We start from the raw sequence: 144,179 nt of genomic DNA on the forward strand, positions 1-144,179 counted from the left end.
GGGATATGACTAACATTGTCTGACCTAAGTCATCACACAGACCTTTCACAGCCTTGAAAGGCACTAACCTCATTTTATAGATGAGGAAACCTGGGCTTAGACTGGTCAGGCTGCATGTGAAACTGGGTTGTTCTGGCCATAGGGCCCACAGCCCTGGGTCCCTGCACCTCTCCGCTTCTCTCCCAACTCACATGCCCTGAGTCTCCCAGTGTGTAGAATAGCCGCAAAATTTCAGCTTCCTCTGATAGTGGCTTCACTACTTTTACCCCTTCTCATTAGCATTCATGGTAATACTTACTCTTCAAAGAAATAAAAGCTAAAGTGTAGGTTTTTTAAAGGGGTGTGAGTGTGTGAGTGTGTGCATCTGAGTGAATTTAGAACAGAAAGCCCAGGAAAATTCCTTCCCTATGGCCCTTGCATATGCATGAGGATGGGCCTCTTCTAAACGGGAATGGCTTCCAACTTCATCATGATGAGGCAGAGGGGCGAATGGTTGCTGATAAACTGGTTCTTTGAGAAAACCATGCACAGATCCCAGAAAGGGGGTATGCTGGCCACCCTCCTGAGGGAGGAGGGAAAGGCCGGTACCAGGTTGCCAGGAGCAGCTAGGGCTGGGGGCGCTGGCTGGCCTGCTTACCAAAAGGGAACGATTGGGAGACAAATATTCTCTCTGTTGAATTTTAAAAAGAATGCCTTGCTGGAAATCTTGGAGTCTCAGGACAGAGCAGCATTTAACTCCATTTGCAAAACAAAATATTATAAAGCCCATAAGAAGATAAGTATGATACGGTCAGGTACAAAGTGGATACAGTATCATTAAGGAAAAATATCTCTATGATGCTGTTTCAGAATATAGTACTGTAAACACATAAGGGGTTCTCTCTTTATTCAGCGCAAGACAAGGACTCTTAGTTCAAGTTCATCTTTCCTGCAAACTCTTAGAGCTGGTATGAAAACTAACTAGTTCATCCTTTATAAAGAGTTTTCATCTCAGTGGGAGGGAGACCAGCCAAGACCAGATTAAGTGTTTAGGCTATGCTTTATATCTGCTCATTAATCTCTTAAAGGACACCTCATCCTGATTGGAAATGGGGCCAGGATGCTGAGTCTTCCTTGCTTGGAGTACTACACTGCCACAGGTATATAATAACTCAGTGTCAGCAGGATTTTGATTTAACACCTGCCCTGATGTAGTCTTGCAAGTGAACAAAGGGCAGAGGTAATAATAAGAGGCTGCATTGCCTACACTGATGTGCACTGAAGACTGGGGCAGACTGATAGGTTCTTGAAAAGACCTCTTAACTGCTTCCTTTCATGACAGTAAGCCCCGTCTTTGTTCTCTGAGGCTTGGAAGGTGCAGTTTTATTTTCATCAATCATCAAATAGCATGGTATAAAGGGCTAAGTATTAGAAAACTCAGAAATATGGTCCCAACACTGATGCCCTTAGCAACCTCCTCAGATATTTTCCGAGTGCCTACTATGTTCCAGATACTCTCCTGGCTGCTGAGGCTACACGGTGAACAAAGAAAATAAAGCCCCTCTCCACATGTAACTTACATTCTAGTGGAGGGACCATTCCTTTGTGCATAATGCATTTATTTATCAGTGCCTCCTGTGTGTGAGGCACTCTGCTCAGTGCTGGGGAGACCGAGTGGAATTAGAAATATCCTCCATCTCAGAGCAGTGGGAATCCTAAGAAAACCATCCCTTCCAGGATATGCAGTAAGAACTGAGTTAGAGGCAGGTAGAGGTTCCTACATGGCCTAGTCATCTAAAGCTAGTGTTAGCAAACTTTCTGTAGAAAGCTAGAGAGTAAATATTTTAGATTCTGTGCGCCATTTGGTCTCTGTCACAATTATGCCACTCTACCACAGCAGGAAGAAAACAGCCAGAGGCGATACATACAGGAATACGCATGTCTATGCTCTCCTATGACTTCATTTACAGACAGTAAAATTTAAATTCCACATAATTCTCGTGTGTTGTTAATATTTTTCTTTCAACTTTTCTCAACCTTTAAAAAATGTAAAAACTCTCCTTAGTTTGTAGGCTGTAAGAAACAGGTGTTGGATGTTTTGACTTGTGAGCCACAGTTTATCATAGACCCATGACCCCAAGCTGGTAAGGGGTGAAAAAAAGCTGCTCAGGGAGGGTGACACTCGATTTAGATCCTTGAAGTATAGAGAAGATGCCATGCTAAAAAAAGAGCTGAATGATGAGGGTGGGGGATAAGGAAGGACATTTAAGTTTTGGGGAAGCAGGGTATTATAGAAAATAATAAAAAATCATGGGGCTTAATGTAATTCTGTAAAAACAAGGATTTGGTAAAGAGTGAATATTTTAGTCTTTTTACTTCTTGTATTGATAATTTTGTTGGACCAGGACTATTGCATAGTTTTAGTATGGCCTTGTCTTTTTACAAAAATAGCACATGACCATTAAGAAAAATCAGAAAATACAGACAAAGAATGTAAAGAATGCCCAAGATCCCACCCACACAGAGCAACTACTGACAACCCTTTAGTGTATATCCTTTTATGCGTATTTCAGTACACATATAACTATGTTTTCTGTACAAAGAGGAAGATAGCATACATATCATTATAAAATCCACCATATTTTATTTAGGAAATTTTGATAACTTTTTAGATAAAAATAATTTAGATCATTTTGATTAGATCTCTAATGTTGGATATTTATGTTGTTCCAACTAATCCCTTTAAGTTTTTCTAACTTTTAACTTTTCCAAAAGCCAGTAGAGAAGAAATGCTTGACTGAATGAATGATTGACAGCTTCAAAGCCATCTCCCAGATAGACAAGAGCTGTGAGGTATCATTGTGGTATACCCAAACTAGAAATTAGGTTTCAACCAAATTGTCATGTTTACCAAGTTTCTCTCAGCTAAATTACATGCCTGTCTGGACCACAGAGGCATGCATTTGCAAGATGCATTTTGTAAAGTCCTTACAATTTTCTGTTTCTGAATATAAAGACTGGGATGGACTGAGTCACAGGAGTCCATCCTGGCCAATTTAGTGTAGGCTAGAGATGTGGGCTAGATTAGGGAAGTCAGGGGAGCATGCAAGGATCTCAAGAGGTGGAGTCATATGATGTTTATATAGGTTTTAAAAATATGATATGTGTAAGGGGCAAAGAATGGACTCAGTGATGACCAGGCTGGTGGCAGAGAGACCCGTTGGGAGATCATTGCAGTCTAAGAAGGACTTGTGATGCAGATTTGAACTGTGAAGGGGGCGTTGGTATTACAGCAAACACAAATGATTTCAAATTGAACAGGAGAGGTTATTGTTATTAGAAATCCTCTGTCTAACCCACCATCAGAGATCGTTCCTACTGGCTATTTTGTCTCACGTAACAGTCTGTGTTTTCTTGCTAGTTATCACCTCTTATCCTCTCCGGACTGTGCCTCATTACTCTCCTCCTCCCATCACTCTTAGGAATTCCAAATTCCTTTCACTCTGTTATACACAGCAAATTCCGCTTGCTCTACGCATTTCCCAAAGAGCACCTCCAGTCTTCCTTGCATATCCAAACTGGCCAGTGTGGTGCAGCTCAGGAGAGACTTCTATTTAACAGGAGCTGCCCTCAAGTTATGTTTGCGAATAGAATTTCCCCTCTCTGGAAAATGGTATGGCCTCTCCTTGACCACAGAAACCCTCGCTGCGTCATGCACAATCTGTTATCTTGGGTGTTGCTTCTGAACTGTTTTCTTCCTGAGTTCTAGCCAGTTGCTTCTGTTTCTCTGTCGCCATTCTCACTCACTACAATTTATCTTCAACATGCTAGGGTGATATTTTTCCGAAATGCAATTCTGATTGCATCGGTCCTCTACTTGAAATTCTTAAGTGGTAACCCATATTCTATAAGGTTCAAATCCCTTAGCAGGGCAAATGTGGCCCTGATTACCTTTCTGCCTCATCTTCTGTCACTGGTGTTCTTGTTCCCTGTGTTGAAGCCGTACTGAGCAAACTGCAGTTTTGTGTTACATACCTTTTCACATACATCCTATCTGTCTGGAGTTCCTCTCCCACTCTTTACACCTGTTTAGTACCTACCTAGCTGCTTTTCATAAGAGATTTATTGACCCAATGAGACAGGGAAAAGGGCCTGTTTTTCTCCCCACTTTCGTCAGGTGACCTTGTTCAATCTCCTGTCTTTAAGTACCATGTGTACCACAATGACCCCAAATCCTTATGTGCAGCACAAAGATCACCAAACCCACATTCAAATGAACAGGCACCACAGACACAATGTATTAAAACTGAACTCATCTTCTTCCTCCAACACCTGCTCTTGTTATATTCTATATTCCAGTCTCACAGTACATTATGCCTTATAATATATACTATTTGTATACATGTCTTAATCTTACTGTCCTACTGGATTATACATCCTGGAGATCAGGGACTGTGTCTTATCCTTGTGCATAATAAATAGCAAGCACTCAAAACCTATATTTGAAAAGATATAGTCAGCTACCCAACAACAATGAAGAGATGGCATGGTAGCACCTTCTCCCTGCTCCTCCCAGGGTAGCCAACAGTAGTATGGGATTGAAAAGAATCGTTAAGTCCAGGGGCAAGATTGGTCCCAGAGTCAAGGATAGGGCAGGACCTAGACATGGAGGCTAAGACCTCCAGGGAGCATATCACTAAGGGACAGCCAGTGGTAGGCATTCCATCTGTGCACCTCATAGGGCCAGAGTTCTAAGAATATTTGCATCCACTCTTGCTGGCCCTCCTCCCTCAAAGTCTCCACCCCTTGTCCATGTGTGATCTGGGGGTAGTGGTCAGGCTATGCCCATGAGTGGCTGTGCAGGCAACAGCCAGGAAAGGGTTGAAACAAGCCAGACACCAACAACTGGAAAATGGATGTCCTGTTCTTTAAATAAATCATCCTGAGGTAAAATTAACACAATCTTTAAAAACCCTAATTCTTGAGTTCATTAGACAAATGTACACTCTAAAGTGGAGGTTTTTACTTTGATACAGTATCTGCACATAGGCTATTCTGCATTAATTTTCACAGAACTAATCATTGTTCCAGATTGAAACGTCATATCTTTATTACATAAACAGTTTCTTAGCCACACAAGGTATGCAAATTTATGTATTTCGAATTTCTAAAAATCAGGCATGTAAGTGAAGAGTATACCCATCTCCTCTGGCCCAAATACTGTTGCCACTAGCAAAAACTGCTAAATTCTCTCTCTTCCTGAATGACATCGGAGATGATCCATGTGAGTCATCTCTGCTCAGGTTGGGGCTGGGTGGGAGCAGCGCCCAGATTAAAACCAGTACATTCACGTGAACCAATAATCCAATCAATAGCAACTCAGAGGAACTCTTTATACTGAAGCAAAATGGGGACAGTTAAACTTTTTCTGACATTTAAAGCAAGAGTCACGGGGAAAATATTTATTTACTTACACATATTTGTGAATGATTTTCTAAAAGTTATACTTTAATCTTCTGCAGTTCTTGCTTTATCAGCATGTTACCGGTGGGAGTTGACTGTGCTGGCGACCAGCTGAAAGCTGAAAATAGCACATTCAGGCGGAGCAGGTAATACTCCCCAGCGCCCTCATTTATCTCTAAACGCTGCCAAGAATTTTGGTGACTCTCTTCAGAGACACAGTTTAACAGGAATCTCGACCTGTCAGAACTTGTCGGGAAGGATAACTATGCTTTTATTTTTATCCCAGAAGCTGTCACTAATAAAAATTGTTTTTAAATAAATGCATTTTTTTAAACATAAGCAAAAAAAAAAGAGACAAATCCAGCTTCTCCACACATGACATTCATAAATTAAAGTCACCATTGGGGTGGTAAAAAAAAAACAAACTAAATGTTAAATGCTTATGGAAAGAAAACACACCGGCAGAGATTACTTGAAGTTCAAAGAGAGGACTCTGAGGTAATTCCAAATACATTCTTGTGTAGTCATTAATTAAGTATTTGGGATTACTCAGACAGGCCAGTTACCTAATCTAATATTTCAAATGGAAAAGGTATTTTCATGGCGATGGATGCGGGCATGGGCATTGGGGATGAGCAAACAAGGCCATTCTGGTCGCCGGGCACTCGGAACCCTGAGGCTGTGCGGATCTCAGCACTTGCCTCGGCTTGCTTTAGTGGCTGCTGGCTTAGCCGTAGGATTGTAACATTACAGTCCCTTCGCATTGCATTTTCTTCCTGAAGACAGAGAATGACATTTCCCTTTGGGTCTTTGCATGTGCATAAGGAGAAAAAAAACTTCCAGCCTTCTACCTTTGAAGTTAAGATATTGGAGTAATATTTAATTTTTCACCCAGACCATCATGGATGTATTAATGCATCTGGGAGGGAGGGACTATAAAGGGCAAGGGTACATCCTTTGTAATAAGAGAGACCTAAGTCTGAGGTCTGCCACTTACTAGCTACTCAGCTTTATGCAAATTACTTAGCCTACATGTCATAGGTCTTGGCTAAAAGAATGGGATAATAATTGCTTCATGTAAAACATTTCATGCAGTGCCCAGCACTTAAGAATTCTAATAAATACTGGTTAGAATTATGGCTCCTTTTAAACATGGTTTTTCTCAAAGGAAAAATATCTCAGTGATGAAAAGTCTAGTAGTAGAATAAGCATGCCATGGGATTTTTGGGAGCCCCTTTCCATGGTTTCATCATTATCATCAAAAAATAGCCCTGAAATTAGGTGAATGCCCACATTATAGTACCATCTGCAGAAAGGAGACAGGGCCAGGGGGTGCCCGCTGAGGAAGTCAGAGAGCAGTCTACACTAGGAATTGTTGCAAACTAAGTGGGCATGTGTTGACTATGCCCTCTGGGAAAAGCATTCATTATAAAACCACTTATATGGGCTGGTAGATGTATTGTCAATACAAAGCAGGACCAACATTTGGAGTTCAAGTTATTACTTAGAAGAAGTCCAAGGAATTTTTACTCCACATACCCCATATCAACTCATGAGTTTTAAGAGCCCACAAGCAAAACTGAATCTTCTGTGCATTTTATAACCCCACCACTCTTAATTACCTGCCAATTGGCATTAATTTCTGTGGTGAGGGAGGGAAACAGAAGGGGTGACAGGAACCACAAAACCTTGTGTTTTAAGACAGGTTTGGAAGTGGCTCACAGGGCCTCCTCAGCCATCGGTACCCACACAAGTGTATCTCCAATATCGTGTCAAGGTTTTTCCAGCCCTTCTTTCCTTTTGCCATTCTTTCATAATTGGTCATGATCACACCTATTTATTACTCTGATATAGATATGTTAGTACTAATATATGAAGATATATTAGCACATAAAGTAATTAGAGGTCTGTTTTATCCTGGGACCTACTTCAAAATTAGAGTACAATCATCATCTCATGGTTTGGTTTAGTGCAGGACGTTAGGATGATACACTTGCACTCAAGGGCATTCACCTAGTAGCTCTGAAAATAAGATATCCGGGAATTGCTAAAGACTTGGGAACATGATATGTGGAACATTTCCTTATGTTCCTATCCCTTCTTGCTTTATTCACCAGTTCCTATTTGTATTTAAGAAACAAGAAACAAGTATTTGAAATTATTTAGGCATAAAAAAATTCCTTTCGTTTTTACAATGCCCATGCCTATCCTCAAGTTTGTGATAAATCTTATCATCAAGTATAACAAGGATTTCCACATGTTGAAAGATACTCCAGTTTTATTAGAATCCCAAGCAGTTCATGAGTGGGGTCATTATTGCAATTCCAACTTAGCATATACAGCAAACCAAGATATGAAGACACTTCTACATGTTAACCAGCCATGCAGTGGAAATACAGCCACATTTTTTCCCTACAATTTATCCTACCTTTCCCAACAACTCACCAAATCCCACTTTCCAACTGTATATAATTAGATAAGTAAGCTTTACAGAATCAAAGCAAAACTCAAATGCACAATGTATTTGTTTCTCCCTACCTCTCCTAAGTCGACTACCAGAATAGCCAGAGGAATTGTGTGGTTTAATATTGATATAGCTGGGAAATAAAGAAATATACACGAAAGATATAGTGACTCCCATCAAACCAGTTTTTCTAGAAAGCAAAGTGATGAAAATGCGAAATAAAAAGGAGGCTCAGGTGGTGCATAGGATTTCTCTTTGCACAGTCTAACTGGCATGAACCACTCCAGGCTACCCCAGGCAAACTGGCTGTCGGAAGTTTTGGGCACTGGTGCAGATCTAAAACAATCTTCTGGCTCAGAATCTACTTGAACTTTATATATAAACATTTTTAGGTAGCAGGTCCTTATAAGTATGTTCTACAGCATCCAGACATTCAACCAGGGCCAAACCTGGCCACTTAAATGGAATCATAAGGCGCTCTATTTGCAGGTGACTTGGAAAGAAAGTAGTTGCAGTTCTAGGACTGTGCTTATTAAATAAGACTCTCATAATTACTTAATTATTAATGTTAACTACATCACGATCTCTGGCAAATACCCACAGCAAAGTTCAGAAGAGTTCTTAAAAATAAAAATTTTTTAAATTTTCCGATTTTCCATTTGAATCGACTGGTGTAGACTGAGCTGAGTGTGCCCTTCTACATTTACACCTTTGCTCAATGAACAAACAAACCCAAATGTTCTATTTCATCAGCTTCTTCCTAACTGGTTATCATCCCTGAAAATGGAGATCGTAATACACTTCTTCAGTTTCACTTGCTGAGTGTTCTCCCAACCCCAATCCTAAAACAAAAATCTGCTGGCAAACACAAATTCTCCTCTTTTCTCTGCCTCCTTAACCTCACCTCCTAGCTTAAAAAAAAAAAGTCAGAAAGAAAAGGCTATTTCTTAGAAATCAGCTCATAGGCTGATGAAAGGGTTGAGGTGTTTTACTCACAACTGGATTTGAGACACGAACAGTTCTGTTTCTCTAGATTCGATGCGACATGAAGTCTTTTCCTTTCGCTTGTTCTTTCAACACCACAAACACTAGATACAAGTTTTACTGTCTGCCTCTTTTCCAATAAGGGTTAAGTACATACAACTAAATTATAATCCTTCTCCCACTAATTAGAAAACCAGGAAGTTGGATTTAAAGTGTTGTTTGTCCTCCTGCTCCTTGGAAGAACTCCCAGTCTTTAAATTGACAGTGCAGCTGTTGACTGAAAATTATACAGAAAGATTAATACATTCTCCAACTCATTTTCTGCCAGGCAAGTTGACAGTAAGGGTTTATAAAATACTTGTATTTAAATAAAGGCAATGCCCATTTATATCCATAAGAAACTAACAAAAATAATTCAGATGTAGAATGAAAACCTCAATTTTCATTTCAACTCAGTACTAAATGACACGAGTGTCCTGTGATGACCAAATGCTTGGACAATGTAGGGTGACTGCCATCATTGAGCCAAAAGATGATCACATGCTTCAGAGTCAGTGGCTGGCTCCTCAAAGCAAGTCAGCTCTGCCAGGCAGACGGGAACAGGATGCTGGTGGCTTCTATCAACACCCAGATGACATGTGAGAAAGAGTGGAATTTACAGCCATAAATCTTTCAGAAACAAAGTAAATCTGCAACTTACCATAACTTACGAAAAATAGAGAAAACATGTACAAAACAGTATTATGGTGCAAGGAAAAGAACTGAACTAGCAGTGAGATGTGGCTTCTGGTATCAGCTCCTGACCAACCTTGGGCAAGCCTTTCAACCACTCTGAACATGGGTACCTCACCCACAGAACTAGAGTAGGCTTGACGTTACTCAATGGTCTCCAACTGTCTTTCATTGGGGATTAAGTATTTTAGATTTAAGGAGGGAGGGGATTTTACTCCACTGTCATATTTTAATGCCCATTACACATTTAGTCTTTATAGCTTTTTAAATATGGTTGATACTTCGAAATCCTTGCATTTAGGCCTCAATGAAAATCCTCACACAACTAACAATAACTAATATATTTAAGACAGGAAATAATGTCGATATGACTCTTGGAACTTCAACTTCCATAATGCAAGCTGATACTGTTAAAACTGAACTTTCTCTTAAATAGAAAAAAAAAATCCTTGCCAAGGTATCAAAATTCGGTGGTTGTTAAGATTAAGGGGTCACTACAAATCTGCTAGAAATTTCCCAATACACAAATATCTGAACTAAAAACTACCCATAAGCTATCATGTTTTATTCAAAATAATTGTGTGCTATTTATATCTTGATTTGAGAATATTACGGTGGTACACATGACCAGTTTGGATTTACACTAGAATTGTGTGAAATCTAATGCTTGTAATAGTTAAGAATGACCACTGATAAATACTAAACAACAGTTCAGCTGATTTACCTAGACGTTTGCTGTAAAGCCAAAATTTTCAATGGCTCCCTCATGTTGACAGAGATAACATGTATCACATATACAAGTAAAGGCAGTCTTAGCATTAACTGTAAAGTATGTTCCCCATCATATTCATAACAGCCAATTTATTACACCTTTTCCCAGTGGCTTCACTAAAAAGTCGAGGTTAAAAAAATAAACCACCCATGAATGAAAGACCAAGAGATTACAAGATAATACTATGTTTGAGGTAAGATGTGACCATGTCAATAAAATAAGTGTGCCAAGTAAAATTTCTCAATTTTTCCACAAAGAACTTTCTTTGTACTATAAATAGGCTTTTCTCTATACTTATCCTTTGAAAACTCCACTCTTAAAGCAGAGTAAGTTATTTCAGGAATTTTTCTTCTGATTAGAGAAATATGTGACAAGAACAATTCTGAAGCACTTTTCTCTTAAAATGCTTTGGTTAATATATTCTTTAGTGTCCACAATTGTACAACAAAAACAAAATTTTAATATATTATTCTTGAAATATTTAAATTGGATAAAGCTCTTAGAAGGCATTTTGTAGCATCCTACACACTAGTTCCATTAGTTTAATCTTTAGACACCTACTTGTGCCATGGTCTGTAGGACAGAGAATTCTATTAAAAACTGAGTTTCTTGTTTAAAGTAAGCACCATCTTTGATACTGTTTATTAAGAGCTATTTAAGTCCCACATGAACAGCTATATTTGACTTTTACTGAAACTACCAGTAAATGCCAATATCATTCTGATTTATGAAACTTCAACGTTTTTGGTATGTGAAGGAGTTCCAGTTTGACCTTGCAGTGTGAATGCTCTGTGCACCACAGCAGCGGCTTTCCGGGGAGCTGCTCAGCAGCTGTCACATTTCCCAGCAGGACAGGGTGTAACATTCTTTCCCTCACTGTGTTTATTTAACGCCACACTCTAACTCCTAGGGCATGCAGTCTGCGAAAAACTTCAACCAGTATCATTCCCTGCTGTATACCCTGGAGTATACTCCACAGTTTAAGTATTTTTATCATTTTAATCTCTTAATAACAAACAAATAAAAATACACTATTTTATGCTATTTGGGTCAAATTAATTTTATTATGCTCCATGATGAATTGCCACCAGTGCAACATCTTATTTACTATACATTTCAAAAAAATTCACATACTAAACAAAATTTCAGTTGATAAATGGAAACAAATGATTGAAAGTCTTTATGAATCTCATACATACAATATGTGGCTAGCTGAAATTGTCTATCACGTAGCATCTAGATATAAAAAGCCTCATGCTAGTTTGTTAAACGCGAAGGCTGTCAGACAATCATTTAGCTGGAGTATATGTGGGAAGCTTTCAGACGGCGCACAGGTAGAGTGCTGCCCGCGGGGCAAGGCGGTGGAGGGCTGACACATGCAACCTTTACATCGAAAGTGGATTTGGTCTTCGTGCCTGGACTGAACTCACAGCTGCTGTATTTTAACCAATAGTAATTTAGGCTTTGTGCAACGGCAACAAAAAAGTCTTTTTTTTCTTTAAGAAGAAAGAATAAATTCAATTACCTTTGAAAAATTTTATACCCATCTTACAGGCTTAAAATTGTGCTTCCAATTTAAAAATTATAAGTAACTCCAAGAGAACTGATGTCTCTGCTCAGAGCAAGCTCCTTGTAAATATTTATCGTACCAAAGTTAGCTGGGAAACCCTGAATTCCTTGGACAAAAGAGAGATCTTAAATTGGCATTGCCTTAAAGACATTTCTGGGACACTTAAACTGTTTTTATAATGTCAAAAAGAAAAAAAGAGTGAAGTGTTTAATATTACTCAAAATATAATAATGTTCTATTTACCATTTGCACAAATTCCTAACTTTATTGGTTAGTAGTTGTTCAGCCTCACCCACACCAGACTCACTTAGCTCAAGTCACAATAAAAATGGGAGTAAGCAGAAGAAGGTTTCCAGCAGCAGAGGGCACTGTTTTTGCAAGAAACAGAAAGTCTGGACTCTTTCCCATGTGCTTAAATTACTCTTGCAAGGAAGTTAACATTCTTTGAATAACTTAACTGTTTTACTGCACCACTCACTGCTTTCAACAACAAAACCTTTTAAATTATTTCTTACGATAACTAGATGCATGATCACTAGAGATTATGTGATAACTGGTTAAAAATTCAAGCCACATCTTGCAGGTCCAGCCTGTCAAGATCATGCCAATACTAGATTTTGGTCGGTATAATTCTAGAGAGCTTAATTTTTAGTTGGATATTGTGACTACAGTAATGAAATACATTTGGAACTACATTCTGCATATGACTCAATGTGAGAAAAATATGTATCTGTATTTAAATCAGATCATTTTTCTACCTATAATTTAAAGTAGGTAGGTATATGATAATTAGCGCTATAAATATGAAACAACCACCTTTAGGCAAATTAGTGTACTGTAGAGAGGCAAGGAAACCCTAATGTCAACACATCACTTGGTATATATAACAAATGTGCAGGTTGTAAAGTTTTATTTTTAAAAAACCTTATCATTCAGTTATGTGTTTCAAGAAACTTGATACTGGGATCACCAATCTTTTAAGAAAAACTGAACCTTTCACCTGATATTTGACAAAAACCTTGAGAAATTATCAAATTAAAAAAAAATAGATCCAGCATTATAGTATTTGTCAAGTAGATTAGATTTTATGGTTGGTATTTCTGAACACCTCAATCCACACAGATTGCAAAACTAAAATATATAATTTTAAAAAGGTTGATTTTATGATATATTTAACCAAATAGTGAAGTAACCATAATATACAGCCTGCTTCAGATCATGTAGAATGAAATTACCCTGGAGACCTCCCAAATCCCAATAACTTAAATAACTTTTCTGTTTTAGAATACCAAAAATATTTTTTAAATTTTTGCCAAAAAGAGCCTGCCACATTTGCTATAGCATAAAAATAACCTCAGTCAAGTACAGATATGCAAGGGCTCCTTATGATTCCAGCCTCCACATGCCACTTCTGTACAACAGGCAATATTGCTGTAAGAGGTGTGTTACTGACATTCCTGACTGGCATCTCTGTAGTGATTTTATGTAGAGCATATTGCTAAAATTTGAGAAATAGCATTAATGTAGTGATGTCTAGAGAACTGTGCAATGTATCAGCTTTGACATTCATGTAGCAGTGTGTTCAAACGGAGGGGCTAAATAAACTGAGGTTTGTATCACTTAAAAAAGAATGTAGTGCTATACTAGATTTTAATAAGAAAATTTTAGGTACAGAAAAAGTAGGGTATGAAAATAGTGTTTTCCTTCTGGCATTATAACTAAATTACATTAAGGTTTTTGTCAGTCTCACATATAATATTTAAACTCCCTTGTTGATGGAATGAAAAATATTCACAAATTAAGTGAGCATCCTGGTGTAAACTTGCACACAATTACAGGGAGTAAGTAGCTCTGCAGACATTATGACAAACCTTTACAGATTAAATGAGGTATTGCACAGATTAATTAAAAAAAAAGCAAAAAGGCAACAAAAATATACAGCAAATTGGTAAAACATTTACATGATAATTTTACAGAATCCATAGACAGAAAGTAGTGTTTAGTATTTCACCTTAAAAATATATATATAATATATAGATCAGTCTTCCCATTCATCATCATCCTCAAAATCTTCTTCATCGTCTTCATCCTCATCTTCATCTAGAAGAAAGTCATTGAGACAGACAAAGCACATGTATAAATAAAAGAATACTATATAATTGTTAGGCGACTCTCCAATTATTCAACTTGTGAAACATAAACCATTTGATTCTTGGAGGAACTTATTTATTAAGATAGTTTAAAATGAATCTAATATACATGTAAAGAGGTGATGGTGAGCTGAAAATTAGAACAGGAGTCAGAAAACTTTGGTTCTAATCCCACAGTATCAATGTAACAAATTTCAAACTGTTTCTGTATGTGTAAAATCACATTTGGGTTGGCCTCTCTGCATATAATACTCATACGCTGCAAACCCAATGAAGCCCCCTTTAATGATTTCTTTAAAGAAAAGTTGTAAGGAAGATAATCGACATACTTGTTCAGCTACCAATTCCAGTTACAATTCCACTGATAGGCAGGAACCTCAGTGATGCTTAAGCCATAACAGAAAAAGAAGGCAGTCCCCAAATCCAGTCTCCTTTCTAACTTCCACTTCTCTCTTGAACCAACTGACACTGGTCGTTCCAATGACCTTTTGTTGCTAAAGCTAAAGTTCAATACCTGTTCTTGTTTTCTTGATCTATCACACATTTGATCCAGATGATCACTCCATCCTCCTTCAAACACTTCATCTGCCTTCTAAGTTACCATATTTATATCCACTTTGATGATTTCATCCGATTACCTAGGTTCTCAGCCCCAACTCTCACAAATGAGGGAAACCTCCTGAATTTCTGAGATCACAAGAATGTCACAGGAATGAGTCCAGAATCCCAAGCCATTCGCCTGGTTGTTTTCCAGGCATTCTATTTGTATTTCCAGTACAGGAAACAAAACTTCCATTTTTCCCAAGTTGTTCTTCCAACTTTTGGTTACAGCTATGGTGTCCTGGCATCCACTAAGCTTCAGGTAGTCTAGTCACAATGGCAAAAATTATTTAAACTATGTATGAGTAAGTTATTTAACAGCAGGGAAAAAAGCTAGCCAAGTCTGAGTAATGAAATAAAGTGTAAAACTTCAAATATTCAAATTTATTAAATATACATATACACATGCAAATATACCTGAAGAATGAATGGCTTTGCTCCTTTTCTGCATCACTTCCATTAACGCACCCACAATTCCTGAAGTGGGTGCGGGTGTTGGCGGTGTAGACTCTTGGCCATCAGATACCTTAGAAAAGAAAGTTAGAAAAAGTGAGCAATACTTAACAAGAAAAAAAAAAGTAGATCTAGCGTATTATGCTGAAGTCTCCAAAATTCTTACTTTCTTAGAATCACTTACAATAAAAGAAAAGAGGAAGAAAAAGAAAATAAAAGGGAAAGAAATAGAGAAAGAGAAAGAAAAGGGAAAAGGAAAAAAGGAAAAGGAAAACAAAGATAAGAAAAAAAAGGCAAACAATGAAGCTCAGGACAGAATTAACTACATTAAGAAGAAATAAACTCTTGCCTTGAAAGAATTACTCAGGATTTATTTCCTCTGCTTAATGCAGAAGCTATAGGCACATTTCCAAATTTAGAATAACCCAACCTTCCCCTGAATAACGCTTGCCCTTGTAGCTGGGTTACCTCTGTTCATTCTAATACACAACGCCTTAGCTGGTGAAACATTAAACTACTATCAAGGGACTAACTTGTAAAACTAAAGTAATATTAACTCTTAGAGTTGTTGGGTGAGAGGCACCCTTAAGATATCTAAGAGCAATGTTGTATTTAAACTTCATATGGCATAGTTATAAATATACATAAATGACAAATATTGTAATTCAAAATGACCTTTCTCATAATATATAACTTCTCTTCAGGGAGATCAGTTGGGTAGCTTTCAAAATATACTTACTTACAAGGCAACTAATTATCCCTAACTAACATACTTCTATCTAATACAAACTATATTTGGGGGAAACAAAATCAGTATCACAGGGTCTCATTAGAATTTAACATCTATACAAAATAATCCCTGATTACAACACTCATTAATAAAGAGAGGATACTGGAACTCTGTAGAGATTCAGGGTTAAAAAAAATTAGAAAGTTCTGCTCTTAAGTATACTTAACTAAAATAAGCAGTCACTTATGTAAAATCTTCATTTTGTTCAGTTTGTCTCTACTCTTATATTATCCATGTAAAGGTATAATATTGGTAATATTAAAAACAAAGCAGCATAGTTGTTCTAAATAATGACACATGTATCTATATAAACCATTTCCTAAAGAAAAATTATTAGGACAAACTTTTCATTTTGGTCTTTACAACTCTTCTAATACTACCTATCTTTCTAGACATAAAGATCTTTTTTTCTTTTAAAATTATTCAAAGTAGTTCCCTACAAGATACAGACTTATTATTAGTATTTAGGTCTTAGAGACTGCATATTAACTATTAATAGTATAGAAGTGCCACAAATGAAAAAGACAAAAGAAATCATTGCAGAGCTTTGGATTTTAGCCTGAGGCTCTCAGAGAAGTTTAACAGCAGCAGAAGAGGCTTTTGACTCCCTTTAAGCAATCTGGGAACACAAAGCTGAGAGCACTGCAGGAGCCCAACGCTGTCACAAACATGTTCCCTGAGGCTCTTGGACATAGTGCTAGCTGAGGTACAAGGGACACAGGATTCACAAGGCATGTAAGCGAATACTTACGTACTTCCTGCCAGCCTTTTAAAGTAAATCTGTGGCTTTATGTTACTCACACTCACCATTGAATAAACTGATAATTTATATAGACTATTTTAAGAAACAACTAGGAATTTCAACCACAGAATGGTTTTTTTGAAATAATGGACTCAGATCACATGTATAATGTGCCAATAATTCACTGATAATGCCCTCTACAATAATACTCTGAATGCGATCCAAAAGTAAGTGATTAGTTAGAATAAAAATGACATACATTTAGAATGGAAACTATTTTTCTCTCTCAAGAAACTTACAGAACAATCTACAGGGATTTTGTTTTTGTGGGATGGATTGGGATAAGAAGTGATGATGGGGAGAGTAAATAAGAAATTTAACTCACCAATTTTAAAAATTAAGAATGCAAAACTTAATTCATTAAAAATAACACATTATCACTAAATCAGAGAAAGAAATAAAAGTTGCTTGTGGAGGAGAGAGGAAAAGAGAAACAAATGGTAGGTTAGGAGTGGGAGGTGTGGGAATGAGAGTGACACAGGAGCTACCACAGATTCTAAGGTAAGCACTGAAAGTACATGACCCCCATTAAACCCGCTATTCACCTGGGCTTTGGTCATTTTGACACTAATTCTCCATGCTAACAACTATTCAAAGTTCCTCAAATGCTCCTGAGAAATCTTTAGTCTGAACTAAACAAGCAGGAGGAGCAGAGATGATTGTTCACAAGCTATAAGTATCATCCTGAATACGTAATCAAGAGGAAATTTAAATATATTTTAAAGATCAGAAGGTTTTTTAAACCTGTGCTGTGCTAATGTTTAAATGTTTTCATTCAATTACGGATGGATAGTGTTCTGTATCCATCCCTGTCTTCCTAGCCAAAGCTTCTGAGATTTAAAGTTAACTCAATTCCCCACATCACAAAATTATTTTCAACTAAAATCTCATTTATTCTCCATGTACTACATAGAAAAGTCATTACCTTCTGAAATTCTGCAAAGCAGATGTTCCTCTTGGAACTGACAGACTACATATAAAGGCCCAGAAGGAGGTATGTGAATGTGAGCAAGTCAGGCTCTAGGGCAGGGGTCGGCAAACTACCGTCCACAGGCTGAATCTACCTGCCCCGTTTTTGTACAACTTTTTAAAAACTACGAATGATTTTTAAATTTTTTAATGGTTGAAGGAAAATCAAAATAAGAAATTTTTTGACATTTCAAAATTACATGAATTCAAATTTCAGTGGCCATAAATAAAGCTTTACGGAACACAGTCACGCCCGTTCACTTACATACTGTCTATGGCTGCTGCTTTTGTGGTACTGCAGCAGAGCTGAGCAGCTGCAACAGACACTATATGGCCTGCAAGCCTGAAGTATCTACTATTTGGTCCTTTAAAGAAAAAGGTTTGCCACCCTCTGCTCTGTAAGATTAAATGATCAACTCCTTTTCCAATTCAGATTCTAAAATTATCTGCCATCACTATCAGACTTCTTCCAATTTTCTGTGGAGTCTGATTGTCTATTAATCTGAATTTCAGAATACAGAAACTCTGGAATATCGTTTAGTTTTCATGAAGTTAATAGTCTGAATTTACCAAGGTAATTACAACTGGCTTCATGAAGGGCTATTTTTACTTCTCCATAGTTTTAATAAAGATTTTTCTTTAAACATACTTTTATTTAAAAAGTAGGTCTAAACCAATGAATTGCAAACATACTGTAATATTCCATTTATATGAAGTTTGAGAGTAGGCAAAACTAATCTATGGTTTCAGAAAACAGATCAGTGATTCCTTCTGAGAGGGGGACTAACTGGGAAGAGCCATGAGGGAACTTTCTGGTTGATACTGTAATCAGGCATAGGCATAAATTTGTGTATTTTATAATATGTAAAAATACCAAATTCATGGGGTTAAAAAAGTGAACAAAGAAATTAAAAATGTATATACTTTTCAAAGACGCCTTATAAATAAGTTTCAAATTCCATTAGGACAGATAGTCTAGACTGAAAAGGACAGCTTACTTACAGATTTCAGCTGAATACCCTGCCGTATCTGGTCTAAAAGTGCATCCCTTCCAGAGCAAGACACTGGTCGACTGTTCTGCTCCACCTTTTTTAGCTGAGCACCCTCTCTAATTTGATCTAAAAGAGCTGCTTTGCTTCCGGCTGGAGCTGAAACTGGCTGGTCACCATCGGATGGGAGGCCAGGGGGAGGTGGCGGCCCTGGCGGAGGCGGAGGCGGAGGTGGGGGTGGTGGGGCCACGGACCCAGCCGTGGACAGGGGTGGCGGTGGCGGCGGAGGCCCTGAAGGTGCGGAAGAGGGAAGAGCTGGAGGTGGCGGAGGGTACATCCTATTTGGTGGAGGTGGAGGGACTCCCGCGCCCGGCCGGGAAGGCGGCGGTGGTGGCGGTGCAGCGGCGGGGGCTCTGGACGGCGGCGGCGGAGGGGCGCCTCTTCCCCTGGCTGGAGGGGGAGGAGGGCCTGAGCTATGTGGAGGGGGGGGAGGCGGCGGCCCTCCCCTCGACGGCGGTGGAGGTGGCGGTGCTGAAATATAAACAAAAAAATAAAGAGTGCTTTCTACCCCACAAACATCATACTGGCAAAAGCAACCCATTTCAACATGCATACAAAAAAATAATGCAAGAAAAAAAAAAGACCTCATCTTTGTATTTTATTTTGCAAAGGTATCTGAGCACAGATGGTAACTCACAATTCTATTGGGGAACACTCAGCTAACAATCATTTTCCTGTTGTCGCTTTAAAAAATACCAGCTAAAACTGTGGAATTTAGTTTTTCGGAATCAGTACTACTTCTGAAGGTAAGGGAATAAATACTTTCTTATATTAGTAACAAACATAACGAAGTTAAGTATTTTGGTCAATGAGCATTACTTTCCATTTTAATAAAAATTAATGGGTACTTTCCTTTAAAGAATCAAGTCTATTTAGTTGTTTTATGAAATTAATTCACATTCAGAATATAACCAATGTAGCATAACCCTTTAAATATATTTAAGTTAATCTGAGCTAAACCTTAATATTTTCTTTTAAAATGTAAACCTTCATAACCAAACTTACATTTGTACCTTATAAAGTCCTTTATTTTCTGCATATATAGAGTATCTATAATATTATATAATATGTAATATGCAACAATATATAATATCCTGTATTTCTAAAAGATGCTCAGCATTCTAGTGATGGCATTAAGGGAAGTTGGTTGCTCAGATGAAATGTTCAACTACTTATTCAGGAAACATGAACTTACTATTAACAAAATAAAAGGTAATTTCTACATATTTTAAAATTAAACTAAACTAATAAAGTATTAACATTCTTCTGGTAATAATGATACTGACTAATGATATTCAATATCTGAGTAATGATATTCTTTTCTACTTATGTGAAAACTTAAGAAATAACAGAGCAACAAATTCAAAGTACATATTTATTATATTTCCAGAGGCATGGTTCTACCAACAGTATACACATATTATGTAATAATGAACTTCATTTTTCCATTCAAAGACTGAATAGAAAAATTAACTAAAAATCCTAGAATCCCTAACAGTTATTGGTATTTACTGATAGAACCGATAATATATTATTGATGGATATATTTCTAGTCTATACAAATATAAATACCTACCTAAATTATAGTTAACAGTCTTAGATGCTTAATAATGCAATGATAAGAGAAAGGGAAAAGAATCCCCACACTTCAAAGGAAATAAAACAGTATCTTCTAATTTCATTTGGGACAATCATGAGAAACATGCTATAAAATACACTATCAAATATAATCATAAACATTAGGTAAAATATGCAGAAAGGTCAATACGCATAAGGGTATTGTCTCCTGGCACAGGAACTTTTAAAGCTGGAAATAATATATGGCTGCAAACACAACAGTTATTCTACTTAGATGTAGGCCATCACAGAGGGAAGCTCCCACGATTTATACGAAAGGCATATTGGAGATATGGTGTTGGAGGTAAGGTTTGCTCAATTTTCTTACTGGATCCAAAGCAAGGAAACTTAAACTTACTAAAAGCAAAATCCTTTTCTAACATACTCATAATTTTCTAATAAGAGGGCATGGGGTATATGTATTACATATGCTCCCTTGAATAAGACAGTACATCAAATTCTTCAAGCAGAAACAAAAACTCCATTTTAAGCAGTTTTAGGTTTATATTTCAAATACCGATGATATTTGTCTAAACTGGCATTTTTATGATTTAGTTGTTTGTTAATCAAGAAAAAAAGGACCCATCATATTCTACTACAAAAGATAGTATAGTCAGTCCTTTCTTGTGGTTTCACTGAGGACTCTGAATTCAAATCTTCAATGTGTAAAATGATGTATTATTTCAGTAGAAAGAATTGAAGTTCTTTTGAACTTGCAGTAAGTATACTTATTGGAATAATTTGGGGCCCAGCTAATATCCACTTAGATAGACAGTAAAGCATTGCTCAGGGAAAAGGAAAACCTTTATTTTATAGTGAAAGAATTACATTTGCATCCAGTTTCAGTACAGCAGAAATTTAGCATTTCTATTCTTTTGAAAAATGACTGGAAATGTTTCTATATTTTTGTAAAGAAAACACTTATTACCAACTTTCTATTTTTATAGTCTGTATTATATCTACATAAGAAGGGAAATATGCAAAAGACATGCCATATCCCAAGGTAAAAATGTTATTAAAGAGTTAAGACAGGAGAAGAAAGGAAAGATAGCATGTTAGGTTCACATGCACAAAAGCATCTGATAAGCAGACACCACACACTACTATGAGGAAGTTGGATAGCCTACAGATTTTCAAAACTCGCAGAGTGATCACAAACAACAGAATCAGAATAACTAGTATTTCTTAGATCTTTAAAATAGAAATAAAGTGAAATACATGAAACAAAAGTTGTAACAAAAACTTACTAACAAAACTTAGTTAAAAAGGAAGAAAGCCTGATGCTTATAGAGAAAACTTTGTCTTGATGGTACACTATAGAGAAAAGCTGATATACCTAAAGATAATTATTACTTCAGATCAATATTAAGAGTAATTGGTAGATATTGCTCTAGATATTCAATTTTTATCTGGAATTATAAATAGAAATTATGAAATAATTATAAGCATAAATTTTAAAATAATTATAAAATAAGAAAACACTATCAATTAAAGACATACAAACCAGTATTGAAAAGAAATACAATATTATAAAATTCAGGGAACATTAAAGAGCTGTTCCCATACACTCTCATCAAGATAAAACAAATCGAAAAATGTTACTCAACACAAATTTAAATTTATGGGAATACTGACAGATCCCTAAGTAGGCATTTTTATTTACATTTACACGCTTACATTTAGTCCTCCTCATTGCCCCAAAATTAATGTAAATATAGGCTAATGAAATGTCAAGTATGAAAAGCAATCACTAAAAAAATGTATAATAAATAATAATAAAAACAACAGTGATGCTGTGGGATGAGTTGTTTTTAATAATCCAGAGGATTTCAAATTATCTAAATTACAGATGAAATAGGAGCTCTAACTCATATAGAAATAAATTTTCCTTTTACTTTAGTATCTATATGCCCAAACATTGGTATAATACAGGGCAGAAAACGTCACTGGATGTTAGATATGGAGGCAGTTAACTTGATACTTTGTCTGAAAACAAACACATCACAGCATGCAAGATTTAGATCACCAGGTCAAACAACACCCCACATACATACCACTCCACTGTGGTGGACCTACAGAGCAGATGATGATGAGTTAATGGACTTGGAATAATTGCACAGACACACAGAAAAAGACATATCAGAAATCCCAATTCTACTACATTTTATAAACCTGATTACATGCTTTCACAAAATGAGTTTCAAGAGATTTGATTTTGTAGGTTTTACAAAACATATTTTAAAGACAACTTCATAAACTTCTAATTTTTTTTCACACTTCTCAACATATTATATTCTTGCCTAGAAAACATTTCCTTAAAAATCATTAACTTGTTTCCTTACTCCTCCTCTAAAAAAAAAAAACTTACCTTTTATAAAATCATTCTTTAGTATATAAAAGGTTCCAAGCTGGGAGTTAGATTCTTGAGTATAAGAATTTAACTTTGTTTCCAAAGTATGTTTTTTTAATGCCTATGTATTTTTGTCTGTTAGAGGTAATTCAACTGGGGAGGGACCTTGTCTAATTTGATGTTTTTAAAACAACTAGAATAAAAAAGCACTAATAATAAAGTTAAAAAACAAACCCAGAGAAGGCTTTCAAGGATTGGATTAAAGACGGTGATGTGAGAGGAGAGACAGGGGCTTCCTCCTAAAACTGGATACAATTAGAAAATACAGTTGGCACAACTAATCGTGAGAGAGCAACAGGAAAGAGGACAGCGTCAGACTGCACACACCTGGAGATAAGAGCAGACCTCACCGAACGGGGTAACATAACAGAGCAGTGGCTCCGCGGGACCCGAGCCCTTCTCCCACCCAAGCTCACTGCAGGAGGAAGAGAAACGGAGCAGGGAGGGAGTGGAGGCCTGAATACCTAGCTCTGGAGATCTGCTCGGGGAGCACAAACCTACATTTCATGGTGCTTTAATGAGACTCGCATGACTACCGGGTTGGAAAGTTGATACAGGTGAGGTTCCTGGGGAGACTGGGATTCCGGCCGCTTGTGGAAAGCAGGGATCCATATCCAGCTGCTCTGGGACAAAAACTTACACCTGTGTGATGGGCCCACTGGCTCAGGCAGTGGAGACAGGCACAGCAGCCAGGAGGTGGGGAACAGCTCTTTCCTCCCCCCAGGTACCAGTACCGCTCCCCTGCGACCCCCGACATTGCTTCAGGGGCTGAGCAGCTCCAGAATAGAGCTTCTGGACACTAGAGAGCGCCATATACAAATCTGAAACACCAAAGGAACCTTGTCCAGAGTAAAATTATTAATACAACTCCCGAGAAAGATTTAAATGATATAGACCTCGTGACTCTTCCTGAAAGGGAGTTCAAAATAAAAATCATCAACATCCTAATGGAGGTACGGAAAGACATCCAAGAACACAGGAATGAATTCAGTTCAGAGATCTAATTGTTGAAGAGCACGATGGAGGGTATTAAAAGCAGGTTGGATATGGTGGAGGAGATGATAAATGAAGTAGAAACCAGAGAAGAGGAATACAAAGAAGCTGAGGCACAGAGAGAAAACGGATCTCTAAGAATGAAAGAATATTGAGAGAACTGTGTGACCAATCCAAGCGGAACAATATTCGCATTATAGGGATACCGGGAGAAGAAGAGAGAGAGAGAGAAAGGGATAGAAAGTGTCTTTGAGGAGGTAGTTGCTGAAAACTTCCCCAATCTGGGGAAGGAGATAGTCTCTCAGGCCGTGGAGATCCACAGATCTCCCAACACAAGAGACCCAAGGAAGACAACACAAGACACATAGTAATTAAAATGGAAAAGATCAAGGATAAGGACAGACTGTTAAAAGCAGCCAGAGACAGAAATAAGATCACATACAAAGGAAAGCCCATCAGGCTAACATCATACTTCTCAGCAGAAACTGTACAGGCCAGAAGGGAGTGGCATGATGTATTTAATGCCATGAAGCAGAAGGGCCTGGAACCAAGATTACTTTATCTGGCAAGATTATCATTTAAATTTGAAGGAGGGATTAAACAATTTCCAGATAAACAAAAGCTGAGAGAATTTACCTCCCACAAACCATCTCTACAGTCTATTCTGGAGGGACTTCTGTAGAGGGAAGTGTTCCTAAGGTTGAATAGCTGTCACCAGAGGTAATAAAACCACAGTAAAGAAAGTAGAACAGCCAATTACAAAGGAAATGCAAATTAAATTAACTGTCCCCAAAGTCAATCAAGGGATAGACAAAAAGTACAGAATTTGATACCTAATATATAAAGAATGGAGGAAGAAAAAGGAGGAGAAATAGAAAAGAACCTTTAGATTGTGTTTGTAACAGCATACTAAGTGAGTTAAGTTAGACTCTTAGATAGTAAGGAAAGTAACCTGGAACCTCTGGTAACCACAAATCTAAAGCCTGAAATGGCAATAAGTACATACCTATCGAAAATCACACTAAATGTAAATGGACTGAATGCACCAATCAAAAGACATAGAGTCACTGAATGGATAAAAAAACAAGACCCATCTATATGCTGCTTACAAGAGACTCACCTCAAACCCAAAGACATGCACAGACTAAAAGTCAAGAGATGGAAAAAGATATTTCATGCAAACAATAGGGAGAAAAAAGCAGGTGCTGCAGTACTAATATCAGACAAAATAGACTTCAAAACAAAGAAAGTAACAAGAGATAAAGAAGGACATTACATAATGATAAAGGGCTCAGTCCAACAAGAGGATATAACCATTATAAATATATATGCACCCTACACAGGAGCACGAGCATATCTGAAACAAATACTAACAGAACTAATGGAGGAAACAGAATGCAATACATTCATTTTGGGAGACTTCAACACACCATTCACTCCAAAGGACAGATCCACCAGACAGAAAATAAGTAAGGAAACACAGAGGCACTGAACAACACACTAGAAGATGGACCTAACAGACATCTACAGAACTCTACACCCAAAAGCAGCAGGATACACATTCTTCTCAAGTGCACATGGAACATTTTCCAGAATAGACCACATACTAGGCCACAAAAAGAGCCTCAGTAAATTCAAAAAGATTGAAATTCTACCAACCAACTTTTCAGAACACACAGTTATAAAACTAGAAATAAATTGTACAAAGAAAGCAAAAAGGCTCACAAACACATGGAGGCTTAACAACACGCTCCTAAATAGTCAATGGATCAACGACCAAATTAAAATAGAGATCCAGCAATATATGGAAATAAATGACAACCACAACACAAAGCCCCAACTTCTGTGGGACGCAGCGAAAGTAGTCTTAAGAGGAAAGTATATAGCAACCCAGGCATATTTAAAGAAGGAAGAACAAACCCAAATGAATAGTCTAACGTCACAATTATCAAAATTGGAAAAAGAAGAACAAATGAGGCCTAAAGTCAGCAGAAGGTGGGACATAATAAAGATCAGAGAAGAAATAAATAAAATTGAAAAGAACAAAAAAACAGAAAAAAATCAATGAAACCAAGAGCTGGTTCTTTGAGAAAATAAACAAAATAGATAAGCCTCTAGCCAGACTTATTAGGAGAAAAAGAGAATCAACACACATCAACAGAATCAGAAACGAGAAAGGAAAAATCAAGACGGACCCAAAAGAAATACAAAGAGTTATTAGAGACTACTATGAAAACCTATATGATTAAAAGCTGGAAAACCTAGAAGAAATGGACAACTTCCTGGAAAAATACAAACTTCCAAGAATGACCAAGGAAGAAACACAAAATCTAAACAAACCAATTACCAGCAAAGAAATTGAAGCAGTAATCAAAAAACTACCCAAGAACAAAACCCCCGGGCCAGATGGATTTACCTTGGAATTTTATCAGACATACAGAGAAGATATAATACCCATTCTCCTTAAAGTTTTCCAAAAAATACAACAGGAGGGAATACTCCCAAACTCATTCTATGAGGCCAACATCACCCTAATACCAAAACCAGGCAAAGACCCCACCAAAAAAGAAAATTACAGACCAATATCCCTGATGAACATAGAAGCAAAAATACTCAACAAAATATTAGCAAACCGAATTCAAAAATACATCAAAAGGATCATACACCATGACCAAGTGGTATTCATCCCAGGGATGCAAGGATGGTACAACATTTGAAAAATCCATCAACATCATCCACCACATCAACAAAAAGAAGGACAAAAAACACATGATCATCTCCATAGATGCTGAAAAAGCATTCGACAAAATTCAACATCCATTCATGATAAAAACTCTCAATAAAATGTGTATAGAGGGCAGTTACCTCAACATAATAAAGGCCATATATGATAAACCCACAGCCAACATCATACTGAACAGCGAGAAGCTGAAAGCTTTTCCTCTGAGATCGGGAACAAGACAGGGATGCCCACTCTCCCCACTGTTATTCAACATAGTACTGGAGGTCCTAGCCACAGCAATTAGACAAAACAAAGAAATACAAGGAATCCAAATCGGTAAAGAAGAAGTTAAACTGTCACTATTTGCAGATGACATGATATTGTACATAAAAATCTCTAAAGACTCCACTCCAAAACTACTAGAACTGATACCAGAATACAGCAAAGTTGCAGGATACAAAATTAACATACAGAAATCTGTGGCTTTCCTATACACTAACAATGAACCAATTGAAAGAGAAATCAGGTAAACAATTCCATTCACAATTGCATGAAAAAGAATAAAATACTTAGGAATAAACCTTACCAAGGAAGTAAAAGACTTATACTCTGAAAACTGTAAGACACTCTTAAGAGAAATTAAAGAGGACACTAACAAATGGAAACTCATCCCATGCTCTTGGCTAGGAGGAATTAATATAGTCAAAATGGCCATCCTGTCCAAAGCAATATACAGATTTGATGCAATCCCTATCAAATTACCAACAACATTCTTCAATGAACTAGAACAAATAGTTCAAAAATTCATATGGAAATACCAAAGACCCCGAATAGCCAAAGCAATCCTGAGAAGGAAGAATAAAGTGGGGAGGATCTCACTCCCCAAATTCAAGCTCTACTACAAAGCCACAGTAATCAAGACAGTTTGGTACTGGCACAGGAATGGAGCCACAGACCAGTGGAACAGTATAGAGACCCCAGATATTAACCCAAACATTTATGGTCAATTAATATATGATAAAGGAGCCATGGACATACAATGGGGAAATGACAGTCTCTTCAACAGATGGTGCTGGCAAAAATGGACAGCTACATGTAAGAGAATGAAACTGGATTACTGTCTAACCACATACACAAAAGTAAATTCGAAATGGATCAAAGACTTGAATGTAAGTCATGAAACCATAAAACTCTTAGAAAAAAGCATACGCAAAAATCTCTTGGACATAAACATGAGCAACTTCTTCATGAACATATCTCCCAGGGCAAGGGAAACAAAAGCAATAATGAACAAGTGGGACTATATCAAGCTGAAAAGCTTCTGTACAGAAAAGGACACCATCAATAGAACAAAAAGGTACCCTGCAGTATGGGAGAATATATTCATAAATGACAGATCTGATACAAGGTTGACATCCAAAATATATAAGGAGCTCACGCACCTCAACAAACAAAAAGCAAATCATGCAATTAAAAAATGGGCAGAGGAGCTGAACAGACAGTTCTCCAAAGAAGAAATTCAGATGGCCAACAGACACATAAAAATGGGCAGAGGAGCTGAACAGACAGTTCTCCAAAGAAGAAATTCAGATGGCCAACAGACACATGAAAAGATGGCTCCACATTACTGGTCATCAGAGAAATGCAAATTAAAACCATAATGAGGTATCACCTCACACCAGTAAGGATCACCACCATCCAAAACACAAACAAGAACAAATGTTGGCGAGGTTGTGGAGAAAGGGGAACCCTCCTACATTGCTGGTGGGAATGCAAATTAGTTCAACCATTGTGGAAAGCAGTATGGAGGTTCCTCAAAAGGCTCAAAATAGACTTACCATTTGACCCAGGAATTCCATTCCTAGGAATTTACCCTAAGCATGCAGTAGCCCAGTTTGAAAAAGACAGATGCACCCCTATGTTTATCACAGCACTATTTACAATAGCCAAGAAATGGAAGCAACTAAGTGTCCATCAATAGATGAATGGATAAAGAAGATGTGGTACATATACACAATGGACTATTACTCAGCCATAAGAAGAAAACAAATCCTACCATTTGCAACAACATGGATGGAGCTAGAGGGTATTATGCTCAGTGAAATAAGCCAGGCGGAGAAAGACAAGTACCAAATGATTTCACTCATATGTGGAGTATAAAAACAAAGAAAAACTGAAGGAACAAAACAGCAGCAGAATCACAGAAACCAAGAATGGACTAATGGTTACCAAAGGGAAAAGGACTGGGCAGGAGGGGTGGGATGGGAGGGATAAGGGCATGGAAAAAGAAAGGGGGCCTTATGATTAGCATGTATAATGTGGGGGGGGCATAGGGAGGGCTGTGCAACACAGAGAAGACAAGTAGTGAGTCTACAGCATCTTACCAGGCCGATGGAAAGTGACTGTAATGGGGTTTCTGTCGGGGGGACTTGGTGAAGGGGGGAGTCTAGTAACCATAATGTTCTTCATGTAATTGTAGATTAATGATAATAAAATGAATATAAAAAAACAAAAAGAAAAAAAAACCCAATCTAATTAAATAATCAACTCTTAGCTACATGTACTCAGGTGACAGGGCATCCATGTTGATGACCTAATAAATGCCAAGAGTAATTCATTAACTTGTAAATTCGGAGAGCTCAGAGAGCCCCTGAGCATCATTTGGTAGTACAAGGTGAAGGTGGGGAGTAACAGTGGAGAAAGAGAGTGTCAAGGAACGCATTAGGGTCCTCAAGACCGCCCGTCATCTGCACACTAACAGTAACTGTGATGATTTACTCTGGGAACATTGAAAAACAATGGTGGTGTATCCAACGTGTTTTGATTAAAAATACGAACTTGGAAATGTAATTTTTTCACTAGATAAATTAGCATCATACTAGTTTCAGTGGAATTGGCGCTATGTTTCCGCAACAGCAGTTATGACCATACACTTGTTTATATATTTCCACACTAGACTAGACTTCTGAGGGCAGAAACCTTATCTCCACATCTAAATATCCTAGAGACCTCAGTGCTAACATAATAATGTTTACCAATGAGTGAATCAATCAATGAAGAATGAAAGATCAAATTAACATCAGCAGTAAAAAAGACAGAGGTAAGTCAAATACCTACTTTACAAGGACAGTTAAGTTCTTCAGAAGAATGCTTTGACTAACTGGAGTTTTTGCTTTGCTGTAATATCTATTATGAGTATACAAAAACTAGGAAGAAAAGCAGCCCAAATGGATAAGGTGGCAAAGAGATGACATACTGGCAAATTTCAAGTTACTGTATTTGCTTTTTATTGTGATAATTAAGATACAACTAAAATACAAGATCCCTTAAGTGAAATATCACATCTTCAAAGCTTGCAAAGTGTTTGTGATGTCAGGTACCAAATGACAAATTTTGTACTTTATCCAAGAAAAAAATATTTGTATTTCAAAATAGATTTTCATTACTTATATTCTGAAAATGCTTATGTATTATTGACTAGATAGTGAGTGTATTTAAATGATTTCTTCTGAATTGTAATAAAACCAAGTTTAATGGTGATTTCTAAGACTCATTAAGTAATATATCAGCAGCTATAGTACTTATTTCTAAAGTAGAACAGCCAGAAAGTTTTTAAATGGATTTTCATGAATTTAATATAAGACATTTTAATAATAAGCAAACCTTGTCAAATTTTTTAGTTATACCAGAAGAATGTTGAACATAGTACCCTTGGCCAAATTATTTCATTCATAACTTCATAGAATCTGATTAAGCAAAGTTCACATGAACGTGTGTAGCTGTTTTCCATAAAATTCACCTCAAGATTTAAAGGAAAAAACAGAACACTTTAATAGAAAAAAAAAAGTTACCTTGCCTTCGCAGTTCATTTTTAACAGCTTCAACACCTCCTGTTTTTTCAATGAAGTCATATATAACTTTTGATGTTTCTCTGTCTTTAAGTTGTGCTTCTGAGATTCCACACATATCAAAAAGATTCTTCAGTTCTGGATCCAAATTATTCAACTGCAACAGATAAAATAACTAACTATAAATCCAGCTCAAAAAATAAGCATGTTAAAATTCTTATCTGAGCCCTTTATGAAATTATCTTATGAAATCATTTAAGGTTATAAACTTTTAATATGGTTGTATTATTTATATGCTAACTAGACTCTCTTATAAAAAATAGAACAGATAAGAATAATAGATTTTATATTTTAATCATATTTTTTTTGTTCCCTGCCTTTGAAAGAAGAACATTTCATTTATATTTTTTATTAACCCATTCATGATTCATACATCTCTAATGCTCACCTGTTCCACCTTGTCATAAATAAGATTTATGTTTAATCATAAATAAAACAAAAAAGTAAATCGATTTGAAAATTTTAGGTCAAGGCCCTCCTTGTAACCTAAGCACCCCATAGTGCGCAACTTAAAGAAGAATTCAATAAATTTTGTGGAGTTATAACACTGTAATTATAAGAAAAAAAAACAAAAGGACTTTTGATTCCAATCAGAAATAACAGTTCTCTTCAAAATAACTTTTCCAAACCCTGATTATCTATCAAATGTGAATAACATATTACTTAGGTAACCAAAATAGATTAAATGCTAAATAAACAATTATTTTTGGCAGCAATTTCACCTACCTTGCTCAGAGTGCTATAAATTAATGAATGATGAAACTGCCGAAAAGAGTTATAGAAGAAGATCTAGATAATTTAACAACTGGATATTAAGAATTTGATTACACTATTTTGATTATAGTATTTTTCAGTAATTTGGCACATATTCTCCTGAAGTGATTATTTAGTATTTAGCAGAAATAATTTTCTTCTCTTGGTTTTCAAAACACAAGGATTTTACATTATAGTATATAAAGCCAAGGAGTACAAAAACTTTGTCTTTGGGGGCTTAGCCATGAATGATAGAACAAAACTATGGTTTCAAAGCTCAGTGATATATGTATATAAATTTGAGCACATTTAGATAATATCAGAATTCACAAAAATGAATAATTAAAAATAAAAATCTAAAGAAAAGCGATAATGTTCCCACATAGAGTAAAAAGGTTTATGGCTTGTGAAAACACTTACGTCAAAACCAGTATTTGGATCCCAACCAACATGTCCAATGTGCCTAAAGTAGTTGGCAGAAAAAAAAAAGAGAGAAAGAAAAAGAAAATACATAAAGGGCATTAAAACAATATATATGAAATCTAATCCATCCAATGAATTTTTGGCCTGAATTAACAGTTCTCAAAGACATTCAGAGAAAAACTGTATGAGTATTTTGGAGATCAGGATTCTAGCCCTGATTCTGATACTAATTAATTATTAACATTTTTGCACAATATTTCTGAGCATTCATCTTCTTAACTATCAAACTAGCATAAGAATATGAGCATCACATATGAAAGGACAGGAATTCTGTAATGAGCAAGTGAAAAGATACAAAAATACTTGAATTATGTTAAAAAAATACCAAAGGTTTGACATCTGCTTACACATAATGTTCCTATGTTAAAATCTAATCCCCAATGGGATGGTATTTGGAGGTGAGGATTTGGGGAGGTAATTAGGTCATGATGGTAGATTCTTTTAAGAATGAATGACATTAGTGCCCTTAAGAAAGAGGATCCAGAGAGCTCCTTTGCCCTTTTCCAACAGGGGAGGACACAGAGATGGTTGTCTATGAACTTGAAGTGGGACTTCACCAGACATCAAATCTTGCCTGCCTCTTCCCAGACTCCAGAACTGTGAGAAATAAATTTCAGTTGGTTATAAGCCATCTAGTCTATGGTACTTGGTTAAGCACCCAAACAAACTAGGACAATGCCTCCAGGCAATTTCCAAATACCATTTATAGAGAAAAGTGAGAAATCATTTTTATGTACAATAATTAGTTGAAGAAGCAATTCTGTTTTTCTTTTCTGATGGCTGGAAAAGTAAATAAACTGTTAAGATTCAGAGAAAATCTACTGAGCAATAGCCTTAAAATAAAAAAAACAAAACTCCACAGCTAAATAGACATGCAAATGTAAAAGTAATACGAGTCCTCCTAAAAATAAAAATTTTCTAACAAGTTAAAAATCAAGAGCAGCAATAAGTAAATTGAAAGTAAAGAACAGAACAGCAAAAGAACTGTCTTACTGGAAATTGCTTGGTGTTCCAATATCTGCCTTGGTTATCCTCTTCTTTTTAGTTTTTCCTTTTTTCTTTTCTTTGGTATGGGAGATATTGTTCACTGGTGGACCATAAAATCTATTCGTTGTGATTTCTGGATTTTTTATGTCAACTGTTGCCATGGGTAGATTAGGACCTGCAAATAAAGTTGAAGTAATATTAAAGAGAGATAATTTAAGATAACAATTCTTACAATCATAGTTTATAATTTAAATATCTTTCTCTGAGGTAGGACCACTTCATTACTATAAATTATTTACATTTTAAACTTGCATGGTAATTTTTAAATAATGGAAAAAATACAGCCTAAATTTCAAAAGCCTAAAATAAATTTTTTGGATGCATTAACATAGATAGCATTATTTCAAAGCAAATTTAACATTCTTATAACATTAAATCCCATGAGGAATATGAATTTTTAACAGAAATTTAAACCTAATCGGTCTGGTCCCTTAAATTCTGACTGTAATAGCCTCACACATTCCACATTTCTCTCAGTAAAATGGTATATATCACATAACATGAAACAGTAAAAAAAAGTAAGAGTTTACTTTGTTTTAAATCTAAGAAAGAAATCTAGTCTTACTTCCCTGATTCAACTTTATTAGTCCATGAGGAAAAAAGTACACATTTTACTACTACTTTTTACCAAAACTAACATATTTAAACCCAGTAATATTTTCCCCAAAACATTTTCACCTTTCACAAGGTTCAACAGCAAAAATGCTTCAGATATTATTAACAACATCTTCAGGAATGATACAAATATAGCATAAAATCTGTTTTATAATTCACAAAAATATTCTTGGTCTTAAAAGTATGAGAGTCTGAATGAAATGTATTCAACTTAAAAATTCTTATAAATTTAAAGGGCAACACATGTTCCATAGAGATTCCATTTTAATGTATGATTCTCTGACAAAACCTATCAGAGCAAATTTCCAAGATGCTTATGCTAATTTTAAAATGTTGTATAAAATACAATCACTATCATGCAGAAAAACAGCTAACATAGCAGGCCTGAGATGGGTACTCTTAGAAACAACTGCTTGCAAAGCTGGCCTTTAGCAGGCATCTGGGAACTAGGATTTGAGAGGGTTCCCTTCATTCTCTGATAAGATGGGCTCATTGTGCCTCAACTGTTTGTGCTAACACAATGTGGTTTATGCCAAACACCTGTTCCTTCTGGGTGTCTAGAATCTCAGTATGTGCTAGACAAAGGATGCCTACTGTCTAGCCACCCCCACCCAATAAACCTGGGGCACCTATCTCCAATGAGCTTCTCCTTTAGGCAATATTTCACACATTGTAATAATTCATTACAATTAGGCACATCCACCGTGACTCAAAGGGGGCAAGACTTGGAAGCCTGTGTATGATTTCTCTCAGACTTAACCCCATGTGTCTTTCCCTTTGCTGATTTTGCTTCCTACCCTTCACTGTAATCATATTTGCCATGAATACCACTATGTGCTTGGTCCTGAGTTCTTCCAGTGGATCACCAGCTGTAGGGGTGGTCCTGGGGAACCCCCCCAACAATTATAGAATAGCAAACAGAAATCCCAAGAAATTATAGGCTAATGTATATTAGATGATCACTTAATACTAATTTCACTTTAATTCTTCAACTGTGCTGAAAACCTCAAATGTACTCTATTCATTAAAGTTATCTAAAAGAAAAATGTTTACTTATATATAACCCACTGTTCTCTCAACTCTATTAAAGATGAAATATAGCTAAAATAAAATTATGAAAGCCATCTGTCACCTTATCAGAAAAGCAATTTGAAAAGATGTGTATTTTTAATATCAAAATTCAGTTATTTTCCCTCAACAAAGTTTACTTATATGTAAGTATAATTAATATGCAAATGTCTAAAAGTTCTTTTTGTAATTTCATACAAAATTCCATGGAAAGTTGTTCATATTGGCAAGAAATAAAGAAATTCTTGGAAAATATGGAAGGTAGTGAATAATATGAATAAAATCATTAAAAGCTGATACAGTGTCAAGGAATAATCTGGAAATAACTGGATCAAGAATTAAAGGTTACTTAAAGAAATAGAGACAGTTTATTAAATAGATAAAAACTTTGATTTTCCAATTTGTTCAGATATCAGATTTCAGTGTTTACCGTAGTTTCATAAAATTAAGGGACCTACTAAGAATATCCAGCATTTGAGTGTTAGAGGGTTGATGGAAGGTTACACGCATACCTTCATAGACATATCTAATGATCTGTTTTTACTTCTCTTTCTTTCCTTTCCTCTCTTATTATAACTTATCCTTACCAATCAATATCAGCACCACCATCCACATAAAGATGCTGCAAATTACTATTTACTCTTTTATTTTCATACTTAATAAAATTTAAGAACTAACTTTAGACAGACTTAGGACTGTCAGAGTTAGGTACTCTCTTTGTATCTAGTACCCTTCCTGAAATAGGTATTCAAATAGCTAATATAAAAGAGCAACCAGATTCACCACTAAAAAAATAACAAAACAAAATTAGCAACTATAATTAGCTTTTAGGAAAAAACAAACACAAATATTTCTATGCTGCTTTAATTTATATAAAAGTAATCTACTATACTATGTATGTTCTAATTACAATTGGATAAAAGCAAACTTAATGGTTTAAATTACCCAAGCTAATAAATTCTTTCTGGGAAATAATAACATTAAGGTTCTTGTAAGCCTGATTTGTAACTCACTAGAGAAAACAGCTCAGCCATCTCTTAAGAAATTTCAAGGATGAAGAGGACAGGAACGAAATGTAAGTGGTATGTGGAATGAATAACCAAATTTAACTCAAATTAGACTGATTTTCTTCCTACCTCTACCCCCAAATCAGGCATAAAAACAATGTTACTCATCTGCCAAGCAGTTTGTAAAGTCTTTGCATTGGTATTTAGTGTCATTACACTTCAATCTCATTAATTCTGGCTAAAACATTTTTTTATTAAGTCAATAGAGGAAAATCCAAATGATAAGAGATATATAGAAAATTAGTATTAGCTGGGAAATTAGTTTTTTTTCTAAATCTTTTTTTTTAGATGAAAACTGTGGGCAAGAAAAGTAAGGTGATCTCTCAAGTCATACAATTAGCGACTAAGGCAAAGGTGAACTGTTACCATGGTTCCTAGTCCACTATCCTTTCAATTAACTATTGTTCCTTTTACACAAAAGTCAAAACATAAAGTGATTGACAATTACAAGTGTTATCATATATCATTCTTCACCAATTTATTAGTTCTCTGAGTTTAGAGTCCAACAGCTTATCATTCAATAAATATTTACTAATAACTTTCAAAATTTAGAAAATGGGTTTTTCGCATGTTCAACAGATTAGGTACCTGGTTATTTCTGTTGGCCCTATTCCTTTACTTTAGAGTTTGAAGGTATTAGAAAATAAGTTTAAAATGGTGTTCTAAAGTCCAAACAAATATTTGTCTCAAAAGTGACACACCAAAAATGTGATAACCTGTTCAAGGCACAGAGTCATTTTTTAATAAGTTTATGGAAGATTTGGTAACAGAGATATTCTTAATCATTTCTAATAAAGTTTAATTTAATTATTCCATTTATGAAATTACACTCATCCTAAGAACATGTACTAAGTAAATATATAATGGAGGGGATCTTTCCCCTATTTTTTCAAAAGACAGTCAAATGACAAATGACCTTCTTCTGACTGCCAACTGTCCATTGAAAAGGTCTTTTAATATTCTGACAGCTTTTCTAGTAATTTTAAATCTAAAAGAACTAGCTGAAGTCCTTCCCTTAATTACATATAAAGCTGAGAACTCTAACCAACGTAAAATGGTTGAGAAACAGGTGGCCCAGAGGCCTCAGATGTCAGTCATGAAGCTGAGAACAAATCATTGGAAAAGCATCTAAGCTAAAAGATGAGATTGATCAATAAAGAAAAAAGATGTATGGATTAGGAACTAGTGAGGAAGACACTGCATTGCTCTTCAGGAATATATATTACTTCTACATAATGTGCCTTTTTAATAGTTACAGTTTGAAAAGCTCTGCTAAACTGATAATCAGCACCTGCAGGGACATTGCAAGGCAGTGAAGATGCCCACTGCCACCTAGTGGTAGCACATCAAAACAGTTAAGTATTCTGCCACCTTGGAAATGGTGGGGGGGGGGTCTCTGCACAGTGGGGAGCACAAACAACCCACAGCAGGAAAAAATATTATAACTTCCAGTATATCTATCTCTTTCTCTATGGCATATGTAATATATGGATACCATACTATATATATATTTTATAATTAAGTATACAAATATTGGCAATATATGCTCATAATTTTGCCTTTTAATAATATTATTTTTTAAAAACTTTCTTTTTATTTAATGAAAAAAGCTTAGGACTACTGCACCAAAGGGTTAAAACTATACATGGAAGCATTCAGAAGCAAGAGTATCTCAGAGACAATAACTACATTTAATTATGATTATCTCTCTTACTAGGGGTAACAAAATTGTGAGACATCACTGGCACATAAAGAACAGACAAATTCTACCTATTCACGGATTAAGTGCCTCTTCAGAAATACACTTTGTATGTACTGAAAAGATTGAGTTAATAAAAATTAAGTATTTACATCCTTAACTTTAATTATATTATTTATACAATATATACAGTTTAAAATCTCAGGTCACTTTCCCAAAAGTGCTACCACTAGGCAGCCTTCCCACAGGTACTCAGTATACAGCCACAGAACGCAAAGTAACTTCAAAAACTCAGAAAGAGATTACAGTATTGGGCACACAATAAGGGCAACAAATTCTGAGACTGCATTAGAAGTTCACAGCTGAGTGCCTTCTGCCTCAGCGGCTTCTGCTTCCTCTGCCTCTGCACGTACTAGCTGTGGAACTGAAGATGTGTGACCCACCTCTCTAGGTCTCAGTTCTCCTGCAAATTCTTGACACAGCGTAAGCAGTTAAGAGGCCAGCCTCTGAAATCACTGGAGACTCAATTCTGCTCTACCACTTCTAGTTTTGTGAGCTTGAGCAAGTTCCCTGTCTGTACCTCAGTTTGCTCATCTATAAAATGGAGATAATAGCAGCTACTTCCTAAAGTTGCTTGACAGTAGCTGGCAGGTAATAAATGATTATTAAATAGTAACAACTATTATTATCACTGTCATTGTCTTCATTATGATAACTAATATTTATTACACACTATGCTAAAAGTTTTGATTACTTCATTTAATCTCCACAGCAGTCCTACAAAGCATTAAAATTTCCTTTTAAAAGAGCAAGTCAAAGTATACAATACTTGGCATACGGTAAAGCACTATTGAAGGTAGACTTTAAAAAAAATTATAATAAGGGAAATAATCCAAAATTAAATACAGCAATATTTGGCTCATGTTTTTATGTCAAGAAAACAAATTTAAGAACAAATCAGAAGACAATATAAAAGAAAGGAACCCCAACAATCACCGATGGTTGTCCTATTTAAGAATTCTGTATTATGTTGTTTCCCTGATGAGACAGAGATGCTTCTGAAGAGCAGGAGAGAGATTCTCCATCATAATGAAGGCTCCTGGAGCAATGGTTCTTCACCTTCATAGGGTCAGATACACCATTTAATGTGATAGAAGTCTTGGATCCTCTCTTCCCAGCGAAAAGAACAAAATACACTTAAACAATTTAGCAAACAATTTCAGGGAGGGTTTAAGGAGTCCAGGATGAGAATCTCTGCTCTAGAGATCTGGGACCTTGTTCTTTATATCTTGATATTCTGCATTTATGCTCTGGTATACACTATGTTTTTAAATAAATAAATCTATAATACTTAAGTGTTCACTGTTAAATTAAGGTGGGTTGTGTATACCTAACTATTAGTTCCAAACATCACAGTAAGGGCCCATTCTGAAAGGGACTAGTTTCATATTATCAGTGTGAAATATTTTGAAATTAAAAAAAAGACATATCTTAGTAGGAAGCTTTAAAATGAACTTGTTAGGCAAATATTTTTGAATATGCTGGACAAACTATTGTACATGCTAGACAAAATTTACTGACTTTAGGGAAGACATTAAGACCAGAGTGCACAGTTTTTAAACTTACACAACTGTGAATACACAATTAAGATATAAGTAAGATATATCTACCCCACATAGTCTTCCTTCATCCTAGACAAAAAGCCAAAGAATAGTATATTTCTAAGTCTCATCTGTTATTTTAAAATAAGAACAGAATGATAGTTGACCACATATAAAATATTAGGTATTAATGTATATGTTTCTATGAAGATTAAACTATAAGCTAAAATCTTTTTAATCAATAATTACCCAAGAGCTTACCATTTGGGGGATCTCGTCTTTTTTCTGTTAGAAAACAAAAGAATATTGTTAGACATATATAAATCAAAAATCAATGTAAAAAAATTAATTCACCTAAATCTGCCTTATTCCTAAATCAATAATATATAGGGAATTAAGAAAGGTTTCTCTCAGGAACTGACCTTATGCAGACATCTGAATAAAGCAAGTGAAGGAATACCATACTCAAAGGCCCTAAGGATGAAACAGCATGAAGGAGCATCATGAAGACTGGACTGAGTGAGCCAGAGGAAGAGTAGAAGTTGTTGCCAGGGACTGGATCATGTGGGGTTCCACACATCATAGTAAAAATATAAATTATATTCTGTGCATGACAGGAAGTCTTACAAGGTTTTGAATAGGGCAAGTGACATGATCTAATTTATGGTTTTAGAAGTTTATCCTGGCTACTCTGTTGAAAAAAGGTAGGGGACATAGAGGAAGACTAGCTGGGAGTGGGGTAGCCCAGATGACAGGTCAGGGTAACTTAGATTAGGGTGGTAGCAGCAGAGGTGGTGAGAAATAAAGCTGGACATGTTTTTGAAGGTAGACACAATGGGACTCAACTGGTACTATTTGAGGGACCATGGTGAGCCAGTGACAAGGTGGAGCAATGCCTTTCATTGAGATGCGGAAGACTAGGAGAGGAGTAGAACTGGTCTGGCTGGGATTGGGAAACATGGATCAAGTGTTCTGCTCAGACATGTTTAAGTTTGAAGGCTATCCTGGCACCCAACTGGAGGAGACAAGTCTGAAGGTCTGGGGAGAAGTCAGTAGTGTAGACAAAACTTAGGGAATCATCAGCATTTGGACAGGATTCAAAATACAGGACTGAATGAATGCACAAAGGTCATGAGCATATCCAGAGATGGTCTGAGCACTGGGGAGACCAAAATAATACTGAAAAGCTATAGCCAATTAGGTAGGAGTAAAAGCAGGATAACTTCTACATCAGTCCTTTGCATTTGTACTCTTATATACCATGTCTGACACAATTTTGACTTCAAGATAAAGTTCAAAAATGGCTGAAGAATTTTAAACAAATGTCATTTCCACAGATTTTCTAACACAAAATTTTCAAAGATTATAAGAGAAATACCCATCTATAATGATATATTAGTTTATAAACAGCCATAAACCAAAACCAACAGGATTTAATTGGGGGACAAGTTAAATATCCTGGCAATGGGAAATATATGTATTACTGCATCTGGTGGTCTGATAAAGTAATTTTCTGAAATATCTGAAGTAGGCAAGGTTTATCTAAGTCAATAAATATCAATCTCCAGTTTCCAAGGTAATGTTATCTCTGCATTCAGAAAGGAAAACACTTTTTAAATTGGTCATGACACAAATATGGAAATATACTGAGATAAATACAAAGTTCAGAGTGTAAATTCTGAGAAGCAATTACAGTTGACCCTTGAATATGGGTTTGAACTGTATGGATCCACTTATGCCAACTTTTTAAATAAGTATATTGGAAATTTTCTGGAGACTTGTGACAATATCAAAAAACATTTCTTTTCTCTAGCTTTATTACAAAAATACAGTCTATAGTACATATACAAAATATTGTTAATTGACTCTTTTAAATTATTGCTAAGGCTTCCAGGCAACAGTAGGATATTAGTAATTGTTTTTGGGGAGTCAAAAGTTATATGTAGATTTTTGACTGCACAGGTCAGAACCCCTGCATTGCTCAAGGGTCAGCTGTATGTAGAAATGTGACACTATCTTGGCTTCAGAAACATTCATGTGAAAAAAGGGAGGGTTTGGTTGAACAAAGAAGAATGGGAGATAATGGTGTGAGGTATTTCACAGAAACAGTGTTGAATCAAATCAAGAGACTTTTAGTATTACAGGACTAGTCAGACTACTTTTGGAGTGTTGTGTTCAAATATAGACCCCAGATTTGAAGCTGGACCATTATTTCAAACCTGGACCATTTGAAGAAGACATAAAAATCTAATGTGGATTCAGAGCACAGTACTGAGGATGATGAGTCTATAAACTACATCATGTGACAAACGAGAAACTAGAACTTGTGCAAGAAGTGAAGGCATGAGGAAGACATGATAGATGACCTCCTATATTAAATGGCTATGGGGAGGAAAAGAAAATAGACTAATTCTTTGTTGCTATAAATGTTGGACTCCATGCATCTCGGTTAAAAAGAGGTGAGGTTGGAGTTTGATGTAGCATGAAGGGCTATCCAACAATGAATCAACAGTCTCTCTATGTTATGATCTTCTGCTTCTGAAGCACTATGTATAAAAGCTTAGAAACTATATAAAACAGAATTCATTTATTCTGTTAAATGCTGAAAGACACCTATAGGTGACCTGTTTATTTCAAAGTCGATTACTCTATACTTCAAGAAGTATTTTTTTTTTACTTTTTTATATTGAAAATGTCACATATTTTGACTAAAAGGAGCCCCAGTGAGCCCCTGGCCTAGCACAACAACGTATCCTTGAAATAGACACTGAATCATAAATTACTCCATAGCATTAAATCCTTTCCTAGGATGACATCAAGTGGTAAATGACCTTGGCTCCAAAAAAGAACAAAAAACAACAGGCCCATAATAATTCTCCTAGTCACTCATTTCAAGAGGGATATTATAAGATGGCAATAATGAGGCAACGACTTAGTTCACTTTACTTTCATTTTTACTTCACTGCCCCCTTGGAAATCCATTAAAATAACAATGTATCCATTAAAATAACATAATAAACATTATCTGTTATATAATAATAATAAATTAAGATCATTAATAACAATAATAATAAAAATCCATTAAAATAACAATGTATAAAAGAGTGTATAAAATGGAATACATGCTTTTACATTCTTGCTTCCTGGACTCAGTGTCTTCCTTCTTCACGGCTTACTCTCTTATTGGAAAAGCACATCCTGAATACAATGATCTTCAAATTGGGTAACACATACCCCTGGATGTAGAGAGACTTTTCAAGGAATATATGGGCATGGCTAATTTCAAGGGGATCTATTTGCTGATCTCAACTTCTTTATGTTATTTCTATTAAAACTGATCTGCTTAAGAAGATTATTTTGGAGAGGCTCACCTTTCTTATCACATTTCTCCCACTTTACAGAAATGCCTCATACACTGTTGTCAAACAGTTCCATACCAATGAATTTAACGCTCTATACTATCCAGCATCCTTCTCTAATTGTTTTATATGTATTAGAGTCTCATGCATTAAACTAAGTTCCTTACATTCTTACAATATACAATATTAGGGACAAATAGAGACGAGGCAATATTAACAGATCTTGTTGGCAACTCTGCTTATTTGCTTCTGGGCTTGTCTAAAGTCTTTGTTCACAAAACATAAAATACTGTTAAAAATGTAAATTATGACAATGCCATTATAAATGCAAATTTAGGAGTCTGTGTATATGGAATGTTATAAACAAAAAAGATTAGAATTCCTCAATAAATCTAAATAAAACTAGCTCTCAACAAAAAAATATTTGAGGGTAAGGACTAGCAATGATTTTGCTGTTGTTAGAAATGGCCAGATAGTAACTATTTTAGGCTTTGTCATAACTATCTAACTGTACTGTGGCAAAAAGCAGCCATAGATAATATGTAAATTAATGGGCCTCTATAGCTATGTTTCAATAAAACTTTTTAAAAAAATAGGCAATGGGCCAGTTTGTCCCATGAGCCATAGTTTGCCAAGTCCTGTTTAAAATAATTTAAAAAAAAAACATTTACCAGATTTCCTTTGTCGTCGGCCCAACAAGTCTGTAACTGCTTTTCGGAATTTTTTTGCTTCTTCTTCATTGGCAAAATTAAGAGCAACTTGACAAGTCTGAAATATTTTCATCAAAAAACGTAAAAAACAAAAAACATACAATTAGCTTCATTTAATGAAAAACTTGATAACCAACAGGAGTACATATCTGAAGAAAAAAAGCTTGACTTTATTAGCAGACAAGAACTTATTTTATGACCTGAATAATTTAAGAAGGCAAAAAGCATGGAGAATGTAAAGACTACATTTAGAAAGGTTACCAGTAGACACTCAAATTCTTAAATCAAATACTTTATCTTCAACAAAAAAAACAAAATAGTAAATTGAATCTGACCTTTCATTAGAGCTCTGTAAATAATTGGATTAGAAAAGGAAAACACTGGAAAAGTTGGTCAAATGCAGGTCAACTCTTTCTTTACTAGTTCTGGTTTGTACTTTACAGCTTAATTAAAGGTATTTAAATTATAATCTTAATTCGGGTAAATTCTTAAAAATGTGGAAATGCTGACATTATGACACCATTTATTATTATGGCATTTAATGCACACTTTTATATATGTGTATGTACATTTATATCTTATCAAGAAAAAGGTGAAAAATAACAGCTAGACAAGAACATACTTCCTGAAAACACGGGTATGTCATCTAATGACACATTTTTTTCTTTCACTGTAGAGAATTTAGGAAATACAAATATGAAAACAAAGAAAATTAAAATCATCCATAATCCAGTCACTAAGAAAATATCTGTGAGTACATCGTATAGAAATCCTTGCAAGTTTTCCCCATGTATATGCAGTACATTTAAAAAATTCTGCTTCTCTCCCACCTTTATTGTGTTTCAGCCCTCTTCTGGGTCAGGAACTATTCTTTCACAAAATAATTTTAATGGCAATATAATATTTAATATTTAAAAGTTACCATGGATTATTAGATAATTAAAACTTCATTTTCGTAGATAAGAAAAGTAAAGCACAGAGAGGTTGAACTATTTGCCTAAAGTCACACAGAGGCTTATCCTATCTGTCCCAAGACAGAGTGAGGATGGAAAAAACCTCTAATGGCAAATTACATTTACAGTACTCTTTGAAACCTTTTTTTTTGGCTCTTAGAATCTTAGCTCTTTGTTCCTACCTACCTATACCTATGAAGAAGCTTTAAAAAAAAAACTCTTTATATTTTATACCATATTTACATAAAAAGCTCATAACTGCTTTCCACAAATATAAAAGCAATTACATTCAACAGGGCAATGAAGGAAAATATGACTTACATCTCCAGCAAATGTATGAAAATATCCTCTGGGACTATTATATACAAAATTATTGTATAGCTCTTGTTCCCACAACTGTTTTCCATCCTAGAAAAAAGTAAAGGTTAAAATAAGAGTTACCAAAAAAACATAAGCTCTAGGAGTAAAATACAATAGATGGCTTGTATTAAGGGAATTGTTATTAACAATAGTTTTACATACATATATACCACATATAATATGTAACAGATCACATAATTTAATCAGTAATTTCTCAATAACATAACAGTAAATTCTGTATATTCTTTCTTTCATTAAAACTACTTATCAAGTAAGTTTAATACAGTATGCTAGAATATAATGTCACTAGCCACGCATTCCCAAATACAATTATGTGGTTAGATACATAACTAGAACAAAAAACTGGATCATCAATATTAGATAAAAAGAACAGGATACTTTTTGTACAGTGCTGATTATCAATGCATAGTTCCATCAGCAATATTTAGACTGTGTACTATAAAATATTACAGGCTTATGTCATGCTCTTTTCCTCAGTTCTGTAGATGCTGGGATGGTCAAATATACCTTGTCTGTACTGTTCATTAACTATCTTTGTATTCCTAATTTTTGCAGAGTGGTCTCCTAATTCAAGACTGGTGTTAAGTAGTATCAGTTGTATGCAGAAAGCGACTGATGATTAAAATGCACCATGGTTAATCAATGGTTAAGAGGACCATGGATGATTGTTACATCTATGGCCATAGGGTAAGAAATATAATTAACCTTAATACCAAAGCTAATTGCAAATATTTGGCAATGGTTACCTGCAAATAAAGTAAGTGGTTAGAGAAATGTAATCACTGTCCTATTCTGAAATGTAAGGTTCTACCAACAACATAATTTAAAAATATTTACAATAAATCATACAATACATTATAACCTTTCTTCTCAGTGGCATTATACATATATTCGATTTCAAAAGTTTCTCACTGGTGATGAGAAATATGTGTATGCATTTATTCCCCAGCCCCCAGGATCACTGCCACAGTAAGCCACTGTTAGTAATAGGCATATGCCCCATGTCTCAGCTGTCTTGGGATATTAAGAAATAAATGTTAAAAAGCACTAATTTACAAAGTGCCAGTAACTTAAATATCATTTAATCTCAAGGAAATACTTTGCAACAGACCCTGAGAGTGATCCCATTTTACAAATAAATAAGCCAAGGCCCAGAGAAGTAACAGTCTTACTACAATGTACCTGACCATAATTACCATCCAGGAGTTCAGGGTCAGTTTTAGTTTTTTTGTGATTATAACGTTGCAATGCTTACTGACACATATAAACATTCAAGGAGGCTTACCTACAGAAAAGTTTTAAAGGATAAATGGAGACTTCATCTCAGCAAAAAGATAATTACTTTTATGACATAAGAGATGAATATCTGACAAATGAAAACCTAGGACAATGTGGATTTATGTTTGAGAGTGAGGGATACAAAGCTGTGAAAACATGAACATAACCTATGTTAAGAAACAACATAAGGAAAAATGGGTAGCAGATACATTACTACAGATATTGTATAATGCTTTAAACCTATGCTGAAGTAAGTAACAGGATATATACCAAGCTAAAATACACTTAGTTCCCTGAAAGGACTACGTACTCTAGTCTGTAATGGACAGGATGGAATAAGAATATCATTAGAAAAGGAGATAATGGGGAAAGCCCAAAACCTGAAGGCATAAAAAAAATTTTATTTTGATGTGTGGTGGCACTGGAAAAGTAAAATAGGGACTATTTGTGTTCTGGCTCAGGACACGTTCCCATTTGGTCACAATGTCCATGCTTCAATGCCTAAAACCAAGCTTCACTCTTCTAATATTTAAGTAGACACAGCATAAAGAAATCTATACCAAATTATAACTGGGGTAGAAAACTAATCACCTGCAGTTTCAAGTGGAAACAAAACAAACTTACCTTAATATCAAATATTCTTAAAAAATAAGATCTTTGTGGATTGTCCTTAACAAGACAAGCAACACCACTGCACTTCTTTGACCACATACAGTTCCGATCTGCTGCATATAACTGTACCACTGCTGAAGACATAGTCTACAAAATATAAAACGTATAGCCATTATGTTCAAATGAACACTCGGATGACCAGGGCCCCTGCTGACAGCATAACTGCAAACTCATGAGGGACACCAAACCCGAAACACCCAGCTCAGCTGCTCCTGAATTCCTGACCCACAGAAACAAGGAAATAATAAACATTTATTGTTATCTTAAGCCACTACTTTTTGAAGTAATTTCTTGTTTAAAAAAATAAGTAACACAATAACTATAACTAAATGTAATTATTCAAAGTACTTATTTGTGGGGGATGGAATTGTTAATGACAGGGCCCTGTCATTAACAATTCCATCCCCCACACTGATTGATGTTTAATATGTGTCAGGAAAAGTGCTAAAGTATAACTCTATTTAATTTCTTTTGCTATTATAGCCTCATTTTATGTTTAAGAAACCCAAGGTGAAAGAGGATAAATAGTTTTTCCAATATTACACAGCTAAGGGGCAGAGTTAAAATTCCAAACCAAGCTATTTGTGACTTCAGACCCTGTATTCTTACTCCCTATAATATACAGTAGTTCCCCCTTATCTATGGGGGATATGTTTCAAGACCTCCAGTGGATGCCTGAAACCACAGACAGTACTGAACCCTATATTTACTGTTTTTTCCTATACATACATACCAATGATAACGTCTAATTTGTATGATAGGCACAGTAAGAGAGTAACAATAATAAAAAAATACAATTATAATAGATTCATCAAAGTTATGTGGACTCACTCTCCCTCAAAATGTCTTACTATATTGTACTCATCCTTTTTTCTTGTGATGATAATAGATAAGAAAATGGGTGTGTGATGAGATGAGGTGAGGTAAATGATGTTGACCTTGTGACCTAGCATTAGGCTACTACTGACCTGCTGCTATGTCAGGAGGAGAAGCATCTGCTTCCATACCAGCTATGTAAAACTGTGGAAAGAGGAACTGCGGATAAAGGGGGGACTACTGTACTGTTTTCCAATAAGGTGAATATTTAAGTGATGAAACAGTAGTACTATTAAAAGCTGACTTCTCTATAGCAGTTAACCACTCTAGTATAGGTACTAAGCCTAACTTGAAAGCAAGGTTTATGTTCACTAATAATAGTGCTGGACACTGAACACATTATTATCATCCCGGAAAGTAGATTCTAATATCTCCTTTTTAAAGCTGATAAAACTGAGAGAAGGAAGATGTTAAATGACTTGCGAGACTACACAGCTTGAAAGCTGTTAAGCTATGAAAAATGATTTGAGTGACTATTGTCCCAATTTTCCCAAGGATATACCTCAGTAGTACTCTTTTAGATGTATAAGAAAGAAGCTAATTAATTACATGCAGTGGACACCACAGAGTGTTAAGGTTTTCCAGTATACCATGTTGCCACCTCTCATTACTGTATCATGAAATAATGGAAACTTTCATTTAATTCTAAATTAAGCTTCTTTTATATTATAATCAAGAATACAACTATTTCATCTTAGTTACTTTAAGAGTGATACACTGGTTCAGAATTTACAAATCCTCTGAAAGCAATACTCATGGCTTCTGATCCAATAATCTCACTACTAAAGTAGAATATAAGGAAATAATTCAAAATAAAATAATTCTTATTTTTAATATAAACATAAACAACAAAGTATTTATAAGAATATATATTACTTAGGATTCTTTTTAAATAGAAGGAATTCAAATAACCACAAATAGATGATTAATTATGGTACATCAGCTCAATAAATACAAAGCATTATAATAGGAAATAGACTGGGTTACAATTTGGAGATACTATTGTTTTAGATTACTTAACCAAGCCTGGGGGAATACTCTCCTTTGATAATAAGATTCCAAAGGATTATTATACATATAAGTCTTTTAGAATAAAGTCAGAAATATAAGATCAGTTATTGCTGGGGACCAAATTCCCTAAAGGCTTTCCTAGGTAACAGTGCTCCATGCTGTTTTTAAATTTGACAATCCAACATCATCTTTGAATTTCTGTTATGAATAGGACACAGCGCAGCAGAAAAATTTCTACATGAGCCATTAAAAAAATTATGAAGATAGCTTAGAGGCATAAAAAATGTATATATTAGGACACTGAGTTTAAAAAAGGAGATTGAAGAATGTTGGGTATGCCTTTGGCCTGCTCAAAACTGTGTTCTACAAGTGCACAATGTAAGCATGACAGTCCATAGGTTCCCAGACCTCAAACCCACACCACTGAAAACTTCAGAAAAGTGGATTTTGCATATATTGTCCAAAGGTATTAGAGAAAAGGCTGAAGAATCAGAAAATGAAATGAAAAAATTTTCTAAGGAAAATTCTTATAAATGACAATCTTTTAATATAGTGCAATCAAAATGCATTCATTCCTAAAAGAAAAGCAATCAGGAAACTAGATACCAAGAAAAAGTTCTAAAAATCCTCTTTACTTTTTAATCAGAAAACAAAAAGTAACAGCTAACCAAAGAAAAAACTGTGGTATTAAATAATCTGAATTCCATTATGGAAATCCCCTTGCCAAAGGACTAAATTGCAAAACACTGTAAAACATTGTTTGGATGTATATGTGAACTTTAAAAAAAAGAAAAAAAACACAACTAAAAATCCATATTTAAACATTTATATAAATCTAAATTCTTAAGACATCTTAAGATTTGTAAAACAGATTAGAAAAAAAAGACTTGTGAAAGTTTAATAACTTTCTACACAAACATGATTGGCATTGTAAACCTTATTCTAAAACAATTTATAAAAATTTAGTACTAAAGAACCCAAATAATCAGAAGCAATCTTCAGTAACTGGATTTTTAAAATTTTACTATAATCTTATTGTCTAACTACATGTCTATTTCAATCCTTATCTTAAACTGGCAAAGTCTGAAAATTATAGACCATAGCACTTTGTAAAGCCTTTTCTGATTAATACAGAATTATAGTGAATACAAGAGTAGCTTACACATACAATGCTTAATATATAAATCCCAGAAATACAAAAACAGTGACTATCCCTTAAACTAGACTGACAGTGGCTTAATTAAGCTTTTAAAAACATTCCTTTCATTCCTTAAAGTAATTACAGCTAATAACAACTCCATTACTTATTGTCTTTCATAATCAAGCAGGTATTACTAGAAAACAACCTAAGGAGACAAGTGCTTAGGAAAGGACATCTATTTCTTATTAGCCCAATGTTATGGATAAAATTTGTTGATTAAAAAGAGAAAAAGTACTGTTATCAACTTTTGTAGAAATAGAGCCTATCCTATTTTATGTATTCCTGATATTGTCAGTACTGAGTTATTGCCAAGGTATATTCATCCTCAGAACTTTCATTGTGAAAGACAGAAGAAAGATGAAGGGTGAATTCGGGGAAGTGACTCCCTCTCATCCATCCTTCAGCAGGGCACTTCCAACCTTGCTGGAATGGACTCTGCACCAGAATTTCTCTGATTCCCTAATTGAAATGACTCTGCTTTTGCTTGTATTTCTACAGTATATTTTTGTCTATCTTGTGTATATCTTGATACATCACAAATCTTATTCTAAAATAGAATCATTTTCTGTATTGATTTACTACCCACTAAGCAGAATGTACTTCCCTTAAGCATCTAAAATACTTTTGCAAGGCTAATACTTCACCTATACTTTGTCCCAAGTAAGCAAACATTTGTTAAATTAAAAATTATATATTCCAATTTTGATAGAGATACTATAATAAGTAGTAAGAGTGGCCTTGATTTTAAGATACACACCCTAAAGTATTATAAAGTGGCATGATATGGGCAACTGCCTTCAGTGATTCAGATATATATATATATATATATATATATAGAGAGAGAGAGAGAGAGAGAGAGAGAGAAAACCATGATAAAATGTTACGTTTGACAAATCTGGATGAAAGATAGACAAGGTTCTTCATACATATTTGCAACTTTTCAGTATGTAATTATATTGAAATTAAAAAAATTAAATGCACAAATGTTTCATAAAAATAAAAGACTCTTAGCTCCCTGCCATAGCCATGACAGTCGTGGGAAGGTGGCTCTCTTCTCAGAGCTAATGCTACTTCTACAGACACTAGCCACTGTTACCCTGACTCAAAACAAAGGAACTGCCACTTCTTCCAACTCTCTCTGTACTTACACCATCTTTTTTAAAAGAAACTTCATCCTGAGTAAGACTTAAATAAAAAACATCCACCACTTCTATAGTTTGAATTCCTTTCACACGATCAGAGCAACCATGTTATACAACAGATCAAAATAAGAATTTTAGATCATTCACTTTATCTGGGGTGGGGGGAGTAAGAGGGGAGCAGGTGGTGATGGAAAACAGAAGACTGTTAGTTCACCAGAGAAAAAGGACCTTTATTAAAAACTTCAAACAGATTTAACTTATATGTCCTGGGCACACAGGTAGATTTGCCATGAAGTCAATTAAGCTTCAGGGTCCTTTACTTGGAAGAGTCCCTTATGAGGCTGGTCTCGTTCTCCTTTGGGGACACATGAGGTGGCAGCAACCCCAGCCTCCTGCCAGGTGGTGCTTCTCGACTACCCCGAGGGTGATCTTGGTATTCTCACCAAGGATGCACTATCCGGACAGCTGCTCGGGCCCAGCAAATAACCTGCCCCCTTGAACAACAAGATGTCTCCAGACCCAATCTTTAACCCCAAGAGAGAGGGTCTGAATGAGAGCTGTGCAGCTCCTTGCTGGGGGTGGCATGCTATCACAGACTCCATGGGCACTGCGGGGGGAGAGGCGTGGGCCAGCCAACTGAGATCAAACAGCTGGAGCTTTCCCCAGGCAACAAGCACCCTCTAAGCAAAGTGAAGGAAACTCTAAGTGTGCCAGTGCCAGTAACTGGATTCAGAACATTTCTTTCAGCTTCATTATTATCAATAATAAAAAATAAATTTTGATCAAATGTAGTATATAGAGCAGAAGTCTTTTTCTGTAAAGTGCCAGATAAATATTTTAGGCTTTGTGGGCCATTTGGTCTCTTTCCACTGCCACTGTACTGTGCAAAAACAGCCAGACATGATTTAGAGATGCCTATGTTCCAATAATACTTTAAAACACAACCAGGCTGGATTTGGTACACAGGTTATAGCTCGCCAAGCCTTTGTAAGAGGAAAGATTCTCTCAACAGAAGATATAAAATTGTCATGTGAAGAGGCTAAAAATGAATATGGCCAAAATAGGTAGGAAAACAATATCAAGAAGGTACATCAGTCAATTAATAACAGAAATAAGTTGCAAAAACAATAAGCTATTTTTATGGATTTTGTATTTATGGTATTTTTCTGTTGTGATATTTTCTCATATTAAATAATCATTCATTTTTATGATTTTGAATTCCTTTTAAAAGAGAGCACCTCTGAACTGTGCAGCTTCAGGCTACAAGACCTGATCAGCCTGACTTGGGGTGAGAAAATTATGTATCAGTTAGAGCAACAGAATTTTTTATCTAAAGAAAATGAACTATTTAAGCCAATCTATTCCTTTTGCCAAACCAAACTTAATGTACTGACTTTTTTACAATGACCTGACCCACTTAAGAAAACTGGCAGAGCAACTCTAAAAAAACCACTGAATAAAATTGGTAGGAAAGGCCAATGGGTATGGGGGGCATGGGGAGCAGTGGTGGGCTATTTTAGTCAGTCTTCTGTTCAATGTAAGAATCCTTATAGCATTTTTAATAAGATTACTACATAGCATTTGCTTGAATGTTTGTTGTAACAGGGAGCTTAGAACTTGAGGGAAAAAACTATTTCATTGTTGAGCAGCTTAGTTAAGAGAAAATTCTTTTTCTTTGAGGGTAAAAATTTTATTTTATTGAGTTTTGTATATAGGTAATCATGACATAAATACATAAATAATAAAATAAATATCACAGTACAAAAAAGAAAGTAATTAATAATTATCTACATTAATGTATTTTTGAAAAAAATTGAAAAAACCTAGGCCTATATATTGGTTTGTCGATGCATACTACTACTTTATTTTTTTTAACTTTATTATTTTGGGAACTAATTCACTTTGACTTTTTAATTGTTTTTTTTAATTGAAGTATAGTTGGCATACAATATTATATTGGTTTCAAGTATGTAACAGAAAATTCTTTATATTGAACCTAAACCTGTTTTCCTGCAAGTCCCATTCATAGGTATTTTAATCTGTCATCACTCTTTAATATCTCTTAAGCTTTTTCTATGTGATAGGCACAGTGCTAGGTACTGTAGCAACAATGATCCCAAACTGGAGATGTATACCGTTTCCACTACTGACAGCATACTTATTTCTGTGTAGTGGCAATAACATTTTCACTTTCATAGAAATGTGTCCCCAACAACCTTATTGCTAAGGTCATCTCTTTTTTTTTTTTTGAGAGGGCATCTCTCATATTTATTGATCAAATGGTTGTTAACAACAATAGAATTCTGTATAGGGGACTCAATGCTCAATGCACAATCATTAATCCACCCCAAGCCTAATTCTCGTCAGTCTCCAATCTTCTGAAGCATAACGAACAAGTTCTTACATGGTGAACAAATTCTTACATAGTGAATAAGTTCTTACATGGTGAACAGTGCAAGGGCAGTCATCACAGAAACTTTCGGTTTTGATCACGCATTATGAACTATAAACAGGTCAAAAATGAATATTCGTTTGATTTTTATACTTGATTTATATGTGAATCCCACATTTCTCCCTTATTATTATTATTATTATTATTATTATTTTTAATAAAATGCTGAAGTGGTAGGTAGATGCAAGATAAAGGTAGAAAACATAGTTTAGTGCTGTAAGAGAGCAAATGTAGATGATCAGGTGTGTGCCTGTAGACTATGTGTTAATCCAAGCTAGACCAGGGCAATAGAACATCCACGTATGCAGAAGATTTCTCTCAGAACAGGGAGGGTGAGGTTCTAAGCCTCTCCTCTGTTGATCCCCAATTTCTCACCTGATGGTCCCCCTGCGACTGTGCCTGTCTTAGGTTGTTCCTCCCTTGAGGAATCTTACCTGTCTCTGGCTAACCAGTCATCTTCTGGGGCCATACAGGGAAATGTAAAGTTGTTAAATGAGAGAGAAGCCACATTGTTTGAAAAGGTTAGCTTTTTACTTCTTTGCAGATTTATGCCCTGTGGCTTCTATGCCCTAAGGTCATCTCTTTTTAAGCTAAAATTTATTTTGATCACTTCTCATCTGACCTGATTTTGATTTCCTTATCGGTCTGCCTGCCCTTAACAGTCTAAAATAAAATGAAGTAGATATTTACATGTGGCCTGATCAGTACAGAATATTAGAAAAATTAAGGAGAAATTATTTGTTTCCAGCCACAAAAAGAAATGCATGTGTAGCTTCATTCTCACTGACTGCTTTTCAGAGAATCTTCTGGATAAGGCTCAGTGAAAAGAGGAATTCCTTTCCTCTGATTTTTGATGACTGAAGCTGACCGAAATATCTTGTTAGGCAACATCATGTTGCTTATTCTCATAAACAGTAGGATGTAACAGTAGGTTGAGTGTTACCACATTTTTGGGGAGTAAGGAAGGGGATCCAACAGTTGACTATATGCTAAAAACACAGGAGACTGTCTTTCTCAAACTCAATACCCTTTCTGAAATCCTGATCTTCCATTTTAATTCTCTGCTTGCAAGGGTGAAATAAACTCTCTCAGCCTTCTTTAAAAGGACTGGGCTAACTCTGCTCACCTCTCAAACCCCAGCTCAGATGTCATCTGTTGGATCCCCTTCCTTACTCCCCAAAAATGTGGTAACACTCAACCTACTGTTACATCCTACTATTAATGAGAATAAGCAACATGATGTTGCCTAACAAGATATTGCTTATGTGGAATAGTAATAAATCTACAAAACACTGAGATAAAAGTTTCCAATATTAGTAGGGATGAGAAATATTACATAATCAAAGATAATATATAGTGTGAAAGAAGGGCTGTAACTGGTAATAACCCTAAAAGTTAAGTCTTGCTATGGTCAAAATGGATAAAGTCAAAAGATGTAGCATTGTTAAGACAATCTGTATCCAACAGTAACAATAAACATTAGAGCAAGGAAAGAGAGGACTGTGAAATACATGACATTCAAAATGTTCACAGATGACCTAGTTTATCACATAAGGATAAAAATTAGTTAAGTAATATTTGTTCTAATTAACTAAACAAGAGGGTAAAGGAGTAACACGTTTTACCAAGACTTCCATCAAAACCATTAAAATACTTCAAATCTTACCTTCATTAATTCAAAATTTCAGAACCTTGTTATTATCCAGACTTACTCAGGCAACTGGAATTTTCTACGTCATCAAGAAAGATACCCACTCAACTCATTAAATAAAGCACAGTTCAGCTATACAATGGGATACTATACAGCTGCCAGGAAAAAAAAAAAGAAGAGGCTTTTTAATGATAAAGATACTCAAGATACACTGTTAGGTGAGAAAAAAGCAAGATGTAAACTGAAGGGGGTACAGTATGCTAACATTTGTGCACAAAAACAGGAGCAAGAATAAATCATTTGTAAATCATCCCACTGGAGAGGGACACAAAACCCTAGTAACAGTTGCCAGCTGCTCAGGGGCTTTGTGGGTGCCCATGTGTGTTGTCAGGAAAGCAAGGACTGGGCAAGGTAGGTCAATATGGAAGAGAAACTTTTTACTTTCTTTTTGTACACTTTGATTTTAAGCCATGTGAATATTTTAGGTTTAAAAAAAATTAAATGTTGATTTGAAAAATACACATAAGAGAAAGAGAACACTCAAGCCACATCATGGTATAATTTTGGGGGAAAAAAGGATCATCTTTCTGATCTAGAAATCGTAACCTAGGAAGAATTTCTACTACCTTCTAAAAGACTTCCCTTTAAAAATTAAAAGTGAATATTGCTAAAAATAACATACTGAAGTGTCTAAAGGCATAAATAATAAAAATGCAAACTTTGGCTACTATAATGAGACAGCCTATGCAATAAGGGCCAAAGTCTATGATTTCTTCACAAACTTTCCCTTTGAGTATTTTGAACTCTTAAACATACTCAATCAGTATAAGCAAGTTTAAAATTCAATTGTATTTATCCTCCATATTTGTCTACAGATTCTATACGCAGCAACTCATAATTATCCAAACTTTTAAAGACAGCACTGGGATGTGTATACATACAAACACATTTAATTTGCTTGACTTTCATATGTACAATCAAGGTGGGAGAAGGACATGCAAAGAGTTAATCTGAGAGTAATAGTTTAAATTCAACATTACCACCTAACAAAAAACTTAAGTACAACATTTGAGACTCTCCCATATATTATGTATAAGAAATAGATAGAAAAAAAAAAAAAAAGAAAAAAGTAGGCATGAACCTTTCTGAAACTGCTTTTAAGATTTATACTTTATTTACAATTAGAGACTTAAAATCATAGTGTAAAACATAATGATTTAGTGATTAATTTGAAAAAATTGTATATTCAATAAACTTAAGTTTTATATAGTTCCTCTGGAAGTTCACTGTTGCTAGTTTCAAAAGGCAATTTTTATTCAAATGCACAAATATATCTAACCCTGGTTACTATTACTGAAATTGAATGAACACACATAACTAGATGTTTGATGGCAACCTCCACTAACCACCAAGGGGTAGGAAGCTGACTGTATTAAAACAAAAGGCAGATCATGTTAATTTTTTCTTTGAAAAGATCTTTATCATTAGTAAGTCAAGAACTTGGGGCTAGGGAGCGAGGCTTTTATATGACAGTACTCCCTAAAATTACATTATGCACAATAAAGGCAAAAACACAAGCTAATGATTTTCTTTTTAAATGAAAAGTTGACTCTTAGATCCCATGTACATATTTAATAACTTGAATGTTCTATATTATTTTTTTAAGGTGTAAATTATTTGGGAACTAATTCACTTTGACTTTTTACAAACAGACCTTTTACAATGTTACCACCCTTTCCAGGTAAGCCCCTTATCTTGGTGGCAGAACTGAAGGTGGAAGGTGTGAGGGAGCTTTGAGCTTCTGTACTCTTCCTTTGCTCTTTGGAGCTGTGCTGTCTAATAAGGTAGTCCCTAGCCACACATAGCTATTTACATTTAAAGTTCAAAATTCAGTTCCTTGTCATATTAGCCACATTTCAAATGCTCCAACAGTCACAGGTCACTACTTATTAGACAGCACAAACGCAGAGTGTGCCCATCATCATAAAAAGTTCTATTTGACAGTACTGATCCAGAAAATACCAGACATGAGATTTTATACAAATATTTTCTTAGAATAAGATGTGAAATTTATAAGGTCAAGGGTAGGAAAGATTTGGAATCATAGGACAAAGGAATATTTGTCATAAAATCAATTAAAATAATTTATTCCAAAAAATGGCTAACTTAGAGACAATTTGAATAGGGTATTGTATTCAATTTAACAAATATTTATATGTACTAAAAATAGAAAAATAAAGGATGGCCAAGTTGTAAATAATAATTTACTAAAGGAGTTACATTTAATAAATAAGTCTAATAAAGTATGCTACAGTCTAATAAACTACCAAAATGAAAGCAGAAATAAAGTGCTCTGGGAAGGCTGAGAAGGAAACCCTGAATCCTGAGGACAAGGAAGGGAGAAAGGGACAATTCTGGGGACAAAGTGAGGGCAGAGAATTAGGGATGCTCCAGGGAAGAACAGTGTGAGGACCTAAAGCACAGACTCTGGGATAGATTCTAATATTTATTAACCATGTGATTTTAGTCAATTACTTACCTTCCCTATCCATTTCCTGATCTGTAAAATGGGATAAAAAGACTAACTTCATTTTGGGTTTTAAGATTAAATTAGTTATATATGTAAAGTGCTCTGAACAGTTCCTTCCTTATAGGGTTATTAAAATTAAATAAAATAATATGCAGAAAGTGCTTAGAAAATTGCTTGGTATTGTATACACTTATTTGTATGTTAACTATTATGGTATTCCTAGTATCAGATTTATCAGCTGCTGTATTTTCAATCAGATCATTTTAAAGCTCTACTACTAGCTTATAGAAACTAGTAATTGGAGGACTAGGTATTTCCTCTGTTTTCAGCAAGTTGGTCAATTAAAGAGAACCAGGAAAAAACCCAAGCTTCCAAAAACACAAAACAGACCATTACACCTTCATTGTGCAAATCTGGATTGTCTTCATAACTAAAAAGCACCCAGAACAGTACAAAGTAAATATCTTTAACAATGGCACCTAAAGCAGGTTTAGTTCAGTGAGAGACCACATAAACAATCATATACTGTATCTTAATAGGATTTTCACTAGATTTTACACATCTGATAAACCTGTCTTGCAGGCAAGGTTCTGTTCCCCATCCGCCAATACTATTTAATGTTAGAAACCTGTTTCTGCCTCTTTCCAGAGACAAAGCACCAGGGCCAAAGCTCAGTCAGTAAGATTCTCTCCCGGGAATTTAGATTCCAACCTGAGTCACAGTACCTTACTGTGAAGAGTTTTTAAAACAAACCACCAAACTCATTATTTTCTATGTTTCACTCAATCCTGTTTGCAAGGCAAGTAGATAAATTAGGGGGAAAGTCTCAACTAATAACGAATATTAATGCAACTGTCTTACTTGCTTTATTTGAAAGGAATCACAATACTCCACTTTACAAGGGGGATACGTAAACTTGATGGCAAAGTGCATTGCTATATTCATCTTCTTAGATGATCTTCATAACAGATCAAGTATGTGAAGAAAGATGGAATATAACATATATTTTTTATATACACACACACACACACACACACACACACACACACACAACACTAAGTTAGGGGGAATAAAAAGATAAATAATCATCCATCCCTAGGTAATTGGTAAATCCATATAATGTATTCATTAAAAATGGTATATTTTCTAACATTAAACAATGATAAAAAATTAATGTCTGCTTGTGGGAATGTGTTTGTTGAGAATAAGTGTATGTGTACACATTTATCATTCAATAATTCATGCAAAACAAAACCCAGAAAGATAAAGACAAAAACGTTAATGAGTTATTTCTGGATGGTAAGATTTATAAGATGGTTTCCATCTTTATCATTATTACTTTGCAAAACTGCCTACATCTGCACTGTTCAACAGGAATATAATATGAATCACATAAGCAATTTCAAATTTCCTAGTAGTCGTACATAAATAAAAATTATATGAAGTTCATTTAAAAAAATTTTATTTCACTGAGTATATTTTTACAACTATCATTTCAAAATGAAATCAATATTAAAATCTTAATATTTTACATTCTTTTTTTTGTACTAAGTCTTGGAAATCCAAGGTGCAATTTACACTATACATCTTAATGTGAACTAATCACATTTCAATTTCTCTTACAGACATATGTTGTTAGTGACTTGCAAGTACTTATGGGACAGTGAGAATCCTAACCTTTAATAATGAGCACTATATTTTAGTGAGAAATAAAAGTTATTTTTTAAATAAGAAGTTACTTGACTACTATCAAAGATCTTCTCCCAAAGTCTCACAGGTAGGTATTATATAATTTTTGGATTACTTCAAACTGTTCCCTAGCATTCTGTGGAAGTTTCTTGTTTCTGGAAATGAACAGGTTGGTCTGAGCTTATGGGAGAAAGAGCTACAACACAAGAACCAAATAAAAATGCAGCACTATAATGTATGCAAGGTGGATGCATGCACGAAGCCAATTCCTTGATTTCCACATTTTCTAACAGCGAACTTCTGCTGGCTAAAGTAAATAATATTTACCAATTAGCTACATATTATGAGCATTATTTTGAGCTTCTTTAATTTTGAGACTAAGAGCATTCAAAGTATGTTTAATCAAATAAAAGAGTTAAAATAACTTCTCAAACTTCTGAGTCTTTCTCAAAAATGAGAGAGATCATAATCATTAGGTGTATTAAACATAGGCTCAAATAATTAAGGACTCATTCAGTATGCCTTCAAATAAACTTAAGAATTCCTCTTGGAGAAATTTTCTCTGCCTATGGAGGTGTGAGTAAAATTGTATTATTTGCAGAATATCTCGCCTGGCTTTACTGCATCTGCATATCAACAGGCGTTCCTCAGGGGTGGAGAGTAGTAGTTCATCTCCATATCAATGGGTAATTACCTGGGCAAATGAGGGCTTATCTGAACCTTAGAGGTTAGGGGGGAGGGCTGGTTTGCTTCTGCCAGAGCAGGAAAGAGAAACGGCCCCAGACTGCAGTTTGTAAGCAATAAACGGGTTTTAAACTTTCTTCTTTTGACTAATTTCGGTTTTGGAGGTTTTTTGCCCCAGGATTTCCCTTCCCCAGAGTTAGAACTGGCTGTAGTCGGTAGGATCTCTGAATCTGAAATCTGTCATAATGGGTGTGACCTTTGGGAGGGCTGCCCCTAGAGATGATGGGGAGGAGTGGCGCTCGCGCCGAGGGACTTGTGTCGGCACTCGTATGGTCATGGGGGTACCACCACCGTTGCTAGCTGCGCCAACCCCGGCCATGGCCTGAGCAGAGAAGGCTGCTGCTGCCGCCGCTGCTGCTGGCTGCAGCACTGCGGGTCGACAAGACTGGGGAGAGGCCCCGAGCCTGTGGAGGGGAGTGTCTTTTGTCCTTTAAGAGAGACTTATACTGAGCTCTTCAGCAACATGGGACAATAGTTAAGGGGGCTGATAGCCCTTCTCAGGTGGAAGATAGACTATACTGGCCCTCTGCCCATATCAGAAGGATATCAGTATGCCGTGACTTGTGTAGACATGGCTACTGGACTATTGGTTGCTTTTCCTGCACGTTGTGCAGATCAGCAAACCACCAAGAGGGGCCTAGAGCGTCTCTTTGTAGCCTATAGACAACTGTAGGTGATTGAGAGTGATCAAGGCACCCACTTTACTGGGCATGCATTACAAGGATGGGTGCAGCAATTAGGAATAAAGTGGAAGTTTCATGTACCATATAACCCTACCACGGCAGGCATGATAGAGATGTACAATGGTTTGTTGAAATCTGGCCTGAAGTCAGACACCAATAGTCTATGGGGCTGGTCAGTTCGCTTATAGAGAGGGCTATGGCATTTGAATGAGAAGCCCTGAAAAGGAGCCTTGAGCCCTGTGGATATGCTGATGCACCTTGCTGCCTCTCCTATACAACTGTATGTGCAAACCAAAGAAGAGTTATTGAAGCCAGGATATGGCCGGCAGAGGAACATCCTGCTGTCAGCTCCAACTGCATTAAACCCTGGAGACTCTGAGTTCATGTGATTTCAACACATGAACCAGCAATGACTAGCTCTTCTGGCACCTTGGGGAAAAGGCCTGGAAGCTGGCCTCCTGTGTGTTCCTGGAATAACAGCATAGTAGCCCCCAAAGATCATGGTAGTGTACCCAGAACGTCTGGGAGGTAAGTGCATCTTACACGGAAGTTTTGTTTTATCTTCATGGCCAGTGCATATGTCTCCTATAGCCCTATATATTGACCCATCTGTAACTCCCACAAGGAGGGGGGTGAAGGTCTGGTATACTAGACCAGGATGAGATCCCATTCCTGTCACTGTCCTATTCACAGGACCACTCTCTTGCATGCATCCTACCTGATGGACAAGATCTGCCTATGCTGGTGTCCTTAAAATATGTATGTTATCTAGTCTACAGGCATACACCTGATCATCTACATTTGCTCTCTTACAACACTAAACTATGTTTTCTACCTTTATCTTGTATCTACCTACCACTTCAGCATTTTATTAAAAATAATAATAATAAAGAGAGAAATGTGGTATCCACATATAAATCAAGTATAAAACCAAATGAGTATTCATATTTGAACTGACTGTTTATAGTTCATAATGCATGAGCAAAACCGAAAGTTTCTGTGATGACTGCCCTTGTACTGTTCACTATGTAACTTATTCATTATGTAAGAACTTGTTCTCCATGTGAGAACTTGTTTGTTATGCCTCAGAAGATTGGAGACTGACGAAAATTAGGCTTGGGGTGGATTAATGATTGTGCATTGAGCATTGACTCCCCTATACAGAATTTTATTGTTGTTAACAACCATTTAATCAATAAATATGAGAGATGCCCTCTCAAAAAAAAAAAGTACACACTTCCAATTGTAAAATAAATAAGTAACCGGGATGTAATGTATAGCATAAGGAATATAGTCAAAATATTGTAACAACTTTGTATGGTGATAGCTGGTACCTAGAATTATCATGTATATAAATGTTGAATCACTGTGCTGTACACCTGAAACTAATGTAATACTGTGTGTCAACTACCCTTCAATAAAAAAAAAAAATATGTATGCTATCACTCCTAAGGTTATTTTCTTCTACAGTCCCTGGACGTATCCCCTGGCTACAGCTGCCACATGATGACTGCTATGAACTCCCTACCCATTCAGCTACTGACCATCTATGGAATGGGTGAGCTATGGACTTAATCTGCATAGGCCTTTAACCTAACTGAATCTTCTGGCTTGAGGATTATCATGATTTTATTGCTTTTGTTACTGTATGTTATTAGTCTGGTTACAGAGCGCCAGTTTTCTCACACAGGGGCCATTGTGGAGATGGGGAGTGAGTAGATTGTGAGGTGAGATTTCTGGAGGGGTGGGCTGTGGGTAAAATTGCAGTATTTCCAGAATCTCTTACCTCGACTTAGTGCACCTACGTATCAACAGGTGTTTCCAAGGAGTGGAGAGAAGTAGTCCATCTCCATATCAGTAGGTGATTACAAGGGGGAGCAAGGGCATATCTGGACTGAAGAGGCAACGTGGGGCCCGTTTTTGCAGCTGAGTCATGAGAGACATGGGAGAGCAGAAGTAGATGACTGCTTGTGAGCAGTAAATAGGTTTCTCCCACTTAATTTCTCCCTTTTACTGATTTTGGTTTCAAAGGTAATTTACCCTGGGCTTGGAACTCATTTTCCCCCCTGGAGTTACAAGTGGATATTGATCCAATTATTTTAAATATAAATGGTCTGAATAAACCAATTATGAGACAGCAACTGTCAGTCTTTATTAAAAAATACAAAAGAAACAGCTCAATAAGTGAGCTAAGTTAGGCAGTAAGATACTAAAGAGGCTAACCTTGAACCTTTGGTAACCACGAATTTAAAGCCTGCAATGGCAATAAGTACACATCTTTCAATAGTCACACTAAATGTTAATGGGTTGAATGCACCAATCAAAAGACACAGAGTAACAGAATGGATAAAAAAGCAAGACCCATCTATATGCTGCTTACAAGAAACTCACCTCAAACCCAAAGACATGTACAGACTAAAAGTCAAGGGATGGAAAAACATATTTCAAGCAAACAACAGTGAGAAGAAAGCAGGGGTTGCAGTACTAATATCAGACAAAATAGACTTCAAAACAAAGAAAGTAACAAGAGATAAAGAAGGACACTACATAATGATAAAGGGCTCAGTCCAACAAGAGGATATAACCATTCTAAATATATATGCACCCAACACAGGAGCACCAGCATATGTGAAACAAATACTAACAGAACTAAAGGGGGATATAGACTGCAATGCATTCATTCTAGGAGACTTCAACACACCACTCACTCCAAAGGACAGATCCACCAGACAGAAAATAAGTAAGGACACAGAGGCACTGAACAACACACTAGAAGAGATGGACGTAATAGACATCTATAGAACTCTACATCCAAAAGCAGCGGGATATACATTCTTCTCAAGTGTACATGGAACATTCTCCAGAATAGACCACATACTAGGCCACAAAAAGAGCCTCAGAAAATTCCAAAAGATTGAAATCCTACCAACCAACTTTTCAGACCACAAAGGCATAAAACTAGAAATAAACTGTACAAAGAAAGCAAAGAGGCTCACAAACACATGGAGGCTTAACAACACGCTCCTAAATAATCAATGGATCAATGACCAAATCAAAATGGAGATCCAGCAATATATGGAAACAAATGACAACAACAACACTAAGCCCCAACTTCTGTGGGACACAGCAAAAGCAGTCTTAAGAGGAAAGTATATAGCAATCCAAGCATATTTAAAAAAGGAAGAGCAATCCCAAATGAATGGTCTAATGTCACAATTATCGAAATTGGAAAAAGAAGAACAGATGAGGCCTAAGGTCAGCAGAAGGAGGGACATAATAAAGATCAGAGAAGAAATAAATAAAATTGAGAAGAATAAAACAATAGCAAAAATCAATGAAACCAAGAGCTGGTTCTTCGAGAAAATAAACAAAATAGATAAGCCTCTAGCCAGACTTATTAAGAAGAAAAGAGAGTCAACACAAATCAACAGTATCAGAAACGAGAAAGGAAAAATCACGACGGACCCCACGGAAATGCAAAGAATTATTGGAGAATACTATGAAAACCTATATGCTAACAAGCTGGGAAACCTAGGAGAAATGGACAACTTCCTAGAAAAATATAACCTTCCAAGATTGACCCAGGAAGAAACAGAAAATCTAAACAGACCAATTACCAGCAACGAAATTGAAGCGGTAATAAAAAAACTACCAAAGAACAAAACCCCCGGGCCAGATGGATTTACCTCGGAATTTTATCAGACATACAGGGAAGACATAATACCCATTCTCCTTAAAGTTTTCCAAGAAATAGAGGAGGAGGGGATACTCCCAAACTCATTCTATGAAGCTAACATCACCCTAATACCAAAACCAGGCAAAGACCCCACCAAAAAAGAAAACTACAGACCAATATCCCTGATGAACGTAGATGCAAAAATACTCAACAAAATATTAGCAAACCGAATTCAAAAATACATCAAAAGGATCATACACCATGACCAAGTGGGATTCATCCCAGGGATGCAAGGATGGTACAACATTCGAAAGTCCATCAATATCATCCACCACATCAACAAAAAGAAAGACAAAAACCACATGATCATCTCCATAGATGCTGAAAAAGCATTTGACAAAGTTCAACATCCATTCATGTTAAAAACTCTCAGCAAAATGGGAATAGAGGATAAGTACCTCAACATAATAAAGGCCATCTATGATAAACCCACAGCCAACATTATATTGAACAGCGAGAAGCTGAAAGCATTTCCGCTGAGATCGGGAACTAGACAGGGATGCCCACTCTCTCCACTGTTATTTAACATAGTACTGGAGGTCCTAGCCACGGCAATCAGACAAAATAAAGAAATACAAGGAATCCAGATTGGTAAAGAAGAAGTTAAACTGTCACTATTTGCAGATGACATGATACTGTACATAAAAAACCCTAAAGACTCCACCCCAAAACTACTAGAACTGATATCGGAATACAGCAAAGTTGCAGGATACAAAATCAACACACAGAAATCTGTGGCTTTCCTATATACTAACAATGAACCAACAGAAAGAGAAATCAGGAGAACAACTCCATTCACAATGGCATCAAAAAAAAAAAAATACCTAGGAATAAACCTAACCAAAGAAGTGAAAGACTTATACTCTGAAAACTACAAGTCACTCTTAAGAGAAATTAAAGGGGACACTAACAGATGGAAACTCATCCCATGCTCGTGGCTAGGAAGAATTAATATCGTTAAAATGGCCATCCTGCCCAAAGCAATATACAGATTTGATGCAATCCCTATGAAACTACCAGCAACATTCTTCAATGAACTGGAACAAATAATTCAAAAATTCATATGGAAACACCAAAGACCCCGAATAGCCAAAGCAATCCTGAGAAAGAAGAATAAAGTAGGGGGGATCTCACTCCCCAACTTCAAGCTCTACTATAGAGCCATAGTAATCAAGACAATTTGGTACTGGCACAAGAGCAGAGCCACAGACCAATGGAACAGACTAGAGAATCCAGACATTAACCCAGACATATATGGTCAATTAATATTTGATAAAGGAGCCATGGACATAAAGTGGCGAAATGACAGTCTCTTCAGCAGGTGGTGCTGGCAAAACTGGACAGCTACATGTAGGAGAATGAAACTGGACCATTGTCTAACCCCATATACAAAAGTAAACTCAAAATGGATCAAAGACCTGAATGTAAGCCATGAAACCATTAAACTCTTGGAAGAAAACATAGGCAAAAACCTCTTAGACATAAACATGAGTGACCTCTTCTTGAACATATCTCCCCGGGCAAGGAAAACAACAGCAAAAATGAGTAAGTGGGACTATATTAAGCTGAAAAGCTTCTGTACAGCAAAAGACACCATCAACAGAACAAGAAGGATCCCTACAGTATGGGAGAATATATTTGAAAATGACACATCCGATAAAGGCTTGACATCCAGAATATATAAGGAGCTCACACGCCTCAACAAACAAAAAACAAATAACCCAATTAAAAAATGGGCAGAGGAACTGAACAGACAGTTCTCCAAAAAAGAAATACAGATGGCCAACAGACACATGAAAAGATGCTCCACATCGCTAATTATCTGAGAAATGCAAATTAAAACTACAATGAGGTATCACCTCACACCAGTAAGGATGGCTGCCATCCAAAAGACAAACAACAACAAATGTTGGCGAGGCTGTGGAGAAAGGGGAACCCTCCTACACTGCTGGTGGGAATGTAAGTTAGTTCAACCATTGTGGAAAGCAGTATGGAGGTACATCAAAATGCTCAAAACAGACTTACCATTTGACCCAGGAATTCCACTCCTAGGAATTTACCCTAAGAACGCAGCAATCAAGTTTGAGAAAGACAGATGCACCCCTATGTTTATTGCAGCACTATTTACAATAGCCAAGAATTGGAAGCAACCTAAATGTCCATCAATAGATGAATGGATAAAGAAGATGTGGTACATATACACAATGGAATACTACTCAGCCATAAGAAAAGGGCAAATCCAATCATTTGCAGCAACATGGATGGAGCTGGAGGGTATTATGCTCAGTGAAACAAGCCAAGCGGAGAAAGAGAAATACCAAATGATTTCACTTATCTGTGGAATATAAGAACAAAGGAAAAACTGAAGGAACAAAACAGCACCAGAATCACAGAGCTCAACAATGGCCTAACAGGTACCAAAGGGAAAGGGACTGGGGAGGATGGGTGGGTAGGGAGGGATAAGGGGGGGAGAAGTAGGGGGGTATTAAGATTAACATGTATGGGGGGGTAGGAGAAAAGGGAGGGCTGTACAACACAGAGAAGGCAAGTAGTGATTCTACAACATTTTGCTATGCTGATGGACAGTGACTGTAAAGGGGTTTATAGGGGAGACCTGGTATAGGGGAGAGCCTAGTAAACATAATATTCGTCATGTAAGTGTAGATTAGTGATACCAAAAACAAAGCAAAAAAAAAAAAAAAAGGGCAGTTCCTGTGTGGTAACCTCCAACGAGTTCTACACAAGGGTATAAAGGGCATATAAAAGTGTAGGCAAAGGGTCTGTTTGTGTTTATACAGAGGATCAAAGCCTAATTGGGCTACCCCAAAAATGAACTAAGATACGATATGAAAAAGAACTTCCAACATCTGCACTCTCTGGAAGACTCATGCCAGAAGATGATCATCAAAAAACCCCAACAAAGATCCACGCACTGCTACAGCTGTAGATGCACTCATCCCACCAGTTCCTGGACTTGCCATGGGAATGAGGAAGGAGATATCTAAGCTGGCCTGTGCATACAGTAAAACAACAAATTTGACTGGATCTATACTGTTGGAACTCAACCAAGAATTTGGAGAAGTGCAAATTGTAGCGCTCCAAACTCTTACAACTACAGACTATTTACTGTTAAAAGAACATATGGCATGTGAACAGTCCCCAGGAATGGGTTGTTTTAATTTGTCTGATTTCTCTCAGACTGTTCAAGTTCAGTTGGACAATATCCACCATATCATAGATAAGTTTTCACAAATGCCTAAGGTGCCTTAATGGTTTTCTTGGTTTCACTGGAGATGGCTGGTAATTACAGATATGCTTTGGTTATGTAACTATACTCCTATTATGTTAATGTGTGTGTGCAATTTAAGTAGTAGCTTAAAACCTATATATGCTGAAGTTACTCTACAAGAAGATTTGTCAAAGAAATAATCAATCTTCCCATGTTTTCTTCCGCCTGCTACTTCTATAGCTTTTCTTCTTCCTTCCTAATTACAACCCTTAAATAGAATTCGTGCCTCATATCAAATTTACCGAGTATCGTAACTCCTCCAAGTGGTAAAGATACCTCAAGACAAATGCTGGGCATAGAAGCCACAGGGCATAAATATGCAAAGAAGTGAAAAGCTAACCTTTTCAAACAATAAGGCTTCCCTCTCACTTACCAACTTCACATTTCCCTGTATGGCCCCGGAAGATGACTGGTTAGCCAGAGACGGGTAAGATTCCTCAAGGGAGGAACAACCTAAGACAGGCACAGTCGCAGGGGGCCATCAGGTGAGAAATTGGGGATCAACAGAGGTGAGGCTTAGAACCTCACCCCCCCTGTTCTGAGAGAAATCTTCTGCATATGTGGATGTTTTATTGCCCTTGTCTAGCTTGGATTAACACATAGTCTACAGACACACACCTGATCATCTACATTTGCTCTCTTACAACACTAAACTATGTTTTCTACCTTTATCTTGTATCTACCTACCACTTCAGCATTTTATTAAAAATAATAATAATAAAGAGAGAAATGTGGTATCCACATATAAATCAAGTATAAAAACCAAATGAGTATTCATATTTGAACTGACTGTTTAGAGTTCATAATGCATGAGCAAAACCGAAAGTTTCTGTGATGACTGCCCTTGTACTGTTCACTATGTAACTTATTCATTATGTAAGAATTTTTCTACATGTAAGAACTTGTTTGTTATGCCTCAGAAGATTGGAGACTGACGAAAATTAGGCTTGGGGTGGATTAATGATTGTGCATTGAGCACTGACTCCCCTATACAGAATTTTATTGTCGTTAACAACCATTTGATCAATAAATATGAGAGATGCCCTCACAAAAAAAAAAAAAAAAAGGACAGACTTCCAATGGTAAAATAAATAAGTAACCGGGATGTAATGTATAGCATAAGGAATATAGTCAAGATATTGTAACAGCTTGGTAGGGTGATAGCTGGAACCTAGAATTATGTATATAAATGTTCTACCACTGTGTTGTACACTTGAAACTAATGTAATGTAATACTGTGCGTCAACTACCCTTCAATAAAAAATAATTATTTAAAAAAAAAAAAATACAAAAGAATATGTTGTCTAACAAAACAACCCCCCTTTTAATTATAAATACAAATAAAAGCAAAGGGTTAGAAAAAATATACTATTTAACACTAACTGAAAGAAAGCTGGAGTAACTATGTTAATTTTGGGTAAAGCATGTTTCAGACCAAAGAAAATTATTAGGGCTAAAAGGCATTACATAATGATTAAGAGATCAATTCTCCGAGAAGATATAACAATCCTGTATGCCTATCCATTTAACAACAGAGCAACTAATTACATGAGGAAAAAGCTGATAGAAGTGCAAGAAGGAAGAGGTGAATACACTATTTAATTGAAGATTTCAACACTCCTCTATCAGCAATTGACAGATCCAGCAGGTAGCACATCATAAGGACAGAGTTGAACTCAACAACATGTACCAATCAGCTGGTTCCAGTTCACATTTTTAGAATAATTTATTCAACAACAGCAGAAAACACATGTGAGCAGAAGCTCACATGGAATAATCACCAAGACAGACCCTACTCTGAGCCATAAAACGCAGCTTAACAAATTTAAAAGAGCATATTATGCTCTCAGATGGCAACGTAGAAATCTATAAAAGATAGCTGGAAATTTTCAAAATATTTGGAGATCAAACATACTTCTAAATAACACATGGTCAAAGAAGTTTCCAAATTAAATACTTTGAACTAAATGAAAATGAAAATCAAAATATCACTTACCAAAATTTGTGGGATGAAGCAAAAGCTGTGCTTAAGAGGGAAATGCATAGCACTGAATGCATATGTGGGAAAGATAAAAGATCTAAAATCAATAACCTAAGCATCTACTTTCACAAACCAGATAAAGAGCAAATTAAATCTAAAGTAAGCAAAAGGACAGGAAAAACAAAAATTATACCAGAAATCAATGCAGCTGCAAACAGGAAATCAATAGAAAATGAAAAAAAATTGATGAAATTGATAAATTTCTAGCCAGGTTAGCTAAGAAGTAAAGAGAGAGTCACAAATTAAAAACAACAGAAATGAAAGAAAGTCATCACTACTAATCCCACAAATATTAAAAGGATATTAAAGGAATATTATGTAAACTCTATGTCCACAAATGTATTACTTAGGTATAATGGATGAAATCCTTGAAAGACACAATCTACCAAAATTCACACAAAAGATCTATCAAAACAGACCTATACCTACTAAAGAAATGCAATCAATAATGAATAACCTTACAAATCAGAAAACTCTAGGCTCAGATGGCTTCACTGGTGAATTTTACTGAACACCGAAGGAAGCAATATAATATAAATATAAACAAAGAGAACCTACTATTCTGCGAGTCCAGAATACCCTAATACCAACACCAGACAAAGATAAAACCAGAAAGGAAAACTACAGACCAATAACTCTCATTAACCGAGAGGCAAAAATCCTCAAGAAAATACTAGCAAACTGAATCCAACAACATATAAAAAGAATTACTCCAAGATCGAGTGTGATTTATCCCAAGTATGCAAGATTGGTTCAACATCTGAAAATCAATTAATGTAATCCATCATATCAAAAGGCTATAGAAGAAAAAAAAAACTTATGATCATCTAATAGATGCAGAAAAAGCACTGACAAAATCTACCACTCATTCATGATTAAAAAAAAAAACTCAGCAAACGAAGAATAGACAGGAACGTGAAGAACTACAACTACAAAAACCTACAGCTAACATCACATTTAATGGTGAAAACTAGATGTTTTCCCCCTTAATATGAGGAACGAAGTAAAGAATCCCCTCTCACCCTTCCTACTCAACTCCATACTGGACATCCTAGCTAACGCAGTAAGACAAGGAAGAAGAGGTATACACACTGTGAAGGAAAAAATAAAACTGGCTTTGTTTGCAGGTGACATGAGTATCTATGTAGAAAATCCCAAAGAAAACAAACAAAAACATTCCTGGAACTAATAATAAGTATAGCAAGGTTATAGGATAAGGTTAATGTAAAAAGTCAATTGCTCTCCTACATACAAGCAATGAAGAAATATAATTTAAAATTTAAAAACACCACCTTCACATTAGCATAAAAAAAGGGAAAGAAATATTTAGGCAAAATCTAAAACATACATTATGTACAAGATCTGACTATAAAATTCAGATCAAAGAAATCAAAGAAAATATAAATATAGAGGTTATTTCATATTCATAGATAGGAAAATTCAATATTGTTACAGTATCAATTTTTTCCAACTGGATCTACAGATTCAACAGTACCCAACAAAGTTATTTGTGGATATAAACAAACTTACTCTAAAATTTGTATGGAAAGGCAGAAGACCCAGAACAGCCAACACAACATCGATGAAAAAGAACATCAGAAGGCTGACACTATCAAACCTCAATATTTGCTGTAAAGCTACAGTAATCCAAGCAGTGTGGTACTGGTGGAAAAACAGACTAGAAAGCCCAGAAGTAAACCTCACAAATATATTCAACTGATCTCAGACAAAGGAGCAAAGACAATCCCATGAAGAAAGATAATCTTTTTGAAAATGGTGAAGTATTAGACATCCAGATACAAAAAAAAAAAAAATCAAGCTAGACACTAATCTTATACCTTTTGCAAAAATTAACACAAAATTCATCACCGACCTAAACATCAAATACAAACAGAACTTCTGTAAGGTAACACAGGAGAAAACACAGGTGACCTTCGGTGTGACAATGACTTTCTAGAAATAACACCAAGAGTGCAATCCATATATGAAAAATGATTAAGTAGGACTTCATTAAAATTAAAAGCTTCTGTTCTAATGTTGGGCATAAAACCCACAGGGCATAAATCTGCAAAGAAGTAAAAAGTCAACCTTTTCAAACAATATTGCTTCTCTCTCACTTACCAACTTTACATTTCCCTGTATGGCCCCGGAAGATGACTGGTTAGCCAGAGACGGGTAAGATTCCTCAAGGGAGGAACAACCTAAGACAGGCACAGTCACAGGGGGGCCATCAGGTGAGAAATTGGGGATCAACAGAAGTGAGGCTTAGAACTTCACCCCCTCTGTTTTGAGAGAAATCATCTGCATCCATGGATGTTTTGTTGCCCTTGTCTAGCTTGGATTAATACTTAGCCTATAGGCACACACCTGATCATCTACATTTGCTTTCTTACAGCACTAAACTATGTTTTCTACCTTTATCTTGCATCTACCTACCACTTCAGCATTTAAAAAAAAAAATAATAATAATAATAATAAGGGAGAAATGTGGGATTCACATATAAATCAAGTATAAAAATCAAACGAATATTCATATTTGACCTGATTGTTTATAGTTCATAATGCGTGATCAAAACTGAAAGTTTCTGTGATGACTGCCTTTGCACTGTTCACCATGTAAGAACTTATTCACTATGTAAGAATTTGTTCACCATGTAAGAACTTGTTCGTTGTGCTTCAGAAGATCGGAGACTGATGAGAATTAGGCTTGGGGTGGATTAATGATTGTGCAACGAGTCCCCTGTACAGAATTTTATTGTTGTTAACTGTTAACAACCAGTTGATCAATAAATATGAGAGATGCCCTCCCAAAAAAAAAAAAAAAAAAAAATTAGAGGGATTGATTCATGAGAACCCTCAAAGCATATATACCATACATATCTTTGCTAGAATTGTTTTTAACTTTTCAATAAATACTAATAAATGCTTGTTGAACAACAACAACAACAACAAAAAGCTTCTGTTCTGCAAAAACATGCCAATTAAAGAATGAAAAGCCATGGACTGGGACAGAAATGTACAAAACACATACATGATAAAAAACACGTATCCAAATTAGACAAAGAAATCTTAAAACTCAACAATAAGAAACCACCAACCAACTAAAAATTCATCAAGGGATCTGGACAACTCACCAAAGAAGATATGCAGATGATCAACATCATAGTATAGCATTAGGAATTGCAAATTAAAACAACTGAGGTTGACTATATATCTACTAGAATAACTAACATCCAAAACAATGGTAACACCAAATGCTGGTAAGTATGTACAATAACAGAAACTCATTTATCGCTGGTGGGAATGCAAAATGCAACAGCCACTACAGAAGACAGTTCAGCAGTTTCTTACAAAGCTAAACACAGGCTTACCATATGATGCAGCAATCATGTTCCTTGGTATTTCTCCAAATGAACAGAAAACTTATATCCACACAAAAACCAGCACATGAATGTTTATAGCAGCTTTACTCATAATTGCCAAAATTGGAAGCAATCAAGAGTTCTTTCAATAGGTGAATGGCTAAACAAACCATGGTACATCCATACAATATTATTCAATGATAAAAAGAAACAAGCTATCAAGCTACAAAAAGGTATGGAGGAATCTTAAATATATAGTGCTAAGTGAAAGATAACAGTCTGTAAATACTATATACTGCATGACTCCAACTATATGACATTCTGTAAAAAGCAAAACTATAGAGAAAGGAAAATAATCAGTGTATCACAGAGTTACACAGCAGGAGAGGAAAGGGATACACAGTGGAGTATAGGGCAGTGAAATTATTCTGTGGACACTGTAAAATGATGGTCCATGACATACATTTGTGTAAACCACAACTTACAGATCTGTAAAAGGAGTTAAAGCTAGTGTAAATTATGGACTTTAGTTAAAAATAATGTATCAATATTGGTTGTTTTAATAAATGTATCACAGTAATGCAAGACATTAATAATTGGAGAAACTGGGGGTAAAGGGAGGGAGACAGGGTATAGGCAAACCCTGTATACTTTCTGCACAATTCTTCTGTAAACCTGAAACTGCTGTCTAAAATAGTGTACTAATTTAAAAAAAGAAAGAAAGAAATTCAAGGTAGTTAACTATATTGAAAAAGCAACACTTCAAACACATTTTAATGAGAATTTGAAACAAGAGTAACCATATAATTGAGGAAACAGTAGCAAAGAAGAAAGGTACTACTTGAATATACATTTAAATTGTTTTTCAATGATGAGAAATTTAAAAAAATAAACAAGTATCTTCAGATATATGTAACTAGTTATTATTCCAACTAAAAGTGTGGGTAGAGCAGGCTGCTCTTAAAATACAGCAATTAGTAATTGCAGAAGATTTCGGTAGAAAATAAAAAATAACACTCTACCACTAAAAACTCAAAGTACTGGTTTAATAGTCAGAATAAATTTCACATCTGGCATCTAGTCAAAAATTACCAAGCATGTTAAAAAGCAGAAAAATATGACCCACAGTGAAGACTAAATTGAAAGAAACTGACACAGATAATAGAATTAGTAGACAAGGACATTAAAACAGTTACCATATCTGTGTTCCATATATTAAGCTATAGCAAAGACTAAACATGTTAAGTAGAAACATAGAATATATATTTTAAACAATCCAAATTAAGCATCTAGAGATGAAAACTACAACATCTAAGATGAAAAACCAATGTCTGGATGGTATTAATCACAGATTTACCATTAGACAAAATATTAGTGACATTATGTGCTGCCCACAAGAAACCTACTTTAAGTATAAAGACACAAAAGATAAAAGTAAAAGAATGCAAAAAAGACTGTATCACCAATCAAAAGAAAGCATCACTAACTATATTAATATCAAAGCAGATTTCAGAGCAAAGTATATTTGGAACAAAGGGGAACATTTCATGATGGTCAATTCTTCAAGAGGACATAACAATTTTGTTTATGCACCTAATAAAGAGGTTCAAAACAAATAAAGCAAAACTGATGGAATTACAAGGAGAAACAAATTCATAATTACAGTGGAAGGATTCAAAACCTCTCTTTTAATAATTGATAGAGCAAGCAGACAGAAAATCAGTAAGGATAAAGAATTTAAACTACATTATTGGCCAACTTGACAATTAACATTTGCTGAACACCCCACCCAACAGTGGAATCCATATTATTTCAAGTGCACGTGGAACAACAATTTAGACCACATTCTGGGCTTTATATAAAACACCGTCCATTAAAAGGTTTCCCATTTCCCAAGAATAATGGAATAAAGTTAGAAATCAATAACAGAGAGACATCTGAAAGATCCCTATATATTTGGTAGCTAAATTTCATACTTCTAAAAAAACCTGTGGGTCAAAGACATGAAAAGGAAAATTAGGAAGTAATTTAAATCCAATGGACATGAAAATACAACATATCCAATATGTAGGATGTCACTAAAGGAGGAAATGTATAGCACTAAATACCTATATTAGAAAATGAAAAAAGGTCTCAAATCAATTACCTCACTAGTTAGCATCTTAAGAAAAACTAGAAAAAGAAAACTAAACCCAAAGTAAGCAGAAATAATAAAGATTGGCAGAAATCAATACAATAGAAAACAAGAACTACAAAAATCAATTAAACCTGGGGTTTTTTATAGAAAACTCAGTAAAATAAACTTCTAGCCAAACTGAAGAGAAAAAAAAAATTATATGACATTTGGGATTTACTTAAAAATAATACAGGAAAGGGAAAATAGATAGGGATTATAAAGCAAACAATACTGGCCATTAGTTGATATCCATGAAAGTTTGGTGAAGATGGCATAAAGTTTATTATGATATTTTACTTTGCATATGTTTAAAAGTTTTCATAATAAAATTGTTAAAAAAAAACACAATATGGATTCATATGTACCTCATATGAACTGCCCAGAGTATGACCCCTTTAAGGTAAAATGCAGACATACATATACATACATACACATGCATATAAAAAGGATAGAAGTTAAAGCAAACCATTATGAAGAGCTTTCTAAGGAGCCTAATTGTATTAGGGGATGGAAGGGGTTAAGGGATATTTTAACTTTTAAATCTGTATAGTGTACTGTATGTATGCATATAATAATGTAAGAGAACTATAAAACTACAGAAGGAACTATGACTTGAATAGTTTATAAAAAACTTACTATCCAGCAGGAAGCTTCAATATGTCAAGTCTTCCTAAATTAACCTAAAAGTCCAATGCTATTCCAAACTGAAGCAAATATTTGGTGGGGGACAGGAGTGGGAGATAAGGTGTTGGAAAAGTACATAAAAACAGCCTGAAAATATTGAAAAGGAGAGTAATGAGGGACTTAACACTAATCAAACTGAATCATCATTATAAAGGTAACTAATGAAAAACTGTATACTGGCAAAACAAATGAAATACATAGAAGAGAATGCAGAAATGGATCCAAGTACATCTGGTAATTAAGTAAATTATAAAGGTAGCATTTCAAATAGGTGGAAGAAAATAAATTGCTCAATAATTGGTATTAAGAAACTAGCCATTTGTAAAAATATAAAGCTGGATTTTACTACATTTGTTTTCCAAAGTCACTTCCAGAAAGATCAAAGATAACATGTTCACAATAAAACCAAAAAGGACTAGGAAAATATGAGTAAAATTTTTTACAGTTCTGAACTAGGACAGTGTTAAATAAAAACTTGATATAAGAGAAAAATTATTTAACTACACAAAAATTTAACCTATGCAATGACCAAAAACACGGAAAGTACTTCTGACAAATGATAATGACAAACTGCCAAAAAATACTGTAATGTATAATAAAACTACTATCCCTAAGGAGTTCCTCAAGTCACTAAGAAATAAATAACCCAACAGAAAAATGGTCTAAAGATAATTGGCAATTCACAGAAGAAAGATAAATGACCAACTGACTTGAGAAGATGTTTAACTTCACTAGAAACTACATACCAGACAATGAGATTTTTGACCAGCTGAAATAGTCAAAATCAAAAAAGTATTTTAAATCTTAGTGTTGAGAATAGTATATAGAGTTTGGTAACAGCTGTTTAATTCAGGAAAACAGTCCAGCAGTACCTATTAATATTTTTAATGCTAATGCACTCTGACTTTATTTCTTGGAAAGATACTTTAGAAAAGAAATATGTATTTGAACGTTCACTGTCGCACTTTCTAAAGGCATAAACTTGGAAAATAAAAATACCCATTGTTGTGGATTACACTGTGTCTCCCCCACAGATAAAGTATAGTCCTATTCCCTGTATCTGTGAATGTAACTTCATTTGGAAAGAGAGTCTTAGCAAATGGAAACACATGAAGATGAGGTCATTAGGGTTGACACTAATCCAATGACTGGTGCCCTTACAGGAGGAGAAGATGCAGGACAGACAATTAGAGAGCACCACGTGATTACACGGGTAGAGGGTAGAGTCACAAATCTATAAACCAAGGAACATCAAGAATTGCCAGTAAACGCCACAAGTCAGGAAAGAGGCATGGGATAGATGTCACCATAAGCAACCAATCTTGCTGACACCTTAATTTCAAACTTCAAGCCTCCAAAAGTGTGAAAGAATAAATCTATTTTTTAAGCCACCCAGTTTGTCGTACTTTGTTATGACAGTACTAGGAAACTAATACACCCTTAAATAAAGGTTAGTAAGTTACAAGAAAGTCTTAAAATACAAGATGCAGGAATAAAAAGTAAGCAGTAGATATAAATGGACATGGAAATATATGAAAGATACAGTAATACAAGTAAAAAAGTTAACTTACAGAACACTACATATAATACAATTTTTCTGGTAAATTAAAGATAATATCTTTCTCCCCCTTCAGCTCATCATTGAAAACCATCCTTCTCAAATGCTGGCCAAGTCAAATATGGGCTACACTGCCTCCCTCTGTAATCGTGACCTGAACTGACACCAAACATCTAATTCCACTCTCAAGGCCTCAATAATCAACACTGAAAGGATTCCAAAAGCTCTAGTCCTACAATTTCTACCATCAAGCCATTTCTACCAGTAGGTTCTGTTGTCATCTGGAATTCACAGAGCCTACTAAACATTGCCAATGGTTTCTTCACAATGTTTCTAGAATATAGCCTTGGCACAGCAACTAGATTCCATCTATGTGAACTTGGACTGACTGGTAGTGGCTGCCTTTAGGGATATGCTAAGTATCAGAGACCCACATCTGGAGCAGTAGGAAAATGCTCTGAGTGATAGGTGGTGTCTGCCCTGAGCGCAAAGACCATGGATTTATTATTCCTCATAATCTTTTTTTGTTTTAGTCTGTTACAATTCAGGTTCTTTAGTCAAGCCAGGTCAGCTGATAATGAGAGTGTTTACCAAACTTTCTCATTATGAACAGTAATTTCCAGTTTTCCCCATCTCTAGATCTTTCCTATCTTGACACTTTTTGAATCAAACATATTTGTGACTCCTTTCTACTTAGGGACTAAAGCTCAAACCCCAAGACTGAAATTCAAGGTCTTCCAAAATCTGGCTTCAATTTACCCTTCAAATTTATTGTTCACTATCTCCTCAAGCAAATGCAATTCTCAATTCTAGCCAACCCAGTCTATTCAATATTTCCAAACACTCCATTCAAACTTCCTACTCTTAACTTGCTCAGCAAATTTCCCTATACTTCAACTGAGCCACTTCCTTGCTTCTGACACAAATTCTATTGGCCACTTAGAGTCCTCAAGTTCAAGGCCGACAATGTATCAAATCCCACAGTTTCATGTACCTCTCCTATTATTAAAACCTTTATTTATGCTGATTTGTAAAACATCTTTTTGTGCATGACTTTTGTCTTCCCCAACTACATAATAAACAACTGAGGGATAAGGAATGGATCTTCCTTACCCCTTCCATGTATTCCAAGATATACTGGGAGGGTGTTAGGACTCAGTCAGTCCTCAGTACTTGGTGATGACGATATTTCTTTAATACAAACAAAAAATCACTTGGGCTTCTGATGAGCTCTATGCAATACAAACAAATAAATTAGCTCCTATGAAAATTTCTCAGGTATTTAGGCATCCAGTAATATTTTAATGGCAACAAAAGTACTCACCATAATGAAGGGAAGATTTCAGATAATTTTTCTTATCTGGAACCAAAAGTATGATAATGAACAACTTCACCTCTATTTTAATACTTAAAATTACTAGTTTCAGCTTCTCCAAATCTAATATAAAAGTTTAACTTTAAAATGAAAATAAATAAATAAATAATAAAACAAAACTTGAAAAACATTTCATTGTCCTAAGGTTACTGTATACTTGGGCTTATGATAATTTTGATCTTCTCATATCATTTTTACAGCATTTTATATTCCTGGATGTTATATTTCCCTTTTGTTTCTATTTATCTCTTACCTAATGAGTACTTCTTTTACAGAGACAGATTCTTACAGCAAACCTTCAGGTTAAGTTATAAATAAGTTACAAAAATCACTATGGCACAGGAACCCAGGGGCCAAGGATACTGAGGAACAATTAAAGTACACTAACAGAGTAATCAAAATATGAAGTTACTACTAATCTTTCATTTGATTCTTTTTTCTAAAGGGGGCTTCTCTGGATTTGCTCAACATTATTACCTAATTATTTGGTCTCTTTTAAAAAGGGTCACAATTGTTCTATAACACATTAACTCTAAAGTAAAGCTCAAGTTTCTAATTTCACTCTCCTATATTGATATAGTGGTATGATCCTTCACTACTTCTAAGAATACTGATATAGATACAAGAAATTAAAACAGGATATGTTTTTGTTACACTTTATTTATGAATATAAAGTATGACAAATATCTCCTAATTATTAAATAATACTTAAAGATACTATTCAGTCATATACCAGTAAGAATTATATTCACAATTACCATTACATGTTATATACTGTGATAAAGAATGTATGAGCTTGTTTTGCTTGCAGAATCTTTTGGTATAAGTGAACTCTATTAATAATGCTGGGTTCTTATCTATTGTATCAAAGGGATGAATCCTAGGCAGAGTAATTTAAAACGAAATCCAACTCTTACCTGGTGTCTTAAACTACTGTAAACTTCCCACCAGTACTGCCTTACCAGGCCTTCATTATAGTGATCCCTATAGCTCTTCCTCTAAATCTATTCAAGAATTAACAAGAGAAACAAAGTAACTCCAAAATGGCCAAGCCAGTTCACTATAACTATTGGGTCTAACACAAACTAAATACTTAAGAACTTTTTTTTACCTTAGAAAATAAGCAGTAAAATGTAACACCCAACTATCATATAGCCAATACAATTTCATATAAGAAATAAGGTTCTAGATGGAATTGGTTAAAAAAAGATAAATTCTTAAAAATAACTGTCTTAATTAAAAGGCACAATACTTTTAATAAGCCAAAAATTGTAATTATAAGGAATAATAATTCAAAATTAGTTAAGAGCTGATCATTCTATTGCTAATGCACCTTTTAATAGTGAAATATCTATCAAATTGTGATGCTAAAAAAGATGAGTTACTAGCAAAGAAATGACTTGAGATTACCTACCTTTCACTTAGATATATACTATCTTTGCTCCCATTGTGCAAAATACATATGCCAGGATTAATCAAAGGGCTGTTTCTTGTTACAGAGTCTCTGGCATCTAGAATAGTTAGTGATAGAATATTAAAGCTGGAAAGATGCATTATCCTGTCCAACCCCTCATTTTCATATTAGGAAACTGAGATTCAGGAAGGCGGACATTCTTGCTCACATTCACATCTAATTGGTGGCAAAACTTGGACTAAAATCCAGGAACTGTAATATTCCTTTTTCCTCTTTGGTCTGCAACCAAAGGCTGCCCAGAAACTCCCCAAAGAGACGTGTTCCAGTTGCTGCTTAACTCTTGATTTACAGACTCTATAATAAACTGACTTTAAAACAAAATTGTTAGAATTTACCTAAATCAAAACAAATACGAACTTCAAAAGGTTACTTGAAAACCTACCTGCCAGTAACAGGAAATCTAAACCAAGTTGTGCATGGCATTAAGGACAACATTCTTTCACATGCTCCTCCAAACTCCCAGAATATAGCATTATTCTCTGAAAGCCTTGACTAAGCCCATTTTACAAATCTAGACACTAAGGCTCATACTGGTTAAGAAAGTTGTTTATATGATAGAAGCATAAGAAACAGGATTTATAACTTAGATCTACTATTTTCTTCTAAATCTCCTCCCGTGCTTATGTCCACCTATATGACACATACTTTCGTATACACTTTTTTCCTGTATACGAGAATGCCTTCTCATCTTTGTACATTCCAAATCCTGTCAATTTCAACCTTTTTTCTCCTTCCACATGAAATATATTCCCAGCCCTAACTTCCCACCAGTACTGCCTTACCAGGCCTTCATTATAGTGATCCCTACAGCTCTTCCTCTAAATCTATTCAAGAATTAACAAGAGAAACAAAGTAACTATTGGACAGCTACTGGACCACCTACCTATATATTAATTTAGTGGCAGACTAAAACCACTTTGCTCTCCTAATAAATGAAGACTTAGGTCCAGATAAAATCTGCACTAGAAAGAAGGTTTTTAACAACCTGATCAAGCAATGAGACATGCTAAATGAAGGAACAAGCTAGAAATTACAATTATTCAATTATTATTCAGTGATCTGTATGCTAGATGTTCTAAAAATTATAAAGACTATATGGGAATAAGGTCTAACCTCTCAGAATTATATACAGGATGAGAAAAAAACTGAAGAATATAAGCAAGTTAAAACAAACATAGAGGAATTCAAGGAAATGAAGACTGGTTAATAAAAACGGCTTAAGTATCACTCTACATGAAAGAAAATAGAAACAAAACCTGACCTAGAGTGTAATTAACAGTTGTATTTCCATCTAGTGAAGTATGTATGTTTCTGCATGTATGTATGTTACACCTGTCCTTATCTCAATTCCCTTTCCTCAACCCCTATATCTAAGGGGGATGAAATCCTAGTGTAGTCTTAACTGTCCCTGAATTCCCACCAGCACTGCCTTAATTCAGGCCCTCATCATATTTCACAGAGACTACTGTAGACACCTATCTGATCTTTATCTCCACTCTTGCAAATCTCAATCCATCCTCTATAGTGCCTTCACCTGCCTCCCAAACTATCTAAATGTCAAATCTGATCTCCAGGTTCCCCACTAACTAGTAAAATACTTCCTTAGCAGTCTCTTTCTCTTACATCTATGAAATACACATTGATATCTTAAGAGGCCAGAGACAAGCTGTACTGAAAGAACTTGTTTTAACTTAATTTACCCTTAACTCACAAAACTGACACCAAAGTTTGAAGGAAAACCTATTATATTTCATTTCCAAAGTGTTTCAGAATTACTTTATCACAAACAGTAGACTTCTGCAGTGGTTCTCAAACTGTGATGTACACTAAAGTCTTCTTTTAAGCTTGCTAAAAATAGAAATACTCAAGTTCCACCTCAGACCCACTAAATATGAAAATTACCCAGGAATTCAGCCTAGATATATGCATTTGTACCTCCCCAATGACTCCATCACATACCTAAATTTGAGAACCCAAGCAGAAACCTTCTTTGTGCCTTAACAAACTACTAGTAGGTTCCCTAACTTTTTGAGCTGTTTCATATTGCTCATTAATCAGGGGGGTACTTATGAATCTTAAATATTTAGGTACCACTCATCACTCATTCTAAAAAGCTTTTACTTATCTCTCCCACCACCCTCTCCTTTAATTTCCTAAACCTTCATAATAAACAATAGCATTCATATTTTTACATATAGTCCACAAAACCACTCCATGAAATAGTATCCTATTTTAGAGATAAGAAAACCAATTCTAGGACAGGGAGGGAGCTTAATGGCTTAAGAAAATATGACTTTGAACTCCAGTCTGCTGACTACAAAGCCAAGACATTTTCCATTGTGACATGCAGCCTCTTACACATCACATGTCACTCTGAAGTACTGACTTACTCATCAGTTCACACATTTGTTTCCCTTTTTAGACACAGTGAGCTCCCTGAGGGCAGGTATCAACCCTGATTGTGACCTCAACATTTAGTTACCCAATACATATTTGTTGAGCGAAAGAAGGAATGCAGCTCCTTGAGAGCTGGGACTATAACTACTTGTTTCATTTCTTGAATTCTGAAGAGTTCTGAACATACTTCTCTAACAAATTTGGTCTAAATGACCTGTGCATGTTACTGTTCGATATTTTTTATGAGACAATGTATTTATTTTAAACTACAAAAAACTGCATAATCAGTAAAGGGGAAAAAATGTTGTTCCAAAAAATTAAAATATCATTCTTACTGTACTTTCTACTTGCTGAAGACGTCAAGTATTAAAGTTAATTTTAGCAACAATTTCATACCACAAGAACAGGTCACTTATAACAGTGTGGTTTTAAATGACAGAAATTCAAAAGGTAAAGTTGATTAATAATAAATGACAAAGATATTGAGCACTGAATACTGAAAGCAGTAAGCAACACTGTATCACAGTATTCTGCATCTATCATTTTTTGAAATCCGTAAATATTACAGGCAAGCACAGAACAATTAGTCAGTATACATGTGAGTAAATGGAATATCCTTCCTAAGGTTAATGTGTCTGGTATGGAAAACAGTAAAACTACTTCCTTTCTGACACAGATTGCATAGCATATGTAATTAATAGCCAGCAGAATTTTAATTTTTTTTCATTTGTAGATAATGTATCATTCAAAGTACTGGAGAATTTCCTAAAACGAAAATATGCAAAAATTACTGCTGTTTTAAGAATCTTACACTTTAATTCTACCAGTTTTTGGAGGAAAATAAAGTGATTATTCCTTTAACACCACTTTTAGAAATCTAAGTAAGAAAGTGACAAGAAAAAAACCCTTCTAAAGCAACATGATGTAGTGTAACGAAAAAAGGAGTAGGCTTCAGGAATCCTGGTTTCGAATTCTGTTTACAAAACTAAGGGACTGAGAGACTTTGGGGCTCACTGCTCAGTTTTCTCATTTGTTAAAAAAGTGAAGGGGAAGGACTTCTATTATCTTTAAAATTCTTTCTGATTTTAAGCCACCCCTTTTATTTCATTTTACTAATCAGTAAACTCAAAGTATGTTCTTTGAGGTCTAACTTCTGAAATATGAAACACATCTGAACTGAATGTAATGATTCAATCTCAAACTGGATGGCATAGGTTACAAAGGGTAGACTCCCATAAAGCTAACAATTAATCCAGTAACTTTCCAGAAACTGTCTAATCCTAATCTCTTAAACAGGCAGGTGTGGCCTGGTTTGACATATTTATCACTACTGAGAAAATCTGTAAAATGGTACTAATCTGTGGACTGTTTCTGTAGGTATTTCCTGGGTTCCAGAGGCACACACTCTGCAGGTGCTAACAAGCAGAGGTGAGAAAGGGACCCGGAGTTTCAGCGAACTCAGCCACAGTTCAAGCCGGCCACCGCCAAGATGCAGCCTGACAAGGCCTACACCACAAAGCAGAAGCTCCCCACCCCCAGAAGTGCCAGCAGCCAATGTAATGAATGCTTCCGTCAACAACACACATTCTCCTTCCCACAGCAGAGCTGCTCGCTCCCAACTGGCCATCTGGGGTTGGAACAGGCCGCACAGCACCAACCTAAAAATCATTCTCAGGCCCCCAAAGCCCAAAAACTACTAGAGATTGTGGTTCGGATGCGCATGGTTGTGGGGAGAGCGGCACCTCCTTCCCATCAATGCAAAAAAAAAGAAAAAAAAATCTGGGGAGGAGTAGAAACCAGGCCTCAGCGAGATTCCTTAAGAAATAAACCCTGTTTCTCTGCGATGGGGAACAGTAGCATTTCCTGCCTTCGTTCTGAAACGATGCACTGGACTTCTTTCCCTCCTGAGATCCTAAAAGGAGGTTAAAAAAACACCTTATGGTCTGCTTCATTCATATTTGGGCTTCATTCAATGACCTACCCCCACTGCTGAATCCTCTGGCATTGTGAAAGAAAGTACCCCCGGCTTAGATCAAAAGGTATGTGAAGTGAGGGCCAGTACAGGGGTCCGGTTTCTAAAATCAAGCATCTTTGCGCAAGAAGAAAAATCCCCTCTGGCCTGAGAGCGAAGTTTCAACCAGCAGCAAGGGCGCGGACCCGGGTCCGGCCAAGCACTCCAGGGCAGGCCTGCCGAGGCGGCACTCCCCGGTCCCAGGCAGCTCCGGGAGGCGGCGTCCGACTATCCCGGCCCGCACGGCCCGCGCCCAGGGAGCGGGGCCGGCGGGAGGCCGGGCCGGCAGCCGGACCCTCCCGCGCACTCCCTCCTCCTTCCCCCACTCCCTCTTTCCGGCCCTCAAGCCCGGGCCCAGAGCTAACGTCGGGGGTGGCGACGCGGATCTCGGCCACTGACCACACATTTCTTGCCAAGGAAGCTGAAGAGGGACTCGTTCTCCTGCGGGGTGAGCAGCAGGGACCCCACGTTGGTGACCCTCCGCGGCGGCGGCGGCTGCTGCTGGCCGGAGCTCATGGTGTCGCCGGCGGCGCCGGGAGTCCAGGGCCGTCTCCTGCGGCAAGCGGGAGATCGCTCGTTCCCCCTCGCGGTGACAGGGGCGGGGGGAGGGCAGTCAGAGGCGCAGCATCTCGCAGCTCCTCCGGCGCGGGGCGGAGGCGACGGCCACGGGAAGGAGAAGCCCACGGCGCGCCGCGCAGAGGAAAGAACGCTCCCCGCTGCCGCCCGACCAGGCTCCCGCCGATGGTCGCTGTCCCCGCAGTCCAGCGACTGCGCTAAATTCCCAACTCCTCCTCCACCCCTCCCACGGCGGCGGCCGCACGATCCAACATGGCAGCGGGGGCGGGCGAGACCACAGGGCTCAGGGCGCGGGGGAGCGCGCCGGAAACGCGCGGCTGCGGACCGGGGCCCCGGGAGGAGCCCCGCCCCCCACGCCGCGGCCGCACTTGCCGCGCCGGCCCGAAGCCCCGCCCCCGTCTGGTCGCAGCGCGGTCGGCGGGGTCGCCTCGGGGCTGCGGCCTCTGGGCATGTCCCTCGGGTGGCCGGGCCCAGCGGCAGCTGCCTGGAAGTAGCGGAGGCCGGTCCCCGCGGCCGAAACGCCGCCCGCCTCGTCTGCGGACGCACACCTTTGCGGAGCGTCAGGGACACCAAGGACCGCTCCCCAGAAGAGCTCTCATTTCTGGGGCGCGGACGCTGGTCGTTGAGGCCGCAGGCCAAAAAGGTCTGGAATCTGGAGACGGGAAACCGGGAAGAAGTGACGCGCTCCGCGTGCTCCTCGACGCTCTTGGGCAGAGCCGCAGGTGCCTGGGGTTTCTCAAACTTTGTCCAAACTTAAACAATGGGAATGGAGAAACAACAGGCCTCTCCCAGCTTTGTGGAAGAGATACCTTGCCCATGGACATTCAAAAAACAAAAGCACTTAGAAAAGATTCCTCCTGGCTTGTCACTTGAAATAAACACATTTGTAACATTTAAATTTAAGCTTTTTTTCTGAAGGACCCTGAACACATTTTACTCCCGTCCTGTGAACTGGGAAATACTCCCCTTTTTTCCCCCTTCTCATGTTTCTCTTAAACCCCAAAGGACGTATTTTCTTTTTATGCAAAATGAATGTGTCCATTTTGAGATGTCACACGGAAGAACATGTTACCTGGTTTAATCCTTGAAAGTAACTCTCAGGAATTTTTAATTTGTATGCTTCAGAATATTGAAAGTTACATAAGATAACCCCCCTTTGTTCAGTAAATTAAATACTAAAGAACTGTTGTAAAATGAAGTTTTGGAATATGGAAATGATAAATAATATCCCCTGCAGTGAATTATAGAATAAGCATCCGATTATTCCATTTTATCAATTAAAACATTTATTGCATAAACTTTACCATCATGTTTGCTAATTATTAAATTTAGAAAAACAAGTTATATTAAACTTAAGACATCCATCCTATCCCAAATTTTTCTGGTAAAACTTTTGTACTACTATGATAGCTTCCAGTACAAGTCTCAGATGTACTAAACAGATTGATAATACACTTTGAAAATACTGTAACATTTTAAAATTAAAACTGCCCTTAATGAAATTAGCTAAGTCGAAATTAGTCTACAAAGGAAAATTAGATCACATAAATCTTGAGAGTCCTCACATAAAACATACTTCAAAATTAAATTTGATTAATAATGTTAGGGAGAAAAGTGATTTAAAAAAGCAAGCAAACTTTTATGAAGTTTAGAAAGGCAATAGTAAAAATGTAAACCTGGAGTTGCTTATGAATTAGAAAGCTAATAAGCCCAGCAGCTAAATCATTTTGTCTCATATCGAAAGTGAGGTACCAATTAAAATCACAATGACGGTGGAAAGCACCAGAAATTTGTGAGAAGTGATAGAAATTAAAGCCCTAATAATGTCAAACCTGTGAACCAGGATAGTAAAAGTACAGGCTTCAGATAGGCCTAAATGGGAGTTCTCATTCTGATACTTAGAACCTCATGGACTTTGGACAAGTTGCTTCTCTGAATCTCAGTTTTCTCATTTGTAAGATGAAAATAATTTCTATTTAATAAAGATATAGTATAAGTAAAGATAATTAAACCTACTTCAAAGTTGGGAAATGTACCAAGATACCAATATAACACGATATGTAAAGTACCTGCTCCATAGTACTTACTCAAATATTAGTTGTCTCTCATTGATGATCCTTTTCTATGGTCTGTTCTGCCTTCCCTTAGCCAAGGGATCAAGAGTTGAGTTGAAATGTGTATTTTTACCTTTGTTTTATCTAAATCTGATACTTTGACAACTATTCTTCATAGCTAGAATTCTACCTAATTCTCTAAATAGATGTGGGGCATAACTTCTTTGTTATTAGAATTTCTTATAGCCCCGAATTCAACTACAAATTGTAGACTATTAAGCTGTTGTGAAGAAAGGAGAGAAAGATAGGGAAGAAGGCTGTGAAGAGAACTATGGAAGTGTAAGGGAATGGACAGCACCCATGAGCTGAAGAATCTACCCCTCACAGAGAACTATTGGGTTCCCATCATTTCACAGCCTCTTCTTAGCCTAGACTATTTACTGTTTTAATTGCTTTTATTCTTGCAAGAAGTTTTCAATGCCTTATCTAAGTGTAATTTTCTATTCTTATTTATTCTTAAGAAATGAAGATGGAAAAATTGTAACTACCATAGACTGTGCTAAACTCCCGACTCCTCCTCCTATGCATAATACTATACATAATTTTTAAGTATAGTATTCTGTCCACAAAATAAAAATTTAAGTTCTTATTTTCTACCACTTCATTGTTATTTTTGCTTTTTTCTGGGCTTTTTCCAACTCCTTGTTCTTAAAATGTGGAAAATGTAAGCATGAACATTACATTAGAAGTATGGCTTCCTTAGTCTTACAAACATGTGAACAAGCAATATTTGGGGTTTCCCCTTTGCTTTTTATTCCATGTTCATCCTGAGGTCAAGCAGTGCCAGCTTTATTTGTCTCAAAAGTTTTAGTGAATCCCTTCTTCCTTCCATTTTTTGATAACATATCCTCTATTTGGCTGAACACAAGACATCTTTCTCTCTGTTTTCTTTGGCAAGTTATTTCTTATCTCAAATTCTTTTTACCCAGTTTGAGAGATTGGATTTGATCCAGGTAATCAGAAGGTTTTCTATTTCCCTGCAGCGAAGTACCTCGAGGTTTGGAAGCTAGGTCAAGACAAGTGTTGGGATTTTATCTTCACATGCATATAAAATACATTATGTTGTGTTGAAATGGCCATGTATTTAACTAAGATTAAGGCAATTCTTAAGTTTAATTTCTTCCATTTGATTCTCCTTGGCTCAATTAGAATCTATGCTAGTACTTTATTCTTTTTTAGCTATGATTCTTCAAGGTAAAATCCTCATTTTAACAGAAAACATTAGGGTAGCTTATTCATGGAAATAAGGGCATATTTTCAGATGCATTCCCTGCTGTTATTATTGTACCTTGACTATTTCTCCTGTCCTGGTCCTTTGTTAGTCCTCTTTTCATCTTTACAAATAACATTGTTTATATACTGTCACAAGTCCTCTGAAACACCCTGTTCCCTAATTTGAATAATTTAAAATGTAGTGGCGCCCTTCATTGTAGGGGAACGTAGAGGTAGCTGCACACAGGGATCTGTGGCGTTCAGCAGGCGTTGTAACCTTAATCACTAGTACTGACAAGCTGCTTTACTGTGGCAGAATGAAGTTACAAAGACAGAACAACAGCAAACTTGGTTACTGCCAGGGTGATGAATGTCACTTTTTCCATGCAACCTCCAAGTGCCATGGATTTAAAATGTTCACTTTGTAAGATATCTCTGCACGTATTTATGTAAATGTTCTATATAGCAATATTTAAGAGAATTTGTCCTGGTTCCTGTTCTCCCACATTAAATGTTGAATGTTTTGGTTTTCATCAACTAAAATCTTAAAAAGTAAGATAGCAAATGGTTTCCCCTTCCTCCCTTTTAAAGTAATTTTGCCTCAAACTGGACAGCTACATGCAAGAGAATGAAACTGGATTATTGTCTATCCCCACACACAAAAGTAAACTCAAAATGGATCAAAGACCTGAACGTAAGTCATGAAACCATAAAACTCTAAGAAGAAAACATAGCCAAAAATCTCCTGAATATAAACATGAGCAACTATTTTCTGAATGCATCTCCTCGAGCAAGGCAAACAGAAACAAAAATTAACAAATGGGACTACATCAAACCAAAAAGCTTCTGTACAGCAAAGGACACCATCAACAGAACAAAAAGGCATCCTACAGTATGGGAGAATATATTTGTAAATGACATATCCAACAAGGGGTTAACATTCAAAATATATAAAGAACTCACATGCCTCAACACCCAAAAAGCAAATAACCCTATTTAAAAAATGGGCGGAGGATATGAACAGACTATTCCCCAAAGAAGAAATTCAGATGGCCAACAGACACAAACAGATGCCCCACATCACTAATTATCAGGGAAATGCAAATAAAAACCACAATGAAATTATCAACCCAGTCCAGTTAGGAAGGCCAGTATCGAAATGTTGGCGATGTGGAGGATGTGGAGAAAGGGGTAACCTCCTACACTGCTGGTGGGAATGTAAGCTAGTTCAACTATTGTGGAAAGCAATATGGAGGTTCCTCAAAAAACTAAAAATAGAAATACCATTTGACCCGGGAATTCCACTCCTAGGAATTTACCCAAAGAATATAATTTATCAGATTCAAAAAGACATATGCACCCCTATATTTATTGCAGTACTGTTTACAATAGCCAAGATATGGAAGCAACCTAAGTGTCCATCAGTAGATGAATGGATAAAGAAGAGGTGGTACATATACACAGTGGAATACTATTCGGCCATAAGAAGAAACAAATCCTACCATTTGCAACAACATGGATGGAGCTGGAGGATATTATGCTCAGTGAAATAAGCCAAGTGGAGAAAGACAAATACAAAATGATTTCCATCATTTGTTGGGTATAACAATAAAGCAAAACTGAAGGAGCAAAACAGCAACAGACTCACAGACTCCAAGAAGAGACTAGCGGTTGCCAAGGGGGAGGGGTGGGGAAGGGCAGGTGGGGAAGAAGGGAGAAGGGGATTGAGAGGTATTATGACTGGCACACATGGTGTGAGGGGGATCAGGGGGAAGACAGTGTAGCACAGAGAAGGCAAATAGTGACTCTGTGGCATCTTACTATACTGTTTGGCAGTGACTGCAATCGTGTATGGGGGCAACATGATAACATGGATGAACGTAGTAACCACATTGTTTTTTCATGTGAAACCTTCATAAAAGTATATATCAATACCTTAATTAAAAAAATTAATAATAATAAAAAAATAAAGTAATTTTGCCTCTGCGATGTACTTTTTAAGGAATAGATAGCTTATTTACAATCCATTCTGATTTTTCATTGATGTTAATGTTAAATTGAACTCTTATTCATGCTAGTGAATTACCAGTGAGTTACTACCTCTATAATGGCCAAGTCTCCAGATGCTTAATACAGATCTTTAATCAAGAAATTATTTGAAACGCTAAGTATGTTATAGTTCCCAGGATGCTGCTTACTGTTGTTTTGCTCTTTAACTTTAATAATATTCCATGGCTTTCAGTTTAATTATTCCAGATAGAAGGGGAAAAACAATGGCTTCTTTATTGTAATGTGTTCAAGGTCAATCTACATTATGGGTGAGTAGGTGGCTTAGATACCTGTGATGATTTGAAGATGCCATGCATACCTGAGTACATCATTGAAAGTGTTGGGGTGAAGGATATGGTCTCCTTTACCATATAACTTCTTTTGTTGTTGTGTCTGTTGATCAAATTTATTTGTTATTTCTATTTCAATAATTTGTGTATTCATTTTTATTACTCTTCTACTTTAGGTTTTTTACTAGTTCTTTTTTCTATTTCAGAGTTGAAATTTACGTACTTTTTTTATTGAGATATAATTAGCATACAACATTATATTAGTTTCAGATGTACAACATAATGACTTGATATTTGTATATATTGCAAAATGCGTATGACTGCTTAAAACTTTTGTTGCATCAAAGTGATACATTCACATAATTATGAAATAGTACTATAAGACTTATAACAGGAAAAACAGAAGCTTTATGCTTCCTTCTTTATCCACATGTGCTCTCCCCAGAGACATCTACTTTGAACTGTTCCTTCTGGTATTTCCATGTATTTCTAAATAATATGCTAAGCTTCAATATATTTATTGATCAATTTAAAGCATTATCTATTGACTTCCTATTATAAATGGTGAAGATTTCTCTCTCTCAAACTACCACAGCCCTCCCCATTTTTCATCCCCATTATGGTTACAGCACAATTTGTGTTTAAATCATAATCACACAGAACAGAATAAGAAAAATTAGTCTCTGATGAGTAAAGTATTGCACAATGACTATATTTACGTTCTTGTAGTGCCGTAACTTTGTTGGTTTTTTTTCCCCTCAATGATTTCCTTGAATTTTCTTATAATTTTTTCATTTCTTCCGTATTCTTTAACAATGACAGAATGCCTCCTTATACTATTTTCCTTATAATCAAATGTATCAGTAATCTATTAGATGTGCTTACATTGTTTTTTGTTTGTTTTATCAGAGACCTCTTTCCTAGGGCCCTCTGCCATCCTGTGTTAATCTAGACTATTGACGACTTGGCTTTTCTGTGGGATTCCTTGTGCCACCTTCAATTCTTTCTATGACAGGTCCTCTGTTTCCTGAATCCTATGTTTATCTATCTTGGTTTATTCCCTTGTTTTGGTAGTGTGTATCCATCAGTGGCTACGATTGAAAAAATATGTAGAAGTAAAATTTTTGAGACATTGAATATCAGATAATGTCTTACTCTAATCTCACTTTCTGCTGATAGTTTAACAGGGTATATAATTTCAGATTCAAAATCAGAGTCAGAACTTGAAAAGTGTTGTTCCACTGACTTCTAATTTTCAACATTGCTGTTGAAATATGATTTTATCTGATTCTAATCCTTTGTGTGTGACTAATGGAATTCTGAAATTTAATGATGTACCATAGTGGAGTTTTTTTATACGTATTTTACTGGGTATTCCAAAGGTCCTTCTATCTAAAAACTCTTGTCCTTCAGTACTGGAAAGTTTTCTTGTGTTACTTCCTCATAATTTTCTTCACTCAGTTTTTCTCTTCTCTTTCTGGAATACCTATTGGTCAAATGTTAGACCTCTTATTCATTCTCTATGCAGCTAGAAACCACACCCAAGTTTCACTCTGGAACTCCTCCAGTGAACTCTCACCTGTCATATTCTCTGGACGCAGGCACCATACATAAATCCACTGCTAACACTGGGAACTTGAAACTAGACTCCCCTCTGATTCCAAAGAGCTGTATATTTCTGTTGTTACACTTGCCAGAATGATTCCTTGTGCCACCTGCTTCTTTATGTGCTTTGAAATCACAGTTGCCCATGGATTCATCTGTTAGAGAAAAACCATATACCTGTGCCATCACATACTTGCAAAAGAGCTTGATATCTGCAGATTCATGAAATCAGAAATGGCCAGCACATAGGAAGAGTAATTTATAGGTACTCAGCAGCTAGTTAACTCAGCTGGGGAGAGGATGGCAACAGACAGTTGGAACTTTTGAATACTAGATAACCAGAGAGGAGGTCTCTTTAAAGACAAAGCAGTAACATAAAATACTAAATATAAATAGTACTTGCTTTCCAATTTTATGAAACTGATAGCATTTTGTGTACTATATTACATGCATACATTTAAAAAAATTGGAAACCTTTGTTTCCAGGAAGTAAGCCATTCTTTTTATACCATTTTTTGTCTTTAATAAGAATTAGCAATGTTTTTTTTTCCTGCACATTAGCTATGTTATTTGTCCTTGGAAAGTTAATAATGGTTGAATAGATTGGTACTATAAGAGCATACACTTTTATATCATTAAAGAAAATTGTAGTGTGTCATTTTAATGTATCATAATATGTTGTCAAAGTCAGTGATACACAGATTTTCCATTTGGAAATAATTACTTTTTAAGTGTCTGTATCCTCCACTATTAGTCTGAAGGCTTTTCTGAGAGCTGGAGTCATCTCTTATTCATCTTGATTGAACCTATACAATATTAAGTGTATATTTGTATCTCTTCTATGTAAGTTATCTTCTATAAAAGTGATCTCTTCTGATTCAAGGAAAAAATGTGAATATTTTTCATAGTGTACAAAGATATTTAAACATGGTCTGAAATCAAGTCAACAAAACTTGGAGTCTTGCCTGAACTCTTTCACACAAAACTATGCATATAGTATTCTGAGAGCTCCTGGAGAGAAAATACAATACACAGAAATCTGCACACAACCTAATGGGAGCAGGGACAGGGGTTGTGGCTAACAGCCAGAGACAGAAATGTCCTCTCACCTTAGGTGGCCCAGCAACTAACTCAAGTCCAGAGCAATAAGTGATTTTTATTTTTCCCTGAGCAAGCCCAGGGACCCAGGGACCCAATGTGAGAGGAGAAATGTGGGGCATATTATTAGGGATTTCTGGGAATAATATTTTTTAGCATGATGGGATTGCCAGAGCGGTGAATCAACGCTTGACTTAGTCTGGGGAAGCAACTCTGGAAGGGAACCCACTACCCAGGAGTATATTGGGAACTGGAGTAAGAACAAGAACCAGGACAAAATGCCAATAGACTGGCTGCCCCTAAGTACTGGGCTAGTAGTACTCAAAATGTAATTTCCCAGACCAGCCGCAGTGGCATCACCTGAGAATCTAGAAATGCAGATTCTCAGGCCCTTTTCTTGAATCTGAAATGCTGGGAGTAGGACTCATCAATCTATGTTTAAAAAAGCCTTCCTGGTGATTATGTTGGGCTGACTTTCACGAGATCATCCAGGGAATTAAATTTACCTCCACCAACTACCTTCCTCCTCCTCCCCCAATGTATAAGCCATAGAGCAGGTATGCAGACTGTATCTGCATCCCATCTCTTTTTTGGGAGGTAACTGTAAAAACCACTGGGATTTATTCTTGACAGTTTAAGGCCTAGATAGTGTAAAATCTATAGGCACAATATCTTCATTGTTTACATCTGGCAAAACAGCTGCTAGGACAAACGGATTGACTGTGCTAATCTGAGGTCTGATACTAATGAGCCATGTAGTCTTAGTAAAGTGCTTCCATTTGCTGATTTGTGAAATGAGAGGAATGAATTAATGATTGCTAAGGTCCTTTAGAGCTTAAAATTATATAATCAGTTCCAGGTTTTTTGGATTTAAAAGACATCAGCATTTTTAAAAGTAATGGATTGAAAGGCAGTGAATAAAAGAATAAAAAGTTTTTTTTCATTATTACAAATACCCTTTTGGTGGTCTAAAAATGAATACATAAGCCCTTTTTATAAGCCTGCCTCTATTGGAAGAGGGGGTAGTAAGAATTACAGTCCCCTGAGTGTATAAATCCTATTTTAATTACCTTAGCAGAAAAGAATAGGTAATTGGTGACTACAGTTTCATGGAATTATCGCTCTAATATGTATCATTTATATTCAAAACTAGATTGTATAATATTTAATAGTGTTAAATCAGGCATGCCTCTCAATTCCCCATGGCTGGAAGGTAATATTATTAGTTTTTTTTTTAATAGGAACACTGAACATTCAAATAATTTAGCCAGTCAGTGATCAATGTAGAACAAATTCCTTATTTCTTGTTTCAGAGTCATTCAGCTCAGTATCTTTACTTTGAATCAGTGTGTTAGAAGTGGAGGGTAGTTCAAACTCCTCATTCACCTATGCCTAAAAATAGAAAAAACAAAAAAATAGAAGAGAATATGTGGAAATATTTGGTTTGTTACATAGGAACAGCCGTTGATTAAATATGTCTAAACACTTCATTGAGAGGCAGCATAATATAATGAAAATAATGTAGACATAGTCACAGACCTAGGCTTAAGACCTGCTCTACAGTGGTCAAATTAATTACACTGTACCCCAGTTTTCTCAACTGGAGTTGAGAAAATGCAGTTAATACCTATCAGGATTGTTGTAGAGAGTAAAATTGAGGTAACATATATTATAGCATCTGCTACAAAGCCTGGCACTTAACAGTTGCTCAGTAAATGGTAGCTATTAGTACTAAATAGAACTAAAGTTTAAACATCTCCAACAAAAAAATTTTCAAGATTTTTTTCACTGCTAGCTCAAACTCAGCCATATTTACATGTACTTTAAGAATACAGACATGTGTAACCTCAAGACCCTACAGAGTGTAGAACAGTTATGTTAGACTGGGACTTAGAAGAGGAAAGCTCTAATAAGCATGAAAACTGACTTGTTATGTTGACTCCGTTTCCTACATAATGATGGTATCTGCATGCATGAGCATTATAATGTTCTGATACACATAAGATGGTGTCGCCCTGACACAATTTCCTGTTTTAGTACAGGTCTGTACGACATCCCAGTCTTCCCCAGGCTCTCCAAGTACCATTGGATTTACCATGTCATAAGGGACAATGGGCGACCACTTTCCTTCAGCCGGACCTTACTGGACAGCCTTCTTTTCCTCTTGGCTCTCCCCAGGAAAGCAGTTTTGTGATCATTGGATAAATAGTTTGAAACAAGGCATTCAATTATATCTATTGCCATAACCCTCCAAAGAGGTCAACTAAGCTTCATTCCTAATAGAAAGACATGTTAGGAATAGCCACATGTCTTTCATGTTGAAGGAGATATTTTCACATGTGCCCCTTAAACATTGTCCCTGGGATATCAGGCTTGTGTATTGAACAGCATTCATCTCCCCCTCACATTCGTTTATCTCATGAAGACACCTAAAATACTTGCAGCTTCAGGATCTACAGGTCATTTCCATGTGGTATTATTTAATGCAGTGAACTAGCATATCAGTTGGAAGAGAGAGCTGGCCTACGCTTGAAAAGTGAGCTAATCTGTGAGCCCCACAATATTCTTCAGTAAATTCCCTGTTGCTTTAGAAATGCAGGGTCAGTTTCTGTTGTTTGCAACTGGAAACCCTAGGTGATTCTGAAATGTGTACTATAAAGGCAGCTACAGGCAACAAATCTTCAGGGAAGTTGTGTTATTTGGAATTGGCTTGCTGTGATGAGGCAAAAGCTAATGAAACTGTCAGTCATCTTCTAAGATGGGAAACTAGCAGTGAAACAGCATGACATTATTGTCTCTGGGAATTAAGATCTAGAATCTACAGAGATTCTTGAAAGCTTTAGGACAGCAGCCAGCAAACCATGGCCAGGGCTCAATCTGGCCTGTTGCCTGTTTTTGTAAATAAAAAATAAAACTTTATTGGACCACAGCCATGCTAATTCTTGTAAGTATTGTCCATGACTGCTTTCATGTTTCGATAGCAGAGCGGAGTAGTTGCAACAGAAACCGTGTGATCCACAAAGCCTCAAATATTGCCATCTGGCCCTTCACAGGAAAAGCTTGCCAACTCTTCCTCTAAGTAACTGCATATTCTTACCATCAAATAATAAAGGTAAGAAGTATTCAAGAACTGAGAGAGCATTGGATAAATTAATCAGAATGAATGACAGACTCTATAAATTCCTGCCTCAAAGCACAGTCTAATACTCAGGGACATTCTGTGATAATTTGGAAAAAATCTATTTCATAGTTACAGGACTGAGACAGCCAGAAGTGAAGTACATAATTTTATCCAGGGTTTCTAAAGTAATGATTTATGCTTATACTATCTTAAATCCTTTGTAATGAGATAGGGAATGACCATTAAAATCACTTTTAATAAAAAAAGTTAACTGTTTTATTGTAAATTATAAGACTTTTAAATAGTAAATCTTCTAAGAATATCATTGAACTTAGGATGTTGTAAGAACCCCCCTTTTTTTTTTACAAAACAGCTTGAATTCTTTTCTTCAAGTGACAATAAAGGTTACTCAGCACCCAGTGGCATCTCTCTGCTCACTGAGGCATCGCATTTTGTCCTTCCTCAAGCCTTCTACTTTGCTCTATTGTACACTTCTCTCTGTAACCTTGCTGCATCAGGGATGTATTTTCTTTTCTGTATTTTAAATATTTTCTTCTTCATTGGTTGTTTCTGATCAATGTATAAATACACTCAACTGTCTCTCAAATTAAAATTAAAGCTATTTTGATTTGTTACTAGCCTATATCTCTCCTCTTCACAGTCAAGCTTCGGAAAAGAGTAAAAAAAAATCCCTCAAAACCATCACATTAAAATAAATATCAAATGATTAAAATAAAAAAACTATCATTTGCATAATGCTTAAAATGATCTCCTCTTATGTACTACCAGTGGTACCCATATCATACATTAGAAAACACTGTTCCCATTTTTCCTTTCTCTTTCACTCATCAAGCAATGTATGTTTCTACCCTCTGCATTTCAGTGACTAAGTTCACTAATGACTTAGTAGTTAGTAAATTCCTCAAAACATTTATTAGTTATGTGACAGACTATAGAATTTGACATGTTTTCTTCTTTGCAGGCTCTCTGTCATCAACCAATATGGTGTCTCTCTCTCCTACTTATATGACACTCACTCTATTTTCTCAATGAGCTCTGTATCTTAAATATTGATCCACCCAGCATTTTGTCATTTTGCCTCTTTGGCCTTGACTAACATAGGAATTCTAACAAGTTTTACTGAATAGGTTATTCTAATTTGTTAATCCTATTGGTTAGAATAGTATAGACTGGTATTTACTTAGAACTTACTACATGCCAGACGGCTTTTATAGTGCTTTAGATACATTACCCTTGAATTTAATTCTTGGCTTTTGGGAGATATTAGCACCACTTTTTAAATTTAGATGATTTATACAATGTTAGTGAGAGAACCAGATTCAAACCTGGGTCTTTTGACAGAGAGCCTTTGCCCTTAACTGTAACACTATTAAATGTCCATGGCTTCTTATTGTCATTGTCATGATTCACAAATATCCTGCCAGATCCTCGCCTGGGGCCTGGATCTATAGCTCCAATAGATAAGCTCCTCAAAGTCTTCATGCACAAATCTGAACTGATGATTTTTGTTCCATGTCTTTCCTCTTCACATGTTCCCTATCATAGTAAATAATATTGCAGGTACTCTTTTCTAACCAGGAACCTCATAACCATCCTGATCTCCTTTCCCTCGCACTGTCCCTGCCCTCTAATCTCCAGGCACCATCTCTAGTCAGTGTTACTCCTATTAGCTCTCTGTCCATCATCTCTTTTTCATCTCTTTTGCCTGTGCCCCAGCTTGGGCCATCATTGACAGCCTTGCTGGTCTCCCTGCTTTTAGCTTCACTGCCCTGCCCCCAATTCATCCTGCACTTACTGCCTGCAAACAAGTGAGAAGCTGATCCTGTTACCCTCCCTACTAAAAATTTTTCCGAGTTTCCTTATTGCTTACAAGATAAGATTTAAGTTCCTCACTCTGATATACAAGGCCTTGCAACATCTGTCCCTTCCAACCCGTCCAGCCTCATGCTCTGGCAGCTCCTCCCCTGCCCCCGGCCCTTTATGTCCATCAGTACCTGCAGTTTCCCAAACAGGCCACATTTCTCACACCTTATTCCTTCTGCTTGGAATGTCCTCTCTCCTGTTTCCTTAAGCTTGTCTGTGTGGCCAGCTTTCCTTCAATAATCAGATGAAGTATGTACCACTTTTGTGAAGCCTTTTCTGAATTTCCAGGGTGAGGTGCCCCATTTTATTAGGCCCATGTTGCAACTTGCATGTGTTCCTATGACAGCTTAAAATGAATTAAACTTACTTATACATATTTGTTTCCTCATTTGACTCTAAAAAGATGGATCCCGTGTTTTTGCATGCATATGTCCCCATGAATGTGTATTTTTCATCTACATGACCCCCCACTGCCTAGCACAGATTCTTAGTAGATACTTTTTGAGACTAACAGTTGAAGAAACATAAAAGGGAAGAGAGGAAAGAAAGAAAAAAAGAAAGGGAGGGAGAAACAAAAGGAAGACTGTTGAGGGTTTAGGAAATGAATCTAGATACCTTATAGTTCTCGATCTCCTTTTCTTTTAAATAGTCTCAGTTCTCCCAGTACTAAGTATTTGAATCATGGCTAATACTGCTTTTTTTACCCATTTGGATATAAATGCTGAAACCACCCTCTGTACGTCAGGTAAGTTCCTTCAAAACTCTGTCTTCACTGGAAGATCTTTTGCCGGGAACCAGCTTCCTCTCCAATCTTACTTCTTTTTCATTAACACTCCTGATATTTAACAATCTCATAAGCAAAGAAAACACAATTTTCTTCTGAAAATGGCAATGACTCTTAATGAGAGAAATACATTCAATAATAGTACTGGATTGCCCAGGAACGATATAGTTAAATAATGTCTGAGTCGATTTCTACTGCAAAAATGCAACATTAAAGATGTAGAAGCTAATCATTTTTAACATTTTAGTCACTATTCAAAATACACATTAATCAAAAAATTTGCAATTTTCTCAAGGAAAAAATAAATATACTTTTTTCTGGAAGTTCTTTTATTTCTTTGGAATTAACAAAGCTATAAGTGATAAAGAAAATGAACTGTCACTTGAGGGGTGAAGAAAAATTATAACTAAATGACAATGTTGCCTATGTAGAACAATCTTGTTTTCTGCAAGTTGGGTTGGGATGAGAAGAGGGACCATGTCAGTATCGGTACAAGTAAAGAGAAAAATCGACAGTATACAACCGTCAGGAACACAGTATGTTAGAGATTTTTGCAAGTCAAGGGTTTAAAATGTAATCATTAGGTGGAGAAATCACTGTTCTTAACATATGACAGTGTTGGGTGTCTGTTAATAATCTATTAATATCTGTTAATGGGGAATATAGTAAGAAAGGGACTTACACTCTTTTTAATATTTTGCCCTGAATTCCCTTAGTTTTCATAAATTTCTCAGAAGTAATATCTGCTAATGAAATGGTTTGTTCTTTAAAAATTAATCCATTAGATGGCAAATGTTTATGCAAATAACAGAAAAAAAATAACTTAAATGTTTAAATTATCACCCAAAAGCTTAAAGGAATACTGTTTATATAGTTCATCCTGCCATAGTCAGCATTTCTTCGACTAATTCATCACGAACACAGTGCAGGTCTTTATCTTACTTTTCACATTTGCTTAAGCCAAGGTTATGACTGAAATTACTTCGTAGCTAAAAATAACAAACAATATATTCTTCCTGCTTCCTTGGCCTAGCAGAACATTGTCCCAAGGAGGTTTATTCTCTGGATGTGTTTGGTCACTCTCTCCTGTTAAGTCAGTTTCATTTTTTATCATTTTACTCTTCCTTCAGCCATGTTAACTTCCTTCCGCAGATTTGCTTTCCAAGGCCAGCCCCTGCTGTTTCTCTCATTTGCCTGTTGCTGATGTTGCATTATATTACCTATTCTTTCTTCAACAAATTGTTAGGTTTCCCACTCTCCAACTTCCATTCCTATAGTTCTAATTGAAAAGACCTACTAAATTTGGATTTCTAATAACTTACATTCTGTTCTGAGGGACGTTGTGTTGCTATTTTACCTATTATGAGAAGGTTCCTAATTGTAATTCCTACAGAACTCTTTGAATTACAAAAAGCCTCTTATTTTTGTCATCAATAATAGTTGCCTTTTGTTCTAGTGATTTTTCAAAGCATATGAGTCTGTCCTCAATTAGAAACCAGCTCAAAGAGTATAAACCTTAATTTTCGGCTATTCAGCTACTCTCAAAACCAGTAAGAGATGTGGAATTAAAAAAATTTTTTATCAGGAATGCTCTCCATTGAAACCTGTAGATGTCCTAACTTTTATTTTTACATAAGTAAGATCCCTGGAAGGCTGCATGGTTGTACCACATTAACTTAAGCCCCTAATAGAGTCAAATGCACTAACTTATCATTTTAAAACTCTTGACCTTAATAGAAGATTGTTGTAAGAAAAAATACTATGAATTAGCTTTTATATTGATTATAAAATGATTGTTCGGTATACTTTCTTAAGTAATATAAGTTGATAGTCTCTCTATAAAAGTACTAAATGAAAAATTTATTTTGGAATTTAGTTGCAGGGAATAGGCTCTCCAGAAGCACTGGCATAATTTCTATTTTCTGATGATAATTGTAAAATAATGTTTCCACCCCTCTTCCCACCCCCTGGCCCCCACCACCTCAGGTTGCTAGGATGTTCAGAGAAAAACATGATATTCAATCATATTAATCATGTCAATGCTTTTAAAATCTCAGATATTTGCATGATATGTTCATTATGTTTGCCATACCCTCATACTTCCAGAAGAATTTATGTTCTAATTTGAATCAAATCATTTTTTTACTATAATAAATGTATTTTAATAGATCACTTGGGTTTGGTGTGCTACTTATATTTCTAAGTCACATTAAAAAATTAAACTATTAAAATAAAAAGATTATGTGCTTAATGATTAAGATCATCTGACATACTCTCAGTGGTGTACATATCATACATTAGAAAACATTAAACTGTGTTAACTTTTGGGATTGGCTTGTTTTGCCCTTCTGTATTTGGTTCTGGTTTTCTATTTAATAACTTTATTGTATATGCCTTTTCTTGCCTCAAAATATCTTTGCTTTTTAAAAGGGACTTTTGACTGTGGGTAACAGAAATCTAATATGCGACCAGCTCATGTAAAAAGAAAAAGAAAAGAATTAGGTTTATTGGTTCTCATAACTGAAAAGTCCAAGATGGGCCTTCTTAAGGCTTAGCTGGATCTAGGGCTCATTGATGTCAGTAGGTATCAGCCCTTTACGCTCCACCTTTCAGCTGTATTCTTTGTAGCTACTATTCTTGGGCAGATTATCCTCTGTACTGGCTCCCTTCAGGCCCAGGATATATCACCTACCAGCTTAGCAATGATTTCAGGAAACAAACCAACTCTTCTTTTCCTACAACTCAGGCAAAAGGGTTAGGTCTGGTTCTTGCTGCCCTGACTAGCATCATGAGCCTTTCATTAACTAATCACTATAGTATGAAGTTTGCAGTGTTCTGATTGGTGAAGTTTAGATCATGCACTTGGGAAAGATGGGTCAGTTCCAGCCACACCACAGATACTAATAGTTGTGTAGACAGTTTCCAAAATGAAAGAGGGGTGTGGTTACCAGCTGTAATGGACTGAAAGTTTGTGCCCCCCTCTCCCCAGTTCATATATTGAAATCCTAACCCCCAGTGTGATGGTGTTAAGAGGTGGGGCCTTTGAGAAGCAATTAGGTTATGAAGGTGGTACCTTCATGAAAGGTATTAGTGCCTTATAAAGGGTCTCCAGAGAGCTCTGCTATCCCTCTTCTGCCCCATGAGAATAAAATGAGAAGTTGGCAGCCTGTTATTGGAAAGAGCGCCCTCACTGCCATCCAACCATGCCGGCACCCTGACATCACACAATTAGTCTCCACAATTATAGGAAACAAATTTCTGCTGCTTATAAACCACTCTGTCAGTGGTTCTTTGTTACAGCACCCTAAACTAAGATACAAGTGGTAGAGAAAATTAATGCCAGATAGGAAAAAAACATCAGGGGTACACAGAAAAGTAGGTTGCCAGATTTAGAGGAAAAAAAAAAAGCAGGACATCCAGTTTAAATTTAAATTTCAGATAAACAATGAGTAATTTTTAGTAAAACTGTGCTCCATGTAATATTTGAGACTGCTTATATTAAAACATGTGTTATTTATCTCAAATTCAAATTTAACTGGACATTATGTATTTTATTTGGCAACACTATTACAAAGGTATGTAAATAAATTCGATAAAAATAGCAAAGCATGTATAATTAAGATTAACTTTAGAGGAATAAGAAAATAAGATCTATGAGTTACCCATTTCATCCATTGGTAATGTAAATATCACATCATTATAATAAAAATAGCATATTTATAATTATATTCTTATTATCAAAAAGAAAAGAATTAAGGAATGTCTCAATAATTTAAGCAATCTGTCCTCACTTTATTTTCATAGATTTGATGGACAAAATTTCAGTATCTGTACTTTCTGTTTTCTGGCATATTCAAAGGGAAGACCTTTCTTATGTAGATATTTCCACTTATTCAGCACCCCTGCATTTGTGAAACTGTAGGGTATTTTGGCTTTATTTATTGGGCAATGGCTGCTACAATATTTCCTTGATTTATCCTGAGATTCCTGGCTTCCAGGATGTTTTTGCTTATGTCATTGACAGACCTGTGTAAGGCAGGCAGATACATTAATACATGCTATATATCTTCATCCTTTCTTAGGAATAGCACTTCAGTAGTCACTTGAGGAGCTACATTTTTTCCTGTTGTATATATAATCTTGGTAGGTTGGTCAATACAGGTGTCCAGCCACCTTTGAACAAGTAGCCATGTGACCCAAGCCAAACCAAACAATTCCTCCCTGAAATCTGAGTCTCAAGAGGAGTTACTCCAGAACCCAAAGAGCAGCTAGCTGATTCATCAGAAGGTGACTAGCTGACGAGATTATCCATTAGTTCTCCTTCCTATGAGCCTGGGATGGTATTGTTTCTGTCCTGTGTAAGGCGTGTATGAGCCCCCTCATCCTTATAATTTTCTGTTTGTGTGCTAAGCTCTGTTTCTCTTTTTAGATTCATGAGCCTTTCTAAGCGGTTGTCATATAATTTTGATATTTAAAACCTTATTTATTTTCTCATTATATAAACCCAACATAAGAATCTACCAGATACAGTTACAGTGAAACAGAAATAGTTTATTACCTATTTATGTTTGGTCTTTCCTGAAGGAGAATTATGGGTTCCATCAACAGAGTCTACTTTAATTAACCTCTTATCACTTCAAGTATCTATTATATTCAAGATATAGTAAGGCTTTTGGGAGGATACAAAAATTAAGAAAACAGTTTGGGTTTCAAAGAGTTAATGAAGCAGGTTGGGTTCCACAGGAGTACACCTGTGAGATGGACTTTACTGTTTAGTTTATAGGAGTGTCCATGGGATCTACATCTTTTGAAAGGAGGGGAAGGGAGCAGGAGTAGGCAGGAGGAGAAGGAGAAGTTAAATTATGATGCAGACCCAACAAGATTTTGGCTCATCCTAGGAAAACCTCTGGAGCCAAAATAGCCCTTCAGAGTATTCCCAAAAGGATATCAGTGAGTCATTGGATATAAGCCACCATGAAAGGGGCATCACCTCGGGTAAGGTGGCTCTCTATGCAATCCCTAGAGGGGCTGGCAACTGAAAGCTGTCTGCCAATAGTCCTTGCAGGACCTGGGGTAGCAAGTCCTCCCAGAAGGGGGATCTGGGTGACTTGTCACAGTGTCCACCACAGATAGCCATCTAATACAAGAGATTATGAGATACAAACATCTGTCTACTTACTATTTTTATAGTTTGCAAAGAATCTCATGGAGTAATGATAGCTGCCTCAAATCCATAAGGGAGAGAGAGTTGAAGGGGAAAAAAATTGACTATTTGCTATATATAAGGTAAAATGTGATATGCAGATTTTTAGGTTTTATAGACCAAGGGAGATTTTCCTTAAAAATAGAGATGAAAAACATAAGGCTACTCTACCAAGTAAGTTTTTTTAAGGGTATTTTAAACTAAAAGGATGGAAATAATATTAGAATAAAAGACAATTATTGAAACTAAATAAATTTAACCCATATGAAAATTCATTCCATTGTTTTTGTTTATATTATTTCCTCTTAGATAGGAGAAAAGTTTGTTACCAATATGTCCCAACATGGCATTTGGGAATATTTACCATAAGTGAGTTCAAAAACATTACCATAGAAATTCCCTGTGGGATATGTGGAAGACTGTAGAAAAGGTCCCAGCAATTCTGGAAAGCTAGGTAGCAGGGTGAGTCAAGGAGAGGCTTCAGGTTGAACGAACAACATGGGCAAAGACACGAAGATTGGAAGAGCAGGGAGTAATCACATAATAAAACATAGTAATCCCACTCAGGAGGGACACCTGGCAATGAAACTAAAGTGTATTGGGATCTGAGTATTCAGTAGGCAATAAAGAAATGTTACAGGTTTTATTTTTATTTTTTTTATTGAAGGGTAGTTGACGCACAGTATTACATTACATTAGTTTCAAGTGTACAACACAGTGATAAAACATTTATATACATAATTCTAGGTTCCAGCTATCACCCTACCAAGCTGTTACAATATCTTGACTATATTCCTTATGCTATACATTACATCCCGGTTACTTATTTTTTTTACCATTGGAAGTCTGTCCTTTTTTTTTTTTTTATGTGAGGGCATCTCTCATATTTATTGATCAAATGGTTGTTAACAACAATAAAATTCTGTATAGGGGAGTCAATGCTCAATGCACAATCATTAATCCACCCCAAGCCTAATTTTCGTCAGTCTCCAATCTTCTGAGGCATAACAAACAAGTTCTTACATGGAGAACAAATTCTTACATAGTGAATAAGTTACATAGTGAACAGTACAAGGGCAGTCATCACAGAAACTTTCGGTTTTGCTCATGCATTATGAACTATAAACAGTCAGTTCAAATATGAATACTCATTTGGTTTTTATACTTGATTTATATGTGGATACTACATTTCTCTCTTTATTATTATTATTTTTAATAAAATGCTGAAGTGGTAGGTATATACAAGATAAAGGTAGAAAACATAGTTTAGTGTTGTAAGAGAGCAAATGTAGATGATCAGGTGTGTGCCTGTAGACTATGTGTTAATCCAAGCTAGACAAGGGCAATAAAACATCCACGTATGCAGAAGATTTCTCTCAGAACAGGGGGGGTGAGGTTCTAAGCCTCACCTCTGTTGATCCCCAATTTCTCACCTGATGGCCCCCCTGTGACTGTGCCTGTCTTAGGTTGTTCCTCCCTTGAGGAATCTTACCTGTCTCTGGCTAACCAGTCATCTTCCGGGGCCATTCAGGGAAATGTAAAGTTGGTAAGTGAGAGAGAAGCCTTATTGTTTGAAATGGTTAGCTTTTTACTTCTTTGCATATTTATGCCCTGTAGCTTCTATGCCCAGCATTTGTCTTGAGGTATCTTTACCACTTGGAAGAATTATGATACTCGGTAAATTTGATATGAGGCACGAATTGAAATGTTACAGGTTTTGAGGAAGGAATCTACATGATCAGATTTGCACGTTAAAAAAGTAACTTGTTGGAATGTAGGTTTTATTTATGAAATATTCTTAAAATGGATTGTATGGAAGAGATTTTGTGTCTTGTTACAAAGCTATTGGTGTAGTCTGTGAAAAGTGAAAGGGACACAGAGATTAGGAATGTGCCATTGAGAATGTAACGGAGGAGATGGATGTGGTAACTATAGTAGGAGTAGAATTCTCAGAACTTGTGAATGCATTGGATATAAGGACTTAAGGAGAAGGAAGAGAAAAAGTGGTGGTTCCATAATTAAAAAAAGGAGTGAGGAAGAGACAGATTTTGGAAAAAAGATAAAACGTCCAGTTGCAGGCACCATGAATTTAAATATTCTGCCTTAGGAGGAGGAGGTTGAGGAGCAAGTCTATCTAAAAACACTATTTCTTGCTTGCTATTATATCATGGATAGTTCAGCTTCAACCAAAAGTAAACAAAGGCAGTCCTTGCTTTGCATAGTGCCATGTAAACTGAATCTTGTTTGTATCAGAACTGTTTCCTCACTCTTCACTGGGGTGAAATCTCAATCAAGACAGTACCATGTAAAGTAAGGGCTGCCTGTATATAGATTTCAATAACTGTGTATCAAGGTTGCTGGATCTCAGCACTACTGATTTTGGACTGGATAAATCTTTGATTTGGAGGGCTGTCCTATGTATTATAAGATGTTTAGTGACATTTCTGGCCTGTACATACTAGATGCCAGTAGTGTCCTCCACATGACTGCCAAAAATGTTCCCAGACATGGCCAAGTGTCCTCCTGGAAATCGCCCCACTTGAGAACCATTGCAATATATGTACATGTAGATAGAGATGTACAAATCTAAACTGACTTTGTAATGAGAGATGAACCTCCTTATTATTGATACATGTTTGTGATTGGTGATAAAATGCCCAGTCAATGGTATTTTGACCACTCCATCACCAACACTTCCTTTCTCATTACAACTACATGAAGACTATCCTTTGCTGTATGGCCGCTGATGAAATTTATGTAATTTATTGCTTTTAATCCTGTATCTTTACCTCATGGATTCCTAGTTATTTTGCACTAAAAAGGAGAGAAATCAACCTTACTGAATGTCAGGGGAATTTGTCACTTGCTACTGTAACACATAATCCTATAGCCATCACTTTCATTTGAAACTGTATTTGATTTCAGTACACCCAAGTTGTTATTCTTTTCTTTAGCTCATTATTCTCATACATTTGTAATCCTGTGTTTCCTCCATATACATTCTTGTAGTAGAGCTATGCTATAGCGGTTCACCTCCCTGCTAGTACATTGGTTGCACTTTAAAACCTTTTCATTGTTAAAATACTTTGGCATTTTTGCTATGGGTAGTTTGTACATGATACCAATTTCTTGGATTTGGAGAAAAGTCAGTTAGACTGGAAGCATAATCATTAGTGGAGAGAAGCCATAGGTAACAGCAATATACAGTCACAGTTTCAGTAACAGTGGGCACCAAGATTTAAAAGTGGGGCATCTCAAATGGTAGCAAGAGTATAATCAGACATCTGGTACTCTGGCATCCAGATGCTGGTACACAAATAATAGGATTTTCAGTCATTAAAATGGTGTTTCTGGTACAAAATTTCAAAACTGGAGGCTAATTTTATGTTTTAAAAAATTAGGTCCTTGCTACTTCAGTTATTTAATACTTATATTTAGGAATAATACTTTTGTTTTTCTTTTTAATTATTTTCCTTCTTTCTATGGAAAATTAAGGTAAGTATAAATTGGTCACCACCTGAGATTACATCATAATTATAAATTTCATATTAATTTGTACTAGTTCAATTTTATACTAGCTTGATAAAGGGTAACTACAGTGTATTTATGTGCTCTTGGGATAAATTTCATCACATAGAATGATTTTACTTAGCATGCATTTCTCACACACCCTATTAGATTTCAAGAACTCAATTTTACCTGTGTGTGTATGTATTTTCTTTACAGCAACCAGTAACTCATTATTTGAGTCAAATCGTTACTGTTTGCTTTACTTAAATCCCTCAGTGATTCTGAGCTCACAGAAATCTCTACCTAGTTGGGAATTTTTAATTGTTCAAATTGAGCTTTCTCTTTAGCCATGTTTCCTCTTTGTTTTAGCCTCTCTCCTAAGTTCTCTTCTTTTGTAATTAATTAATTCATTTATTCAGTTAATGAATAAGCCCCCTTTCACTCATCCATTCGTCAAACATCTGTTTCACGTGGCAGCTGTCCAGGCAGTGGAGAATAAGGGTGCCTGAGATACCGCCTCACAGCCGGATCCTTGCCTCTGTGCTGTGCTCCTTCAGAGAGGTATGCTCCTCTGCTTTGGCCTTCAATTAGGGAACAAATCCTGTCAATTCCACCTCTTTGTCCTCCTAAATCTGTCCCTTGCTGCTCCTACCAGTCTCCACTGCTACCATCCTAGATCAGATGTCTATCTTTTGTTATTGTCGTTTGGATAAGTCCAACTGCTAATTACTAATCTGTATTCCTCTGATTCATATTCAACTCAGCGGTCAAAGGATCTTCCCAACATGCAAATCAGTTCTTGTCACAAGCTACTGAAAACCCCTTCAGTATCTTCCATTCCCCTTACAAGGAAATCCAGGTCGTTAACATTCTTCAAGATTTTTTCCTGATCTGTCTCATGTAATATCTCACCTGCCTCATGTCTTGGCGCTTGCTCCCTGAAACTCCAGTAACCGGAATACAGGCTGTCTCGTCTGTGGATCTTCTATGGACATTCCTTTCTGATTCTTAACGTTGACATTCTTCATCTCTTCACCTCCCTCCCCATCCTTTTCCTGCTAACTCCAACTCATATTAATGTCTTGGCTTCAGCCTCAGAACTACCAGGGAGTTTCTGTGGGTTAGCCATCTCTTCTATGTAATCCTTTACCATAGACAATACTGAAATGACTTCTCTTCTTGTCCTTTGTCCTTTATTTTCTTACTCCTTGTTTTTATATATCTTCTTGCCTTTATAAGAGACAGGATCTTTTCCACTCTGTATACCTGGAAACTGGCTTACTGTTTGTTACACTGTACATGCTAAATAAGTACTTGTTGAATGAATCAATGATTGACCAAGGGAGTAAGTCATCAAATATTCCAAATATTTTAAGAAAGTAGTTTTAAATCTTTAAAAGCCATTAGAGGCCATGTTTTATACTCTATGCTAGGACCATAAACAGAAAATAGCCAGTGACTTTGTTGTTAGTTCTCAACCACATCTGGAATGAGACAAAAAATACACACAAAAATAGAAACACTTTGCTTTCTACCATGTATAAAACATTGAATGTCATCCATTTGTGACAGGGATTAAGATTTAGGCTTCTTAATTACAGTCTCTGGATTTCTTTTTCATTTTTCTCCCCATTAAATGACACACAGCAGAGTCCCTCCACCACCTTTTTAAAATTTTTCTCCATATGAATCTTTAAAAAAGCAAACTTTCCTAGGCATCTGGTTTAATGGAGAGCCCACTAAACGAGAAGTGGAAGACCTACAGCAATATGGAAAAACAGAGGAGACCTTGTTTATATTGAGTGCAGGCTAATACTAGTGCAGAAATTCATCTAGAAAATCAGAAAAATTGGATCAGAAGAGGCTCTCCTGGGAAACACCCAACAGTTACTGTTCTATAATCCATTTGAATAGGAATTAATTTACAGACTTTCAATTTATATAAAAGTTTCAGGAAATATCTACTACTATAAGGTAATGTATATTTCCTATATACATGTCTCTGCATATGAATGACCTTTACTTGCAATGTAAATCTTTATATGGCAGGAACCTCAGCTTCAGCCTGGACTAGGTCCACTGCCAGGACTTAGGCATGACTGGGCATCTTTTTGAAAACTGGTAGGACAGGCCTACAAACCTGATTTGCATGGGTTGATTGTCACAAGGACTTTAGTTTTTGGGCTCTAGGAAGTCTGAGGAAGTTTTGTGCTCGAGAACCTGGACACCCAAAACAAATGCTATGGTGCTTTGGAGGGCAACGTGTCACTTTCCTGATCTCCTATTAAATCAGAGCCTCCCCTAAAATTAACTTCCTTTTACTTTTTAAAATGTAGCTACTAGAAAATTAAAAATTACATATGTGGCTTGCATATGTATTACATATATTTCCATTGAACAGGTCTGACTGATAATTAATATTTGTATTCTAAATCAGAGGCCACTTATTTTACTGTTTAATTTATGCCTGCAAAATTTTTTAGCTTGACAAAATGATAAACTCCTTGAAGAAGGTTCTGGTTCTATTTTTTGTTTTCCAGTACTTAAAGCACCAATAGCATGCAATAGGTTTTATTACATACTTGTTGATTTGAATTTATTTCAAAAGACTGTTAATTTTTATAAAACTGTGAGCCAATTTTAGATTGTGTTCTAGATAAGTGTATTTTTATTATAAACAGAACTTTGTATTATTATAAAAAGTATTCAGTGCTGAAAATGTGCTAATGAATAACAGAATTATTTTAATGCCATCATGAGCTCATTTTTCCATTTCCTTGCTTTATATTTCTGAAATGGAAAATTGAAGAAAGAAATTAGGACAACCTTCTTCATTAACATGTTGATTTTCTATAAGCCTTCGATAACTTAGTATAATTGGGAGAAATGTTAGCTGAATCTCTAGAATTCCAAATTATTATTTTTATTTTTAACTACTTATTTTAAAATAATTTTCCTGCAGAAGACATACAAGAATAGCATAAGAAACTCCAGTATTCCCTTCATTCAGATTCATCAGTTTGTTTACATTTTTCCACATGTATCAATTTATCATCTATCTATTCATATTATTAATTTTTTTCATTAACTGACAGATAGTTGTAGACATTATACTTCTTTATCCCCAAATACTTCAGTAATTATTTCCTAGCAATAAGGATATCTTATAAAATCATAGTATAATAATCAAATTCATGAAATTAAACACTAATTCAATTCAAGTATTTATTATAAAATACATATTTAAATTTCACCAATAGTTTATGTCTCTTCTTTCCCCACTCTCCCACCCTATCCAGGTCCAATTTAGGAGCATGTATTACATTTAATTGTCATGTCTTTTTTAGTTGTCTTGAATCTAGAATAGTTTCCTGGGCTTGCTTTCTTTCTTTTTTTTGTCTTTCATGACAGTGATATTTTTAAGAGTCTGGGCTAATTGTTTTGTACTGTATCCTTTCATGAGAGTTTCATAGTGATTAAAAGCAGGTTATGAATCTTTTGATGAGAGTACAACATAAGTAATACTGTGATCTTCTCAGGTACCACATCAGAGAAACATGATGCCATTTTCTGATTTTGGTGAAATCAGCTTGGTAAAGATGGTGTCTACTAGGTTTCTTCACTGTAAAGTCACGATAGTAATTGTGAAAAATTATACTTCTTTATGAATTTGTCATTCATAAATAATTAGGTGGGAGAGACTTTATCCTATTTCTCTTCAAACTTTCACTTATATTTTTAGCCTGCATTGATGATTCATACCTGAATTAACTATGATACTTCATATTCATTAACCAAAACAATATATTGCAACAGATTTAATGCAGAAATAGGTATGAAAATCCAGATGAATTCTATTAAGCAGACAGTAAGACTTGCACAATGCAACCTTTGCACTATTTTACTTTTGCTTTGGAAAATAAAGTTCTTTCCATAAAAGTTTGTTATTCATGGTCATGTGCTATGGGTGGGTGATTCCACCAAAAGATAAACTTAATCTGGGAACCTTCGTTTCAATTCCCCCTCATTGCCACTTTACTAGGCGATTTCTAGATTATACAGCCCTGATATTAGCATATTATTTGATCTTGAACATTTCTCAAATGTTTTGTTCTCAAGGCCGCTTTATACCCTCAAACTTGGTGAGGATCTTTGTGCTAAAAAAAATTAAATTATATATATTTGGTAGTCTTATGATCTTCCTATTGCTGTTATTATTATCAATGCAAATATATATATTGGGTGTGCATTAACATACATATAGTTTTATCCTTTGACCTTATTAGTTCTGTTTCTTTTTTTCGAAATGTATTCCAAAAGAAAACTAAGCCTATAAGATTAGGGAGAATACATCTCCTGGTTTGCCTGGCAAATCCCAGTTTACACCCACTGCCCTGGCATCATTATTAACAGCTCTTTCTTTTGCTCTCAAAAGGGTCCTAGTTTGGTCAATAAATTAAATGGTCACCCTTTGTAAGATCCTCATTGATGAAAAGATTCCTTGGCCAAGTAATTTTGGGAAATGAATCACACTCCATTCCCTCTTAGAAATTTACAACACATACTAGCATTTGAGAAGTCATATCAGAAAGAAACGTGTTTAAGGTTGTTTTGACTCAATGTTTCCTAAATTTATTTCATTGTGTAACTTCTTTTTTCCTGTTGTATATATTAATACATCCCACAGAACACACTTAAAGTTAGTTTACCTGTACACAGAATTTTTTACTAATAGTTGTGAATTATTTTTTTATCATTACATAAATAAATATGAAATCTTTCTTTAATAAACCTCTTTGCCTTTTTCTAGAGGGTAGTGGTAACATGAACAGATACCTGTTTAAGGAAATGTTTTTCTTTCATTCATGAGTAGGATATTTCAGCTGTGAAATTCTGATGCAATTCAATAAATATTCATTATATGCCTTTAATACATAAAGCCCTGGCCTAGTACTAAATTCAAAGATGAATCAGACATGATAGTTATTCTCAAGTCACACGTAAGTATACGGATTGATTTGCTTACTCTATGCAGGGACTCATTCCCTATTTTTGTTTGGTTGGTTGTTCTTTATAATTGTATTTTTAATTCTTGCCACATTTCCAAGATGCTTTAAATGTTAATGGCATTAATCTAGTGGAAAGTACACATGATTATGCTAGGTGCTATAATAGATATAAAGTGTTATTAAAACACAGAGAGGAACTGCTCAACCCTCCCCAAGGTCACTGGGAAGGATTTCACTGAGGGGGTGCTATGTGAGTAGAGAAAATTAACATAACAGACACCTAAGGGGTAGAAGTGTTTCCAGGTAAAGAGAATTGTTATACAAAGAAGCAATGTCAGAAAAATCCATGTTTCATGCTCCTAGAGATGTTATGGTGAGAAAGGACAAATGAAAGTTTAAATAGATAATTAGAACCAACTATGAAGGCTCTTTACATACCATGTAAGGATCTTGAAGAAATTACCTGTGATTCTCTGTGGCACCTGTGACTTGATGACATGGGCGAATATACTTCTGTACTGGACAGCCAACTCTTAAAGATCCTGAAAAGGAACTTTCATAGGCATGTTAAAACCCAACAAAGAAATAAAATATGCTGAATCACCACTGTGTGCAAAGGCATTTGGTTACTCCCATTCAGTAAAATAATTATCATAAACTGTGGTTGTTTATAAGCTCATCTTATTATTTTAGCAAGAACTTCCCTCAGAAGGTACCTGGCTTCTCTGTGTATATGTGTGTGCATGTGTGCGTGTGTATGTTCATGTAATAACAGCAGAGTATATTTGTAAAAAGGTGTTTAATTCTGTGGTCTGAATGTTGTTTACTTTAGTTTCCCATCTGAATAATAAATAATTATTCTGGTACTTTGAAGTATGCTTAGCTTTGATTTTTCTCAAGTTCTTTAATTTCATTCTATGTGTTTAAAAAGATAGCAAGGGAAAACTGAAAGAAAACACATACACACAAAATAAAATAACTAAGTTGTAGATGAATTGTGTTCAACATAGTCATCAAAAATTTAGCACAGACTTGCTGTGCACTATGTAAGAGCAATATCTTAGCAGGTTTTAGAAATTCTTTGGATGTTGGTAATTGAGAATCTTCACATTTTTTGCCAGTTAAGAAGCTGCTTAATTCAACTAAAAAGTATGACGTAAGCCCCACAATGACCTCATTTAATGACTCACCAACTAAAATCAGAAGTTTAGAGGTTTCACAGCTGCTGACAGAGAGTCCTTGGAAAGTATTATTTTGGAATATTCTTACTATTGCTAAAGAAGGGAATTAAAGAGGTCAGAAATAAGAAACCAGGAAGAAAATAAGCCTGTCAGCATTCAAAACTGATTACTAGGGAATTACTTTGTGGTTAAAAATCCACAGTGTTTCAGCAACTTTATTTAGGAAAGTTTATCCCAGAGGACTTTCACTGCATGTATTTTGCTACAAATAAATTTGCTTACCTTAACTTTGTAAAGAGCTTTACAAACCACAACTGCTTGGATTTGTATTTGCCAGTTTTCACAACAGCTACCAACTCTGTTAAAAACCAGGAATCTTCCAGGTTGTGGGAGGGGCTCTGGCAGTCACAGGGACCAATTATGTGGTTGTCCCTCTTGTTATTGTTCACATCTTAGAAGAGGTCAGATAATAAACTGCAGCCTTCACCATTAGCAACTAAGAGCTTATTAATGTTTAAAGACCCCTTATTTTGGTATAAAAAAGGGAGATTTGGTGTTTTTCTAACCTAAACTATTGGATAATTTACTTTCATTTTTTCATTTGCTTTAATACTTGTAGCATAAGAAATTGTTGAACAATTAAATACATTGATTTCTTTGAACAAACAGAAGAGTCTCTCACTTGGATTAGACAGCCACTGTTGTGTGGGTAGTAGACAGTACATGAATTGAGACTCATAGGGCCTATCCTCCATTTTCTGCTTATTTACTATTTGATTAGCCTCGTCTAAGGTAGATTAACTTCCTCAGTCTCAGCTTCATTACCTTTAAAATGGAGGTGATGAGATATACCTCTACGATAATGATGTGGGGACCAAGAGAGGTTGTGTATGCCGAAGTCTTTCATTAAAACAGTAATTTGCTATGCTGTCTCATTCCCCATACCCACCCCCCCCCACATCTTTGTTTCTTGAAGTTCTTTGAACTTGAAGCTAGATGAAGATGTGGGCCAGTCCCATCTGGGTGCCAACCTACAATGTTGCAGAGCCCTGGATCACATTGAAAATATGTTGCCAGATAATGCAGGCTTTGACCTACTATCCTTGGCAAAGTGTAAATTTTTGGTCCTACATCAGCAAAAAGAGAGCAGAATAAAAATACAAAACAAAACTCTCCTTGCTAGAATTAGCAATCTATATTGAGCTTTCTTGCAACCAAGCAGTTACTAACAGCCAAAATCCCAAGGTCCAAACGCAGGTCAAAATGCTGCGTAATGGCTATGTGATTAATTTCTTTATTTAAAATTTTAATCTATGCATCATCTAAATAAGTGGTCCCATGTTTTTCAGAGCATTGACTATTGCTTTGATCAGTAGAGGTCAATCAGTAAAGGGATTTGTTCCTCTGTAAATTTTTTTACTAATAAAATTTTCCATACCCTCTAAATAAATGCTCAACAAATAGTTTTTGTGTATTCGTTAAAAGAGTAGCTAAATCATTTGCCTGACAATGATGCTTAGGTTTTCTTGCACTCACTGTGCTTTTCCAGATATTTCCATCTACATCATGCTGTCACTGCTCCACTTTGTTTAGTACTCATCTTTTAAATCAATTCCTCTATGATACCTTCACTTCCCTCTTAGTTCCCTACAGGGAATTATATTTTCTTGATTCTAAGATATCAGCTTTTTTTTGAAAATCAAAGCAAAACAAATGGAATACTTAAGATATGAAATAGTTTTAAAACATGTTCCACTAGAAAAACACTAAAGTGATCAAACAAGTTTTAAAATCTAGGAAATGTTATAGCTGCTTTCTCCAGTGAGCATCTCTAGCACATAGTACATCATTCTCTATTTTAGTACTTATCACACCATATGTGCATATTAACTGTAAGGGATATGAATTTTCCCCCATGAGATTTGGGTGAAACAGAAGTTGTATTTTATTACTTTGTCTTGAAAAATCAGGATAAATCTTGCTGTGAACCCCCTTGCCAACATGTTTAATATTAATCACCAGAGAGCCCTTCCTTGGGGTTGCTAATGATCCCCAGGGGGCATTATATCATCCTATATCAACATGGAGGAAAGGGATTCTTGACTTGAGCTTATTCTAATTGCTTAGTACTCATACCTGCTACTCAAGCCCATGTAGCCTATTTGAAAGTAAGCTGCTCTTTTATTTGAGTAAAACCCTTCCTCCATGATTGATTCATCCCCCGGGGCCTTCTGTAGGTCTCCTGCAAGGCCACAGCATAGAAATTGAGCCACCAGCCAGCTGGGAATTCCTTATCAGAGGTCCTGCCAACTGGGATTCTGAGTTGGGAGTAAGATCCAAGTTTCTACCCACCTTAGGGAATCACCCCTAGGTCCCAGTCACGCCCTCTTCAATTCCAAACAATAACTTGTAACCACACACCTTCTGAGACAATCTTTCTCAATTGGCTTGAGTCCCAAACAGTTAACTTTCTTTCTGTGGAGTTCTGTTTGTTTATTGAGTCAGGGAGGGGCAATTGCCATATAGTCAGAGAACAGAGCTCGCTTTTTCAGGTGCAAGACAGGAAAAGAGATAATTTATGTTACCATGGTGAATTGACACCAGGGAAAACTAAAAATAACATTAAACAACAAACCAGATTTTCTAATTGGTTTGGTGTGTATGTCCCAATAACAGTGGTCTTCTTGAAGGTAGGAGCTATGTTTTCTTCATGGATGGGTCCACAGCACTCAACATAATGCTATATGTTACCAATCAGTAAATATTCGATCAATGGACTTAGTGTATTATTGATTATTATTCTTGTCTTCTAGGGTAATTCTGGTCTCAGGAAATTTTAGATGCATTAAAATGTAAAACTAGTTGAGTAAAATTCAAGAACAAATTTCTGTTCTCTAACTTACTATTTTAATGAACTTTTCCCCAGAGGCACAGAAATATTGGTTGTCAAATACTTGCCAAATTGGAATTTTAAAATTCTGGGATTTGAAATCGATTTCAGCTCTGTTTTTTACCCCTGAGAAATCATTCTCTCTCTTTGTGCCATTGTGTCTATTCACATATGTGAAGTTAGCAAAGTGTTCCAAATTTAGATGAAAAGTACACACTGTTCATTGAGGGCACAAATATCCTTGCAAGTGAAATATTTGATGGGTACACAGATACTTGTACTTTGCTTTTGTTACATATTTAGCAGTGAGTTTATATCATGGATGAATACAAGAACATTTCATGGAGACAAGGAAGTATCTTGGTTACTGAACAGTCCCTAGAGTACACTTCAAAGCCTGTGTGATTTTACTACCTCTGTTAATAAAATCCATCATTTAAAATATCATTTTGAGCCAACTTTCAAGCATGTGGCTAAAACCCCAGGCTGCTACTTTTCATTCCTTTGCTACCTAATATTCACCACCAGATCACTGCCCATACATTAAAGATTACAGTCACTCTGATAGAAATTTCTGATAGAACTTGTTATAGCACAGATTAGAGACAAGAGCTTAAACTGCAGAGAACATAAGGACCCACAAAGGTTTATTTATTCAGCACATATTTATCAAGACCTCTTAGGCAAGGAGCTATAGCAGGTTTTGATGAAAACTACCATTTATCAGTAACTGCTGCCCTCAAGATGATTGTTATTTCCAGAGGTGGAAACAACAAAAACACAAAAATAATTACCATTCATTTGCTACTTCATAAATATTCTGAAATTGACCAAATGAAAATATGTTGAGAATAAACTAGTACTTTCTGAAGTTCCTTTGCTTTCCACATTTTTCTTGTCAAAGTAAGTTCTTCATTTAGAACAGCTAGCATATTAGCATTCTCCAGAAAAACAGAACCAACAGGATGCATGGTGTGCGTGTGTACATATACAAATATGTATATATACACATTACACATATATGTATGTATATACACATATATACATATATTCATCCCCTATTGGTTGGTGAGAGGGAAATTTATTTTAAAGAATTGGCTCACACAATTGTATGAGGGCTGGCAAGTCTGATACCTGGAGAGCTGATGGGTAGGCTGGAAATTCTGGCAGGAGTTGATGTTGCAGCTTGAATTCTGAAGTCAGTATAGAGGCAAAATTTCTTTTTTTTGGTGCCCGGAAATCTTCGGTCTTTTCTCTTAAGGCCTTTCAACTAATTGGATGAAGCCCACCCACCTTATGAAGGGTAATCTGCTTCACTCAGTCTACTGACTTAAATGATAATCATATCTAAAAAATACCTTCCCGGCAACATTTAGACTGATGTTTGATGAAACAACTGGTTCTATAGCTTAGTCAAGTTGACACATAAAATTAATTATAGTTATCATGAACCATTTAGAGATGGCATTTTTAAGAAAAGGAAAACAGTATCTTTCATTTGTTTACATAGTTCATTATAGTTCTGTAAACTCTTCGTACAGAGAGTGTTAAAAAACATGTGAGGGATAAAGGGAGATTATCACCATCAATAGTTTTCAAATGACAAATCTAAGAAACAGAGAAATTAAGGGTCTTGAAGATTAAGGAGCTAGAAGTGGTACAGTTGGTATTAGAATTGGAAGTGATGTTTTCTGATTTTTTATCTAACGATCTTTCCATTGTACCACGTACTAGTGTTCGCAGGAGATTCCTATAGTATTTATTATCTGTAGTACTCTCTTAAACTTAAAGGTATCTTTATTTTTATATTTTCTTCCTCTCCAACTAATTTACAGAAAATTCTATTATGTCCTATACATGACTAAATATTAAAGAGTATTTTATTTCAGAAGAGTGAATTCTGCTATACACCCTCTTTATGCTGGTTGAAGGTTTGTTTATATAGCATGTGGTGACTGACTCCTTGAATTAGTTTTCACAGTCAGCAGGTGAAGCTGTGTTGCAGTGCTTTTTATAAGGTTGGCAAATCTGAAAGGCCCAAATTCTTTGTATTAAGAAAGGCATATGAGTTGTGTGAGCATAGGCAAGTTGCTGGACTCCTTTAAGATCTAATTTCATTATCTGTAAAAAGAAGATGGTACTAGAACCTCAGTGATATGTCGTATGTGCAGGAAGTGGGTTACCATATGTATAACAGATATGAATGGTTCCATCAACCCAAGGTGCAAGACATGTGATGGTTATTTCTAAACAAAGCCTTCTCCAAGTCATGACTTATCAAGTCTAATTATTCCCAGTTATTAACTAGGGTTAGCCTCACTAGAGCTTTCAAAATCCCTGGGGCTTACATAATCCTAGGAAGAATATGATTCTTCCTAGGGAGAAGGCCTGGTTCTTGGTCAACAGGGATGACTATTTTCCCCCTTGGCTCCATTCCCCTTCGTTGCTGTGTACAGAGCCACTGTGTGCACAACCTTCACCAACGTGGGTGGCAGTTCAGTCTTCTAACAAGAGTTGAGCACTGCTTCTTTGCCATGAACTAGAGAGGGTGATAGGGTGGGCTGACCGGTATCTACTCACGGTGTGCCTCTCTGCTGACTCCTTAACCCCAAACATGTTACTAAAGGTGCCCAGGATCCAGCATGGAAGGCCAGTTCTCACATGTATGTATTCAAACATACAAGGACTTATCTCTGGAATGCTGAGTCCAGGCACTTGGAGAAATCCACAATCCTCCCCACACTTCAGTTGGGGAACAAGCTAAACTCCAGGGTTGGGTCCCTCCAATAGCCTCCATTTTCATCTCCTTTGAGACTTTCCAGTTTAATCCTTTTATTGACTGAGAGTTTTGAAATGAGTCCTACTAATTCTTACTGTGAGGATAAGGGAACTCGATATTTCAAGGGCATAGAGCTCTAATATCATTCTTTCACTGGTGAGAACTTTATAGAAAAAAAAACACTGATCAGTATCTCAGTAAATGACACTGTTGCACAGACAAAGCACTTAGCATACATTAAGTGCTCAATACATGCTGCTTTTTATCAATATTGTTTGGGACAACATAAATACATACTAAGCATGCTTCATTGAATCCTTTCTATCTCAAGAAGCTTTAAGTTATAGCGAAAGACCTGGGCTTTTGGAGTCAGACAGCTTTGATGTTGAGTCTTGGCTCTGCTGCTTGTTGTCTCTGTGCACTTAAGTAAACTGCCTCACTAAAGAGCCTCAGTTTTTCCTCTGTAAAATTAAACGTGTTGGTTAAATGCAATCACCCATATAGCCTTAGGCTTCACCTGCCAGAACGTACAAATATTTCATTTTTATAATAATATCCTGAATCCCAAGGCTTTGAGTCCACCCACTGCTGCTCAACTAGCAGAAAATTGTCTTCTAGTGGCAGCCTTTCCCATTGATTTGTTCCATCTGGTATTCCTCAGGGAAGGGGGCTTTGCCTGAAGTCACTTTGTTCTCATGTTCTCTGTTCTCATCCCTAAGCTGCTGATCTTACACTTCCTTCCTCTCTGGACAGTTGGAAAACTCCTTTAGAGTTATGTGATCAGAGATATTTGAACAGTTAGGCCCCTGGAAACAGATCTATCACTTAGGTCCCAGCCTTCTCCTTTCATAGCACACTCCCAGCTAGGGGGAAGGAGACAATGTTGGGAAGGTCAAGTGCAGCTTCCTGCTACCCCATGCACTACTCCCTCTGACATTTAAGCAAGCTACCAGCTTAGACCTGCTGTTCCATGTCTTCTCATAGGTTCTGAGGTCCCTTTCTCCAGGTCAGCCTCCTTCAGGATTTGTGGATGCTTGAAACAGTATGTGGATAAGGATAGGGTTCTCTCTGCTGATATCCTGGGCCCATGCAAAACAAATTGTGCATCTAGTCATCTGTTTCAGTCCTTAGGAGCATTCTGTGATGGACAAAAAGCCCCTGGAACATTCTGTAACAGGAAGTTGCACTATCATGGGCTCCAGTTTTGACCTGGTCCAAAATATTCCTTAAAGCAGCTAGCATCTGCCACATAATATGCTCTCAGTAAATATAACTCCCCTTTTGCCTTCTTAGCTTGATAACAATGTGATACATTTGCTAGACAGTTGACTAGAAAACATTTCATCTTTATGCCAAGCTGTTTTTAGAGTGATAAAATCTGAGACCCAAAGTCCTTTGGGTACTATTGTTAAGAAGAGCATCTCGGGACTGTAAGCTTACTACCAATGAGTCAAACGGTTATAAGCATAACTGGCTTAATCAGAAATAACTATTAGTAGAATGTATCATAGTTACCTGGAAAGAGTCAGGGTACTACACCATGTGGGGAGGTATTTCAGCTTGGACCTCAGCAAGTAAGGGACTCCTACCAAAAATAGAGCAAAATAAAACTAGTTCCTTGAGTGTCATGTGACAGAGACACATAGGGCAGGACACTTAGGTTAAGAGTACAAGGCTAAGCCAGAGAAACCTCACAGTTCGTAAGTAAAGCAGGGAGTCAGCTGTATGTAAACTATAGTGCCGGGAAATGAAGCCTCTATAAAGCTTGCATTTAGGTGAACTTTGAACTTATGCCAGTACAAAGAGTAAGGAGAAAAGAAGTAATTCAAACACAAAACAGTGTGGAGTTAGACATCATGGGAAAAGAGGGTAAAATGTGGAGCAAGGCCAGCACAGGATGAGGTGTCCAGATCTGACCAAACCTGGGATTATTCTTTTTGTTATTCTAGTTTAAAGATTCTAACAAATCGTTAAGGAAGAGGATCTGGGAACTTACTTAAAAAAATAAACATTTGTATGATGTCTGTAGATACATTATGAGACTTTCATAGTAACTTGCTTAATCTTTAAAACAATCATGAGTGCTGTTGGCTCCATTTTCACCCTTGGTAATTTGTTAAGAGGCAGGATTAAAAAAATTGGATAATCTTGATTAAAAATAGAGTTATCATATGATCGAGTAATTCCATTTCAGGAGAAGTATAAGCAAATGTCTACATAACAATTTGTACACTAACGTTCATAGCTGCATTATTCATAACAGCCAAAAGGCGGAAATAATCCAATGTCTGTTGATGGATGAATGGATAAACAAAATGTAGTAGAGACAGAAAACTAATGGCTGATTAGAGTGAGGGGCATGGGAATTATGGGGGAGGATGATAGCTAAGGGATAGTAAGATCTCAAAAAAAAAAAGATAATCTGGTTCAATTTCAACTCTCGGGGCTATGCCATCTTTCTTGACAGAAGCCTACTGACTAGAATTTTTGCAGTATATGCTTGGATACAATAAATAAAATGCAAATGCTTTTGATACCCACAGGGGGAGTAATCAATAAAAGTGTCCCTTAAAGAAGCCTGGCTTAACAAGGCTCAGTGATAAATGGATGGGTCAGATGTCACATGAGCTTTCAATGTTTATTTGTTATGACCGGTTTTGTACCTTCCCCTTCCTAAGGAAATGATGTATCATTCTCTCATTGCTGCGGAACTTCACAGACAAAGTTTGGGATAAATGTGTCAAGGTAGGATTCCAGAACAGGTTCATTACATTGCTGCTTTTTTAAACTAAGTTTAATATATCAAAAATGGCCAAATACCATAACTTCAAATTTAGTTTCTCAAGGAAGCAATCTTCAAATTGTGAAAAAAAGTCAGCTAAGTAAATGGAGCACAGATACTTGAAAGCTGAAAAGCTGGAAAATTTAATTTTTCTTGTCTTTGTCAAATAAAAAAATCTCTCCATTATTTCCGATACTGGCCAATAGACAGGTGTGCAGAAGGGCCCCCTGCTGGCCCTTTACTGATAAGGACTAAGTGAATTGGAGGCCTGGAGTCAGTGCCTTTGCCTAGCATGTGAAAACTTTCTAGTCAAAACACTGGGCTCTTCGATGATAATGGTCTCAGTTACGAATAATCCTCTCATCATTTTAACTGACCTGTGTTTCATGTGAGCAGCCATCAGTCAGAAATGGTAATGTGGAAAGTCATGCACCTTCTTGTCCTTGTTTTCTGAGAAGAGATTTTCATTCCTCAGTCTCAATTCCAGGGCTCTCAAAATGCTTTCATTTGAAAACTTGATTTCTATCCATGGCAATAACAATGTTTAAAAGTGTCCACAATTACATATTCTTCAGTAAACAATTCTCCAGTCTTCTTTCCTTCTTAGCCACGAGATGGTGCTACTTCCTTACATTTCCTAAACATAGCAACTTGAAGGAACTTAATCCAGTAAGACGTAAGTACCCTGTGTCGATACTGAAATTGGAAAACTGTTATGTAAGACTCTGTAATGGAATAAAAACTTTTATAAATAGAAATTTGTCAGTTGTAGTTGAAAAGCCAGTTGTAAGGCATTTAGATGTTTGGCTTTTTAGTTATTCTTGTGGATTTAAATGAGAAGTAGGGGAAGCCAAGTGTTATATGCAAGCTGTGGTGATAGAGAGACCAGGCAATCTCTAGAGACTCTACCCTTCTACTTGTGTGGTGCCTTATTCCTAACAGGTAGATGAGAGTAAATGTGTTCTCATCTCTTAAACACTGCTTCATTAAAAACAATAAAAGATTACAATGATCTTAGAACTATAATTTAGCCTTTAATAAAGATTTATGACGGTCTTGTAATATTCTTCCCTAATCGTAAAGTATAATGTGGTCTCCAAAATGAAGAGAATAACATTTATCCTGAGCCTGGAGTAACCTTGGAACCGGAGGAGATGAAATGAGGACGGGGCAGGTGGCTGGGTGCATGGGTCACGCTCATAGGGCTGTGACAGATCAAACATTCACTTTGCTCCCCCACATTTCCTGGTCTCTCTGCAATTAGATGGGTCTAATGGACTAATCTCTGAGTGACTAAAGGAAAGGAAAGTCTGGTAACTCATAGGGGAGGTCTAACATGAACAAAATATAAATTTTTGGTATGTTAAGCTATTGAAAATTGGGGGTTGATTGTAACCCAGGAGCACATGCCCAGAATAAACATTCCCTCTGCAAAGCTGTACTGCTCTCCTACATGGTTTCCTGCCAATGTACTGCTTGATTCTGATTCAGATTTCTTGTCTTTGGGCCTTTGTTAGGATATAGATTTTAAGTCAGTCTTTATTCATCTTTATTACACATTGTGCTGGAATCCTTGACTTCTATTTTCCTCTCTTTACTAGGAATAAGTACAAAAATTTCAAGAGAAGGCATTTTACCATGAGCTTCATAGAACTGGTTAGAATCCCAATAACATGATTTTATAATTTGTGTTATGTAAACTTTATAAGCACCAGTTTTCTCTGCTCTAAAATGAGAATAATAAAATCACGAACCTTGTAAATTTGATGTGAAGAGTGATTGAATCAGACAATATATTTTCAGTAATTTTTAAAAATTAAGAATATAATTTCCTTTTTCCTTTTCTGAGCTCATGACTTCTACCTTGGTTTTAAGGAGGTTTTAAAGAGGCTTCCACCTGTGTGGAATGAGGCTCTGGGGGGAGGAAACATGTCCCCTGCATGTGCTGATTTGAAGGATCATCACCTGGAAATGAACCATGGTCAGGTGGGGGAGGACCTGGCTTTTACCGTTGTTCATGCTGCATCTCCCATTGACTTTCTGCTCCACACAGTCACCCAGAGACACCGACGGATGGAGCCGCACCATCCCGAGCATGCAGCTTCCTCAGGTGTTCTGCTAGGGGAAGAGAGAAACTTGCAAAATTTGCATGGGCTTTTGAATACCTTTGTCTGAAAATAATACGGTTATATCCACCAACATGTCATTGGCCAGAACTAATCTTTTGGACCTGTCTAATTGCAAGGGGGCTGGGAAATGTGGGAGAACAAAAGTAATCTTTGATCTGTTTCTGTTACAGCCTCATGAGCATGATTCACACACCTGGCCACCTGCCCTCTCCTCATTTCAGCTCTTTCACTTCCAAGGTTTCTTTAGACTCAGGATAAAGCTTTCCTGAACTGCCTTTGATCCTCTGTAGTATAGACCGACCCTGAGTTACTGAGCATCTGGCTGGAGAGCTATCCAGAGGGAGTCACCTTAACAGAACAAGAGGCCTAGTGGCCAGTATTGTAGAAGAGACTGGGGCCAATAGAAAGCTCAGCCAGACCTAGAGCAGTGAGCTGGGCCCCAGGAGAAGCATGAGACCAAGGCAGCCAGGAAGCACTACCAGACCATGGCTGAGGCTAGGGAGACCAACTCACATTTATACCTGCCTTAAACTTCAGGCTTAAATACCCCCAGGGTAAGTAACATCCTGGTGAATAAAGAATATTGTACTAGAAACTAGAAGAGGCAAAGGACATTACACTCATGACCCCTGATTCTTCCCTGCTGCCATGAGGTTGTGAAAGCTCCCCCTCTGTGCCCTCATGTGAAGGGACACCATCCTTAGGGAGACAGCTAGGAAAATGGAGATCAAATAGTGACTGGGCATTTTTACTCTAGGGAAAGGAACATTATGCTTTTAAAAACATTGGATTGGGTTAAATTTAACTGGAATTGAACAGTTAATTTTTTCCTACTCAGATGTAGGGAATTCAGACAGAAGATCAAAACAATTGTAGATAAAACAAAACAATTAAATTTTATGTGTATATATAGATACCTGTGTGTGTGTAGATGTCCACAAACATACACACATAAAATGCATGTAAATATACATATATTTTTTATATGTATGCTCCCAGACTGGAGCATGTAATTATTGAAGCAAGGTATTTCAAAGATATCTTTCCTTCTGCCACGGATTCAATAGGTAAAGTTGTAGTCTTCTTGTTGCTTTTGTTATTATTTGTTATTCAACAAACATCTATGTAACAGGCACTGTTCTATGCTCTCAGGATGTTAGTGAACAAAACAGACCACGATGTTCACCCTTTTGAAACTTATATTCTAGAGTAGTAGAGATAGACAATAAAGACAGTATTCAAGGAAACAAGACATAAATATAATATGCTAGGAAAATAGGATGTTGGGTCCTGGGGACCTACAGAGATCCCTGGGTCATCCTTTGAGAACCACTGAGCTGCAGCAAAGGCTCTGAGGAAGACACATGACACGTGCCTGGTCAGTTGTGCCAGGGTTCAAGGAGGCCCTCATGACTGGGGAGTGGTCTCCGGGAGAGAGGCAGGGGAGGAGATCAGAGAGGTGACTGATCACATCGGGTAAGGCCTTCCAGGATACTGTCACACCTGACGTTTTACTCTTAGGGACGTGAGAAATCACTTAGGGAGCTTTGAGCAGAATTGTAGCAATGATCGAATGTAAGTTTTCAGGAGGACACAGTGGTTGCCATGTTGCCTCTAGATCAAAGGGAACAAGAGTACACGCTGGGAGACTGGAAAGAGGCTGTCACACTAATTCAGGTGAGGGCATTCATGCTTACCAGTTAACTCTAAATAGATCCACAGACTCACTATACACTCCTTGTATTGTTAAAGTCATGTTATTACCCTCTGACTGATTCACATTCAATGTATCTTCTTACTTCCCTTTCCCTCATAGTCTTATGTAAAGACATTGTTATTTCTAAATTCCTTTAAGTTCCTTCTTAAAAAACAATACAGAAAAAAAATCATTTATTTTCACAGCTCCTTTTTAGCCAATATTTTCAGTTCCCCACTCTTTCATCAGCAGGCTTGTGTTTCTAGATCTTTTAAAAAATATAATACTTTGAAAGGTAATTATGAGTCCTTTTGTTAACATTTTTATTAATCATTTTTCATTTATTCATTTTGGCTCCATGGTTTTTAATCTTTTTGTTCTTTTTATCAGACATATTTTTCTACAAATGAATGTCTTGCATTTTAAATCAGGTCTTTCTTTGACTTCAATTCTAATACGAATTTTTTTCTGAATACATTTTTTGGTATGTGAATTCATTATAAAGTAAAAATAGAGGTTTCTTTTCTTTTGGTACTTAAAAAAATCAAATAAGCCCATCATCTGCTATGATTTAATTAGAATGTAGTCACTGTTTCTCTGCATTTAAAAAATTCTAGTGTAATACTCATCCATTTCAAATCTCAATGTTATTTTGAAATATAATTTATTATGCAACATTGTTATCTATGTCTATTTCACCCAGCAGATTATAAATGCCTGGAGAACAGGCTTCACTAATCTTCCTTTGCACACCAACCATTTTCTTGTTCTCTGTTGGCTCATGAAAATATGGTCAATTTAAGCATTTATTCATATTATTTCTCATTCACTTTTGTTTTCCACACTGAGGCATTTGAAGAAGCTTTATTAAGCCTACTAAAATTTTTTTTAAATATGGTTTTTAAAATTTAAGTGGAATTGAGTGGAGGTGGAGGTAGTCTTGAGAATTATTAACCCAGAAAATAAATTTTGGCCTATTTTTAATCTATGGACTTAATAAATAGGTGAACTATTTTGGTGTGCTCATTAGCTTGAACCAAAGATTACATGAAGCCTTTTATCTCATGGAGAGAAAGAGTAAAAAGGTACAAACTGATTTATTGAAAATCACTAACAATTCTACAATTTAAATTAAAAAATATAAACCTACTTTTATTTCTAAGCAGTTCAAACTAACTCTTACATATACAGAATAAAGTTAAAAAGATATCTGCTTGACATCACTTTTATTGCATGTTTGATTTTATAATTTTTTTGGTTTGTTTTGCAATTTAATATTCCTCCATCTTGTAGGCTAAGCAAAAAGTATTATGAACCTTTTTTATTTTTATTGGACGGTGTCCTCTCCCTCTTACTCTCCCAAAGGAAGGGAGGCATGATCATCAATAGCTAAGGGCATTTGCAAAGCCAGCTTCCTGCTCAGGAGAGAAGCTGCACTTTTAGTCCTAGTTACCTATGTATACACTCAGAGAAACTTCTCTCCTAACAAACTATGTAATGATCTCTGAAAGCATTGTCTTTGAGATTTCCATTTTAGGTATTATATTATTCTTAGTCCATAGAGGACAACTGCTCCACATGTAGGGTGTCCCTATAATTTATTGTGTAAATTGGGACAGTTCTGAGAATTAGAAGGTGTACTGCTAATAGTTACCTGAGGACAATGAGTGTAAATCATGACTGTTCCCAGCAAACCAGAGTACCTAGTCATTCTAGAGACAGGTGTTGGGGAGCACATTTTCCCATAGGTTCTTGGCATCCTAGAGGGGTTGAAATCTCAAGAACAGTATGGAAGAAACGCTTTAATATTTTCCCTGCCTCTTCTCTCATTCCTCCCCTGGGGGAGGAGGAGCTACTTTGCTGATTGATGAGTTTGAGAAAAGAGACTGAGTAAGTAATCTCCAAATATAACTACAGCCAAAGCAGCCAATGTGATGCTCAATACTTCTAAAAATAAAGATTTTCCCAGATGCTTGTTTCAGGAGTTTCTGATATTATATAAGAAGATAATTTTTCGCTTAATTAGTTTAATTTTAAATGTCCATATGGACTTCTGGAAAGTTAAATTTCAACACATCCTTCTCTTCACCTCCCTCTACTGTGTCTTTTCATAATCTTCAGGTAGCATGTTATTTTCAAGGAAACATTTCATCTCATTTTTATCTATCATCAAAAGATACCTTCTCTGTTTCTGAGAATTGTCTGTTGCATTGAATTTAAATTGAGCTCTTGCCTTGTGAATCTACTAATGGGGTTTTATTAAGTAATAAATCAAGTTCCATCTAATTTATTTGATATATTTTATATATTCTTGAGCTATATTTATTGTTAACTTAATTTTTAAAATCTAACTGAAACTATAGAGCCCAAGTTGGGAAGTTTTTGTTTTATTTTTGTTTCTTTTAAAAACTTCCCTACAGAAGAGTGCAACCTAAGTATACATTACTTTTGAGCACTTTATAGATCTTTCTATGGAAATGAACCTTTACTTTTTAAAACAGCAGCAAAAGTTACTGAAGGCAAAACTAAATATTAACAAACACCTATTGTCCAAGGTTTGAAAAAATAAGGTCCCAATAGTCATGAAAGATGCAATGCCATCAAAAATATATCTTTCTGATGATGAAACATCTGCGATTGTATGCTACTGTATTAGCCAGCATTATGTCTAGCTCTGAAATCTCTCCAGACTCAGCTATTATTTCAGGGCCAAAAGACGCCAAGCTCCACACACCTGATTATTTGCTGTGACTCTAGATCGAGTGTCAGTCTGTTCCTTTAGCTCTTTAGGAGTAAATTCAGTTGATTTCTCTGAAGTGGAGGGGCCTGTGGCATCCAGCACACTTTCTTGAGAAGGAATCCTCCCAACACTTGAGCTGAAGGATCTCTAGGGTGAGGTATCAAGCAGGCACAGAGACTGCACTTGAGTCTAAGAAAGAATACTGCCTCCACTGAATTGATTCAGTCATAAACCCCTTCATACTGTGAAATTGCTCTACTGGAGTCACTAGTCGGCACCTAGTTGCCTTAGGAGTTGTCTTGCCTTGGTTCTCATCTTCGACCGTTCATACTTTTCCTTAAATGCTTGTGGTCTCTTACCTTTAGCTACACTGTATTGCCCTCCCAACTCTCTCATGACTTATGTTTTCTCTTTCTGTTTTGGGGTATTTTTCTCTCCTTCAGTTTTGGGGTAGTCCTCAGATTCCATCTTTTAGTGTCTTCTCTTCTCTGTAGATATTTTCCTTCTGTGTCTTAATCACCACCTCAACACAGAAGATTCTCAAATCTACATTAAAAAAAAATTCCTATCTGCTAGACACCTCCATCTTGAGATATCTACACCTCAAAGAGGACTGTCTGTTACCATTTGTATGCACCCTTTGTCTTTCTTCCTCTGTATCTTTCCTCTTGCTATTCCCTCCATCTGGAGTTTGCAATTTCAGCATGTTCAAATTCTGCTTATTTCAAGCCTTAAATGTCACCTCTAGCTCAAAGCTTACACAGATTTTCTTAACCACATTTGATATCTTCATGTTTTGAACTCACATGACATTCTAGGTACATTTAATTTATGGAACTGATTTTATGCTGTATAATTGGTAGGTTATTTATGTAATTGTCTTATCCTCATACTGTGGTTCACAGCTGACTCCTAATATACTATATACATATTAGGAAAATGCAAGCTACCCCCCTCTATAACTGAGCTGATTATCCTCACAAGCCACTACACCCTTGATGTGAATAAAGTGCAGCAGTAAATGGCATTTGGTCTGACACTGTCTTTGTAAAGAAATGTATGAGTGGGTTTCTGTACATGTTTTTCCTGACCTTACCCATTGAGGATAAATGTTTCACATGTGTAACACTGGGGATGGAAAATCTCTACACTTCAAGGTTCTTCACTGCTCTGAGAATCAAACTGGCATGAGCCAGGAGAAAAAAACAAATTTAATTTCCTCCATATGCTAACCCCACATACAGGAGCAGTTCAAAGACAGAAAGGTAAAATGAGGTATATATGCCATCCTGAGCTGAGGAGTGGGAGAGGGGCCTTGGACTTCAGAGGGGAGAAAGGCAGTTCACACACAGGGCAATAAGCAGAGCAGATGTTTGATAACTAGATATTTGCCCTGCCATCCAGATATGTCACTCAGATAAAATTCTAATAACTCTTATCCTGGGGGAAGAACCCAATCTAGATTCTTCTAGGTAGTTAAAGGAGGGGCAGAAGTTTCTCTTGAGTCCTCAGGGTCTTGATTGCCTTCAGCTCAAAATAGTCCACATGCCAAAGTGGCACATTTTGGGGAGATTTGTTCTGCACCCCTTCAGCAGCAATACACAAAACCCAGTGCTCTGAGACCCTTCTTGTGGATATTTAGTATTTTGCTCTGATTTCCCTTTCCAGCTTTTACCCTGAAAAGTCCTAGAAGAAGGAAGAAGTTTCTCATATAATCAAAACTTTGCATTCCTTCTGCTCAAGTGTCCTCTGTTTTTGCTTTATGACCATTGTCATTGTTTGCTCAAGGTTTTGTCCAGCCCTTTTCCTTGTGGCTACCAGTCTACTGCAGATCACTAAATCCTCCTCTCTCTCTCCCCAGGTAGGTGAAAAGCTTGACTCGATTCCACAGGGGAACTGTAGGTCCCTCTAGCAGTGAGAAGCACAATGCTTTGTTCTATACTGCAGCTCTCTTTTATCTAGAGCATGAAGGCTTTTAAAGGAAGGAACAAAGGAGGGTCAGGAGATGGTTTCACCCTGTCTCACTCTGTCCTTGTACCTGTTCCCTCTAGTCTTTAGATGCTGGAGCTCTATCTACCTACACTCCTTTCATATCCTCCAATAACTTCCCTCTTACCCAGTCTCTTTCAGGAAGGCTGAATTCATCTGACAGATCTGACAGATTAGAAGTCTATCTGCAGAGCAGATTCACAGTCCTGGACTTCATAAAGATCAGACTATACGTCTGGACTTCTGCTCTGGTGGCCCCAAACATACTCTGATGTTAAGCAGCTGCTCTACCAGGGGCTCACAGACAACCTAAGTGATGCACTCCACTTGAGTGGAATAGTCTCTGCTCTGATCCACACAAACATGAATTTGCAGGTAGAGAAATCTTTGTACAAATGCACAGAAATATACTACTTTTAGGGTAATGAGGATACAATGGATCTTAAATTCTCTTGATATTTTTCCATATTTAGTGTGATGATCATTAATCAATTTTATAATAAAACAACTATCTTTTAAATAGAAAAAAATCAGTACTCATGCCTGTGGGGTAAATGACAAAATTCCCAGAATCTCCTGCCTAGCCTTAGTTCATTTACATATTAATGAGTGTTTATCACTGCAGAGCCTCCTGTTGATCTGGGGCAAGGGGTGGAGAGAAAACAGCCATTCTCCCCTCTCCTCTATTGCTGGTATGTAATTTGTCTGGCATCTGCCATTCACCAAGGACCCACCAATGGGGTTCTCCCAGAAGGGGCGGGCAGAAAGTAAAGAGTGCACAAGGTGGTGCAGCATGAGCCATGAATGGAGGAGATGGATGGTGCTGAGCCTAGCTAGCAAATTTGAGTAAGCTGTGAGCAATGAAGGCAGTTTCTCCTAACCTACACTTTCCCTTGACTTATTTCAGTTTCACTGGTTACATAGGGGGTTTTGCCCCAGGCCAGGAACACCCTTCCCCCTGGAGTTAAAATGCCATTCTCCCTGGTATTTTAATTAGGAGGTATGTTTCCTCTGCCTCCCCTGTCCCCATTCTATGTGTATGTACACACACTCATACACACCCCCACATACATTAGACTGAATTTCTTGGGCACCATGCTGTGAATGTGGTAAACTGTTGTTTTTTGAATCCAAGTGTTAAGATCTCTATAAACCTTGGCACAATGGACTGAATGTTTGTGTCCCCTGCAAATGCATAATTTCCAGTGTGATAGTATTAGAAGGTCATGCCTTTGGGAGATGATTAGGTCATGAGGCTGGAGTTCCTATGATTGAGATTAGTGCCCTTATAAAAGGGACCCTACAAACTTTCCTCACCCTCTTTTTGCCATGTGAGTATTACAAAAATAAGATGGCCATCTGTAAGCTGGAAGAGGGCCTCACCGAAACCTGACGATGATGATGGCATTCTGATCTGACTTCTAGCCTCCAGAACGGAGAGATGTAAATTTCTATCGTTTATAAGCCACCCTGTCAATGGTAAATTCACTATTGAATTTAGCAGCCTAAATTCACTAAGACACTTGGCTATTGATGAGACATTATTGATTTCTTTGTATCAGTAGACTCTTACCAAGCATTAAAAAACTTTTGCCTTAAGCATAATAATTTCACAGATTAAAGATGCAATCTATTCTCACTTCCAGAAGTGAGGTGAGTTTTCCTAAACCAGGTCTCAGAGACAAGTCACTCCTTAATCTCCAGCCTCCCTTCCCCAGATGTTTTGGGATGATATAGAAGTGTGCATCTGCAGAGCAGTGATGTGTAGTAAACAGCAAGGGTGGAGAAGTCAGAAGTCCATTTATTTGGGTCTCCTATGGCTCAATAGAGGTTAATAACTTTCCTTTGTAGTAGTATTGTATGAGTTTTAAATCCTTTCTTTAATAATATTTTCTAATTGTTTGCTGCTGTTGAATATAAATACATCTGATTTATATATTAATTTTATATCTAGCTACCTGCTAAACACTTCTATTTTTTCAAATGATTTATAGATCCTTTTGAATTTTCTACATAAGCAATAATATCTGAAAATGGCATTTTCAGAAATGAGGAATTTTTATTTTCTTCTTCCTAATTCGTACATCAAAGAAGGAAAGTGAGTAAATGGAATGATAGTAGTGTAAGGTTTTTACATTTTGGAAATGTAAAGTGTTAAAATGTGAAGTGAGAAGTGAAAATTGAAAAATGAGGAAGTGTCAGGTACAAAATGTAAAGTGTGACTAGCAACAAATTGACAGTGAATACACACTGATAAGTCAAGTAATTACACTGTTAGTCCTAGAACAAATACAGCAACATAATAAATAGAGGTATAGCTAAAAAGCTAGTAGATAAAGTGGAACTACAAAAAATATTCAATTAACCCAAGAGAAGGCAGGAAAGTCACAGTAGATTAACAAAAAAGAGAAGCTATAAAATGAAAAGAAGTAGCACTATTAGAGACTTAAAATCGGCAACAGGCATACTTCCTTTTATTGCATTTGGAAGATACTGTGTTTTTTTTACAAATTGAAGGTTTGTGGCAACCCTACATCACACAAGTTTATCAGCACCATTTTTCCAACAGCATTAGTTCACTTTCTATCTCTATCACATTTTGGTAATTCTCATAATATTTCAAACTTTTTCATTGTTATTATATGTGTTTTGGTGATTTTTGATCAGTGATTATGACTTGCTGAAAGCTCAGATGAATGTCAAAATTTTTATAAGAAAGTACTTTTTAATTAAGGTATGTACATTTGTTTTTAGACATAATGCTATTGCACACTTAATGTGCATCAAGTTTATGTTTTAACAGTCCATATCACTTTTTCCCCAAATTTAAAGCCTATATGATAAATATCAATTTCCCTGCTTATTTCTGGAGAACCTCATATGCTTTTTAGGAAATTTTTTTTTACTTCTTTATTCTTTTTTCTATGGAAATTTAAATAATCTGAATTTGACTTAGCTTGTCATTTTGTTTGAAATTGGAAATATGGGTGAATTTGAACAAAATACTCTGTTGAGCCAAATATGCCTTAATCAATATTTCTCTTCTTTTTCTTTTTAGAAAATGACCACTATTCTCTCTCTCTCTCTCTGACAAAATCAAAACCATAAAAAACCTGCAGGTTAAAAAAAAATCTTTTTATGCCAGATACCTTCAACAGGACTCCAATGTTCATGCAAACAAGGCCCATCTTGAGAGAAAATTTACTCTTTGTGTGGAATGCCCCCAATACAGTCTAAAGGACACTAGGACATAGACATAAAGCATACCAGTTTAAACTTGTAAACCCCAATGCTATTATTTACTGAACCCTAAATTAATAATGCATTATCATAATGAATTTGGTGATTAGTGATTTCATTATATGTAGAAAATATCTCTCTCTGGAAGACATCACAAAATTTGCTTTCCTTGAGTGGGAAGAATGACATCCCAGTTACATGTGGATTCAGACTCTACTACATATGCTACATATGCACACACACACACATCTGTAAAGTGTGAATTTAGAACCTTTGTAATTGGCTTACATTTCATTTGAAGAAAAGGTTAAACAAAAAGCATGATAATACCACGTCTTTCTCACCTTTGACACTGTCCTTGACAGATTGAAAAGGGGACCCATGGAATTCAGTGCTATTGGCAAAATGGTATCATCTCTCCCCCATACTTCTTAGGACAGAATATCTAAGATACCAATGACAAGCAGAAGGTTATATTTGGAACTATTTAACTCCCCTTAAGAGTTCATCAGAACTCATGCCATCATACCTTTAACCACAAAGTCCAAGCTCCTAGGTTACTTTTTTCACTTACAGTTTCCTGTGTATGCCGTCTCACAGACCCCAATCCACATCGTTCCTGACTGGGCAAAGGTCTCCATTATGCCTTCTATGACTTAAAATCTGCAATTAAGAAAATCCCATAAATCATACATCTCTTCTGAGTGGTCTCTTTCCTTTCTTGCTGTAACAGAAAACTGGCTGTCCTCAGCTACCCCTGCAGCACACTTTTTAAATTTGTTTAATTGTTTAAAAAAATAACATAAAACTTGCCATTTTTTTCAGTTTTAGGTGTACAATTCAGTCAAATTAAGATAATGCCAAAGTAATAGTTTTCCATGGGCTAGTAACAAAGACATTATGTAACATATACATGTAGAAAACATGACTAAAAGCTTTTAGAAAAGGAAACTTGTAACTGAATTTTATTAAAGCACAATATTTTGGATTTTTGGCACCTTTGTTTCTAAAATGTTTGATATGACGTGACACTTAACAAAGGGTTTTTTTCCAAGGGTGTCACAATTTACTAAACATTTATACCTATGTATATACCATACATGCCATAATGCGAAGAGGGAGGTAAAGAATAATATTTATGGATAGTGTGTGCTCTTCCATTTTCTCTGAATTCCAGATAAAGATAAGAAGGTTTACTGTTATTTTTTTGTGATGAGGGGAATCACATTATGATCTCACGGAAGGAGAAGAGTAAAGAGAGTAGAGACATCTCTGGTGACTTAGTGATTTTTCTAGTGCCATAATACAAATTTCCCATGAGGTTCATTGTCTCACTAATACTCAATTTCCTTAAAAGAGCAAATTATCATTCATAGTTGTTCACTAAAAATTTCAATGTACAGAGAGCCTATCACTTACTCATAGTTCCTTACAAACTTGGTGTGCTATGTTGCAAGAGTTAATATATCATTTTGCTGGTATCTTTTCCTGCATTTAAGGTATTAAAGATAGCAGGAACTGTTGCAACAACATGGATGGAGCTAGAGGGTATTATGCTCAGTGAAATAAGCCAGGCAGAGAAAGACAAATACCAAATGATTTCCGTCATTTGTGGAGTATAACAGCGAAGCAAAACTAAAGGAACAAAATAGCAGCAGACTCACAGACTCCAAGAAGGGACTAGTGGTTACCAAAGGGAGGGGTGGGGGTGGGCGGGTGGGGAGGGAGGGAGAAGGGTATTGTGGGGTATCATGATTCGTGCACATGGTATGTGTGGGGTCATGGTGGGGAAGACAGGGCAGCACAGAGAAGACAAATAGAGACTCTGTGGCATCTTACTATACTGATAGACAGTAACTGCAATGGGGTATGGGGGGGACTCAATAATAAGGGTGAATGTAATAACCACATTGTTTTTCTTGTGAAACCTTCATAAGAGTGTATATCAATGATACCTTAAAAAAAAAAAAAGTAATGTATAACCCAAAACACACCAGAGAAAAATCTGTGATTCCTTTATTTTAAAAACTATGTACTTGGTACAATAATTTAATATTTAACTTCAACCATACTGCTCTTAGGGTGAAATCTCACTGGGTGGAATGCATCAATTATTAGGCAGTCCTTGTATTCTGGAAAGATTCTTTGGCAGTTTCGGTTCAACTGACTATTTAGAAGAGACTTGAGGAACCACGTTTCATTTGGGACTTAACTGGTAAAAATACAGTCCAATTTCTTCATGAGAAAACCATGGAGTTAAAGAATTAATAGGTTTTTAGGCATATTTATGTATCTGAGAGAAGATGACAACACGAAAATGTATAATCAACAGTAGGTAAGTGCTGTATCTTTTCTATTTTAGCCTGTGCTAATTTCAAGGGTAATGGCTGTCTTTCAAAAACAAACGAATAAACACATCTTTGAGGCGAGGTCATTTCAAATAGCAAGCAAGGATTATTGTTATCATTTGTTATTTCTTTTTGTTCTATTTAATATATGCTAACATGCCAACACTTGTTAATTTTCAGCAGGGCATGTTCTTGGAGTCACTTTTCCAGAAATCAGTAAGGAGATATAGCAACCCATTCCTATTTTCTTTTCTGACTCTCCTTACAACCAGAGGTTTGTTGGTATATGGTGGCTTAGGTCAATGTAGTTGGAATTCATAGAAAGTTAAAATCAGAAGAGCTAGAGTTGGCTTTGCTGAGGATTTGTGTGAAAATTTTTACTTTAGCTTTTATTCCCTGGATTTTTTTTTCACATTTCTAGTTAAAAAAACAAACAAATAAACTTCACTTGTGTTAGCAAGAAGCCTCATAAATCTTAAAAAAAAATCAGGTTTACCACTTAAAGAACAGCTTAAACACCACCACGGATTTACTTGATTTACTATTTATTGTACAGGACAAAACTAAAGGGATATGTGACTCTGTTGTGCCTAATTTTTTTTTCATCTTCTTATTTTTAAGGGCACTGCTGTCATGGTGAAAAAGTACAAGCCATGTGTGACCCGTGGGTGGCATGAGTTAGGAGTGCTGCTGCTCTTGATCATGTTCACCCATTCAACCCTCAATCCAGAAATGCCTGCAGTAATCAAGAACCGACCTTTCAGCATATTCTGGGCTGTCCCAACAATGCAGTGTTGACATTTCTTCAATGTGGATCTGAATCTTCAATTATTTAATATTATATCAAATCCTTTAGAGACTCAGAGTGGGTCAACCATTGCCATATTTTATCCAAATGAATTAGGCTATTATCCTTATTTTTCTCAAGATGGAAAATCCTTTAATGGAGGGATACCCCAGAATATGAGCCTTTCTAAACACCTTTGGAAGACCGCTGATGAAATTGCAAGTTATTCCTTGGTAGAGATCAGAAAGCCTTGTTGTGGTTGACTGGGAAAGCTGGAAACCCCAATGGGATAGAAATTGGGGCAATAGAATAATATATAAAATCTACTCCTTAGCCTTCACTAGAAACCGCCATCCTGACTGGTCAGAAATGAAAGTGGGAAGAGTTGCGCAACAGGAATTTGAAAATGCTGGAAGGAGTATTATGAACACTACTCTCACACTGGCTTTTAGAAATGAGACCAAAATGTTTATGGAGCTTTTCTCTCTATCCAGACTGCTAATGATTACAGGACAAATGCACAGAGTTACACAGGTAACTGCCCAAATGATGAAATTTTCCGCAATGAACAACTCCAGTGGCTATGGGAAAAAAAGCACAGGGCTTTATAGTTCAATATATTTGGATAAAATATTGAAGTCAAGTTTAAATGCTTTGAAATTTGTTCATTATCGAGTTAGAGAAGCCATGAGAATTGCTGAAATGGCTAGACAAGGCAGTGTTTTGCCAGTCTTTATTTTTTCCAGACCATTTTATTTGCATAGTACTGAAGCTTTGTCACAGATAAGAAAAAATATGGACACTCACATAAAAAATGGAAACTTAGCAGAATGTCTATATAAAGTCTAGGAAAAGATGTTTTAGGATACTTATTTTCCTTTGACAATAGAACACTTTTTTACTACTAAAGGTATATGTTTGGTTAAATATCAAGCCAATTCTGAAACTCACTAACAATTAGATGTTTACTTAGAGTCTTTAGATGATAATTCTTACCAGCTTAGCATTTGCCAGGGTTTCCTGCAGAACCGTTGTTAAGTTTGAGTTAAATCATAAAACAGATAGATTAATTGTAACCAGGGAGAAATTTCAGAGTCAGTATTTTAATATGAAAGAGTAGCAGCAAATTTCCAAATTAAAAAATAACATACAAAATAGAGCTTGGGTAAGTTGTTAGCCAACTATATTTTTGTTACATTTTTATGTTTTAATTGATTAAGTCAATTGAAAAATAACATAGATTCTGTTGATTTTCTCTTTAAGAGTCTAATGGTTAGGGTCAAGGCCTTAAAAAGGGTTTATATAAATGGACATTATCCTTATACCTAACACAAGGTAGGAAGCACAAGATGTGGGAATGAACTTGTTTAAAAAATAGTGAGTTTGCATGGGCTGAGCCAAGATGGCGGCGTGAGTAGGACAGTGAGAATCTCCTCCCAAAAACATATATATTTTTGAAAATACAACTAATCCTAAAAGAGAGACCAGAAGACACAGGACAACAGCCAGACTACATCCACACCTGGGAGAACCCAGCGCCTGGTTAAAGGGGTAAGATACAAGCCCCGGCCCGGCGGGACCCGGGTGCCCCTCACCCCAGCTTCCGGCAGGAGGAGAGGAGTTGGAGCAGGAGGGAGAGGGAGCCCAGGACTGCTCAACACCCAGACCCAGCCATCAGGACCAGAGCGCAGACACAGTGCATGTGTGGAGTGCTGGAAACTAGGGAAACAGGACAGCAAGACCTTTGAGTGGGTCCTGAAGCCGGCACCCCTGTGACAAAGAAAAGCGAGTGCTTTTTGAAAGTCTTAAAGGGACAGGGACGCCACAGCTGGACAGAAGCATCCTGGGTCACAGTTCAGCAGCTGGAAATTCCAGGGAACTCCGGGTGCACTAACCCCCTGGGCAACAGCTCTGAGACCCTTCATGGAGGTAAACAGCCAAACAGCCCCCCGTCCATTACCCCTCCGGGGCCCCGCCATAGCAGTGTAGCAGCCTGAGGCTGGCCACGCGCACAGCAAGGGAGCTTCCTACATACCAGCCGGGCAAGATACAGAGACCAGTCTACACGCAATTGCCCAACACAAGCCACTAGAGGTCGCAGTTGTCCCAGTAAAGAAAGGCCAGGACCAAGTGGAAAGCCTTGGCTCTCCCAGCTGACAGGAAGTCAATAGCTCACCATTGCACCTATCAACATGAAAAGGCAAAAAAATTTGATCCAGTTAAGACTAACCCAGACAGCTTCAACATCTGCTACATCTTCCCCTGCGAAGGAACCTGGGGAGATAGATTTAACCAGTCTTCCTGAAAAAGAATTCAAAACAAAAGTCATAACCATGCTGATGGACTTGCAGAGAAATATGCAAGAACTAAGGAGGGAGAATAAAGAAATAAAACAAGCTCTGGAAGGACTTCAAAACAGAAAAGACAAGATGCAAGAGACCATTAATGGACTAGAAAACAGAGAACAGGAATGCAGAGAAGCTGATGCAGAGAGAGATAAAAGAATCTCCAGGAATGAAAGAATTTTAAGAGAACTGAGTGACCAATCGAAACGGAACAATATCTGCATTATAGTGGTACCAGAAGGAGAGAGAAAAAGGGATAGAAAGTGTCTTTGAAGAAATAATTGCTGAAAACTTCCCCAAACTAGGAGAGGAAATGGCCTTTCAGACCACAGAGGTACACAGAAAGAACTCCCATGACAAGGGATCCAAGGAGGGCAACACCAAGATACATAATAATTAAAATGGCAAATATCAAAGACGAGAACAAAGTATTAAAGGCAGCCAGAGAGAAAAAAATGGTCACCTACAAAGGAAAACCCATCAGGCTTTCATCAGACTTCTCAACAGAAACCCTACAGGCCAGAAGAGAATGGCATGATATACTTAATGCAATGAAACAGAAGGGCCTCGAACCAAGACAACTGTATCCAGCGCGACTATCATTTAAATATGAAGGAGGGATTAAACAATTCCCAGACAAGCAAAAGTTGAGGGTATTTGCCTCCCACAAACCACCTGTACAGGGCATCTTACAGGGACTGCTCTAGATGGGAGCACTCCTAAAAAGAGCACAGAACAAAACACCCAACATATGAAGAAGGGAGGAGAAGGAATAAGAAGGGAGAGAAATAAAGAATCATCAGACTGTGTTTATAATAGCTCAATAAGCGAGTTAAGTTAGACAGTAAGATAGTAAAGAAGCTAACCTTGAACCTTTGGTAACCACAAACTTAAAGGCTGCAATGGTAATTAGTACATACCTTTCAATAATCACCCTAAATGTAAATGGACTGAACGCACCAATCAAAAGACACAGAGTAATAGAATGGATAAAAAAGGAAGACCCATCCATATGCTGCTTACAAGAGACTCACCTCAAACCCAAAGACATGCACAGACTTAAAGTCAAGGGCTGGAAAAAGATATTTCAGGCAAACAACAGAGAGAAAAAAGCAGGTGTTGCAATACTAGTATCAGACAAAATAGACATCAAAATAAAGAAAGAAACAAAAGATAAAGAAGGACATTACATAATGATAAAGGGCTCAGTCCAACAAGAGGATATAACCATTCTAAATATATATGCACCCAACACAGGAGCACCAACATATGTGAAACAAACACTAACAGAACTAAAGGAGGAAATAGAATGCAATGCATTCATTCTGGGAGACTTCAACACACCACTCCCTCCAAAGGACAGATCCACCAGACAGAAAATAAGTAAGGACCCAGAGGCACTGAACAACACACTAGAACAGATGGACCTAATAGACATCTACAGAACTCTACATCCAAAAGCAACAGCATACACATTCTTCTCAAGTACACATGGAACATTCTCCAGAATAGTCCACATACTAGGCCACAAAAAGAGCATCAATAAATTCCAAAAGATTGAAATCCTACCTACCAACTTTTCAGACCACAAAGGCATAAAACTAAAAATAAACTGTACAAAGAAAGCAAAAAGGCTCACAAACACATGGAGGCTTAACAACATGCTCCTAAATAATCAATGCATCAATGACCAAATAGCAAAAATCAATGAAACCAAGAGCTGGTTCTTTGAGAAAATAAACAAAATCGATAAGCCTCTAGCCAGACTTATTAAGAGAAAAAGAGAGTCAACACACATCAACAGAATCAGAAATGAGAAAGGAAAAATCACTACGGACCCCACAGAAATACAAAGAATTATTAGAGAATACTATAAATACCTATATGCTAACAAGCTGGGAAACCTAGGAGAAATGGACAACTTCCTAGAAAAATACAACCTTCCAAGACTGACCCAGAAAGAAACAGAAAATCTAAACAGACCAATTACCAGCAACGAAATTGAATCAGTAATCAAAAAACTACCAAAGAACAAAACCCCTGGGCCAGATGGATTTACCTCAGAATTTTATCAGACATACAGAGAAGACATAATACCCATTCTCCTTAAAGTTTTCCAAAAAATAGAAGAGGAGGGAAATCCCCCAAACTCATTCTATGAAGCCAACATCACCGTAATACCAAAACCAGGCAAAGACCCATCAAAAAAAGAAAACTACAGACCAATATCCCTGATGAACGTAGATTCAAAAATACTCAACAAAATATTAGCAAACCGAATTCAAAAATACATCAAAAGCATAGTACACCATGACCAAGTGGGATTCATCCCAGGGATGCAAGGATGGGTACAACATTAGAAAATCCATCAACATCATCCACCACATCAACAAAAAGAAAGACAAAAACCACATGATCATCTCCATAGATGCTGAAAAAGCATTCGATAAAATTCAACATCCATTCATGATAAAAACTCTCAACAAAATGGGTATAGAGGGCAAGTACCTCAACATAATAAAGGCCATATATGATAAACCCACAGCCAACATCATACTGAACAGCGAGAAGCTGAAAGCCTTTCCTCTGAGATCGGGAACAAGACAGGGATGCCCACTCTCCCCACTGTTATTCAACATAGTACTGGAGGTCCTACCCACGCCAATCAGACAGAAACAAAGAAATACAAGGAATCCAGATTTGTAAAGAAGGAGTTAAACTGTCACTATTTGCAGATGACATGATACATAAAAAGACCCTAAAGACTCCACTCCGAAACTACTAGAGCTAATATCGGAATTCAGCAAAGTTGCAGGATACAAAATTAACACACAGAAATCTGTGGCTTTCCTATACACTTACAATAAATTAATAGAAAGAGAAATCAGGAAGACAATTCCATTCACATTAGCATCAAAAAGAATAAAATACCTAGGAATAAACCTAACAATGGAAGTGAAAGACCTATACCCTGAAAACTTACTTAATAGAAAGAGAAATCAGGAAGACAATTCCATTCACATTAGCATCAAAAAGAATAAAATACCTAGGAATAAACCTAACAATGGAAGTGAAAGACCTATACCCTGAAAACTATGACACTCTTAAGAGAAATTAAAGAGGTCACTAACAAATGGAAACTCATCCCATGCTCTTGGCTAGGAAGAATTAATATCGTCAAAATGGCCATCCTGCCCAAAGCAATATACAGATTCTATGCAATCCCTATCAAATCACCAACAGCTTTCTTCAATGAACTGGAACAAACAGTTCAAAAATTCATATGGAAACACCAAAGACCCCGAATAGCTAAAGCAATCCTGAGAAGGAAGAATAAACTGGGGGGATCTCACTCCCCAACTTCAAGCTCTACTACAAAGCCACAGTAATCAAGACAATTTGGTGCTGGCACAAGAACAGAGCCACAGACCAATGGAACAGAATAGAGACTCCAAACATTAACCGAAACATATATGGTCAACTAATATTTGATAAAGGGGCCATGGACATACAATGGGGAAATGACAGTCTCTTCAACAGATGGTGCTGGCAAAACTGGACAGCTACATGTAAGAGAATGAAACTGGATCACTGTCTAACCCCATACACAAAAGTAAATTCGAAATGGATCAAAGACTTGAATGTAAGTCATGAAACCATAAAACTCTAAGAAAAAAACATAGGCAAAAATCTCTTAGACATAAACATGAGTGACCTCTTCTTGAACTTATCTCCCTGGGCAAGGAAAACAAAATAAAAAATGAACAAATTGGACTATATCAAAACTGAAAAGCTTCTGTACAGCAAAGGGCACCATCAATAGAACAAAAAGGTACCCTACAGTATGGGAGAATATATTCGAAAATGACAGATCCGATAAAGGGTTGACATCCAAAATATATAAAGAGCTCACATGCCTCAACAAACAAAAAGCATATAATCCAATTAAAAAATGGGCAGAGGAGCTGAATAGACAGTTCTCTAAAGAAGAAATTCAGAGGCCAACAGGCACATGAAAAGATGCTCCACATCGCTTGTCATCAGAGAAATGCAAATTAAAACCACAATGAGATATCATCTCACACCAGTAAGGATGGCTACCATCCAAAACACAAACAGCAACAAATGTTGGCAAGGTTTTGGAGAAAGGGGAACCCTCCTACACTGCTGGTGGGAATGCAAATTAGTTCAACCATTGTGGAAAGCAGTATGGAGGTTCCTCAAAATGCTCAAAATAGAAATATCATTTGACCCAGGAATTCCACTTCTAGGAATTTACCCTAAGAATGCAGCACTCCAGTTTGAAAAAGACAGATGCACCCCTATGTTTATCTCTGCACTATTTACAATAGCCAAGTTATGGAAGCAACCTAAATGTCCATCAGTAGAAGAATGGATAAAGAAGAGGTGGTACATATACACAATGGAATATTACTCAGCCATAAGAAAAAAATAAATCCTACCATTCGCAACAACATGGATGGAGCTAGAGGGTATTATGCTCCGTGAAATAAGCCAGGCGGAGAAAGACAAGTACCAAATGATTTCACTCATATGTGGAGTATAAGAACAAAAGAAAACTGAAGGAACAAAACAGTAGCAGAATCACAGAACCCAAGAATG

At 36.4% G+C, this 144,179-nt stretch overlaps 1 protein-coding gene and 2 pseudogenes across 3 annotated transcripts; 1 reads left to right on the forward strand and 2 right to left on the reverse strand.

Moving 5' to 3' along the window:
• Window positions 1-11,428: 11,428 nt before the first annotated feature.
• On the reverse strand, window positions 11,429-85,335 carry WASL (WASP like actin nucleation promoting factor). 3 transcript variants are annotated; one of them, XM_057504735.1, is made up of 14 exons: window positions 84,595-84,731; window positions 78,263-78,298; window positions 78,052-78,129; window positions 46,066-46,200; window positions 44,104-44,190; window positions 42,791-42,887; window positions 39,022-39,045; window positions 32,657-32,825; window positions 31,601-31,643; window positions 30,371-30,524; window positions 22,449-22,466; window positions 18,731-19,248; window positions 15,132-15,240; window positions 11,429-14,064 (listed from the first exon to the last, which is right to left on the reverse strand). In XM_057504735.1, the coding sequence occupies exons 3-14, from the start codon at window positions 78,058-78,060 to the stop codon at window positions 14,003-14,005; spliced, it is 1,425 nt and encodes a 474-aa protein (XP_057360718.1). In that variant the 5' UTR covers window positions 78,061-78,129; window positions 78,263-78,298; window positions 84,595-84,731; the 3' UTR covers window positions 11,429-14,002. The 3 variants fall into 3 exon arrangements, with proteins under 3 accessions (XP_057360718.1, XP_057360717.1, XP_036761495.1); XM_057504734.1 differs by lacking the exons at window positions 78,052-78,129; window positions 78,263-78,298 and having other exon boundaries at window positions 84,595-85,335; XM_036905600.2 differs by lacking the exons at window positions 22,449-22,466; window positions 78,052-78,129; window positions 78,263-78,298 and having other exon boundaries at window positions 84,595-85,335.
• A 42,102-nt stretch (window positions 85,336-127,437) lies between these two features.
• On the reverse strand, window positions 127,438-127,627 carry LOC118922675 (small nucleolar RNA U3; annotated as a pseudogene).
• A 9,450-nt stretch (window positions 127,628-137,077) lies between these two features.
• Window positions 137,078-144,179, forward strand: part of LOC118922669 (hyaluronidase-1-like) — a 13,521-nt pseudogene continuing 6,419 nt past the window's right edge.

Source organism: Manis pentadactyla, chromosome 7 (assembly GCF_030020395.1).
Source record: "Manis pentadactyla isolate mManPen7 chromosome 7, mManPen7.hap1, whole genome shotgun sequence".
Lineage (NCBI taxonomy): Eukaryota > Metazoa > Chordata > Mammalia > Pholidota > Manidae > Manis > Manis pentadactyla.

Coding starts and splice junctions, on each gene's coding strand:
- WASL (XM_057504734.1), bottom strand. CDS start 84,711: ATGAGCTCCGGCCAGCAGCAGCCGCCGCCGCCGCGGAGGGTCACCAAC. Junction 44,191..46,065: donor TAAGAATATTTGATATTAAG/GTAAGTTTGTTT, acceptor ACTTTTTTCTAG/GATGGAAAACAGTTGTGGGA. Junction 32,826..39,021: donor AAGACGAGATCCCCCAAATG/GTAAGCTCTTGG, acceptor CTTTATTTGCAG/GTCCTAATCTACCCATGGCA.